At 41.4% G+C, this 144,179-nt stretch overlaps 4 protein-coding genes across 14 annotated transcripts; 1 reads left to right on the top strand and 3 right to left on the bottom strand.

Moving 5' to 3' along the window:
- Positions 1 to 41,053: 41,053 nt before the first annotated feature.
- dcdc2c (doublecortin domain containing 2C) lies at positions 41,054 to 51,616 on the bottom strand. 2 transcript variants are annotated; one of them, XR_015109833.1, is made up of 6 exons: positions 51,478 to 51,616; positions 50,344 to 50,472; positions 46,376 to 46,445; positions 43,788 to 43,833; positions 41,458 to 41,489; positions 41,054 to 41,326 (listed from the first exon to the last, which is right to left on the bottom strand). XR_015109833.1 is itself a non-coding variant. In XM_086183067.1 (5 exons), the coding sequence occupies exons 1-4, from the start codon at positions 51,568 to 51,570 to the stop codon at positions 43,817 to 43,819; spliced, it is 309 nt and encodes a 102-aa protein (XP_086039193.1). In that variant the 5' UTR covers positions 51,571 to 51,616; the 3' UTR covers positions 41,054 to 41,489; positions 43,788 to 43,816. The 2 variants fall into 2 exon arrangements, 1 of the variants encoding a protein (XP_086039193.1); XM_086183067.1 differs by having other exon boundaries at positions 41,054 to 41,489.
- A 10,500-nt stretch (positions 51,617 to 62,116) lies between these two features.
- On the bottom strand, positions 62,117 to 65,237 carry colec11 (collectin sub-family member 11). 2 transcript variants are annotated; one of them, XM_086182583.1, is made up of 7 exons: positions 65,116 to 65,237; positions 64,492 to 64,654; positions 64,286 to 64,357; positions 63,734 to 63,805; positions 63,599 to 63,652; positions 63,422 to 63,517; positions 62,117 to 62,913 (listed from the first exon to the last, which is right to left on the bottom strand). In XM_086182583.1, exons 2-7 carry the CDS (start codon positions 64,622 to 64,624, stop codon positions 62,504 to 62,506), a joined length of 837 nt encoding a protein of 278 aa, XP_086038709.1. In that variant the 5' UTR covers positions 64,625 to 64,654; positions 65,116 to 65,237; the 3' UTR covers positions 62,117 to 62,503. The 2 variants fall into 2 exon arrangements, with proteins under 2 accessions (XP_086038709.1, XP_086038710.1); XM_086182584.1 differs by having other exon boundaries at positions 62,117 to 62,895.
- Positions 65,238 to 68,269: 3,032 nt separating this feature from the next.
- On the top strand, positions 68,270 to 108,187 carry myo6b (myosin VIb). Of its 2 annotated transcripts, XM_086183700.1 has the most exons (33): positions 68,270 to 68,439; positions 72,793 to 72,939; positions 76,655 to 76,724; positions 76,824 to 76,897; positions 77,260 to 77,389; positions 77,962 to 78,067; positions 78,324 to 78,379; positions 78,481 to 78,578; positions 78,664 to 78,828; positions 79,737 to 79,817; positions 81,346 to 81,526; positions 82,142 to 82,286; positions 83,642 to 83,799; positions 84,107 to 84,198; positions 84,680 to 84,752; positions 86,929 to 87,056; positions 87,836 to 87,931; positions 89,038 to 89,208; positions 90,187 to 90,225; positions 90,440 to 90,533; positions 91,992 to 92,122; positions 92,253 to 92,330; positions 92,455 to 92,584; positions 94,425 to 94,515; positions 95,044 to 95,194; positions 96,446 to 96,654; positions 96,751 to 96,829; positions 99,769 to 99,929; positions 100,033 to 100,083; positions 102,888 to 102,991; positions 104,594 to 104,728; positions 105,556 to 105,774; positions 106,128 to 108,187. In XM_086183700.1, the coding sequence occupies exons 2-33, from the start codon at positions 72,823 to 72,825 to the stop codon at positions 106,325 to 106,327; spliced, it is 3,813 nt and encodes a 1,270-aa protein (XP_086039826.1). In that variant the 5' UTR covers positions 68,270 to 68,439; positions 72,793 to 72,822; the 3' UTR covers positions 106,328 to 108,187. The 2 variants fall into 2 exon arrangements, with proteins under 2 accessions (XP_086039826.1, XP_086039827.1); XM_086183701.1 differs by lacking the exon at positions 100,033 to 100,083.
- Positions 107,692 to 127,620, bottom strand: impg1b (interphotoreceptor matrix proteoglycan 1b). Of its 8 annotated transcripts, XM_086183704.1 has the most exons (19): positions 127,173 to 127,620; positions 123,227 to 123,442; positions 121,668 to 121,834; positions 121,314 to 121,342; positions 121,167 to 121,201; positions 121,044 to 121,090; positions 120,790 to 120,939; positions 119,177 to 119,235; positions 118,680 to 118,879; positions 118,132 to 118,560; positions 116,917 to 117,500; positions 115,779 to 115,868; positions 111,670 to 111,889; positions 110,649 to 110,859; positions 109,445 to 109,630; positions 109,166 to 109,340; positions 108,714 to 108,797; positions 108,537 to 108,555; positions 107,692 to 108,288 (listed from the first exon to the last, which is right to left on the bottom strand). In XM_086183704.1, exons 1-19 carry the CDS (start codon positions 127,237 to 127,239, stop codon positions 108,269 to 108,271), a joined length of 2,988 nt encoding a protein of 995 aa, XP_086039830.1. In that variant the 5' UTR covers positions 127,240 to 127,620; the 3' UTR covers positions 107,692 to 108,268. The 8 variants fall into 8 exon arrangements, 7 of the variants coding, with proteins under 7 accessions (XP_086039830.1, XP_086039829.1, XP_086039828.1 ...); XR_015109917.1 differs by lacking the exon at positions 109,166 to 109,340; XM_086183703.1 differs by having other exon boundaries at positions 107,692 to 108,555.
- Positions 127,621 to 144,179: the final 16,559 nt, after the last annotated feature.

Below are 144,179 nucleotides of genomic sequence, written 5' to 3'. Positions count from 1 at the left end.
AAGACAAATTTACCTACATTCTACCAGAGATTAAGAGAATTTTTAAAAAGTTAAACCAAGTCATGATTTGGATCCGCCCCAAAACTGAATGAATACCTTCCTCGACTGATGCTCTACCCGTCTTCTAAGTTTCGGTACAGTCGGTGTGAACTGGGGTGAAAACATGGTGGGGGTGATAAACGGGTCAAATCAGGCACCCCTGAGGCAGACCAGGCCGGGTTAGTCTCCCTGTATTAGGTTCTGACGGGACACTCCAACTAAGATTTGGACCCCTCAGTCATTAATGCAGCTTTGTTGGTTTATAAGGGCCTGAAGGAGAGGGTGATGCATACAAGAGAAACACGCTGATACACACACCCATCAACGTGCACTTTTTTTTCAGTAGGTAGGGACTGCGTGCCACCCCTGGCTGTCAAGCAACGTCAGTGTCTCATTAGCGCAGGTATTGCTTCTGCTGTCGTCGTCGGTAGCATCAGGAAAGGTCCAAGAGTGTGTGCGTGTCACACTGTTCTCTGGTTGGATGGACGCTGCCTGCTCTGCCTCAGATGTCTCTGTGGAGGTGAGTTTTACACAAACGCTTCGAAAAAATATATTTAATTATCAAAATTCAATTTCAATTGTTGATGCGGTGGCATCTAATGCACCTCTAAGCTGGTTTGACAACTTATTAACAATAAATAAAAGGAAGAGAGGCTCACAAAAATGCTTTATTTGAGACAAAGGCTGTTTTGGTTGTTCAAGAGGAGTGTTAGTCGCCCTAAATCAAGGAGCAGGAGCACGAGCGTGCCAACTTGACGCTACCATGCTACTATGTTGTGGTCACACCCGTTGCACGTGAGGTGTATTCATCTCATACTGCCTTCATCATGGAACGGTGGTGATAATGTCACTTTATCCTCAATGCACTTGACTTGGATGACATGTAGCATCAATAAAAAACAGTCTTTATTTGATCACAGAGGCTGTGCTCATTGTTTTTGAGCACTTTTGACTGTTGAAAAACCTCATCAGTCTAAGTGCCAAGCATGGGACTTTGCTAAATGGTCAGACTTAACCATGATGATGGTTTCTTCCTGTTTCTGGGACAAAGAGGTAAGGGTCTCCCAAAGATGTATAGTAACACCCTCCCTCTCAGTGTGAAGTGCCCTCTGGTGGTTGCGAGTGACCATTCAGGGTGACGGCAAGAGGTTAGAGGCTGGTTTTGGACTGAGTCAAACTCGGCCATATCTGAGCCCCGATAAAAAGCTTTCCGAATAAACAAACATCCTCCATGCTGTTCCATTCGATTCTCTCCCTCCCAGTTCTACTAAAATTTGATCTCCTGTCGGTTGTCGTCTGGGCTCAGTTGGGAAACTGTCAGACAGGATTAGTTTTAGAGAGCATGATTTTATATTAAACATATTGTCACATTGCTTATTGCGAATACAAAACAAGTTAGCCATCATGTCGCTCCTGCTTGTACATGCAGGCTGCTGGTAAGCACATTAACTAGCAGCTGTGTTTTCTTTTTTTGCTCGCAAACCTTGTTGCTGCCCTGTCTGCCAAAGCCCTCTGATACATGTCCAAACTCTGATGGGACTGAGACAAGAAAGGTAGACCCAATTTATTTCACTTTGTTGCCAGCCTTTCATTTTTGTGACTGGCGCCAGGGCGCTTATCAACTGCAGAACTATTAGCCGCATCAAATCAATGTGTTCATTGCTCTCTCTTGCCTCCATTGCTCTCTCCTCTCTCCTTTTTTTCTCTCTCCTCCTGTCCCTCCCTTTCTCACTCTCAGTCTCTCTCTGCCAGACAGGTCAGATATTAGAAACCTGTATTATCAGGTCTTCCCAGGATGCTGGTGGAAAAGTTGATTTGCAACGCCCGATTGAATCTACTTATCCTTCATCCCTTTCCAACCCCCACCCAGCTGCCCCAGCAGACAGGAGTCCAATGGCCTATCTACACCGAAGTGCCAAGGAATAAAAATATCTATCTACTGAAGGGGGGGGGGGGGGGGGTGTAGAGACTAGGGGAAAGAAAGAGCGGGACAGAGTGTCGGCCCACATGTCACATCTTTGGACAGCTTTTCCGGGGGGGTGGGGGGGGGGTTCAAATGTACTTGCCATCCTAGCCCCAGACCCTTTGCAAACCTTTATCTCCAAGCATTATACACCCATTTATCAGTTAGCAACAAAACATGTCACACACACATGCATACACCCCCCATCCCGAAACCCACCACACCAACCACCACACACATTCACAGGCAGCGCAAAGCAAATCTCAATTAAATGAGCCAAATAACTGAAAAGAGGTGAACAGAGCAAAGGTGACGGAGGACATTCATTAAACGAGTGTAACTTGGGCTAATTGAAGGCAGCTCGTGATAAGGGACGACACAGAAAAGAATTATTTGTCTGTTGACGGAGCTGCCTCGGCTGAGCGGCAGACAGTAGCACAAAAGAGAGCCATTACGGCTTTATCTTAGTAAATAGAGGGGGAAAGCCTTGTAGACGGAGGGATGAAGGGATGACGGAGGAATAGGGAGAGGAGAAAAGAGGGAAGGAAGTGGGTGAAGTGACTGATGAGGAGTGTGTGGAGCCGTGGCTGCTGGAGAAAATGTGGAAGAATACACGCAGTGGCAGGAGTAGGGGAATGGCGCCAGATTGCTGCCTTCATCAGGAGGCGATGGCGAAGTGCGTGCATGTGTGCGTGCGCGTGTGTGGCTCAATTTGTGAATGCAATTACGGTAGACCTCCCAAGTCTGACTACTGAATCGAATCAACACTATGGTGGCGAGTTGAGAGCCTAATTTCATTCTGTACGCCCTTCATTCAGGAGACGAATGGACAACTAGAGTAACGATCATGGCAGGTGTCCTTTCATAAGAATATGTCCCAAAAAAACTTCCTAATGAGTGCAATGATAAATAAAACACTTCAGGGAACAGGCTCTCATTGAACGGGGCAGCTGTCAGTGGAGACGCAGACATCAACGGGCCAGAGATCTGTGGTCTGGACAGGACTCACCGACGTTCCCTCATCTCAGACACAGTTGCTCCCTTTAATAAATCCTCTCTTTGACTTATCGGCATGGGTGCACCCTGCAATTAAACCTACACCCACCCCACCCCCCAAAACAAACCATTACAACTAGCACGTCTTTAGGTTTTCTGACATCCGAACCAAATCGTGTTTGACTTTTAGGCCTTGGAAACTTTTAATGGAGTTCATTCTGCAATCAACCTGGCTGGAGGAGCTGAGTGAACTCTGACTTTGCGGTATTGATCCAGCCCAGTGTGTTTACTGGCTGAGGTCACCAGAATCCCTTCTCCCAGCCTGTTACGGGGAGGGGAGGGGGTCAATAATGTCAATACAGTAAATTAGGTAATTCTGCTGTAAAACATCCCAGGATGGTCAATTTCCATTTTAGTAAACTTTATATGCGTGACACATAATTACGTCCACATGTCAACGTGTCAAGTTGTCACACACTTCCAGCCTACAGAGAGATTGGATCTGGACGAGGGTGGCTGGGTTTATATCTAAAGGGGGCGGAGGTATGAGTAAACAAATCACCTTTTGTCCGGTTCACTGATAAATCACTCCTCCACAGAAGGGACGGTGGATTAGTGAGCATTTAACCGTTTACCTCCCAGCCTCTAAATAAGCATTGTTCATTCATTTTAACTTTCAAATTTAATTTTACATTTCTTTTTCATTCATTTTCTTGCAATCAGTAAAAAAAGAAGGATCTACTCTGTAGTCATTTTCAAACATAATTCAGGGAAAAAATGGGGACTAAATAGCATATAAGAGCGTCAGTGAGAGCTGAATTTCCATAAAAATGATAACACAGAAACAGAAGTAACTTCTGCTCACATTCTTATCAAGAAGCTTGACTTGTGTGCGCGTGTGTGTAGATGAATGAAACACGGTGTAGGTTTTCTGATCTGTATTACATCTGCAACAACCTACTCTTCTACCTCTCTGAAAGACAGCCCCACTATTCAGGACAGTGAGATTAAAAAAAAAAGAGCCCCCCCCCCCCCCCCCCGAAAAAAATGTACTGCAATTTTCTGAAAGCACTACCCCATTTAGTTCTGCTCAGGGTGGACACAAAGGATAGAGCCAGTGGTGAATATTGGAGGAGCTTGTATAATCATCTGGAATGGTTGAGGTGTGTGTGTGTGTGTGGGGGGGCTGAAGCATCAAGCTCATGTAAAGTACTGCAGACAGACACACATCACACTAGGCCTATAGCGAGATGGAAGTCCTGAGAAGGGCCTATTGCTTGATGCCACAGGGGAAATAAACGGCCTAAAATAGGCACGAGGGCAGGAAATGGATTTTATTGGAGAACTAATCAAGGGGGCTGTTTTAGTAGGGCACAATTTAGATTTTGATTAGATTCCTACTGACATCGAGGTTATCAATGCGTCTCATACTGGGAGGTGTAATTTGATCTTTGATGTCCACATGGTTGTCTTGATGTATGTCCTGCTGCATGGGCAGTGACTGCTGGGCGTGTGTTAGTTACAGCACACACTGTGGGTTCATGCCAGCGTGTGCATGGGTGGGGGTGTGTGCGTTTGTATGTGTGTGCGTGTGTATGTGTGTGTGGCTTGTGTCAGTTCCAGAGCTGCAGGGGATGGTAGCTGGCTACTGTGGCATCAGTTACTGTTGGCCAGCGACTCTCTGAGCCAAAATGACTAGTTATTAGTTGGTCAATGCAAGACTAGTATCAAGAGAATATGGAGGAATATTAGGGCCAGAGATGAGGACGAAGACATTATTTTATTGTGCTAACACTAAAGCTAAAATGACAAGAAAAAGAGTTAAATAAGCTTTGCAGCTAAAAAAAAAAACAACAAAAAAAAAAGTCTGGGTGTGTTTCTGTCAGTGCCACGAGTGCTGCAGGGTGGGTAACAAAAATTAGTGTAGTCCTGTGTCATCACTTCAAGGAAAAAAAAATCTGTTGCGTGACACGAGTGTAGTGAAGTGCTGTATTTCAGGCTTTAGCTACCTTACGGTTAGGATTCGCTTAAAAATATTTTTACTCACTTTAGACACTCAAGCATGTACCTTAAGGTACATAACAACTTCATTATCAACATTTTGACTTTTTCTCAACATGCACAAAAAAACCTCAATCTTCCTCCTGTCTTTTTTTTTCCTCAAGCATAATTAGCATCAGCTTCATTTGTCAAGCATTAATATTTATTTTTCCTCAGTGACTGCTTTGAAAGAGATTCCAGGGATGAGAAGATGCATCACATTTTCCACCACAACCTACTGAACTAAATTTAACCTGAAGTCAGTCTTGTTTACACAGAACACAGAATTGGTTTCCTCTCACACAGTAAGTGAGGCAGTCGTTTGTGTTTATCCTGTGAAAATGCCTCATTTGTCCTGCAATTTTTTTTTTCAGCATTTATTTTCATGCTGCTCCCACTCCGTCATTCACGCCTCCTGAAGGGCACAGACCTGAATCTGTGTCTATCTGTATCTTTGCATTGAATTTACATATAATTTGATCGCGTTCACCACATGGCTTCACATCCATTGTGCTTTTAAAAAGAACACACAAAGGTTTAAAAGGGAGCAGTTTGGTTCAGCTCAGGGGATGATATCAGAAGTTCCTCTAGTAATGAACACACTGAAAACACTGAATCAAAAGGCTATATACATTTGACATAAGTACTGTATTTTTTTTTAAGAAAAAATACTGCACAGAGAGGGACGTATTTACCTCCATAACAACGTTGAGTGATAAATGCTCAGTGTGTTATGTTGTTTCTTCACTGGTTTTCAAGTGGAACAGCAGGATGCTTGTTTTGATAGTTATCAATAATGGATCACATTAACTGTTGCAGACTTCAACTCTGGGTTGCATGATGAATTGACTGAATACTGATTGGTTCTGATTAGCCTATTTATACACTTGTGCCATAATCAAAAAAATATATATATATATGTATGTTTATATACTTATTCTTGAGGCTTTTATTTGTGTAATTTGTCATTTTCTTGGTTTATAAAAGCTATTCTGATTGATTTATTCATTCAAAACATACAACGGAGAGCCAAGGAAAAAAAAGTGCAGTAAAAAAGGAGCAGATCACAAATACAAGCAGAGTTAGAAACCTATTATTTTCTTGTGTTGGTGAGTAAACGCAGATAAAGTTGTTGGCTGTATCAGGAGTGTTGTTCCAGGCTTCACATGGATTAACATTACAGCCAAAGACAAGCCCAGCCTGGCAGTTACCAGAACAATAATTAAAAACAGAATAAGTAATGAATTGGCAGTTAGAAAACAATGTAAATGCACATCTGCGAACAGTGTGTACTGAATTTATTTTCATTTCAGTATTGGCTTCTACCCTTCACTTGTCTGATCTGCCCATACCATCAGGTGTCATGAAATGTGGTTTTTATTGAATTCGACATCTGGTGTGCTGACTGGCAATAACTGAACCCAATTTAACATTTGGCAAGCAAACAAAATTCAGTCAAGGTTTTATCCTGAGAGGTGCACTTCCCCTGGACAGCTTTATACAAGCGCAGGGCTAAAATCTATCTGCCTATAAAAATTATACACAGAGTTAAAAACCCTGAGATAATATCGTCCTAAATTGTGTAATGAAAGACTCTGGACATTTTTTCTTTTGAAATGAATATTGCAGTTTTCTTGTAACTCTTGAAATATACTTGTAATATCCTATTATGTAGACATAAAGAATGCAGCAACATTCTAATCCCATTTAGGTTGAAGCCAACACTGAAAGGGGCCAAACTATAATCAACCCCCCATTGGGTTTGATGCCCCGTCCAAGACTTTAAAGACAGGAGTGTGTGTGACAAAAACCGTGAAGCAGGACACAAACACACATTGTCTTTATTCGAGCAGATTCTGGGGAAGGGGCAGACAGGAGCATGGCCAAAGTTCAGGCAGAGGTCTGTAATCCAGAGACATAGGGGCAGGGACACCAGGCAGACAGGAGAGGGATTGCATGGGGCCAGGAGGCAGGTAAGAAGACAGGTAGGCAGGGCAGGGCAGGGCACGCGGGATTAAGGAACGCAGGTTTCTGAAGTGCGAGAAGCCTGAGATAATTCGACGATCTGGAGGAGAACAGGGTGAAGGGCTGGGGTTTAAGAACACCCCCCGTGGGATCTGCTGCAGGTGTGCTCGTTAGGGGAATAGGAAACAGGCAGAGGAGGTACGGCTGGCTGGGAGATGTAACAGGGCCCACCCCCCTCAAGGATCGTCACCCGACAACCCAAAGCCAACTCCTATTTCTCAAACATTGGTCCCCGGGTGGGTGGTGGGAGGCTAAAGGCGGGACCCATTCTCCTCACCTCTCTGAGGTGGACTCCATCCCTGAGCTGTCTTCTGGTGAGGGGAGATTGCACAGGTCGATGGCAGGGAGTCATACCCCTGTGGCATCCTCCCGGCTGGTTGGGGTGCAGGCTGTGGAAATCCCGGATCAGACGCTGGTCCAGGATGTGCCATGCAGGCACCCGCAACCTTTCCCGTAACCCTCCCAGTCCACGAGGTACTGGAGACATTGACATCGGGACTGCAGCAGGCGACACAGCAAAGAGACCGGGCCTCCTTCGAGCATCTGGGGAGGTGGTGGTTGAGGGACGGCAAGCACCAGGGGACTCTCCACATATGGCTTAACCAGGGACATGTGGAATGTTGGGTGAGCCTTCAGGGACGGGGGCAGCTTGAGTCTCACTGCCACAGGGTCCTGTCATATCGGGAAGGGACCAATGAAGCGTGGACTCGGCTTCTTCTCGTCGCCCTTTTGGGGTACATTGTGGGTGGACAGCCATACTCGCTGTCCCACCCTGTACTTGGGGGCCTTGGAGCATCCCTGGTTGCAGACACCTTGTACCGTTTCCTCGCCAATAGGAGGGCCTGGTGGGCCCACTTTCATGCTCGTCGACATCATTTAGCAATGCCAGGGCTGAGGGACACGCTGTTTCCTTCTCCTGATCCCTGCAGAGAGGAGGCTGACCCCCCCCACCCCCAACAGCACCCTTGAAAGGGGACATGTTGGTTGCAGGACAGGTAAGTGAACTGTGCACGTATTCAGCCCATATCAGCTTCTTGGACCAAGAGTTGGGGTTGTTAGATGTGAGGATGCAGAGTGCTGCTCCAGCTCCCGGTTGACCCTCTCAGTCTGACCGTTGGCCTGAGGGTGGTACCCTGAAGTCAGGCTGGCAGAGGGTCACAGTAACCTGCAGAATTCTTTCCAGAAAAGGGCAGAGAACTGAGGCCCTCAGAGAACTGTGAAAACCATATCCACAGAGATCCCATGAAGACGTGCTCTGTGAATAGTTCCGCCATCCTTTTGGTGGAGGGAAGACTTGGAAATGGCTCGTAGTGGACCATCTTGCTGAACCTGTCCACCACCGTGAGTACCGTGGAGTGGCCATGATGTGGGGAGTCCAGTCACAAACTCAACAGAGATGTGGGACCAGGGGCGATGTGGTATAGGCAGGGGGTGGAGGAGACCGGAGGACCAGAGACTTCTCTGTATCTAAGTAGAATTTTCAGTTATTTTTACTTGGGCAGTTGTTTTTGACAACTTTTTACTTTTTCCTTGCTGCATTTTTAAAGCAGTCGCCTGTGCTTTCTTCTTACGTTATAGACATCCGCAGAGAGTCTGCATTGTTGATATCCTTACAGACTACTTACTTAGTTTTAGAGAGTTTTTGTTTATGAAGGGTAGATGACATGGAAAAGAAAAAGGAGAAAACATCCATCAAATGTGAAGAAGTCTGAAGATGACAATCGCCATTTTTGGAAGCTAAAAAGTACAGAAACGAGTTAGGAACTTTGGAGAAATTACTTCCCGTGTGTCTCGAAGGAGTGTAGCAGCATCCAAAAAGCCTTTACTTTTTTAGAGGTTAAATCACGACTTCTATTTTAAACAGTTTTTTTTTTCTTACATGATTAGTTGTACTTCTGCTTGAGCAGTTCAAGGGTTTACACATCTGCCACCTCTGCTAACGGTGGTACCTTAGCGCGTGTCAAATTTTGTGTTTGATGCTTCCGCAGCTACAAGATGGAAGCAAAAGTTCTACAACGCAACTTTAAATGAGATTACAAAAACATCAGGGAATGAATCAACGAGCTAAACGCAACGTTACAAAGGTTTTAAAGAGGGAGAAGACAGATGACATTGAGTCTTCCAAACGACAGACTGACCCAAACTGCTTTTTCATGGCTTGACAACTAATTCAGCACCTACACATTTCCATGCAACACAGAAATGTTAAAAGCATCTTGACTGCCATGTTTGCATGTGAATGGAGGCCATACAGGGAACGTCACATCACTTATCTTTTGTATAAAACTGCAGTGTTCCTCTTGTCAGCCACAAATAAGCCCGTTGTATCCTGCTGATAAAAGGCAATCAAACAAAGTATATAATTGTGAAGTCAAGCATTAATTGCCTGTATAACTATCGCCTAATGCTGAAATAATTAAGAATGTCTCTTACTGGGGACTGGCAATGCAATTATCACCTTGATGACTGTGCCATAGAAAGACTTTCAGAGGGCAGAAAACAAGGGAGTAACTAAAATGACTGGGATAATACAATTAGAATATGGCTGAGAGGGGAAGGAAACAAAGAGGAGACAGCCTCAAGGCTCTTTCCAACAGGGTTGCCATGTCTACACACTTCATTTGCATCCTCGTAATGTCGTACAATTATAAGCAATAAGCATCCAAAGACTGGGAAGAAGGATTTGAGTGTCTTTGTATAGTTATAGATCCAATATGTGCAGAAGCTGTTGCTGCAGTTCTCCCTCCTGTATTTCAACCTGCCCCCCCCCCCCCACACACACACACACACACACTCACGGTTCAAAGTTAAAGCCAATAAACATCCAGAAGGAGCAAAGTGTCAAGTAATGCTTCACTTTAGACATTTACTTAAACCTTCATCATTGTGATTTACTACATTTCGCTGACAGCCAATGTGCCCTAAGCTGTGTTTCCCACTGAGGGAGGGTGCCATTTTTATCTGCACCTATATTACAGATAGCATGTAATGTAGCATGTGATATATACAAAAGTGGACAATGTCATCATCTATAGTAAAATCAGGGAATTTTCTATTCCTCATTTTGCATTATTAAAGGTGACGATCAAATGAAACATTCAACAGATGATATGCTGCTTTAATATTCATAGAAATGAACTTTATATTAGAGAACACATTTTTATGGGAAGTAGACTGGAGGCTACTGATTAAATTTCATTGTTTGATCACTATGCAGGGACATTATGAGGTATCATAAGAGCCTCTCCTCCTTCAGCAAACATTTAGGGGTGGTCTCTCAGGCCACGCCACTTTGACACCACAAGTTTTACGATACTTGGATGTGTTTCAAAACATGTTTTTGTGATGCAGCGCCCGAGAAAAAAAAAAAAAAGGTGTGTTAAATATGTAAGTCGTAGCATGTCTGAAAAAGCCGTGATACATATTCATGTATTTACTAGCAAAGATATCACCTAGGGCGATCATGATTCTGTAAATATGAATAAATCAGATGGGTCCCTCTAGTGTTGTTCTGCTACTTTTATATGCTAGAAGTAGCTCTTGTGTTGTTGAGTTTGATTCTGTTTTTTTGTTGTGTTTACATAAGCGTATTAAAGAGTTAATTAAGTTTAAACTCAAAACAAACACCAGCTTCACTATATCCAGAGAGAGGCTTCAGATCTATCTTGGATTTGATGTAGCCAAGTTCTATGCCATTTTTCTTTCTCTCTCTCTGTGTCTGTCTCTCTCTCTCTCTCTCTCTCTCTCTCTCTCTCTCTCTCTCTCTCTCTCTCTCTCACACACACACACACACATACACACTGGTCTGAGAGATCAAGAGATGCTAGAGATGAGGATAGGGGGGTCCCTGCTGTGACTCTTAACAAGATGGCATTTTCCAAGGTCACAGAGGTTGCCAGAGTTCTTGTCTACTTTTAGGAGATGTGAAACTCTATTCAGGGTTTTCTAACAGTTATCTAATTGGATTAGGCCTCAAAGAGAGGCGCCCTTTTTTCTTTTTTTTTCTTCATCCTTGGCTTTTGTCCATTCACCACTGAGCTTAAAGGGCTCCAGACACCGAGGAGGATGGCCGATGGATTATGTGAGGTATCCTGACCAATTAAGACGAGGCCAGGTGTCGTGCTGATCGCAGGAAAATTGAGACCTCGGTCGACATGTGTCTAATTCTCCACTCGCTGCCCCACAACCACTCATTTGCAAGCCCCCCCCCACCCCCGCCCTACCTCCTCATCCCTCTTCTTTTTCTCCTAAGCGAAGGAGCTGCCTTCCCTTGACCCTTGTCTTCCACAGCGTGCTAATCAGACCCACCTGGAGTTCCCCAGAGATGTGTTAGCTGCTGGCTCAGCTAGCAACAGCTGATCCAAAGAAGGAATCTCTGGTGTAAACGCTTCAGGCTCGCTACCCAACACACGCACAACCACTGAGGAATGTCAAAGGGCAAAAATATGCTAAGGCAAGACTTTTTTATCTCTCCTTTTTTATCGCTGCGTGTGGACCGATGACGTAAGAACATCTCTGAAATGCCAGCTGAGCTAATTGAAAACAGAAACTTGTGCGAGCAGCGTGAGTTGAAGTGCAACAATGACGCGGCGGCGTCTATCGAAACACAACGATCACACTAGAGACGCAGAATCTGGCCTGGGATGTGAAGTTGTCAGATCCCATTCACAAGAAGTGGATCGTACCATGCAGCGAATAGTTGAGTCAGGTTTTTAAAACACGATCTAAATTTGCATAATTAATGTAAAAAACAATTATGGAATGAATGCACATCGAGAAATGTAAAGCAGATTGAAAGTGAAGCAACTTTCACACGCCATTGCTTCTCTCTGTGAAAAGGTGGCAGCGTTGAGTGGTGGACGAGGTTACAGGCCATCTTGTAAAAACATCCCAGTATTAAAGATTAAACAACTCAATTTATCGATATTTTTCACATGATTTTTAGATGATACTAGAATTCACGTTACTGGAATTTTGGAACCAGCCATTGAGTACTGCGTCCTCAGTTATATGGCAGGCAAACTATAACTACACAAGCCAACACCGTCCTTTTTGTACATGTTACGAGGGAAATTGGTTTAAATACGGTCGCAAATGTAAGTCTTATAAGAATTAAGGCATCATGTTCTTTTGTGGGATTGTGGTCCTCGACTCTGGATTAATCGGATTTTAGCCCACTATTTTAGTTTTATATTTTCCTCAAATAATTTACAGTGAATTTCAACAGATGTAGAGACTAAAGAATTGTTTTGCAGCCTGGGTACCAGGATGTCCTGGGGTATTAACATGCAGCAATGTGCAAATACATAAATGAATCAGATAGAATAGTGGATTTAGACGTTGATGTGCGTTGTTTTTTCTTTGAAAGAAAGATCATTTGTTTGTGTTTTGTTACTCGCGAACAAGCTCACAGTCAAACAAGTGTCATATGCAAACAGCCTCATATTCTGTAATACATGTAACACTGATTCCCTTTACGATTTATCAAAAAAGCAATAATAACAGCAGCTCTTTTTTCTCACATTATTTGGAGCATTAAATTATTCTAATATAGCTGAAGGCCAACTGAAATGGAAACATGCAGATCCAGTCCATTATGCATTGTTAAATGTTGATCTATGGTTTAATATTTGCTCCCCAACAGCAATGACAATGTGTTATTACCTTGACAGAGGGCCATAATGCTCGCTGACATGTTGGTGATTATTTAAATAAGCTGCAACAATAAATACAACTCCGCGTGAAATGCGATATGAGCCCCACAGAGAAATCATGCAAGGCAGAGAAGTAAAATATAAGTTTGGAACAGAGGTTTACTGGAGTTTTGAGAGTCAAAAATGAGCTCTAGGACATGGGATTCAATCTGGGTTTGAACAGAGTTGAGGACAAAAAAAAAAAATCGGATTACCTCAGTTGTCAACATGAAATAACCAACAGGACGTACAGAAAACCTACAGCAAATCCAGCTCTTCAAACAGCAGTCGTGTCTACGTACGTATCGGGATGTATGGATTTTGAACTGTCACACTAGAAAAAAGATGGGACGGCTAAATTCCTTCAATTTAGGCAAAAACATTTTCCGCTTGATTGAGGTGCTAATTGCCTTTTTCAGAACAAGAGTAAGTTTGCAAAATTCCGACAGACCTCTCTCCACAGTTCGCTAGTACATGACGGCTGTAGACGACCAAGGTGAACTCCTCTTCTTGTACTTGCTTTTTAACAGCTTTGCTTAATGTTGCCGGCCATTTTCTTTAGAAAATACAGGTTTATTCTCTCTTTGACAATTTGATGGAAATGTGCCTAATCCAAATCACTTGTGGTCGTCCAATCCTTTAATATGACACGTTTTTCGCATGATCTGTTTGATTTAGGCACAAAAACACAAGAGAACGTAATGATATGTGTTCAGTTTAGTTTATTCTGTTTATTTCAAAATAAAAACGATAAAAGGAAGTCAAATGAATGCACTGTATGGAATTCAAGTATTCCAACTAAATGTCATTAAACAGCAGCAACAAACAGCTTTCTCCTGCGATGCATTCACCTTCCTATCCGTCCAACCTCTGCTGCCTCCACCTTTGTATACGGAATAATCTCACTGTTTATCGAAGTCGTGTGACTTCCTATTTTTGTGTGGTAATAACTGCTACAGCCACTAGATGGCATCTGTCACTTATAAATGAATAAAGCTCATTTTCACCATTTTATTTTTACTCTATCTGCTCGTTCTTCCAGAGTCGACAGGCTGGTTAATTTCTACTATGTATTTTCTCCAAATAAGTTTCTTGTAGGCAGTTATTGAAAATACTAAATCAACATCAGATTGCTGCTTTAAGTTTCTAAAGTGTCTGGGAGCAATTGGAATCTACACAAGGGACCACACTTCAATTCAGCTAAAGATGCAAAAGTATTCCTTTGACAGAGACAATATAAGTAGCAAACATCAGCTAAAATCAACATAAAAGCTTCTTCCCAAACACCAACTGTTATGAAAGGCAGCGGATAGCGAGCATAGCGGCATCCGCAGCAATTAGAGGAGAGGGGTTAGCGAGGACTCTGCCTGTCACACACTCACACGCCCGCTCTCACACCTGTTTCTATACGCCCAACCTAAAAACCAGACACACAGAGGCTGGTAAACAGTGGCATCGTATCAGCCCAGCTACAGTCTAATGAGATTAGATGGTTCTCTAATGAGCTCTACAGTGATGAGAGTCAACTGTGAATTGAAGGTCACAAATTTCAGCACCCGAAATGTTGCCGTTGGATTTCAGGAGTCATCAAGTAATAAACACATGCCGCTGTGCCGTTTTTTTTGGCGGTTGGTTCTGTCTTAATGAGCATTTAAGAATGAGAGGACACTGAATTTCTGATTGAATTTGATATCCTTACTGTTTTTATCGATCAAATGATGCACATGTATGACAATTCAGTCTCCCGAGAGATGTTGAACGGGATCTGGAAGTTAACAATGTCATTTATCTGCAGATTCAGATCAAATCCTGAATGAAAGCATATTTTATTCATTATGGCCCTTTGAGAGAGCAGACTGAGAAGCTTTCACAGTAACTTTTTTTCTCTCTTTCTGTCACTGATCTTTACCAGATGCCCGTCGTGAGCATAACATCGGGGCAGCAAAGCAGCATTTTTTCGCTGGCACCTTGAATAAAATGCTGACGTAGAGTCATACACGTTTAGCCAGGTAACAGAAAGCAACAAGATCCATATCGGCTTTTTAAGACAACACATTAATCTACGGCATCTTTTTCTATGCCATTTCATTCAGCCAGGGGTTAAACCACATTGACCTCCCTTCAAATAAAATTAATTGTTTTTGATATTTATTTTATTTGCCACAGAGAAAATGTGCAAGGCTGGTGAAATGTTCACTCATATGTCAGCATCTTCTGTTATGGGCAAACAACTAAATGTTTGCTTTTTTTTTTTCTTTTCTTTTCTTTTTTTTTTAATTCCTCGAGGATTTCTTATTACATGTAATACCCTGTTAACCAGTGATAAAATGAATTTCATTTTAGCAATATCAGGAAGATGTAATCAACTCGCAATTTGCTTAAGTGCACAAAACTATCCTTTTTGTTAGCACTGCATATTTGCTGAAGAAATATTGCATGCCAGAGTGTATTAACAGGAGGATTCATGCATCTTCCCTTCAAACCTGCAAGATTCTTGTCACCACTATCTCCTGTAATCTGTTTAATAATGTTTATGTCTGCCCAAATTGAACATGTGGTATGGAATGACTAATGTCAGGTTCATAATTTAGTCATAGCGCTCTCTCTATAGGGTCCTTCTATGGAGGCTTGCACTGCATGAATATAGTGATCCGCCCACCCTTCACCTTTAAAAGCCCTGATGGCAAATCCCCATTCAGATCCTTTATCAAGCCTGAACCATCTTTTAGGTAAAACAGGGAAGATATGATGTGGACATTTATGTATGTGAGTCTCCACAGCGCCGGGATGATCTCACTGACCCACGTTGACGAAGGAGAAAAGAGGAAGAGAGCGCTGGAGGTGATGACTTCTCCACTCACTTAGGGAACTTTGACTTATGAGGTGCGCTGCATTTAGCCAAGCTAATGCAAGTGAGGACTGTGCCATTAACCTCAGGAAGAGAGGCAGGCCTGGGCAGTATGATGCATTCAGATTGGCAGAGGACAATATTTCACCATGACAGGCATTACCAATGAATAATTAAGTGTTTAATATAATGATCTTGGGAGGGGAGAGAGAGACAGAGAGAGAGAGAACAGAAAGAAAGAGGCAGAGACAAAGAGAGGAGAAAATGGTAATTCCACAATTCATTGCCCTTAAAACCTATCTGGCATTATTACCCAGCAGCATTGCATGGGGGGGGGGGGGGGGGGGGGCTTTTGTTGAAACAAATAGGTTTTTGATGGCTCCACAAGAGTAGTAACGGTTATTAGGTTTGAGAACTCTTTCATGATGGAAGTGGTATCCTGCAGAGCGGAGATCATGAAATTTTAAGTGGGGAATTTACAGCACGAAGACTGCGGGACAGTGAGGCCGTCTGGGCAAAGCCTGAGGACACATGTGTTTTGGTGAAGCATAATGCTGGTCTAATGTCACCGCAGATAAATAGTTAACAAGCTGGAGATAGTTGTGCTCATTGGGGCTGCAAGACTGGTTCACTAAAATATCTTCTTTTTTCTTCGTACCAGAGGAATTTCAGATCGGAGTGGAAGAATGAACTGTGTTTGGAGAGATGAAGCGACATCATGAACATCAGATCTCAGACGCACCTTCAAGAATAGTAGGTCTTTTTCACTGCAGCCGTTTCTACGGGACGCGACACGGGCAACACAGGTGTAACTGATCAAATACATTATGATAATCTGTTTAGTGAGACGGACACTCCTAATGGCTAGCATGTGCAAAACCAGGACCCCAGAAAGTTAATTAAACCTGCAATGACACGTCAAAACGGCTGCTGTGAAAAGGTTCTATTATTAGAGCCTAACCTTTGAGACTTGATAGGACTTAATAGGGGTGCCCTGATTTTACCGCTGACGACGAACCACAACTGTCCTGATAAGTCAAGACTTTGGATGCCTATCCAAGAAAGACATAATATTACTGATGTGAGCGATATCAAGATGTCCGCTCATAACAGTGTATATGTTTTTTTTATTTTTTAACACAATGCCTACATTTTTTCTTTAAATTAATATCCTGGACTTAGCGAGTTCCACATTTGTGTTTGAACAGCACCAATCACCTTCCTTTGAGGAGATACGGGCATCAAAACAAAGCTGGCGGCTCCTGAAGGGGTTAGCAGTTAGGAAGAGAACCGGAGAATGTTTCTTGTTTGGAGGAGAACCAAAGACAGGCACTGAGGTTTTTCACAGTGCAGAAAATGCGTTCTGTCTTCCTGCTCTTTGTTTCTAAGTCATTTTTGTGTATTGTATTGATGGACGGATGCATTATATGACGACATTTAAGCGTCAGATAAATCCAGATTAAAAGCCAGGAGGGACAATAAACAATAGAAGTCAGAAAAACGGTTTAAAATAAAAGCACACGGTCACAGAAATACAGTAAATAGATGAATGTAATGATGCCAATAAAACAATACTACATGTTTTAAATGGTTCAAACTAATGGACTAATTTCAGATTGTAATATTAAAGCACACCCAGTAATATGATAGTAATAAACAGTATCGGTCATGCTATTGTATTTAGGGGACTCGAGTCAACTCATTTGAGCAGAGGAACAAATGTTGAATCATCTCTTTACTCCCTGCATCACACATTACTTGCATTATACTACACCAGTATATCTTAAACAACTGAGTTCCTAGTTTTTCCTCTTACCTGTACACATACAATACTATGTGACCAAACTTCTCAATCAATATTGTCCTCTAAAAGTGTTCCAAGGACGACATTCGCACATTAGCATAATTCACAGTCCACCCACGCCCTCCAAACACCGTCTTACATGTCTCCAAATGCCCAACAAAGAGCTAATTTCACGCCTCACACCGGTGACCTTTGGCATCATATATATGTAGTGCTTGTTGCCTGTATGACAGATTCACATGCATATTCATACTTACATATGGCCCACCAGAATGAAGCCTGTCTACTCACTGCAGAACACATGAGGCAGTTCATTACTGGATGTTCCTCATTGGGTCCAGTCGAACACCGAGGATTTGACAGTGTGTGTGTGTGTGTGTGTGTGTGTGTGTGTGTGTGTGTGTGTGTGTGTGTGTGTTTGTGTGGGGGGAAGCAGTTGATGCAAGTTGGATAATTTCCATCATATGTGTGTATGGTTGGGGACATTCATGTGTGTTGTGTTGTGGGTTGCAAGTGGGATTGTGTTGAAAGTAGGGGATGTGTCTACGGTGGAAGTGAATGTGGCAGTGGGAAGTTTGTTTGTGTGTGCGTGTGTGTTTGTGGTGTGTGTAATTTGTGGGGGTGGTAGATTGCTGCATTTGTGCTTGTGAGAGTGTGTTTGTATGTGTGGTGGCACACGCTCACAGGCTTCTCTTGTTTGTGAGGTGAGAAGAGAGAAAAGTGGAGTCCCTCAGCATGCCTCCACCTCCTCTTGCTCCATCTGCCCATTTCGCTCAGTTCTCCATAAATTAAAAACGTTATACATCTGCTTTGGGGTACATTGTTAGTTGTGTGCATTCGGTGGTTCCTCTGTTTATGAAAAATTAAACACTTCTCTGCAGTAGATTATTCCCCAACTCCCGAAAGCCCCTCTGCAGCAAACATGACAGAGGCCCATGTTTCACCCCAACATCCTGAGAGGAAGACCAGGGTCTCCACCAGAGGGAGTGAGGAACACTGCAAGAAAAGTAGACAAGAAAAAAAACATCAAAGAATTAATTAACATCTGTTCATAATACTCTGTGTGTGTGTGTGTGTGTGCGTGCGTGTGTGTGTGTGTGTGTGTGTGTGTGTAAAACCTGGAAATACTATTCAACAATGTCAGAACTACATGCTTTTACAGCAGTATCAACACAAATACTACAGGAGATGAAGTTGTCTATAAGTTGCAGTTCTTTAAGCTGAATGTGGTGAAACAGCAAGCATTTTCACTTCAACTCAATAGAGAATCAATGGGGCAGCACACAAGCCAACCGCTCTTCAAACTTCCAGTATTTCACTTCAAGTAACAATTATGCAATCCCCATGTGCCTGTAAAACCCCCAAATGCACACATGTCTCCTCCCCCTAAATAGATTCACCGACTTGCCTGATAAAATGTGCTTTCCAGTAAGTCAGAGCATCTGTATGCAGGAAGATGTGTGGTGGCAGATGAATAGACATTTTATGGGACAGTGTAGATAATTGGGACAAAGGGGACCACAGGATGCCCCCTTAGAGCAGCCAGCCTTGAGTGGAATAATGAGTGTAATCAGAGGTTGTGGTCACAATGTTGCCCTATACAGAACACCTCGGCCACTGGGGAGGACCTGTGTTTGTCTTTGACATTAACATGCGGGGCTTCAGGGCAGTCATATTTGGCCACGGTTTGCTAACTGTGAGCCTTGTAGCAGAGCAGGTGTTGCAGGCCGACGAGGCCATCAATCTCTCACTGGCCTGTCTCTGTAGGATTCAGGGTTAATTATCGTCAAATAAGCCATTAAGGAGAAGGATGGAAGCACAGAGGATGAGGGGATACTAACCTTGGTGAGGGGGAGACAGCTGCGTGCTGGAGTAAGGTTATGTTGGCTTTTGTTGTTGCTAAGTTACTAATTCTAACTTGGTGCTGTTTGTAAAAGGTAAATGGACTGCATTTATACAGAGCTTTTATCCAGAATGTTTTATGCCGTTTCCTTATTCACCCATTCACTCACTGATGGTGAAGCTTGCTGTGAAAGGTGCCAACCTGTGCGCCAGTAGCAGTCTAGCTAACGGACACTTCCACATGTTCAAATAGGAGCCGGGGGATCTCAACAGTACTTGATGGCCCCTCTACCTCCTGAGCCATGCTGCCCCATTTGTAGCCTAATTCCTTTTCTGTCACGATTTGGCCATAAAGATCACGAGACAAAGCCGTTTATAATGTTTAGCACAGGCTTTCATTTAAGCATTGCTAAGTTTATGTCGAAAATAATTTCCGACAAGCTAGTTGTGATTTATTGAAGGTTGCACCATATAACAAAGACAACATCTCTTTTGATGACATTATGAATGTTTAAATGTATTACTGTCAGGCAAATTACATTTGCTCTTCAGTCTACATGGGTCAGCCTTTAAAAGGCAAACAACATACTGCAATACAGTGGTATCATCTGGCAGTTACTGTGTGTAAATACTCAATATAACTATGTATGAACTAGGTTGGAGCAGTACAAGTAGGTTTAATTGAGTGACAGATCCTCCTTTATTTATCCCTTATTTAAGTTGCAAAGGTGCTATAAGCAGCCTTCAAAAAGTCTAAAGGCTGTGTACTTACGTTGTCACAACATTTAAATCAGCAGAAAAAAACTTAAATTAATATTTTTCATTTGGTTGCACGTCAATAGCGTAGTCTACTTTTCCAGAGGTTCCCTGAGTTTCCTGAAATAAAAAAAAAACTAAATTCCATTTGGTTATGTTTGGCTAGGTCTATAAGTGCAGGTGTGTGGTGAGTTTGTAAACATGCCATGTATGCTTGAACCACCTCCAGGTACGGTTAGGGTTGCTAACCCCTTACACATCTACTCTGGAGACTTGAGCTGAAAATGATGTCCCCAATTTTAATGTTTTGACAAGAAACAACAGCACAGGACGAGGCCACAACTGAGTTCACCCCATAATGTTAGCTGGTAGCTACTATAGTTTTTAGTGGTGGACTAACATCCATTTTTACCGCTGTTTTATTAGAAATACATTTGAACGAACATAAACATTTAACATGACTTAATCTTACGGCATGGAAACTTTAAAACATCACCTCGTCTATCATGATTTCTGTTTTCTTCTTCCTCATTCATAAAAATAAGGGAAACCCATGCGCCAAGGAGCTGATTGCGCCGCGCAGCACTATGATTCATATGAAATAATTTGACCACTATACAGAGGTTATCAAGAGGGAACACATGCTCAGGTAAAAAGTAATGAGTGGAGGCATCAAAGGTGAGAGACTGTGTTAGAATTACATAGATTCATCCCTAAATAAAAAACCCTCATAAAGTGCTCCTTTTTATTGCCGTGCACCTTTACTCTTAACGGAATCCATCTCATTGTGGAATAGTTCATAATGTATAAATGGAAAATGCCATTACAATGTCTTTTCATGCTCTTAACATATTAATTGGCATTACAGTGAATGTCGGATCGTACAGTAAATTGTATCCCGGGAAGTCAGTGACACCTGCCCTATTGAAAATTTTACAGTGTGCTTATACCTTCATTTATCCACTCAATGTGCCCATGAATATTTAAGGCTGACAATTAAACCCCAGCTGACCTGCAGGATGGAACTGGACCAATAGCTGTCAAAGTGATGCTGCTTAAATGCACCCACGCAATAACACTCATCAAAAACCCCGAAAATGCCCCCACCCCACCCCCGCCACCCCCCACACTCACACATGTTCGCTAAACTACAGATAGCCATGCAAGTGTTGTCACAATGTCACAGTGACATGGCCAGAGTGTGACAGCCATATCACATACGTGTCATGTTTATGGGGGGCGTCACGGACACGGTTTGTGTTTTGTGTATGTAAATGTTTGGGCAGGGTCAAAGTTAATGCATGTCAGTATCCTGCTTCACCTTGGTTTTGCGATGCAGAGCAGTGTGTGTGTGTGGAGAGTTAAAGCAATATACCCAACAATGACATCAGGCTGCACAAATTCATGTGTTTGCTAAAACAAATGTTTTTTCGTTGTAAATTGTGTATTTGTAGCCCTTATAGGGGACAAAATTTGTTCTTTTAAACGCTTTAAATGGCTACAGAAACAACTGTGTGACAACATATTCACAAGGTTAAGTCGCATGTCACTGTTTTGTCGGCTTCTTTACCTCGCGAGGCAGTTGGTTTTTCAAGATTGCAACTCGACACCATCACAATTTTGGCAGGTTTCATTGCAGTGTTTGTGCGCGATCACTAAGAAAAAGGTCCATGTCGTCAAAATTGATGCATCTCAACAACAATAATAGTTAAAGTTATATCTTTCTGATGTCAAGCTCTCCAGCTACTTTATATTTGATGCGCTCCCACACTCGCAGCACGCGACATCCCCTGACAGTTATCCATCCACACAGCCTGAATGCAAAAACCATCACATTATGCAAGACTGATCAGGCCGATTGAAGATATTCATGCTGTCACCTTATTTTCATCTCAAATCTTGCATTTGTCCCCTGAATATGGGTTATATAGTAGTCCTGTGTTTTAATGATGTAAATAATGCAGTACTTCCACTGAAATTAAGCAGTCTTAAACAGATGTCGGCTTTCTTACTTCCCTTTCCAGAATGAACCGCCGTGTCTATAGGTCAGATTACTTTTTCATATGGTATAAAATATAAATGAAGCAAAGCTTTTTCTACCCCCCTAATCACTTTCCTATATTTTTATCACAGTGGCCGTGAGGATGGAGGGGGAATGACTTCCCATTCTAATCATATTGTCATACCCTGAGGTTAGACCTTCCATTTTGCATACCAGAAGAAAATGGCATTGAAAGAAAAGACTTGATGTAAAAAGTCTTCTATTTATTCATGCTTCAGGAGTACATGGCATCAACTGTACACCCACCAGACAAAACGGCAGGCTGTGGCTAACTATGGGAAGGCAGGTGGGATATGTTTGACTTTTAACTTTTAAAAGTGTTATGGAGAATTACGGTAAAGGTAGTCAGAACCTAGCAGACATGCAGGTTCCGTGTCGTACTTGAAACTGCCCGGTGTAATCCCTGCGCGGTCTAGTCAGCGGGCAGGTAACTGAAAATGATTATTTGGGGGAAAGGAAAGAAGTGTTTGAGGTGTACATGCCGCCTTCAAGTACTTAACAAGTAAACGCTGTAGGAAATAAATGAATTTCAACATTGCATTGATGCAATTTTGCACCTGCCACAGTATCGTAGCTCCTGTCTTAAACATATTTAAATAATTGAGTTTTGTCATCTTCTGGTTCATTCTTGCTATGTCAGGCTCAAGTCGGGCTCAGACATGAACATCTTTGTTTCTCGGACTGGGTTGGGTTCAAATATAAAGATGCAGCCAATTCTTTGGCGAACTTCAGAGGGTTGATTCATGTTGGCGTTGTTAGTCAGTATACGAGTTTAGCTTACCAGCTTTTGCACAACTCCCCTTTTATCAGCTCAAAGTTGTGCTCACAGCTGTGAATCTGTTTTTTTTGGGGGGGGGGGCATTTTTAATTTACCATCAGATTCTTGTCGTTTCATGCAACATCTGTAAATCACCTCTCCTCAAAAGTTGGAGACGAGCGAAGGCAGAGGTCAAAGAGACTGTTGCGCAAGCCTGCACGTGCATGAAAACATGTACAGTACTATCTTAAGTAGTGCCAACCTCGCCGGATCAGTAACCGATTACTGTTAGCATTAGTGCTAAGAGTTGAAAGCCACTTTGACACACAGGTTCGCCAACACGGCCGTAAAATTGACGCCACATGACGATTCACGACATTTTAGAACCACGAAGCTTTGTAAAGGAGGCTATTGATTGATGGGTTGATTGCTATTATGATTGGTTGGAAATATCTTCGGCCATCCCTTCACACTTTGTTTCACAGGATTAAAAGCACGATCTGACATTGAAATAAGAATTTTTTTTTTTTTTTTTTTTTGGACATGTATTTGTTAAGGTGGTGCACATTCGATATGTGATCTAAAAAGGTTAAAAAGGCATCTGTCATTTCACTTCAACTTTTATTCAAACCAGGTAAAACTTCCTCTAATCTGTCAACGCGACTCTTTCCAAACTTTTATGGACTGACAGCCTACCCGGACTGAACTCTATTACTTTAAAGCATCCACGATGCGGCAATTTAGTTCAAAAACATTTTCTCTAAATTGCCTCGCAGGTCGCCGTACCTATTCTTGATTCTTTTCAGGCCCAGATCCAAGTTCCCATTTATGAAAAATGTCTGGTTAGTGATATATCATTACGGCAATCTCCCCCTCACAGTTGTATCATTTATTCTCAAATGCATCTTATCTGAAGGCCTGTAGAATGCCCCAGCTAGGGCCAATATTTGCAGATACACTATTATTTTGCACAAACGGTGATCTCCACAGGCAATCTGCATCTAGCTGTGGTGTGTGTTTGCTGTGGGAATAGAAATCAGACACCTGTCTGCTGCGGTAGGGTTTTTTTTTTTTTTTTCTCTCTCTTTCTTTTTTTCTTCTTCTCTTACAACAGCTACCAAGCAGCCAGGCATATCAAATCAGTGGAGTGAAAATGTCTCCTTGTGGAGTAAGAGAAAGGTAGGTTGTAAAAGAGGAACGGTATTATGGTTTACAGGCGTAGGGGACTAATATAACACTATTTCTTGTTGCCTCCATCATCGCTGACTTCTGAGACAGTAATCATACCTTAAATGAAATTACCACGATGATGACAGCTTTTGGGATTTATCACTTCCTCAAAATACCTCTTTATTATTCTGTCAGTTTTTAAAAAGAAAAAAAAGGACGAGTACCTGCAACAAAAGAATACTGGTGGCGATCCTCATTACTTGAACGTTGTTTTCTCATTTGCCTGTTTGTGCAAAAAAAATAAAATAAATTTACTGGATAGTCGCAAGGGTACTCCACTTCTTCCGAATCGTTTATTTGTCTTCGTATTTCTCGTTTTCCCTTTTTAAAGTTTGTTCAAAGCAGCAGTGTGTCAGTGACGTTCGAGTCGGCAGAGGTTTTGGATTGGTCCCTCATCTAAATTTGTCCCTGAAGGATTGTTTCAAAATGTGTGATACTGAGTCCTGGGGGAAATAACAGCAGTTGTGAATGCCATATTGACAATGTTGTTTGCTCTGGTGTTTTCACTGTCAGATCAGGAGCTGCTGTAAAAGGGAGTGAGAAAAAAAAGGATGTCACAAGGTCATGGGCTAGAATGTCAAAACTGAAAGCATAAACCATATGGAGAGCAGCGTAAAAGTGTGGCTGCACGATAGCAATATTGTTTTAATAGCTGAAGCAACAATATCCAGGTAAAATCTTGATTTATTCTGAAGCTGTAATGTAGTATATTACATGCAGTATATAATATTCATTTTTGTCGAGTATCTTGTGCAAATTCAATCTGCTCTTCCCTCCACGACTTCATTAATCTGTGGTTCCATCCATTCCGGACTTACTTCTTGATCAGAATTCATTAACCGAACCTTTTTTTTCCAGGGAAAATTCAATCTTGCGTGAGCAGGGGTCAAGCAGGACCACACATCTGGGGTGCATTGGTGATGGGGGGGTGTTGCATGATTCTAATCATGTCGAGGAGGACAACATACACCCGTACTTGTTTAATTGGCTCATATAGCCATGTAGAGCAGGTGCTCATAACACATCTCGCATGTTTTTCCAGAAGTGCACGGCTCCTCCACCATCAGGAGCCCTAGAGAAGCAGAGGGGGCAAGTAAATAGTCTGCTCGAGATATCCTCAGAGTGATTTCACCTTTGAGGCTTTTTTCTTGGGGGGGGGGGGGGGGGGTCATTTAAAACACCCCCTCCCCCTTCTTCCTCCTCTTCTCTCCCTTCTCACTATTATACACAAAACATTAATATTCACCAGAAATTGCTAAGGAGAAGCCAGAGAGGGTTGCAATATCCAGATGGATGCCCCTTAAATCTGTCTTCAATTAGTCTCTACCAACTTACATCTTCCAGTTGAATTCTGATGAGCTGATCTGGCAATTTACTGAGCTGAGCTGGAGAGCACTCGGTCCCCCCTCTTGAGTGCAAACCTAGCCGCATTTGAGTATTGTGCAACCTTTGATCAGTTCACCCTTATTACCTATAAAAGCCAATACCATTAAATTTTGCATTTTCCACAGTACTTTTTCTTCCTTCCTCATTTATATCAAAAAATCACTTGCTCATCTTCTGACAGAAAGTAGATTATTATACCCTTTAGTTAATATATCCCACAACTCTCCAGTGCAATTATGGACCTGTGGCCTGTCCTCTGTCTTTCTAGCTAGCTACTTCCCTCTTGTGGCCACCGGGACAAACAGACTTTAGGTTCTTGGCTTTTAAAGATTGGAAACAATGTATAACACGACAAAAATCAATTCATCTTCGCTGCAGCCCTTTCCTCTCTCCCCTACCGTGTAGAAAGTAGATCACCAGGGGAGCTAAACTATGCCCATTAACATACAGAGTCTTTATATAAATCCCATTCTCTTCTCCATCCATTTCAAAAGAATAATAGCGGCAGCATAACGGTGATGGCATCGCTTGAAGCTTTGAGTGAGTCTCGGTTTGATCATTTTTATCTGATTGTGAGGTAAACAGTATCATGATGGATCAGAGCTCATTACAACAGGAAAGTGAGAGTTTAATTTCCTTTACATGTTCCGTCTTTATTAATGTCACAGGAAGCGGGTCATCAATTGCATTACAGGTCTTGGTGCTCTGGCGAGGCGTCCTGCTTTGACACAAATGAGGCCAGAGAGCCAGCTTTGAAAGGGATTACATTTGGCACAATTCTCCAACCACTTTGGCATGAACGCAACGGTATATATAAAGCACCAGGAAGTGTAAAAAATACTTGAAAACCTAGGGGGTTTCGAATAAAAACATCACGCCGTGATCTATGTTATGTCTATTTTTGAGATGTAGAAGCGGCGTCTGTCATGATGGAAACTACAGTGACCATCACACCACAACGCTTCCCGAAAAAACTTCAATAATAAACCTGTCAACACTCAAATCTGAATACCCAGGAGCCGCAACTGTCTCCTCCCCTGGTGGTATGAGTCATTATGGACACTCTCTTGAGAGACAGTATCTCATCTATCAGTTCCTCACACCGATGCAAACACACATCATCACATCATCTCCGTTTGTCCCATTATATTTTTGACACGGTCTTAAATATCTCCAAGAAGCTGTTGAGGAATATGTTTGGTTGTGTGTGAGTGTGTGTGTGTCTGTGTGTGCAGTGAGTGACTTCATTACTGGTCAATTGTATATCCCTGTCGCTAAGGCAGCCTTGTTTATTTGCCCCCCCGCCGCTGGTTAATCCTCAGTTGAGGTTTGACCTGGAGAGCTGTGTCACCCACGGCCCTCTGGGAGCTGGAGTGTTGTGGTTTGTACCAGAACAAGCAAAAAAGAGAGAGACACCAGAGACTACCATTCCCTGCACCTGATCATTACCATGTTAAATTTATATTGATCGCGCTAGCTTAAGAGCAAAATGTGAGTTACTCCCCCTGGTGCAGGATCTGTGGTTGGGCTACTGGTAATCCAGAGAAACCACAACATCCTCGACTGTATCTGGTCATAGAAAAGGTCATATATGATGCCCGAGACCTCTTGGATTTCGCATTTCAAACTTAGTCTGGGCAGCAGGTGGCTAGTTAGTTCTTCAAGACATGTTTTTTTCCTGCCCTTGCTCTCCTGGATAAAGTTGTGCATTTGTGGTGTTTCCTGCAGGCGGCTTTCATCACACACATATGCACATGTGCTTGCCCTTGACATTATCATCAGCAGATTTGTGCTCGAGGGGCCCCGAGGTAAGGTTGAAATACTGCTGAGGCTTCTGCGAAAGTGGCCTGCTTTCGAGAGAGTGTCCGAAGGCTAAATACCCAACCAGAGACAGAGAGGAAGGGAAAAAAAGCTCAGTGACTGAACCTAGCAGAGCGCCCCTCTGGGGACAGCAGTAATTAAACAGTGATTAAATTAAGGGGCAATGCGGGCAAAACGCCGGCTGATTGACACTCCGCTGGCTCCACTCTCTCTCTTCTTCCCTCTCTTTCCATCTTGCTCGCTCTCTCTGCAGCTCTGTCGTGGAGCATTGCTTTCTATTGACCTCCAATTACTCGCCCACTCGGAATTCTTCAAGGTCCAATTTTCGAAAACTATTTTCTTAACTGTGTTTAGAGCATGGATCACTGCACACTTGTTTCTGAGAAGAAGGGTGAGCTGCAGAATTGGAACACACACACACACACACACACACACACACACACACACACACACACACACACTAAAGAAACGCTTAAATGTATAGTAGTTTCCAGTAACATCAATGTTTACTTCAGATAAACTCACAATTGTGCTAGTGTTGCACCCAGAGTACTATCAGTCTTCAGTGCAGACACACTCACAATCACAAAGAGCTGCAAGTGATTTAGAAACCATAGTGGAATCTAAAGCAAGTCGATGCTTTCCCAAGCCTGCAGGGCCTTATCAAATACTTTCCTAAGGGGGGAAATATTATAAATTACCTTTGCCGATTCCTTAAACCCCAAAGCAAATAGACAGACAGAGCAGCTGAACAACAGCAATAAAACCAGCTTTAACAAAACAATCAGACAAACCGAGACACTGAAATTGCCTTCCTCTGAATCTAAAATGATCCACACGTTCCTGGTTTACCCAGCTTGCCACAGTGCCCCAGGTCTCTGAGTCCTTCTATAGATTTTTTACAAATCAGGTCTGGTGCTCATGAAAATACACACTGAGGGTCCTTAAACAATCTGTTAAGTCTTCTGATAGTGAAGAAGGTCCTCTTATGTGTGTAATGAAAATTCAAATGGCTGTATGGAGATGGATTATGGATGGACAAATAACAGGAGCCCACTTTAGTGGATGAGTTCAAGATGACAGCTATTGATTAAGTGCTCAATGAGAGCATGCCTATAAAGGCCAGCCACCGCACGGCTCATGAAAGAATCATACGGCTCATACACAAGGTGCTCTGCAAACATCCAGGCACGAGGAGTAGGCGTGAGCTCGTCATATCGCGGGCTGACTGGCTGACAACCTGCTCAGGATTCCATGATTTTCTGGGTTTAAAAGTCATTAAAAAATTATATCAAACATTTCTGACATACTTTGAAAGCCTCTATTCCTTATGTATATATGATGAAGGCAGCAGACATCAACAAGATTCATGGGCTTGTCCAGAAAGATAGAAATGATTCTTTATGCCAGAATCCATTATTCCTCATTTTTTGAACCGCCTAGTTTGACATTCCTTCACTCCTGACACTGCTATTGGAGTGAAAAGAGGAAGGATGTTCTCAAAGATAACGCAAATTTAATTTCTTTGGTGAAACAGCAGAAGTGGGAGTCTTAGCCCTCCCGAGCATAAATTGTGCAGTCGATGCGCAGTTGTCAGAGATTGTGATGTTGCCTTGCGAAGACAGCCTTAATCGCAGCGGCACTGCCAGCCTGACCCACCTCATCATCCTTGACATTTAGCGCATCGCTTTTACTCTCTCTCTCTCTCTCTCTCTCTCTCTCTCTCTCGTCCTCACAGTAAACAAATGTTTTAACCCTGATTTGTATCAGTGTAAGTAGAGGACGTGAGGGCGACACAAACTTCTGAGGTAGGGAAAAGAAACACAAGAAGAGAGACGGAGTGAAGGGAGGGGATGGAGTAAAGAAAAACAGAGGGATAGAGGAGGCCGATAGGGAGAACAATCTGGCCAGACTGCCACTTAACAGAGTAATCTCTGAGGAAAGCTGTCAGGCCTCTCTAGACGCTGTTCAAATGGAAACAAGGCAATAAAATACTTCTTAGAGCCATTATAAATATGCAGCTTCCTGCCTAACAGACACAGCTCAGACCTCATTATCCTTCGTCTGTACTAGCAGGGTTGCATGCAGGTAAAATCACTACAAAAAAACCCCCAAAACCTTAATATTTACCTCAGTGGGATCATTCTGGGTCCAGCAGGATCCCTGGCTCACTCCATCTCTCTTAAGCGTAAGCGGTGCTGGATAAAAATCTATATATTTGACTTGTAAGGTTTGGTTACATTTCCGAAAGTGCTCAAACAAAACTGTAATTGTTCGATGAGCAGTAAAGCATCTACAAGTATGCACGGATTCTTTTCTTCCATTATCAAAACATGTGTGGGTTTTTGTTTTTTTTTTAAAAAGAAAGAAAAAAAAGGTGGATCGTATGAATAAAAACAGCTAAGATGTCGGGAGATGCATCACCCAAATATTTGGAATTTGAGCTCAATGAATAGCTTTGTCAGTATTTCCCTCTTGGCATTTTCCCTCCATGAGTAAAGGCTGATAAGGCAATCATGGTACTGACATATTGTAAATATATGAATATGCTCATTTATCCTGCTCTTCAGATAAAGACATAAGGGCACATAAACGCATGAATGGACCGTGTCCCTCAGCAGCCGGGTCCCATATACCCGTCTGCCTGCCTGCCTGTCTGTTGAGGCTGACAGTACAGCGGCGTGCCCTTCATTATCACCGGGTAATGCTCATCACAACAGCCGCGGCTTTTCTCCATAAAACCCCCAAGTCTCACTCACAATGAGAAATAGGGGAGATAAGGTGCAGGGGACCATTTCTCTTGACATTCACGACGGCAAACTCATCAGTCATGCTGTCAAAGGCGCTGGTATTGGTTAGTTTGGGATTTATGAGAAATAATGATGGGTCGGAAAATAAGAGGAAGACGAAAAAAATAAAAAGAAGGCCGGGAAGGGCTTTGCTTTTTTACCTTTGGTTTGAGTGTTGTATATTGAAGCACGCTCTGCTTAAAACCCAATATCTTTTGTCAGTGACCCTTACGCCGACTTAACATTCAATCTCAGCACGTTTTGGGTGTTTGGTTGGGCCTGTTGGAGCTGACATTTCCGCCTGACGTGATAAAAGAGTGAAGAAGAACGGGAAGCATTCTTTTAGATCATATGCACGTGAGGGTCACGGCCTCCGTGATGTAATTGTCAAAAAAAAAAAAAAAAATCGACATGGGTTCGTCCTCTACTGGACCGTTTCTGAAAATGAGACAACAACAAAACAGTAATAGCATGTGTCCAACATGTACATTCTCTCCTCGAAGCAGTGACAGGCCATGACAGATGCTCCCACTGCACTTCTCTTTGTAAACATTCTAGGACACCTTATAACTTGTGTTGTGGTGTGGCCTATAAATTGAATGTACATTATTAATTCCAAAGTCATTTGAAAGTGGATATTGTTGCAATCGTATAGCACCAACCGCAAAAACTATAGATTACAGTCAGAAGGACTTTTAATGGGATCCCTATGGGACCACACTGTGGGGATGTCCTCAAGCAGCAAATTATTAGTCAGTTTCAGATTATCAACTTTATTAATTACTTTTCTTAATATATCTTATGAGAGTGCCAGGAGATATAGCCTAACTACTTAAAAAGCTGCAAATGGAATGCTCCACTTACATTTATATTACACATATTTATGAAATACAGGATTGCCGGTAGCTCACATGTAACTTTGCCAGCCGGTATTATTAAAGGTACACCTCCAAGTGCAATAGTGCTCATAACCAAAGTGTGTTGAAATTACTGGACAAGAGAATTTGGGGGCAATTTTGATTCAAGCATATGAATGAGACCTCTTGAAGCTCAAGGGTACTTGGACGTGTATGGAAATGAAGGCAGGAGATTGTAGCTGAGGGGTTGGCGGATTGACAGCGACATTAGCCCCTCAGCACCTCTGCTGTATCACAGTATAGCTCTGTAAAGAAGATGGACAGGAATAGCAAATTAAATCTTCTTAATAGTAGCGAGGGATGTACAGTCAGGTTGGTTTGAACTGCCGGACTGCACAAGTGCGAGACATGAAGGGTGGTGCTTTTTAGTGGAATCAAATGAAGTGGGTCTGAAGTGTTTTGGTTAATAGGCACACTAAAACCAACTCTCTCTCTCTCTCTCTCTCTCTCTCTCTCTCTCTCTCTCTCTCTATATATATATATATATATATATATATACATATATATATTTATATATATATGTCCCGGAAGTTGTGTCACTCTTAAAACAGCGTATCCACCGCTTTGCAAGCACAAGAGCACAAAGTTATGTCGCTACAGCGGAGCCAGCTATTTCCAGTTAGCCATGTGTTAACTTGTAAAAGGATAAATAATTTATTTGTTTTAGACTTTCAAAATGTTGTCAGACCTAATGGATCAAATTCTGTTTCCCCACCATTTTACAGACGTTTCTTTCACCGGGTTCGTCTGTGTAGAGCCAAAGAGCATCACGTGGCACGTGGGACAGAGGCCTGAAAGAAAGTTTTTTAAGTATTTTCACAGGACGCCAAACTAATTCATGTCCCTAAGTGCAAGATGAGTCATTAAACGATGTCATTAGGTTTGACGTAGAAACACTTTCTGGACATTTGACATCAATCAAGAGATAAATGTATGCAGTGACACCGGATAAAAATTGAAAAAAGGAATTTTGTATTTCACAGCAGCTTTGATTTGGAAATACTGACCAAATTCATGACATGATCAAAATGAATAGACACCAACCTGGTGACAACAGAGGGAGAAAACATTCATAGCGCTCGGAGAGATCTCAGCTCTGCTATTGTTGGTTTTCTCGCTACCTGATTTTCTTTTCCAGGTTCAGTGACACCACATTGCTTTGCCACAAAGACTAACCTTAATGTAGACAAAGCCAAGTCGGCAAATCTTTGCACAAGCAACATGGATGCATGCACACACTTTTAACAGTAGGAGGTACACTGAGGGAGCAAGGCGTTTTTCAATGCATTTAGATGAGACCTTTAACAAAGGTCCCTAATGCAGATATCAATGAAGCAGGGGACTGGGCTATCGGAGCGAAATTGGCTGACGGAGGGATGTCACCCCTGTGCATGAAAAATGATGGATCCCATTTGTAAACTTCTCCTTTATCCCTACAACCCCTCCTCTCTTCCTCGTGGACACATGCACACACACGCGTCTCCCTCTTCATCCCTCTCTCTGCTGTCGGTTATTAAGCCAGGAAGCAAACCTGTGACTTTGCCGGCAAATAGAAAGTGGTCTTGTAAAATTGGCTCTTTGCCGGCCGTTTTTTTGTGTGACTGTCAGGAAGCCCACAGAGGACAGGGAGACTTTCAGTGATGACAGAATAGATTAACATCATGGATGTTGTTTTTCATCTTCCTTTGATTTTCCGTACTATTCTCAAAGGACATCAATAAAACAATATCTTTGGGCCCACAAACAACTGGAGCTTCCCAAATATTACATTTGGTGTGTTGGATTCTTTCCACTGACTCCATGATGGGGCTTAATTTGAGAGGCAACAGCTAAATCTGACAAATGCACTGAAGATGAGTCGACTGCTGCTTTATGCTTTCTGTATTCTGAAATAAAATAGATTTAAATTTCTTTTCACTTGTTTTGAGATGAGTTCTGAATGCATCATCCTACGCAGTCAGCACAGGCCGATGCGATTTATGGAGCTTGCGAGAATCATGTTTAGCATATAAAGCGCACGAACAACACAATATGCATACTAAGCATTTTTAAGCAAACAATGATATATTGCTAATAATCCTGGAATGGATTGCTGTTTTAAAAGTGGAGTCAGAGGTGTGGAGGTTACAACAGGCAAGCAGGCATCTCTTCTATAAATGAAAACTTCCCAGCGGAATGTGATGCCAGCCTAAATGCTGACACCGTGGTTTGGGTGATGGAGTAACTTTGAGAAGGTTTGCGGTCTGCCACTGTTCAAAGCTGTGCCTCCGGGGTGAGAAGGTAAATTTGCTAAGTTAATCACATAATGAGGCCAATTAAACATGGTGGAACCCAGGTGAAATGGGAGCTGCCACGGAGCCTTCAACAAATGAGGCTCCGTGGCTCTGCTCAGTCCCTCTCTGGACACACTTTCAGCTGATATAGCCCCAATAATCCTGTGTAAGTATTCACCTCAACATTGATGCAATATGTAGTCATTAATGCAAGTGCACCAAAGTGACCTATAGATAGATAGATATGCCCTCTAGTGGCCAAAATAATTAACTCCAACAGGGAAATGTGTATAATGGTGTGTATACAGAAAAACCTGAGACTGATTTTAATCAAACTTGGTGGAGCGGTTTACTGTGGGCCAAGAGGAACATGTTACATTTTGGGTAGTTTAGACAAAGCATCGCTTGATGGTTAAAAGAAATGACACTGTATGTTTATCCGTCTCAGGTTTGGCTGAAAGCCTTGTGTGATGGATGACTGTGAAGACGGTGAGGTTTTTTTTTAATGCTGTTTCTGCGGCACAGTAGCGGATTTTATAATTTAATTTGTATTGTCGAAGTCATAGCACCACCTAGTGGTGGCAGGAGGAAAGCCTGACGTAACAAACATAATTTTGATACACATCAAAATCAAACCGTGATCTTCTCTTGAAATAGAGCAACATGCTGTAATCGACAGCTAGTGCATGTTCTCTTGCGCACCCTAGTTTTACGCTGGGTTATGCATGGTTTGCAACAAGGCTTCTAAGTCAATACGTCCCTGGCAGGTTGTGTGTTCTTACTCTTCAGTATGAAGCAGTGGATTACATTAGCGCCCCCTACCAACGGAATGTTTCAGTGCGATCCATGCTGACAACTTAAGATAGCAGTCAGGGGGTTTGGTTCCTACGGGCCGCAAATGTAAGTATGGGTGGTGAAAAGCTGCTTGATCGAAGGAGCCTGTGGGTGGTTCTCTCAAGAAGGACAGGCTCAGGCTTTGCCTTGATGGAGGGATGCCACCATGATCATTCATCATTCATTATGTCTTGTAAAATTGCAAAAATGCCGAACACACTTCCAAGAAGACATTAAACAGATAATCAGTTAGATTATCGCATTTGAGAGATGAAAAAGCATATTTTTGCTTGATAAATGACTTGAGGCCCCCAATGACATACTCATATTCAAATTACATTGAATGAGCTGTCAGGTTGTGTGGTGGAGCAGTACCCAAACACAGACGGGAAGCAGGCAGGGCTTGACGGAACTCCTATTTATTAAATCAAAAAAAAAAAAAAAAAAAGGAAACCGGCTTTACTGACAAACCCAATCAATAAAAGTTACTGGTGGAGAATTGCAGGCTTTTCATAACTCTGCCTTGGTGTGACCTTCTACAGAGTCGTCGCTTGAGAGCTGGGATTCAGAGTTGTTGGGGTCACATGCCAGTATCCATGTGGGTCATTCTAGCCAGGTGGGATGAAGAGTGAATGGGTGCAGAGTTTCAAAGGGAGGGTGGTCAGGACCGTGCTGTAGGTAGGGGACAGGTAATGACGAAGGCCACCTCCTCTGTTCAGGGATGGCTGCTTCAGTTCGACTCAGATGACTTCTTTTCCTCCTCTTTCAAACCATCTGCGCTCTCTGGCCAAGATGTGAACCTGGCTGTCCTCGTAGGAATGTCACTTCTCCTTTAGGTGTCCAGCAGAGTCTTGAACTGAGGTGCTGGCTCTCCTGTGCTGTGCCATCTCTACTGTATGTATAGATCAATGCGATCCTGGCTGCACTGGACTGCGTACACCACATCACTTGTCTTGTGTCTGGGTGTTTGGTCCTTCGAGTGGACGAGTATCTGCCTTAGAGGGTAACTTGCTTTGAAGTGAACTGGGATGTGAGATTTGTTGAAGATCCTCCTGAGTTTCTCTGACTCTTCTGCCTGATGAGGAATGACAGCGTTCATTTTTGTCTCTTCCCCTTGGTGTGCCCTGGATCTCTCGACAAAGCCCCAGTTGGGGTAGCCGCAGGTTTCGAGGGCTTCCCTGATGTGCTCCTGTTCTTCTCCTTCCTCTCTGTCGGTGTGGGTATGTTCTCAGCCCAGCGTTTTCGGGTTCTGATAACACCCAGCTTGTGCTCCAAGGAGCGGCGAGAGTCAAATAGCAAATATTAATCAGTGTGCGTGGGTTTTTTCTGTACACTTCAATGAATCAATAACCTTGATAGGAGACAAAAAGGCTGGATAACAAAACAGACAGGCTGACGTGGAACTGGAAGACTCTCAGTATCTGTATCTCTCAAGTGCTGCGTCAGAGTCAACTGGACTGTTTCAGTCTCCTGGAATCTGGAACAATACAACCTGTTTCATTCAGAATGTCATTAAATTTCATCAAATATTTGCTACCGTTGCCAATTTTCATCACAAACAAGCACAGGACAGGGACTTGTTGGACAATTTAAATGGCTCACAGCTGCAATTAGACATCCCGTGCTTCTTTCATACCTGTAACCAGTGGCGCAGCAGGCCTGAGGTCAGAGATTGAAGAGGATTAGAACTGAACAAGATGAGTGGCAGCAGAAGTATATTCATGTGCCGTCACCGGCACATTGCAGTGCTAAAAGCTGGAATAAAAAAAAAACCCCTGGAGTGTCATCCAAACCATTTCTTGTTCACACAGTTCACGGTGAAGGGTTTGAGCTCCCTCGCTTTGTGTTACCTGACAGCTGAAGCTCATGGGTGTGTGTACATTAAATTAGCATGCACATCAGAACTAGCCAAGGATAGAATACATTCCCGGAGCCCCCCGTAGGGCTACTGTAAATGAAAAGCAGTGTCAGTGTCGCAGACAAAACACAAAGCAATAAGGAACTACAGTGATTTAAAACACTATGCACACTAATGAAAGGATATTTCATCAATATCAAGGGTTTATAAAAAGGCCCGCCTGAAATCCACTAATCAGGATGTAGAGGATTTGAAGAGAGTAAGACGGACAATGGAAATTAAGGCAGACACATTTTTACCAGATCCTGTGGTGACGACTTGTTAATAAAATGCGTAGCAACTAAAGCATGGCTATGATTTTAACTTAATCCGTCATTATCCCGCCTTTGAAGTGACCTCGCTGTGCATGTTCAGACTGTGACCTAGGAGCACACTCCCAGCTTCTTCATTAGCCGCTATGAAATGGAGCCACAGCACACTTTGATGTCCTGTCCTGTCCATGCACACACCAAAACACACACACACACACACACACACACACACACACACACACACACACACACACACACACACACACACACACACACACACACAGAGATATTCTTATTAGTGACTACACTGAGCCATTGAAAACATGGTTTTTAATCAATTATGGCACTCACCTTTGGGGCAGCGCATTCATTACATATGATAGGAACAGCTAAGGGACAATATTGGAATTGCGTGCTGAGATTGAAATGAAAGAAATTGTATGGTTAGAGGGTAGACAACGACTGCAATTTCGCACAGCTGAACATTCCTGACTGAATTTACAATGTGCATACAAGAGAGTTCCATGTGATTTCACTGGTTTAAGGCTTATGTATGTCTACTGAGTGATTTATCATCCCTAGATCACTGTATAGAAACCAAGCACGGTTCTCCTAAAAAGGTCCGCACATCCTAAAGGTAAAAGATAGCTGTTATAAAAGGTTTCTCATGGCTATGAAATCACATGGATCAATCGAAAAAGGCACAGTTTGCTGTCCGAACAAACAACAACACTGTCCGTGCAAAACGGTTCCAATCAGAGGCGGTTGACACATGCATACAGCAAAACTAGGCTTTGCTTGAAAAAATAAAAAAATCAGGATGGAAATAAAACATGAGTTAAACAGAAAGTTTCGGACTGCAACGTGCAGATGTGGCGTTCATACAAAGCCTGTTAGCAAGCGTATATGTAAGAAACTAAACATCAATCAATAGAGCAGCAGAGGTAATTTACTGCATCAAGGGGAACAGTTGAGGAATTTGATACACTGCGTCGAAATCATGTGGGACAAACAATGTTTTCTACTTGGCTTCACTATATTCAACATAGCAAGGTGGGTTGTCTCAGGTAAAAAAAAAAAAAAGGAGTCAGAATCGAGAAAAATTAACAGAAAAGCAGCATACGATGTGAAAGCTTAAATCCGGGTTTAATCCCAGTTTAGTAAAGGAAATCAAGACTTTATATCCTTCGAGTAAGCAGTGTAGAGATCAAACATACATCACTTAAATGTATTCCAACAAAATACAGGGCTTCTTTTTCAAAAATCAACACGAAGTGTGAGTTGGGCGAAGTATGATGTTTCCTGGCATCGAAGTGCAGTGACTGGCGACTCACATGCAGATTCTGGGGGTTTGAGAAATGACAGGGCTGTGTCATTTGATTAGTATTTTTCCAAATGTTTGTATTTATTGCCACAAAGAAAAAGATGGGGGTAAATCTTATTATAATTTATTTCTTCTACTCAAGTGTCAAACTGAATCCTGTCTATGCACTGAAGAAATCCTGTCATCTGTGTGAGAGGAGTTGCTGATTTGAACCTCTAATATGTTAATATCCAGAAGGTGTGACAAATCTAATCTTGATTCGAAACTGAATACGAAAAAAAATGCCCTCCTTTTTACTGGTTACGGTGCCAATTCCTCCATCACTCTTTATTAGTACTTAAAATATCTCAAATGAGATCCACAATGTAGCATACATGTATATGTTGAGGTTTCCTTCAACCTGTAATCCTTAAGGAGCAAGCCATCTGTGTGTTTGGCACACAGGCTGCTGGAGACTTAAAAAAAAAAAAGGTGTGAGTACCCATGTGGTTATAACTGCACAACACACATGTTTGCTGCACCTTGTTGAAGTCTACTTCTTTCCCCAGGCAACAGCCCGTCAGGCCAGACAAGCAGGCCGGGTGTTAAAGTGCGAGCCGGGTACACAGAGTAACAACAGGGCCATCTGCCCTGGGAATGCACACATCCATCTTACTAAGGACAGCAAGTCTGGGAATAGATAAAGGAAAACACAAGGGGTGGTGTGGGGGGGGGGGGGGTGAGAGAGTGCTGCACAGGAGTAAATGACTGACGACAAGGTGAAGTAGAGAGAGGTTGGTTGAACCAGCCACAGTTAGTAAAGCTTAAACAGGGAGGGTGAATAAAAAGGCTGCTTTTTTCCCTCCTCTCTCGCTGTGCTGCGACACGCGAGAAAGCGTACACGTCTGCCGGGGGGGGACACACACACACGGATAAAGAATATGAAATAAAATGGAGAAAAGTCCTGATTGCCTTGATCTTGAGAAAACAGGTTGATTTAAGCTGTTGTTGTATCAAGTTTCATCTACTTTCAAATTCTAAGGCAATCGAGACACAAACTGTATAAAATAATAATAATAATAAGCAGTTGTTTTTTTCAGCGTTTATCTACCGGTGGCTTCGAGCTGTCTACAAGAACAACAGGATTTAAAGTTTGATCCAGATCATTTTTTCAAAAGTGAATAAATCCTTGTTGTAATTGTCTTCCCGTCAAATGTCATCAAAATTCTTTCCTCAAGACACACGCCGTTGATCCCGTGACCTCTACCCTGCGTATCTTTTGTTTCTGTGTGAGTGTTATTGTCCTTTTATTTTACGAGGTACAGTGTGACATCAGGAAGGTCACCTGAGAGGACATTAAGTCACAGTTCCCGTTCAGCCTTATTTCATAACCATTTATCCTGGACTCCAAACTCAGCAGTCAGCAGTCTGAGTTCAGTGATATCATCTAGCATTTGCTTTTATTTTTAGACCATTTCCTCATCACTGTATAATCAGTGTATATGGTCCCACTGATACAACGCTCCCTCTCTGTGTCTGACTCCATATTCGCTTATCACACTGAGAGCTTTTAGCTGTGCTTCCAGCCATTAGCCTCAGACCGTGGGTAGCTACCAGGCTGGAACAGACAGAGAGAGAGAGAGAGACAGAGAGAGAGACAGAGAGAGAGAGAGAGACAGAGAGAGAGAGACAGAGACACAGAGAGAGAGTGGCCTGGTGTCTTTGGATGATGTCGGTGGTGAAAAGGTCTTCTTTTTTTTATAACACCAGTCCATCCTGCTGACAGGCCAAGCGCAGCTCTCAGGGCACTCCGAGGAGCCTCTCTACAAAATAACCTCTGGCGAATTTTAATCTCACTTTTTCAAAATGTAAATGTTCTCAAATACTTTTGTCCTGGTCAGCTAACGATTGCTATCAAACTTCCATTACAGCTTTACTGTGTGCCCCTGAGCAAGGCACTTAGAGTCACAGCTCAAAAAAAAAAAGTTTTTTTATACAGATAATATTTGCCAAATCGGTTATAAAACATCAGATATTAGCAAATAATTCCAATGTTATATATCTAAAATGATCCCTGATGAGATGAATTAATCTGTTATCACAAGACCACAAGCTTGTAATGTCAAGATAAATAACGTAAAAGTAAACGCAGCTCCTCGTAGCTTCAGTACTCCAACTTAATTGGAGTTTGTGTGCTACAAAGTGCGATCGCCGCAAATGACCCAATGGTAGAGAGCTGGATTTGTGCGTCATTTCTCAACTTTAAAACAAACGCATTTAAGCTTCTCGCCTCCGTTTGGGAGCAGAAAAGCTGATTCAACGTCACACAGAGAACAATTGTTCACCTGCTTACTGAAGCGTTGGAGATGGTCAGAGTGCCCGCCATGTGAGACGACTGGCGTGTTATTGACAGATGGCTGGGCTCCTACCTTCCAAAGGGGGAGGGAGGAGGGGGCCTAAACCAAACAACGACTGGATACACCGAGGTGATCCTCACATCAGTAGCAATCAATTATTCACATATTTGTGCTGGCTTGAGAAAAAGCAGCTCGGCGGTATTTCATAAGCGCCAGACCCACATGCATATTGTACGAGGAGAATGGAAGGAGGCCATCTATTAGCCTGCGTTTGATCCCATAGTTGTGATGAACTAACTTTTCGCACTGTCACAGCATGACGGAGATGTTACAGTAAGTGGGTCAATGATTCTTATTCTCTGCATTCCAGCCGTTAGCTTTTATGGAAGAATATATCATGTGTGCCAGTTCTATATTTGAAGTTACATGCAGAGAGGCCTGTTTTATTCATGTTTGAATTTCTTTTGACACAAAACTGAGGTCCAACTTTTCAGCATATTAAGTACTCTTGAACTGAATACATTACTTGAGTGTGTGAGTGTGTGTGTGTGTGTGTGTACCTCCGATAATATACTGTAATTATACAAGGAGCAGTTTCTAGAGGCTTGAAGAAGATCTAGTTTATTATTCCTTTCAGCCTCTCTGGACTTTTTCCTAGAAGTGCGTCTTAGGAAATATAAAATGAAGCACTAACACTACGTTTAATGTGAGGTGATTTAGTTTGCCTTGCTATTACATCTTTCTCTCTCTCTTTCTCAGTCTCTCTCTCTCTCGCCCTCTCCCTCAGCAGCTCTATGCCTCACCTTATGCAGAAATATTAAAGCCGTGCCCTGAGGTCAATGGCAAAAGCCCTCACTCTTCCCATTACAGTGCCCTTGTGTTCTTGATAGCCACCACTACGAGAGGGAGTGATTCATTTTTTTTCTCTGATCCACTCCAATATCATTAAGTTATTAGTTGATTTCAGTGGATTTAATCAACATAGTAATTCCTCTCCATGGGAAGATAAGTCTCTCTCAAGAGCAGTTATGCAGTCCACTATGCTCGCTGATTAGACACAAGACCCCCCCCCCCCAAAAAAAAAATAATTCATCAGGAAAACTGCAAAAAATAATTTATCAAAAGTGCTTCACACAAAACCTACTCAGGACCTTTTGCTTCTTAATAATTAAAGTCCGCAATTAGGCATCTTACCATGCGCTCAGTGTGAGGCACCCATGTAATATTCATAACCATACATAATTATGCAATATATTCACTGAAATAAGAGGCCATATATCCACGGTGGGGCTGTCAAGAGGCAAGACATTTTTATTTGGTTTATAACAATGTTTCATCTTATACATGAGCAGCTGGCTCCGGGAGACAGAAGAGAACGAGGACGTCTGGCCCTTAGCAGTGTGACACTGTTCTTCTCCGGCTCTTAAACAAGAAAAAAAAAAAGAAACAGAAAAGAAAAACAGGGGGAAAGAGAGGATAAGCAATGAGTGGTGATGCTCTCACTCTGAGAACAGCTAATAACAAAGTCTGTTTGTTGGACAACAAAGGCATACCTTATTGGGATCGCCCTCTGACCACATTCAATCTGACGCAGAAAAAAAAAGAAAAGGCATTAAATTAATATAGAGTTGAGATGGGGTTCTCTCTTGGGATGAATTGGATGATAAATTATACATAATGTACATACTGGCATGGTAAAGAACTATAGAAAAAAAAGAAGTCCCAAAAGCCCTTGATGGTGCCTGAAGCAAAAATAAGCAGCAGCAGTGGTCTGCAGTGGACACACTGTGGACAAGGTTGTCTTTCATCTTGAGACGTAGTTCAAAGCTACAGGCTACACGCAGAACAAACTGGCAATCAAAGCTGCCGTGTAACCGGGCAGTGAGGCACTTCAGAGCCTGTCGCTCTCCAGCGCAACGAATATCACACGCCGGCGCCTTGCTCACATGACAATGGCTGATTTTTCAGCACGCACACACACACACACACACACACACACACACACACACACACACACACACACACACACACACACACACACACACACACACAGAGTCTTTGAAACTTATTATTGCACACCATGTAAATATGAAATAAAGAGACTTATTGCTATTGGGAGCAGCTGTATTCTTGAAGGCCTTTCATGACATGTACATGATGAATGAAAAGAAAATGTCTACATTTTCATCCAACTTTACTGCAGTTGACAAAGATTTTCATTCTTCTTCAGTGAAACCGTCCCTGAGGATTACTCTTTGTCAGAATAAAAAAAAAAGGCTGACTGAATGAGGAGGGGGGAGAAATATGTATTCCCTATGTATGATGTACTGTAGTGGACTAACATCCATAGAATATGTGATTGTCATAAATATCAGGAAGAGCCGTGTAGTGAGATTTCAAAAGGCACTTAAAATCCACACCAGCCATTTGGTATGCTCTCAAGTGATCGTGTTGTGTTCTATGCAAAGCTCCAATGAATAGGATTTCAGATTGCAGTTTAGATTAATGAGACATTTAAAGCAATAGTGCAACAGATTTTCCACCATCTTCTGGTAACGGCAACTGTACATACAGTACGTGCTTCGCCGACCGTAGTTACTGTAAAACGGTGGGTGAATAGTTTTGAGCATCACGCAATCCCTGAGCAAAGTTAACAGAACTTAATCCATTTGGTCTGATTAAATGTCTAAAAGAGCTCCTTGAGTAAGTTAAATCCACACTAAAGTTAGCAGAGCGGCTACCTGGAAGTAGCCGCTCAGGTATAGACAACTCAAGTGACTATAAAAATGTGGATTAATAATTTGGAGCGTCACACAACCCCTGCAGAAGGACTGGTTACGCCATGAGAATTTGACCCATTTGGTCTGATAACTTTTGGAAAGACTAGCGGACCTGCACAAATAAATTTTTGTCATTCAAGTTAGCAGAATGCTAACTGGAATTAGTTGCCTCCATCGGACAATTGTGCCTGTAAAATAGTGGTTAAATAGTTTAGAGCGTAACATAAAATCTGCAAAAAGACTAGTTTTACCATCAGAATTTGAGACATTTGATAAAATTTGGAAATCCAATCGATTAAGTTATTCATCCACATTCAAGTTAGCCGGGGGCTAACTGGAAGTAGCCTGCTCTACCACGCCTGCTCCAAAGTCAATGTGGCGGCTGTATGGTCGATAAATAGTTCTGAACGTCACATAAACCTGCAAAATGACTCATTCACAATCGGAATCTGATCCATTTGTTCTGATATTTGGGAAGTCTAGCGCTGCTTAATTCAATTATTTAGCTACTTTTTAGATAGCAAAGGGCTAACTGGAAGTAGCTACGCAGCTATAGAAATGACATGTGAGGTCAGAATTTTGTTTTTCCCACTTGAAAATTTCAACTCTGACCCGTTCAAACCCAGATATCACAATTCAAAATGGGTGCTTCAGACATCAGGCACGTACACTCGATGAAAATGTACGGTTTTTAGCAGTTTAATGACTTCACTGTGTTGCATTTCATCTCTGTCTCTGTCTTGCACCCAGAATTGATGTAAACGCATGTTGCTACCACTTTTCTATGCACAGAATACGATTAACTGCTATTTTGAACAACATCGAAAAATGAGTATTTTTTAAAAACTTTTCCCCACTTCTATGCTTCAATTCAGCGGTGACATCACTTGTGAAGTGAAGACCTTCGAGGTCATCGAAAAGCTGGCTATGTCACCAGTGTATGCTCAGACATAGTGCGTGCTCAGTATGCGTCCTCCTGCAATGCTGTACCTACAAAAACCGTGATAATGTTAAGAGCATGTATGAATAAGTATACAAGGCTTGAATGCAAGGTACGTTATTTTTATGAACCACTTTACCGTAAATATCTGTTAAGCGCATACCTTTGGAATGTTGATCAAAGCCAGGAATGTTAATGTTTCACTTTTTCTGGAACAAAAAAAGGAAAAGGGAGACAAAAAAGAAAATAATTTCAACATTCAAATCAAACCATCATCTCAAGGACCTCCTAAATAACAATAAACAAAAAGAGAATGTGGTTTATTCCCCGTCATATGCTTCACTACAAAACAATGACCTTTTCAAATATGACACAGTTTTACTGTCAGTATAATACAGATGTGATTAACATAAATAAGAGTTAAAGTCAAATAGGCGTAAAGGTCATCACTCAGGACTAGTCTTGGGGTCTGCGGGGTGATTTACAACAACTTAATTTGACTGTATGGAGTAATTTATCTGTGACAGAGCGAGCCATGCCACTCTCTCAGCATGTGGTGCACACATACAGGCGACAATACTCCATGACTGCACACACCTCATATCTACCCAATCAGTCAAGATGCTTTACAACTTCTGTCAGTGATCCTAACAGTTCTCATAAATTACAAGGCCATTGTACATGGTGCCAATAACTTTTGAAGGAGAATCTCAGCCAAACTGAACCTGGGAGTGTCTCTTGCTTTTATACATGTAAAGATGGAATAGTCCTGATAATGTATATGACGGAGGCAGGGTGAGTGCTTTGATGGCAGTGCCCCCCCCCATATTCTGCTGAAAAATTCCTTTTCAGGATAAAAACTGGCCCAGATATTGACATTTCAATGCAGGGCAGGTGGCAGACAGGTTTGACTTTGTTACAGATCTTTTTTCCCTCTCACATCCCACTTGTCTTCACTACAACTCCAAGTCTCCAGTTACATTTTTTTGCATTCCTGTCATCTGTAGCTGCAGCAACGAGGGAAATATGATGCATAAATGAAGCGCAAAACACTGACAACAATGCGATAAGGACAGGAAAATGAATATGTGTGCGGAATCTGCTAACGCTAATGTGCTGTGATTTATTTGAAATGCCCCCCACCCCGCAGAACCGAATGATATTCCACAGGGAAAATGTAACCTGTAGCGGAGTGCGCAAGTGTATCTGGACCTCAATCATCTCTCATCAATCGGACAATTGTTGAAAGAGAATACATACATGTCATGTACACGTTATGAGAAACAACAGTGATGTACTGTAGCTCCATGTGCATGTATGAGTATTTGTGTGCTATAAAGATAGCACAGATGGCACTTAAGTGAGCTAGGGAGCCTGCTGTTAGTGCAGGATGCAGTCGTTATCCTGGTGTCACACTGACATGGCAACCCTCAGATTGAAGGGCAGACCCTGATAACCACCTGCAGGGATTTGCATTTCGTTCCATTTAGTCACCTTTAGAATTTTCACAAGGGACAGGATGCTGGGCCTGAGTAGCAGAGCCTACAGTATGTTTTGTTGCAATTAGAATAAAATTGCTTGGATCGGTTGAAAGGCACACCCCCCCTCCCACACACACACACACACACACACAGGAGGAAGTCTGCATTGTTTCTTCTTTTTTTTTTCCTTTAACACTGGGCTTTTTTCTTTTCTTTTTATGTCCCATAATCAAATGTGCTTAGCTGTAACTTTCTAATTTTTCAGAGTTTCTTTTTTTTATTTAGATCAATCGAGTAAATGTCACAAGATGCAATCTACCACGAACAAAGTCGTATGGAAAAAAATGATTTTTCATGGTACTGTACCATATAGAGTAGCACAGAATGAGTCCTAAAACCCAGACATAATTTAGCGTGGTTGAATATTCAGTTCTCTTGTCTACAAGTCAATGAGTTTGGTTCTTTTTTTAATGGAGTTTTGGTTCATAAATAAATAAAATCTGTAAATAAAGTTTGCAATTAGCACAAGCTTAATAAGTATGACACTAAATAGCAAGCTTGTGAATTGCTTAAGCTTTAATGTGCCTTCAAAACAGCTGTTGCTAACAGCTAGCTAAACGTCATCATGCTGACGGTGAGAAGAGGAAATGCGAGGCTGAACTGTGGCGACGATGACGGCTGTGCATTTGTGGTTTATTTGGTTTATAGCCTAATGTTGGTTTTTTACGGATGCATTTCCGCTTCAAACAAAAAAAGAGAAAAATCATAAAAGTGATGTTGATTTGCAAAGACGATCTTGCTGAACAAAGGCTTTTTTTCTCCAGTAATCCAAAGTCCAATTGGCTTTTCCTCAAGGGAACCCACGGGCGACGCCAACTTCCCACTGAATCCCATCTATTCATCTCATTCTGTCTGTGTGGTTCCACATAATAAAATACACGGGAAATATAAAGAGCTGTAAATAATCCCATGGCACACCTTGATGTGCAGGTGCCTTTAATACCAGAATAAGTCATCTGAGATTGAGGAGGTAAAAAAAAACCCATTCAACCAGATGGTCTCCATAAAGCACCTGGTAAAGCTCTGCCAGATGTTGAAAGGTGGTTGCGGATCTAGTGACATGCAATGTGAGGGGGTGAAACAGGTAATGCAGAGTGTATTAGTGGCCTCTTTATGGGTGCAATAGATGCTACGGAGGGGAACGTCAGTGGGGGGGGGTGGTGGGGGGACCTGTGAGCTACAACCAGGCTTTATGCTTTGATGATCCTACCCTTGAAAAAGCGGGAGATCCGTGACGGTACGCTGCAGAGCCTAGACGACACCTCCCTCTCTTTAGCCTCCTGGAAAACATAAATCAGTTTCTCATATCATCATCCAGTCATATTCAATGCATATGCAGCTCTAATCAGTAAATCTGTCAGCTTTCTCCTCTTTTAGTGATATATCAGACTCGTAACACTCTCCCACATATGCAGTAAATCTCTGACAAAGCCTATGTTTCTTAAAATTCAAAGACAGGGCCCCCGCGCGGATCCGAGAACTTCACTCGAAAACAGAGCGTTGTATTGCAGGAGAGTGTCTGTACTAAAAGCTTCAGTGCATTCCAAAGTGTCATCTCTCTTCTTGCCACAAAAAAAAACAGCGGCCTAGACAGGAAGCCGGAATAAATTTCCCTAGTTCATTGTCCCCGCTGAGGACTAGCAGAACATCTCAGTCTGATTAATGGCGGTACACTGTCTAATGAACAGTAATTGAATGGTATAATGCAGTAGGTCCTTAAAAGCCCTGAGGAGTCGTCTTCTCCTGTCTACTTCTCTGGAAAAGCAAGACAGTGACATTGTCTAGAGTTGATTATAGTTGACCTTGCATGGGGGAGAATAAGGCCTCTTAAACGGCTAACATAAGCTACGGGGAATAGCAGCGGGGAAAATGACTCAAAGACACATGCAACAGACTGGCATTGGAAAAAAGAAAGGAATGGATCAATGCATCGGTCAATAACCATTCGATTTTTTATCACAAAATTCTCAGGAAAAGGAAGACGATTGATCAAAGCTCCCTAGTCGCATTGGCATTTCTAACAATATTAATTAAGAAAAAATGCTTAGCTGACTGCTTGATAAATCAGCCAATATTGTTAAATCAAAACAAATGATAGTTGTAAACACAATAACACCCTGGCGAGTGTAAATCTTCTGCGCGCATTTCCTCAAAGTATATGACATCTACAACACACACACACGCACACACACACACACGCACACACACACACACACACACACACACTCACACACTTTCCAGAAATCGATGATCTTTTTAACAGAACGCGCTCTAAAAAGGAAAACCCAACCTTCAGAAAGTCCAACAAAAGTCAGTCAAAGTGATTATAAGAAAGGCTTTGATAAATGTGCATCAGGCTCTGATGCTTTCACTCCCAGCGGACACTTGGCAGAGCTGCTGAATGGTGTTATTCTTTATTTGGCCTGGACCACACAGGTCAATATCTCACACACACACACACACGCACGCACACACACACACACACACACACACACACACACAGTAAATATATTTAAATTCAATGCAATAAATCACTGAAAAGCTTTGGCTTGAAAATGTAATCATGTAATTGAATTTGATCATCAATATCTACATACATGCATGTATACGGTACACAGGGTAGACTGAAATTCACAAGCACACAGAGCAGCAGCAGCAGAGTGGGAGGAAATCTGTTTGAACTCGGGTCAAAGTATGAGTCATCGCAGTGCAGTTATCCCTCATTATTATTCACAGCGCTCTAAATGATGAGGTTGGCGACAACGAGACAGCGACAGTCTGTTTGGCCTCTGAGGGGAAAGAAGAAGAAGAAGGGGAAGGAGAAGAAGAAGAGTGTGAATGAATAATAGTTAGATTTGGAGCAAGTTTCACCTTCAGTAGTGTTATTTCTGCTATGACAAAGACTTGAATGATTGCACCGTGGTCTGTGCCAAGGCTCTTATTAATATAAAGGGCATTTCTAAGGATGTTCAACTTTATGACATCTGCAATAACAGTTTTTTGCTCCGATGTCATTTACATTCATACAAATCGGACAGTTTTAATGAGGGAGCTCAAAGTGACAATAAAGAAAAGATATTAATGGGATTACAAGTTAAATCTCATTGTCACTCTTAAATCAAACTGTGAGGGACAGTAATGTCTCGGGCCACAAATTGATCAAATTTTTGGGAATAAATCGGATGCTGTGGTCACTGATAAATCCAGACATGGGAACTCATCAAAACAGTTCCATGTCATGGACACTAAATTCATCAGATTCTGGAACCCAGTTACATTTAATGACTGATTAGTAAAGTTGAGCATACAAGTTATACCTCAGGGCTTACAATGAATCAAAGAATTGGAAAAAAATTGGACACAATTCAATCAAAATGGTTAAAAAAGTTATATCTTGTGGCTGCAAATTGAACAAAGTATCAGGGATTCGTGATCCTATTCGCGCATTTTCAGTATTGGCAGATGTTGATAACTTTTTTAATACATCTGTATCGAACCATCCAATATCGATTTGTCATTCAAGGACATTTTCACACCTATAGTTGGTTTGCTCGGGTCCAAACCAGTTGATGAGCAGGTGGACTGGTGCATCTCCCTCTTGGATCGGCGTGTTTTCAAATGGACAAATCTCAAGCTCAACTAAACTTAACAAAAGCAACGTGAGAGCCATCGCCCGAAACCTCGTGGATTTTGCGACAGGGCAGAAGAGACTACATGCTTTCTTCAGAGATATTTTATGTTATTAATAAAGAAGCAGCAGCTCCTGGACACTCCTCAGTTCATGTTGTACAGTTAAAAGCCGGTGCAATCAACTCGTTTAGGCAGCAGATTATGGTAGTAATGAAACCGTGGTAACAACTTGTGTCATGTGGCCACTCCGGGCCTCCGTAGTGATTCCCAGTTATATCTTGCATCTAAGCTGTGAAGGGGATTGTGGTTTTAAACTGAACAGCTTGCTACAAACAAACGGGACCATCTCCACAGATGCAAGTCTTCATTTGCTGAAGATCAAAACAAGACGATTATTGCAAAATGTAGCTGAGTCTGTTGGGGATTTTTTTTTTTTTTTCCATTATCTAATGATCATTACTCACAATCCATAGCGAATCTGAGTCAGCAACATCCATGTAGGACTAAAAGCAATAAGTAATGAATTAAGCTATTGATGAGGTCTTTAACCAGGGTCATAACTGGCCCCAGAAGTCAATAATTATCCTGAAGAATATCTTTATTACAAAAGTGCATACGGCAGCAAAAAAATCATCACCACACACCAAAACATTCCCCGATGGTGTAATTGCCACTGCTTGAAATTATAGTTTTCATTAAAACGAAATGTTCAAGGTTATTGATTGCTTAAATAAGACTCAATATCTTCTCATTTCAAAGCCAAATGAAATTGCTTGGAATAGTAATATGACCCGACTGTTGTGTGCATTCATCACAGTTACATTGCTTCATATCACCGTCCCTCGAGGATTATTAGAGCAAAAAATAAGTGTATTTAAATGACTGTAATTTCGAGGAACCACAGATCCGTGCAAAAACATCTGTACATATATAAAATATAGACACACACGCGCACACACACACATATAGCCACTTCATCATTGTGGGCCTGCAAAATAACCAAAGTAAAAAGGACAGACTTCACATAACGTGATGGCCTGGCCCTAATCACACACACACACACACACACACACACACACACACACACACACACACACACACACACGTATGTATTCTTTTAAGCAGGATGCTGTGTTCTCTCAGGACAAACATATTGGGAGCATCTGTTGCTACAGCTAAAGCTTTGTTTACTCATACAACATGAAGCGTGCCTGGGGCTCAGGTGTCTTGGATTCTCTGGATTCTGGTACCTTTTACTGACTCTCCTTCCTCAGAAAAAAATAAAAATAAAGGCTTCAAAATACAATCCACAGAGAGCCATAGGCAGCTACACGCACACGCACACACACACGCACACACACAAGGAAAACAGCTCAAACTTTCTTTCAATTACAGAAAGAACGATGAACATAATTGCTGGTTGGACCAAATTTGACGTGACCTAATCAAAAGAAAAGTCAGAAAAAATGGACGGAATAATATAGTTAAAAAAAAAAAAAAAAACTAACGTGAAATAATGTGCTTGAAATGTATAATAAGTGCACTTACATCCTTTTTGAGTTCCGCAGAGAGAGACCTGTGTAGACACGATCCGCTTGAATCATGAGGAGAGGCTTTGCAGGGACTCGTGGAACAATTCCTGTCATCACACTCCTCGTCAACTATCTTGGCTTCAATCTGCAGAGGTGGAAAAATAAGATACCCCCTATCTTACACTGTGCTGTACTGCTGTATTGATTTTGTTATAGTATATATGTATTTACTGTATAACTTGTGCGGAGTGTCCAAAAGCTCTATTCGGAGAGGGAAATAAAATCATGCCTCACTTGAAATGTACTGTCTTTTGAGTTTGGAGGTGAAAAACAGACAAAGAAGAAATCGCATCTGAATCATTTGAATCTTTTGGTTTGTTTGTAGCAGGATTATTCAAAAACTGAGGTGCATTTCCACCAGTTAGCAGAGCAGGGTGGGTGAAGGGAGACCAGATGATATTATGTGGGTAAACTAATCATAGCGCCACCTGCTGGCAACAGAAAATTATGTATATTCAATTTTATGTTGACACTTTGATGAACCCCTACAAAGTGAGTCAACCATATCCATCTCAGATTTGGTCAGAAACAACTTAAAGACTTGGCGACGGGTTACTGTGGGGACTGAGTTTTCCTTAGACAGTGTTACAGTGGCACGGCGGCTAATGTTGACATCGACAATGAAACCTCTCTCACTCTACACGGTTAGCTCTTCTCCAAACTTCGCCATGAGTCTCCTGCCTAATGAAGTATACAAGCTTGATTTAAGTCTAATTGTAGTGCCGTCTAGTGGTTACGGGAAGTAAGTCTGACGTAACAAACATCAAAAGTCACCCGATGTGCAGCAACGTGTGTTCTCTTGCATCACCTCGTGGAGATATGCTGTAAAGGCTCAGTGAGCCCTTCAAACTGCTCCTTCTTCTTGCTCGACATAAAGGGGAGTGTGCAGCTTTGTCTCGTAAGAGCTGCTGTAAGCTTCTTTGTGAGTGTGTTCTCTAGTTGTTCATGCATTTGAATTATGAGAACTGATGTCCGCTTTGCTACAGTGCTGCTGATGATGGTGTTTTTCCAGCCGAATCAATTCTTACTTTCTCTCTGATAACCAGGCTAAAGATCTCTTCAGGGTTCGCTGTGTGGTTGCTCTTTTTACCTGATCAATCGGCAGGTCCACTTTCAACTGGCAGTCTTCCTGCACTTCCGCTGCTCCTTCCATCTCACTTCTTTTGTTTTGTGCATTGAACATGCTGCCCTCTGAGAAAAGTGATTAATCACAATTACCTCATCTGTTGGCAGTCACCGCCTCATTCTTCTGCATACTCTCTCTCTCTCTCTCCCTCCCTCTCCATCCCTCACTGCCCTCCTGTCCCCTTGCTTTCCCTTTCCTGTTCAACTTCACCAGAGATCAATGATCCTGTCAAGCCATTTATTTATTTAGAGTGGTCCCGCAGACAAAAGGGCTACAGAAAACCACAGCTGCCCTGACACAAATATGGCCAGCCAGCGTGAACTTTCAGACCAGGGTTAGTTCTTGACAGTGATGGTTGTTTCTTCATGCAAACAGGGAATAGCTTATAAAGCAACATCACACTGTTTTCTCCCTTGTAAACAAACTTGTTGGTTTTGTGTGTGTGTGTGTGTGTGTGTGTGTGTGTGTGTGTGTGTGTGTGCGCGTGTGCGCGTGTGTGTGTGTGTGGTGCTGCTGCTGGATCTGATATAGATGGATCCGGATGTGAATAATGAAACACTCTGTTAAACTTGAATCTGCTTCAACAGTACATTCATTCACCTCAAGCATGGCAGATTAATCAGTGATTAGACAAAAGGACAATGTATAGAAAATACATTAACATAGGTTTATAATTACACTGCGATAGAAGATAGACTTTACTACATTTTGCTGTCTTGTATCATATAATTGACTCTTTTTTTAAGCCACGTCAGTTAGGAGAAAGAAAATAATTAGGAAAATCCAGTGCCAAAAGCTGTGATAAAAGCTTTTTTCTGTATAATGGCTCAAAGAGGTAATTAAAGGTCCTATTAAAGGAAAAATACGTTTTGATCATTTTAATTCTGTGTGCCCATGTTAATTGTTCATTCAGGTCTTGATATATTTTAAATATTTATCCCTTCTCTTCCTGTAAAAAACAGTTAAACTGTCTAACTGGACCTGGAATGTGGGATGAGTCATTAAAGTGCTTTTCTCTGATTTTGATGCCCCTCTTCCATCCGTCATGTGATGCACCGAGGCACCAAAATACTTTTCCCACAAACTTCAGGTTGTAAAACTGCAGAAAACAATAATAGAATTGCGTTACACACAAGACGTGCAAAGTTAACCTGTTTCACTATCCCAACTGGATCCATTTGGTCTGATAACGTTTACGAAATCACAGAATGCTCACAATTAATTCGTTTATCTTCATTTGTCAGCAGAGAGCTAACCAGACGTAGCCAGCCTCCAGTGAACATGCACCCATGCAGCGCACGTTCAAAACACATAAACAGCTAAAAGTGCCAATCGGTGCCTGTGAGACGTTCCGTGCTAGCGTCACCATGTCACCGAAAATAAGCACACAAACACATGAGCATCATGCTAGCTGCCTCAGGGGTCTTCAAAGTGAGACTTCAACGCCATTTTGGGGAAAGGAAACTGCACCTTTAATTGAAGTGCGAACATGAGCATCACCTTTAGTCCGACAAGAAGAAGAAAACCATTTAGGGGCTTTCAGCTGTGTTGTCTGGATGTCTGTTAAAAACAGTCAGACAGTTATGTCACCTATATCTCTATGTGAACAAATAATGCACTATTCTTGTGCGCAGATGGTAAAACAAACACCCAACAACTGAATAACTAAACAGACCAAACACGTTGCAGTCAATTACTGATATACGGAGTCGAAACGGCGAATGTTCAAACCCATCAATACATTTTGTCATTTTTATGATCTTGTGTCTGTGTTCTTTGTGATTAATAACTTATTACCATTTTGATCCGCGCATCAGAAGAAAATTAGAGCATTTTGTTTTCCCTACACATAATTAACAAGGCTTTCTGGATAAATATTCAACAAAATGGCCTGATTGAATTCATCTATGATTTAAGCCCTCTTGACAGTGTTTGAAGTCTTTTTTTTTCTCTGTTTAATATTCAGAGAAAAGACTCGTGTTTCCTACAAACAGCGGGAAGTCGTATTCTGTTGGACTTTAAAGAACTGGTTAAAGAACTAAAAGAAAGGTTCCCCAAGCTGATGTTCAAAACACGCATTATTACAACGCTTTCTTTTTTTTTTTACATGCGCAACCTCATGCACAAGAACATGCACGCATGTATATTTGTCTTCAACAGGTTGCATCCCATCAGTGGAGTAAGAAGGGGAGGCAAGAAGAGACTTATTTCTGCAGAATTGCTCTACATACCCCCTGTTAAGAGGAGGGCTGGGTCTCTGGACACCTGTCTCTGTTGTTTGCTTCTCTCTGGCTTGACTGTGTGTTTCTTCATCTGGCCTCTGGCTGTGTGCTCAAGGTTTTCTGTAAATCCGGTGTGAGGAAACTTCACGGAGAGACAAAAGAGAAGAGAAAAAAAAAAACAAGGGGTATAGATTAAGGTGTGTATTTCCTTCCATTTCCCTGTGATTCATCATTTGTTATGGTTTTGTTCACAAGAAAAAAAAAAGGAGGGAAACAACAGCAACAAAAAAAAGACAAAATGCGACAGGGCAAAACTTGTTCTGCTGCTCTTTTCTTACATTTTCCAATGACCTCAATTTTTCATGAGCTGATATGCTTTGTAGCTCCCCCGTGGCTCCTACTGTATTGAATTCATCTGGTTCCAATACATCCCGTGCACAACCTATCAATCACTAGGGAGCGTGGCAAACTAATCATTTATTGATGAAATGGGGCAGTCATGAATTTCTAACTGCATTTGTCTTATTTATCAAGCCAGATCAAACAATGAAAATCCAAACAAGCTTTAAGGGAAAGGGAGGGAGTCGGAGGGAATAAGTTATTCTTCAGGAGTAGACAGCGGAAGGTTATTGATGGAAAGAGCTGGAAGAGAAAAAAAGAGGTTTGGGACTTAGTTGCAAGGTGGGAGAGTGAAAGAGTGAGAGAAAGAGAGCGAGAGAGAGAGCAGTGGGTAGAGTTGCGAGTGATGTTCAGACAGCAGGGTACACATCTGAATTAATGCTTCCGTGAAAGGCAATTTTCTCCTCACAGGCTCCTCATCCCCTCTGTAGGTAGAAAGGTGAGCTACATCTCCCTTACAGAGAATGAGAGACAGACGTAGAAAGTGGGAGAGAGCAGACTTAATGTTTCTTTTCAGCTACAGCGCTCTTTACTGCAGCTCTGCCTGGCTGGATCCCTGGGCTGGCTCGGGGGATAGTGTAGTGATCGTAAGCTTCCACCAGAATACACTTCTGGCAATGGTGTTTGCAAGCTCACTAACATGGAGTCTTGGGGAATAACAGCATTGTTTCTTCTACTTGTTTGCTTTCTCCAATGCAGAGCTGTTGGTATTCTTTTGAATTCAAACAGCCCGTTGGTGGGCCGAGGGAGGGGAAAAAAACAACATCAACAACAACAAAAGAGTGAAAGTTTGCCTGGTGTAGTTGACGATGAGGAGTTGAAACAGAGTTCAGATTCTAGCGCGCCAATGTCCACGACTTAGACGAGATCAAAGACAAACGAGCGGTGGCACTGTCACAGCGGTACGCGGTTAATTCAATTTCACAACTTCAGTTCATCTGTGAAACAACTTGAACTAAAGTTCAAAATATAAAAACATGTGGGCAATCAAAAAAAAGAGGAAAAAAATGCTCGCTTTTTTTTTCGTGTTTACAGCCCGATGCTGATATGTAAATAGATCTTATTTAAATCAACAAACTTGAATCAGGACAGTGTCACTCGGGGAGATTGGTGAGGAGGGCGTAGAGCGAGGAAGAGAGGTGCTGAAGAGCCAGGAGAGTATAGTACATGTAGCAGCCAACTGGAAACACGGCAGTGGAAAAGCTGAGGTCATCTCAACTCGCGCTGTGCATTACATATCTACAGTACAATGTCTTTTGGGAGCAGAAAAGTATGTGTGTGTGTGTGTGTGTGTGTGTGTGTGTGTGTGTGTGTGTGTGTGTGTGTCAGGAGGCCCCAGAGATAGAAGCAAGAGAGCCAAAGAGTGCCAAAGAGTGCTAGAGTCAGTGTGGAGGAGCTCGGAGGGACCTGGTAGCAAGTAATCTGTGGCCTCTCATGTGGCAGAGAACAGGAGTCAACAAGAGGGCACTGTGATATGATAGCCAGGGGAAAACAGGGGTCCCAAACCCAATTGGACCCTGCAGCCATACAGGCTGTAGTGTTGGTGGGAGCCGCTCCCTGGCCAGGTCCTCAGTAGCTGCAGACACGCTGGCAGCAGTTCAGAGGGAGAGAGTTTTCCACGTGGTAATGCCACTTCCCCCAGATGAGATCATCCAGGAGTAGAAGAACCACGAGCAGCAGTGAACATCTACAGCAGGTTTGCTCAGCTTTTCTAGCCTGCTGATACTTCTTGTACATGAGAAGCTACTGACCTGCCCCTGAGCGGTGCTTTGCATGATGCACGCCACTATGATTACCCTGCCAAGGAGGTAACGATCTAATATTTGTCTGTCATCAGGATTATACAAAAACTACCAGGGCCACCAAAGCAGGTGAAGGGCGGGGCAGATTAGTCATGGCGCCACCAGGGGGCATCAGGAAACAACCAAAACAGAGCTGGGCGATGTCTGATAGCATTTCTGTTAAGCCATTGAACAGGAAACAGCTGTAAGTGGATCCCGCCTGAGTCCCGACAGGTTATAGGAAGTAAGCCCGACCTATCATCATTTGATTTAAATGATTAACAGCCATTTGTGTTCTCTAGTGCCACCTAGTGAAAGCAGGAAGTAATAATTGGACGACAGCGCCCACAGTAGTCCGCTCCAAATATGAAGCCAGTTGCATCGTTAAAATCAAGGTGACCAATCCTGATTTGTTTTCACCTTAGTCTGCCAGTGTTCCAGACAGAGCTTTTCTTCTTTACAGCAACCCTCAGAACTCCATTCCTCTAATATATTTGTGTAAAAGTTGGAGTGTGACAAGTCACTTCTGCAGGCAAATGATTTTGAATTCTACCATCCCGGTTGGCAAAATACACAGATTTGACAAACATTATTGAACTGGCAAGTAACTGTTTCTCAATTCTAGTAACACTGACCATCACTTCATCTGATCAGAGGAACAAATATTGACAGCAACAGATCATAATCGTGTCAGATTTTCTCACTTAACCTTAATCCCATGAATTTAGAGGCCAAAATGAAACAGGTTTGTCTGCTCACTGCAAACAGGTGTCAGGCAAAGACTGAGAGAAGAAAGTCAAACACACGTCTTCCACTGATGCGTGTCAATATCAGCCATTTCCAGGTAAATCAAAAACTTTCGCTACTTGAATGAATTGTTTTGATTCATCCGCTTCAGTTTTTGGATTAAAAATCAAATTTGAAAAGGTGCATCACAATATGTCAAAGAGTGCTGCACCTGAGTATCAGATACTTATTCAATCAGCACTGTGTTTTCTTCTGCTGCTATGAAAACCATAAGTAGAGGATATGGTTTTCGCCCCATCACATCTGCGCGCCTAACTCTTCATATATGCTTACTTCAAATGGGAATATGTTTTAATCTTACACAAAGTTGTCAGTTTAGACTCCAGTGAATGCTCCATAGCAGATGTCAGATGCAGCGGTGCAGAAAGTATGCGCCGCCAGTGCAGACAGGACAGACACACTTCCCACACAGCTAGGTTGTAAGAGCAAGGTTACATTTTACGCAGCCTCAGTGTGCATGTTTTAAAAGATCTTTTTCTTTTTACAGCCATTTTCGACCAGACCGCTGTTGTTTTGTGAGGTCAAACTGAAAATTAATGACGGACATGACCCTATAAATGTATGTGTAATCAGTAAGCCAAACAGCTGATGGATCAAGACGGTGTGGGCAATTTTTTTTGGAGCATGGGTCTTTCCTCCTTTAGAAAGGTTCTTATATTAACTGGTCAAATCATGTTTACAAATTCATGAGGGGATCAGAATTCGAGGTGAGGGGAGTAAAATGTGGCACCAGCATATGTGGTGAATAACTAACACTACAGCTGGTGGATGCAAAACACAGCTATAACACTGTCTCTGTCTCCACCTATTGGTCATTTTTATAATAGCATCCATGTTGATCCTAATTGTCATCCCTTAAAGGATTGAACCTCCATTATTCAAAGTTTAATCAGTGTGTGAGTGTGTGTGTGTGTGTGTGTGTGTGGGTGGTAGTGTGGTGGGGGGCTCAATCTATCCACACTTGAAGAAACCAAGTCACAGCATTTAAACAGATTCTGATAAATATTTATCTTATTTCTGAATATAATGGTAGTCAATCACAGATACAGCAAGAAGCATTTTTCTCCATCTGGAAAAAAAATTGACATCTGCCACAGTGTTGTCATCCTTCATGGTTAGAAAAATCAGATGCCAGATGCATTTCTCATATGGCCCCCCCCCCCCCCCACCACCATCTCATGCACCACCTCAACCTGCTGAGTGGGCAATCTCGACTGTGTGATTTGGTGTTCATCGCAGGCCCACAGCAATGCAATCCTCATATGGATTCAAAGCATTTCACCGTCTACTTCATCACAATTGTTCTGGTTTGAATAAGAGATTATTTTGTTGTTGTTTTTTTCAGTCTGTGAAGCCCCCCCCCCCCCCACCACCACCACCACCACCACCACCACCCTCCCTCGTGACATTGGTGCATATGATCTGTGCATGAGGCTCACTGCACTTGATCAAGTGGGCCAACCTGTCTCTGTGGGGATTACCCATCAAAATGGAAAGCAACAGTAACTCAATGCCTCCTGCAGACAGTGATTGATGATAGTGCTGTTTCAAAACGAACCCACGCCCTCCTTACGCACAACATGTTTCACATGTGGGAAATGATAATTGAAATGCTCTGTGCTCAAAGTCTCAATAGTGAAACAACCGTAATGTTGCTGCAGCAAACTGATGAGAATCTGGGGAGGAAAATTAGTCATTTTACATGTCACAACATGGTAAGACTGCAAAACTGCATCTGATTTGAAAGCGATGATACTCACAGCAGCTTGAGGATGTCTCGTCCCTCTGATAGCAGGCAGGATGTCTTGGCTGTGGGAGGGGGCAAAAAAAGCAAAACTTCTCTCTCTTTTGCACATCAGTAGAAGAGTTCCATGATTATTTCACAAATGTGTGGAGAGAAACTTTACCTTTCTGTGTTGTTTTTCCTAATTAAATCCCTGCTCGGGACACAGTGGTGGTAGGGAAGAGCTTTAAATTTTTCTGCACCAACTGCAACATAGTACTGGTTGTTCTCCAGCTCAGTGGAACCGCGTACAGAACGTCCATCTAAGGTATAAAGCCTCGGGACACAAATTTGAGTAATTTGAGGCAGATTCAACAACGTTAAAAGGATCAGAGTGTTTTGGAAAGGAAAATCTGTCACATCATTGAACACATTGATATCGTATCACATCAGTACTGTCCCAGTCGCCGATTACTTGAAAAAATTTTTTGCATCATTTTGTTGAAGCTTTAACCAACAAACCTCTAGAGTAAGGTTCCATTCTCGAAACAAGATGAAACAAATGCAACTGGTTTAAAATTCAAGCATTTAACAGCAGCTTGATACAACTCTTTGCTTTCACAACAAATAAAAAATATCAGAAAAACAACAAAAAAACCTATATCCTTTGCAGTTACAGTCTACCTTAATAATACAAGTAAAACTACAGCAATATCTTCACTTCGCCCTCGCTGTGCACCACGTGACTAATTTAAACCCATGGTATGAGGGGGTCACAACGTCTTGATGTTGTATAGTACCTGTACACAGCACCGGTACGAAGATGTACTTTCTCCGTCACCATGGCTAACACGTTCTCCCAGCTTCGGAGAGTATACTTTGGTATCCGTATTCGAGCTGGAGGAACCAGAACTTCTCCATTGGTAAAGACCCTGAGCAACACAACACAGGATATATATATATATATATATATATATATATATATATATATATATATATATATATATATATATATATATAGTTTTGAAATGGTTTCACAGCATAACAGAGAACATCTGCTGTCAGTACTCACTTAATTGTGCAAGACTCATCTATAGTTTTCCTCCAGCGAGCAGAAACTACTAACCTGCTGTGAACCACAGGAGGAATCTGAAATGTTCAAATATGTGTCAGGATATTGAAATGGAACAGCAGTAAATAAAAACATGACCTGAGGTGGAGTTCAAACAGAGGACGCATGATATTGGATTTTTGTTTTTGCAAATATCCAATAAATATCAGTAGTTTCTGTATAAAAACAAGCTCATGATTAGACTTTCAATTCATTATTAGAAATAAGTGATAATTGTGATATTAACACTTTGTGCACGCTGAAAAAGACAGGAAAAATATCTGAATGTGAAACATTCACATTTTTCTTCATTTTGAAATGCTGATAATTATATTTGTGTTTCCTCGTTGCTGAGAAGAACCTTGCAACGAGGGGGATTTCTGTCGTCTCACAGAGAGGAGAAGTTGACTCGAAAGATGCAGGTTACATTTAAATTAAATCAATGTTAGCACAGGAAGTGATCTCACCAGTTCTATTCTCCTGTTCTGTGGTCTTTTTGTTGTTATCTCACCATAGCTGGAAGACAATCATTTCATGTAAAACAACTCAAATAAGCTTCGGGGCTCAGCCTGCATGTGTAAATACAGAAATGTGCCAATTAAGCGCAACGAGATAAAAACTAACGCAATTCAATGACATTCTTTTATTACATGTGTTTGTTGATTTCTTTCTCTGAAATCTGTAATTAGTGGTACTGTTCTATCTAAAGAGTTGATCATCTACAAATTTCATGGTCATACCCATCCCCCCCCCCCCCCCCCTCCAAACCACACACACAAACACACTTGAGGTACCTACTCCAGCTTTTTGAACTGTTCATTTCCAGCCGCAACATACACGCTCCCATGTGTCAACTCGTCCAAGTGCAGAACTCTGTGGCCCTGCCTGGGAGTGTACAACCTCCTCACGGCACCAAACGGAGCTTCTATCCCCCTGGGCAGGGAGGCCAAAAAACTGTCAACGTCTGACATCTGCCGCAGGTTCACAACTACTTTTCTTCCAGGGGAAAAAGCGTCCCCGTTCCTGTAAACAATTACAGTTTTTGTCGGAGGCAGGTGACCCCTTCCTGTCATCCCTGGCTTTTAAAACTAACAGTAAAAAAAAAAAAAAAAGAAGAAGAAAACTCTCGCAATAATAATGTCAAATGTAAAAGAGTGTCGAGCAGGTGTGTTGAGTCTCTGGAGACGTAACTGGAGAAAGCATCTGATATGGAAACCTTTCCTTCCACATGAGAGGAGTAGTATCAAGACACCCATCCTCCGCCTGCTCTATTGTTTGCTACCTTCTTCTTCTTCTTGTTGCACTTTGCAATTTTTGTGCTAAAATCCTAAATATATTTCCAAGTCAAGGCCAAATGTAACAGATATGAATCCGTGGTAGCAACAACAAAAAAAAGTCATTTGACAGTCATCTCAACATGTTTTATTCTGATAATACGCTTCATGTCTAAACAGATTCCTTTCGTTGTGTGGGATTAACAATCCGGGATTAGCCCGATAACCCTGATAAGATACTTTATTTGTATTGTCTAGATGCTTGATTCCTCTCATTAAAAAACAAAACAAGTGCAGGTTACAGGACATGATTGCACACAGCCTGCAAACAGCTTGAAACTGACAGAAATGCTGTGATTTGCGGGTCAAAAATAGATAAAATTGTGTTTTCATGCTGTTTGATTAATATATAAAATACATTTTGTTCCCATTCCCTCTTTTCTGTGCACCCTGTCATCACCCTGCAGCCCAGCCCACATGAACTAAACGTCACCCCGTTCTTTGTGCCTGTTGAATGGTAGTCCAGTCACAATTTATCTGGGTTGTGCCACTTATGAAATTTGCATCACCTCTTTTTGATTCTGTTCCTTTTTGGGACTCTGCCTCATTTTGATTACATTTGTGTGAATCGGAAGGTAAAAGGCACATGAAAAAAGATCAAAAACCAGATGCTGTATGAAGCTTTCTGGAAAATAATCTCACTTCTGCAGCCGGCGCTTCACCAAAGATTGTCCATTGTTACAAAGAGCTACGTATATTGTTTACTACAAAAAACAACAAGAGATTGCGCCGACAGTGCCATCTAATTGTCTTATGTCAGACAACGCTTAGTCAATTAAATGCATAATTCAACTTGGCATTAATTATTCATGTGTTAAGGGACTGGAGCTGCGCTTTATTATGAAGACTGGATCATGCATATTCAAATTCTCTCTCTTTAGATGGGTCAAATCAACCTAAAAAAACACACAAAAAACAATAGATTATAAACTAATTTATATTAAGGCAAAGAGGAAAATACCTCACTGACATAAAGTGTGTTATGTCCTGGATTAATGGAAGAGTGAATCATCTAATAACACAAGAAGAAGATGTGTGTTATGATGCAATAAAAAAAATTTGGTTCAAGTTATATCTCTAGAAAATTACAGTAATCAGTTAAGGGGCAGGAAATAATTGGTAGACACCTTATTTTTTAATTTTTTCAGTGGATGTTTATTGTACAGCAACCACCACATGAGCTTCTTTTATGACTATAGAATGCTTATTGCTCTCTATTTCTCTGATTAAAAGCACCCAAGTGGAACACATTGTTATTTATTTTCATATATACAATCTACAGCCCTCTATATATGTCCTGTTTATTTATGGCACTTGTAATTTTGGTGGAATACAGAAGTGGATGGTCTCAAGAAATACACAAAACATTGCCTGACTTGAAAATGCAAAAGTTTGTGATAGAGTGTACCTAGAATAAGTAGCAAAAAAGATTTAAAAAAAAAAATGCTTCGTGAGAAAATAAATATTTTACAAGATTTCAAGGGAAAAGTAGGTAGAAAATGTACCGCCTTTTTTCACAACTTGCTTGTCGTTTTGTCGTCTTATTTACAGAGAAAAGATAGAACAAACATAGGGAAAAGTACATCATCCACTCTTTCAGGAGTCTCTAAAACTTAGACACTGTCCTTGTCAAATTCACAAACAAAATACATGGTTGGGTGGCACGCTACATCAGTCCACTCCCCGGACGCCACCATCTCAGCGCAGTCCTCATCATCGTACGCATTGTTGGGTTCTCCTTTTCTCCATTTGCTGAAAGTGGTCATCGGAGAACGATCCACGTACGTGAAAACACCCTCAAGATCCAGGTCGTGAATGCCGATGTAGACTCTGCTTAGGCCGGCATCGGTAATGTACCCTGCGATGGCCGCGTTCGCGCCCTCATCCTTGGGCATGGCCAAGTGCCCTCCCCTCGTCTGACAGTAGATCTCAGCGTCAGAGTAGCGTTTCTCCTCCTTCACCAACAGATAGATCTTACTGTCTGTCTCTTTTATGCCAGCGACAGCTGCAGGGGAGGTCAGTGCTGAAAAATGAGGACTTGTATTTCTATAAATTTCACATTGACATGCCCAGCATTTGCAGTTCTTTGAGGTTAAACAAATGAAGCAAAAGCATTGAAAGTTTTAACGCTCAAAATTAAAGCTATAGTGCAGAGTATTTGTCTCCATCTACTGGCAATGAAGGTTAGAACAAATAACTGTTAACATGTTGAAGTCACAACTCACAATGTAGCCAACTAGTTGATGCTATTGCGGCCGTAAAAAAACATCGAGTACATGTTTAAAGTATTCCACAACCCCTGTGGAGTCCTTTGGTATGATAACGTTTGAAAAAAAAAAAAATCTCAAAGAGCCAGCAGAAAAAGTTTATTCATAAAGATTCAAGATAGCCAAGTGCTAACAGATAGCTAATCAGAAGTAGTCCGTGTACATGCATGCACAGATGTTTTATATGGAAAATAAGATGCACTAGAGCTTTAACATTAATTTGAGCAACTATTTGTTTGATTGACAGAACGCTAATAATCATACCATTTTTAATGAACTTCAGTTCGGAGGACAGCTGAGCCACAAGATTGTCCATCTCTCCAATCAGTTTTCTCATTGGTGCACATTCACATGGAACACCTGAGAGGAAAATAGCACGTGTCTCAATCGAGTGTCTAATGTCTGAGCAGCCGTCTGGCAAAAATAAAGAACAATGTTCACCTGGTTCTCCATCTGGGCCTCTTGGACCTGGATCACCCATGTCTCCCTTTACACCTGAGACAGAAACTATTTTAAAAATACATACTATGTATTCATGGATATGAAAAAAGTAGTATTTGGGTATTTTATTCTGACCTTTCATCCCACTAGGGCCCACTTTTCCATAACGTCCCATAAGACCTTTCTGTCCTTTAATCCCAGGTTGACCTAAGAAGTGAGAGGAAGTATTAGACTGAGATTAGATTAAGCATCTCTCACACTAAGAAAAAAAAAAAATTAAACATTGTGCTGCTTAAAAATTAAAAACAGCTGCACCTGAAGTTCTCCAACTCAATGTTACTACATTCAAATGAAAATGATAAGTGTGTATAATCTCATCTAGCGTTTTAGAAGCTTCTGAACCCCCCCCCCCCACACACACACACACACACACACACACTTCTCATTAAGGTCTTCAGTAAACACTTAGCCACAGCTGTAGATTCTGAAGCTCATTTCTCATCCGAGCTCTCACGCAAAATGTAAACACTCAGCCGGCATCTGGATAGCTTGTTAGTGATGTAACAGCACATTATCAGCCAAAGCAATGTGATCTTTACCCCACTTCTTTTTGTTTAGCAGTGGTGAGAACATGAGTGGAAGAAAAAAAAAAGAACCTAACGAGTATGGTCTCTAAAAAAACCCTACCTATTTCTCCTGAAGGACCAACTCTTCCTGGTCTCCCCGGTGCTCCTTTTTGTCCTTTTTCTCCTGGTTCTCCTTTTCGTAAACAGGGGGGAAAAAAAGTCTGAAAATATTAGGATCTTTTTTTTGGTAATTTTTTTGTTCAGCTTTGTATAAAGCGTTCAAAAAACAAAACAAAACAAAAACAAAAACTACTAGAATCGGCTCACCTTTGAGTCCTGGAACAAGAATCTGAACGGTGCAGGGCTCGTCTGACAAGTGCTGCCCATACGACGTCTGGAGCGTTAGTAAACTCAGCACATACATGAGAATAAATGGCAGAATGTGCTTCTCTCCTTCCATCCTTCTACATTGACTTTTTGATAGATTATACTGGGCGTAGAGGAGAGATTAAGAGCAAATCATTGAAAATTACACACAAAATAACAGCTTCAACTATGGATGTTTCTCAGAATCCCCTGTATTTTCCAGTGGAAGTGGGATGACTATTAATTTCAGAGGTAAAACAGTACTGGTTTGACTTAATCTGGTAAATCTATCACGCTTTTCGTTCCCTTTTATGGGGTGGCGACTGAATTCTTCGGAGAACGCGTCCTACTGCAACACTTTCAAGCAGCATTTCATTCCCATTCATTTCATTGCAAAATCTTAAGTGCAAATCTTTAACGTAAGAAATTTGAAAAAGACATTAGTTGTCATGGATTAACCTTGTTTTTTTCTTTTTAATATAAGAAAACAACATTGACGCTCTCACAAACGAATTTTCTCTCAAATGCATCTCTATTCTACGAATCCCTTTGACAGAATTATACGTGAAGTTCTAGTTGGCTCACCTGTGGAGGACAAGAAGCAGAAACTACTGCCAGGACAAGAAGCAGAAACTACTGCCAGGACAAGAAGCAGAAACTACTGCCAGCTTGCAAAGGCGTGAAGAGCTTTGAGCTACTGGTGGTCCTACAGAAGCATTTCATGTTCCTCCGCAGGCACCACAGAATGTGAGTGATAGGACATTCATAAACACAGATAACGTCCAAAGCTGCTGAGGCCCCGCAGATAATTGGCTGGGAAAGGCGCTGAGTGATTGACAGCGCAGGGGCCCGATAGATACACTGACTGAACCCGGCGCAGAAAAGTGAATTAATCTACAAAGCCTGGTGGAAATGAAAAAATAAAACATTCAAAGAGTTATTCACATCTACGTATGGTAGAAATTTACTATTGGGATTGAGTCTTCCATATAGATTAAGTTTTATTATTTCATCCGTGCCGTAATTTTTTGTATACATTTGTGTTAAAACAAATACCCAATGAAAGCAGTAATCTTGATGTTTAACATGAAATAAAAACAAATCTTCTCATGATTCTCAAAAAGGGGTGTTTTTGTGAGATTTTTCTGAGATTAATGATACAATAGACGCGAATATATACAGAAATGTACAAGTGTTTATTTCACATGGCTCAACAGGGAAACATGCCAGAATCTCGCCCTCTCATTCCTTTACCCAAAAAAACCCAAAACAAACATTTCTGAGGGTGTGCGTATTAAAAGATAATGCCTAGTACCTAAAAATAAACAAGTATGCGTTTGGTTTTCAAGTGAAGAGAGGCGACTGGTGCTCTATCACAATCTTTGATCCTGTGAGTGACGACCACTGATCTCTCTGACTATGATGTTCTAAATGTCAATCCCAGCGAAATATTTCAGGTTTGAGATTAATTCTCTCAGTTGTCTGCCGTCATCGTTTCCCCGGTGGTTCAGAGTGATGATCAAACCTCCACTTTATCTTTTCCTTGCTATTTACTCTTCTTTAAGAGATTTAATTGGCTTTGGGATTTGATTTTTCCTCATGGACACCTTAAGAGTGGACATAAAACAGTCTGAAATTTGAGCCTGTATTCTTAATACTGGCCAGCAGGGGGAGGCTTCACTCGTAGCAACAGGAAGTGTGATTGTGTAGAGTGCTACAAGGATGATGTATTTTTGTGGGCCAACCAAGAAGTTAGCATTAGCATGGCTCCCCTTGACTAAAAGCTGATGGTATTTTCCTATAATGCTGGAAATAAACTTTGTTACAAATAAATTAATGACATTTTTATTTCAAGTTTTGTTCAGTAGGACAATCTCTGTTATGAGTATCTAAGCGTAAATGCAATTGTTAAGAGTCCAAAGCTAAAGCTATATAACGGGCAAACTACACTGCGGGCTCGTGCATTAAACAACTGACTTCACTCTCCTTCGGTGATGGTGTTTGCAGGCTAATTTAGCCATTTGTTAGCAAGATACATAAATGCTTAAATTCATAAGTGCAGTATGTGCAATGACATGTTTTATTTCATTACATATACACATTATATCATACACTAAAGCTAACCACTGGCCTTATTTTAGTTATTTACGTAAAAACCTGACCAAAAATCCCAATGGCTTTCAGTTTTAGGACTCATTCCCAGCCATGCCTGTCCTATATTCATGATCTTAATCCTGAGTTTCAAGTCCAAACAGTATGGTGTTAATTTTTTAAATCATTAACCTGTTTAGAGTAATAAAAACAAGGCAGGCAATAGGATGTGGCGACATTATGACAAAAAAAAAAAAATTACCACCAGGGTGGCCTTACTGTTTCACCAGCTGCAAAAAGAAATAAAAAGAAGAGGGAAAAAAAACAGCATGGCGACAGGAAAAGTGCTGAACTCAAGGCTTCAAAAGTAACATCATGATTGCTACGTCCATTTTATTTTTAAACAGTCTGTGCTCCTTTCAGGCACGCAGATGTGCTTCCGCCATAGTTGGCCAGCTGATGGAGCTGTTGTCCACGCATGCAGAGTAGCTAAATTCAGATTGGACAACTGGAATGTCAGTCAGGGTAGTATTAATTTCCACAGCATGATTATTAAAACCAAAAACATACATATCACAACATATATAATATGTAATAAGTGTTACAGTGATTTTACAGATGAATGAGCAAGTGAATACAATTTATAGAATAAATTATTAACAGGTATTAATACAACATTTGTATGACCTGTTGAATTCAAAAATATAAAAATTCAATAACAGACATTTGCATTTGGCATCTATTACTTTAAGTTTCATACAACAACTGACTTGGACTTTAAACTTGTGAATAAAACAACAACAAAAAAAGAGTCAATTCAGTGTTTACATGCTGTCATCTAGCGTTCGTAACCAGATATGGTCTGATAGAGGCAGATCACATCTCCTAATTAGATTTACAAACCCAGAGGCAGCTTTCAATGGTGGATTGGGTGTCACCTTCAAAAAAAACACCCCCAAAAGTTTTAGATTACCAGTCTCTGAAATATTCATGACTCAAGGCCACATTTTCTGTCTTTTCATCGCAGCCATTTTCGATGTATCCTGAATTTTAGGATTATCAATACAGCACAGACAAGGGGGAGATACAGATGCTAGTACAGATATTTGACACAATCATATAGTTTATGACTTCTTTTTTTTAAATTCACAAACCAGCTGAAAAGTTTTATACAGTACATTGTTCACGTTTTATCACCATGATTTCTTTTGTATCATCAGTTGCCTTTTTCTTCAAACTGTAATTAAATGTTACAGAGTAATGTATTCTGTTTTTATACAATAGCTGTGAGAAAATAATGTCAGATTTGGAAATATGGTTGGTATAGTTGATTTTCTTAGATTAGTTGTCAAAGATATGTTTCTTTGAACATTCACATCTCTATAAGCATTCTTAACGACATCTGCACTACAAAAAACATCCAAAACAAAATAACCCTTATCCATAAAGCCTAAAAAAAAAACTAATACTTCATAAAAACACTGTGATTGAGAACAAATACGGTTTACATGCAGTTCGTTTTCAGTTGAACTGTTCTTGTTCCTAACAACAACAAGAAGAACAAAAAACTACCTGATGTTACGAGCGGCACCTCAACGCACCTTCAGCGCAGTTTTACAGTCAGTGACGTCACACATGTTCACCGTAGCGCGAGCTCAGTCTGTCATCCACACAGCCGTTAATTCGGTCCCGGAGCGCGAGCAGAGACTCCGAGGAAAAACCTCACTTCGCCACCCCGAATGAGGAACCTTAAACTCATGAAAAAACCGTCACCGTCGAGCTGAGCGTGAACTTCCAACCATTTGAAGGAGACAAGTCGTAAGTGTCCTACGCTTTTGTCTCAACTTTGGCAAGAAAGAGCTCAGTATCGTTAGAATATACCGGGGTGTTGGGAGTGCTACATCTGCTAACTAATTGCATGTAATTAAACGCATCTTACGCTTGTTTGTTTTAAGTCCCCCCAACCCTTCCTGTGGGTTTGTTATTAGTAGCTAAAGCTTTATACTTAGCCTGTATGGTGGTTTTGAACACCAGTTTTAGTACCTCTTCAGTCGTTTTTGGGCCAGATGACAGCATTACTGGGTCCCATTAGCCATTTCGTATTATAGCAGCCCCTGTTTGAGTGCTTCTGGGATTTATGCCTCCCTCTTTTCATTCAACTACCCCATGATGCCTATTTTTTTACCATCTCTGATTGATGTCTACATGCTGTCACACCAGACTAACATGTCATTTGATTTATTTTGACCTTTTTGTCACTGAAATCTCAACCTGCTTGTCCATTCCTCTTCGCTCTGTTGGCCTGATGCATTTTTCCATGTGCCTTCTGGTTAGAGCAACAGGAAACAAGAGGCAGGAAACAAGAGGGGGTGTTCGCGAGTCCTGCTCTCTAACCCACTGTCCATACATATGTGTCCCCCCTTACCTCTCTACTGTTTCACAGGACATCCCACAGATTTGCATTGCATCAAATAATCTGACTTTTATGTTAGGCTTCTCTTGAAGTGTCTCACCTCTCTTTCTGGATTAGGGTCAAATACTAAGAGGATTTAAGGCTACAGAATCAAAGTTACTGACGGACCGGTCCCTGAATGTTTTGGTTGTTGTGCGCAGCTAGTGAGTGTGTGGGGTCTTTTTCTGTGAGATGTGACTCTCAGACTGAACCCCACCTCTCCATGGTTTGCTCTGAAAGTAGCCCGTGAAGTTCCTGGCCTGGTGAGCAGAGCTACTGTACATGTTATGAATGGTCATGTATTTGAGTTTTGTGTTTTTCAGCATGTTAGCATAGACAGCATACTCTTGAGGAAAGTAGTATTTATCTGTACTGCATGTGGTGTATCTCCTTCCTAGCAAGTCGTGTGTAGACATAAGAGGATTTGGTTGGGCGAAGCAAGGAACTGTGGGAAAACATGTGAGCCTTGTAATCGAGACAGCAACCTTGATGGCATTGTTGGTGGTTGGAGAATTAATCTCATCTTCTCTCCTTCGGGTACATTCTACTCCAGATTTTTACAGTTGTTAGAGTAGAATATCACATTGTTTACATTATCAACGAGATTGTTTGAATGTTTGGTAATGAAATGATGCGCAGCATAAATGCTTTACTCGAAGAAAGTGACCTTTACCCTCCTTTCAGTGTGAAATAAGTTCATTGACAACTTTCGGAGAACAGCCCTGCTAGAATGGATGTGGGTGGTGGTATGATAATAGTCAGCAGTGGCAGTTCTGGGTTGGAGCCTGCATTTGCATATTTGCACTGCACACTTGTTTCCCTCTGTTCACCAAGGGTGGGAGTAGTGGAGTAAGCTTTCAGTGAGGCTGAAAAATATAAATTGAAAAAATATAATATTCCAATATGGTTGAGTACATCATCCAAATCTCAGGAAGTGAAATATTTTCTGAAGGCAAGATGTGAGTCCAAGCACTGAATTTTAAATTAAATTTTGTGTTGTCAGAGATATTTCATCCTGCAAATTGGACTTTATAGACTTCAGAAAATATCTTTGTTTGATACATGTCAAATTTGAAAAATGATAAGCTAATGATTCCTTCTTATATCGTGAATCACACAGCGCTTACAGTATCAATCAAAACAATTGCAATTTCCCATTTTTTTTCAGTATCATTCAAGTGGAGTTGGGATCACTATCTCTAAAAGGAATAGTGGCTTTGATAGTGGGTTTGTTCTTTTATGTGTGAAATCACCCACTTGTTGCAAAAACCTCCACTGTGATTTAGTATATCTGAAGGACAGGCAAAATGGAGATGAATAATTGAGGTTTCCATCATTACATTCCTTATGCGTTATCCAACATAATGCTGAGTCGGCGATGTCCCTGCTGAACTTTGCATCCTTGCCGAAGTCAGCACTTTCCAACACCTCTCCTCTCTGACATTTAACCTCAATCCCTCAAGTTAATTGGATACACAGACATAACGTGAGAACTTTTGCTTTGAGCAATGATGTGGTTGTAGGATTAACGGTCCAGTGCTGCTAATGACATTGACGGAAGGTTTTCACAATGACGCTGCTTTGAGACTTCAACAACAACAAGATTCTGGCTCCAATTATTCAAGGAATTCTGCTTATCCAGGGCCACCAGCAGAATCCCTGAAAAAATGTATATACAGCGTGATGTTTGGAGCTAAGCGGCAAAAACAAATGTTTATAGATAACCAGGCCGCTATACTTTGCTTTGATGAAACAAAGTAGTTTTTTGTTCTTCAGCTGTGTATTTACTGTAAGATTTTGTATGCCAGCACTCAACTTTAGGCTTCAGCAAATCTACATATTAGGCATCAAAAAGTGTCAATGAGACCATAAGCCATTCACTTTCTCAGCAGAGAGCGATGGGACTGCTGTTTGTGGAGCGTTTTGGAATCAGACGGATGTTGAAGTAAAGGAAACTTTATGGTAGTGATGCAGGCTGGTGAAAACCAATCAGAATTTAGAAGTACCCTCATAGAACACAGCTTGGAAAGCCTCTTTCATCTATGGCGCATCCAAATCTGCTCCCTCTATAAATGTACGGTCACAGTCAGGGAAAATATTAGCTTACTTCCAGAACTTTGCATATTGAGTCGGTCGCCATTTCCATAGTGATATGAATTTGATGTTTTAGATACAGTTGCAAAGTCAAATCCTCGCACCACTTCATTTATCATTATTCATTTTAAAACTAAACCACGTCATCTGTAATATTTTTCTTTTCCTCATTTCATATATTATGGGATAGTGAAATTTGTTAGCTGCTTTTTTTTGTTTTTTTTTGGTGGGTGTATTTAGTCAGACACAGTTTTGTTCTACTTGCAGTGACAGTGCCACACACTTTTCCCATTAGGCTACATGACTGTGTTTGAGATTCTGGAATGAATTAGTCATGCTGCTCCCTTTAGTGGCCACAGACCTATAAAAAAAATTTTTTTACAGCAGCAGGCGGTGGTTTGCTCAACATCAGAGTCTGCAGAAGTTGAACGGTTTCAGATGATCGGAGAGTCAGTCAATGCCTTTTTTGTGTGCACTCAGAATAGAGCATGCTGTCATGTTAATGTGTTTTTTGGGGGTTGAAGAGAACTCCTGTGGTGATATTTTACAGGATTCACCAGAAAAACTGAATTATTATACAATCGATTTGTTGCGCTGCTTTAGTTGCAGTGTTTTTTTTTTTTTAGCTTGGACTATGGTTTCAAACTGGCCTGAGGTGCTCCTATCCTGTTTGTTTGGCTGGACAGTTTCTGACAGGTCAATTGGGCCAGTCTTGTTGTCTCACGGGATTACACAAATCTCTCAGGAGATGAATTCAGTCATGCTCCAGGGCAAAAACCTCTCCAAAAAAGGATCAGTTGGAAGAGCAGGTAGATGAATAGCAAACAAGACAGCAGCATTGGGCCATGTAACCCACAGGCACCATGCTAACACCAGCGGTATTTTTACAAATCCTAAGAAATTCATCACTCAGAGTCTTTGTTGCAAAATTGCCCTCAACACACATTTTTCATTCACTATACTCAAGCACAAGTCAAAATCCCTTCTCTTTCACTGACATTCACAAAGAACAATTTGATACACTTTGGCCCTGGTCAGTTTTAGAGGCATGGATGGAGTTTACCACTGCTGAGGAAAATTTGAATTTCTCCTTATCATCGCGGCAAGCCAAAGAAATCTTGACTCAATGATCACAACGAATGTGGAAGTGCAACTGGTGATTTTTGTAACCAAGCAACAGTCAGCTAAACAGACAAGAGAAGTGTTCTAAAAATTTGGTTGTGGGCACCGCACTGATGCATCTTGTGTTGATCACATTTGCATGCATTTTTTTTGTGAATGTCTTTTTGTTGTAGGGCTAAAGGCAGAGGTGGTCATTTCACTATGCAAATATGGTTCAGGGGGTGGCTGCCAGAAGGACACTGAACATGAAAAAGTATCCACACTGAAGTTTTGTGTTTTCTCTCTTTATATCAGTAGTGCTGAAATAAACATTAATGCAGCTGTGAAGGAAAAGAGAAATAATCATTCACATTGCCCTAAAAAGGGTTTGGGAGCAGGCAATGAAAACTATTTCAAAGCAGATTGTGTGAGCATTGAAATTAAGTAAAAATAAAAAAAAACCTCTGTCCCCAACTTTGTGTATGTGCTTTACCTGACCCTCTCTATCGGTCCCCGTCAATCAGGTGAGAGGCTGTGCTGACTGGAAGTGAGCCATGGAGGATGGGAAGCCAGTATGGGCCCCCCACCCCACAGACGGGTTCCAGCTGGGCATAATCGTTGACATAGGAGCCGACACGCTCACCATAGAGCCACTGAGCCAGAAGGGCAAGGTGGGTCATCGCGCACAAGCATACACACACACACACACACACACACACACACACACACACACACACTGAATTTCTATTCACATTCAAAGTGAGTTCAACTAGGAAATTGAGTGATGGGATGTTTTCTTTTTACAAATTGATTGGAGGGCTGCACTCAATGAGTGGGTCATATAAACTCCTTGTATTTTGCCTCTCTATCCCAGGAGGGTGTTCACCTCATACTCAAGCACTTACATTCACAAATCTGTGCATTTCATGTGGAATTGCAATGCAATTTTTCTGATATATATATATATATATATATATATATATATATGTTAATTTGTCACTGTTTAAACTGCAATTTAAGAGGTGTCAACACAACAATATGCAAGATATGAGAAACATGAGAGACCGCATGTACGGAGGCATGAATAAATAAAAGGGGAGGTAGCAGGTGCTCTGATAGAGTTGCCTAGAGGGAGAGCTGCTTATTAGGAGATAGAGGCCACCTGTTCCACCTGAGTTGCTGCTTGTTCCCAGCAAGAATACCACTGATGTTTTCAAGGAACATGCTGCAGTTGCTTTTCTTCTTTTCTCTTAGTTTGGGTTCATACAGCTACTGTGAGACTGTCACAGCAGGTTTAGAGTTTAGGGAATGGTACAGGTTCATCCTTTATCAAAGTAAAAATAGTGAGCAGGCATGTGCAATGCTAGAGCCGTGTTAGCAACGCAGTGGACAGGGATGCAGCCATTATTACTATCATTAGTTCCAGCTGGCAAGTGAAAATAGCCACTGCATTTCCGTCTATTATTTACCAATAATTACTTTTATCTGGTAATATATCACACTTGAAACTTTACAAGTATTCATTGAAAGTTTCTTGACAAGTCATTTTGTCTTCTAATTTTGCATAATTTGCCACCAGTGGTTCATAAATGATTTTATCCTCTTGTGTATTTTCATTTTTTTTGACAGGCTATATGCATTTGGCAAATAAAAACAAAACAAAAAGTGGTTTAAAATGTTTTCAGAGATGTGTGTCACTGCTGATAGATTATGTTTAATTATATGTTTATGGACAATGTTTGTTATTTTTAGAATGAGATCCTGTATGAGTATTGACCAAAGATTCTCGCTGTGAAATATTCCTTTCAAAAATGCTCACAAGACTTCGAACTTTCATTGTTGTCTTACATGTCTTGTCGAGATGAAACAATGTAGATTTAAAATAATTTGTTCAATTTTAACTTAGTATCTCCAATTATGCCACGCCAACCACACACACACACACACCTGAAACAAATTGTCAAAATAGATGGTTTATCCATATGTTATATAATATCTATCTGCTCTGTAGTGCAGGCTGTTTTAATTATCAGTCATAAGTAGTGTATCAGTAACTTTTCATAAGAGGAAGTATTACACTTTATTGCAGTTGTTTCATGTGACCTGGACTGTTTTTCCTAAACCCTCTGTCACCCAGATCTATTTCCATAAGAGACATCAGCATGCATCTGCAAGCCTCCTCTCTCATACACACACACACACACACACACACCATTTTTCTCAAAGTTTCATTTTTGGATGAACTTTGTTTGTGTTTGTAGTATGTTACATGTAAATAAAAACTTTGAAATCACATCTAAAAAAATTTTTTTTTGGTGATTATCATTTAGTGTGAAGTTTAACATTAGTTCAGGTGTGTAACTCATGGTGGTCAACACATCTGCTCCATTAAAGGCATCATCTTAGTGCTTGAATTTCTTATTTGGCCTCTCAGTCTTTGGTCTCAACTTCTACCTTTTACAGGACTTTTGTTGCTAACACAGGTGTTTGATGTTTATGCTAACTGAGTGCCAACATAATGTGCAGTTCAATGCCCAGCTAGCTCAACCTGTTGCTGCCAAGAGCTTGCAGCTTGCAGCATTAGCTGCTTAACGCAAGCTGCAAAAGCTTTCAGCAATCACACTGCATTTTCTGGAGTATTTCATATTTTATTATCTTTCTTAAAACCATATGATCAATTCTCTGTTGGAAAACCAGTGTGAAGATCTCATTGATAAGGGCCAAGAGGCTGGTGCAAGACTGTTTAAAATCAAAGGGAAAATCCCACCATGACCACAAGTTAATTCAGTCACACAAACAGAGCATCAGACAATCATCTTGTGGTGTTGACTCTCCTGATGAGGGAAAGCAACCTCCTTATGTAACCTCTTTGCCAGGCTGAGAGGGAGACCATCACAGGTGCAGCCAATAGCTCCTGATGAGCCAGGAGGAGGGAAACCTGCCACCTGGACTTTACAGCGTCTCTGTCCCTAATGTTGCTTAAATAGGTCTTTAAATATGCCACTGTTGTCAGAAATCCTTGTGTTTTCATGGCAATACATTCATACTTGTTTTTTTTAAAATAAATGTTGCTTTGTGTGTATGACATTCGTATTGTTCTGATACTGGTGATACTGGTCTTATTTCAAGCCAACACCAGTTACAGACCCCTTGAATCAAAGTGTCAATGAAGACATGCAGTTTCAGTATTTTACTGCACTGTCAAATTACAAAACACAATTTTTAGACTTGTGCTTCACTAAATGGCCCAGAAATGACTGGAAATAAATGCTTTAATGAGTACCACACTCAGCTGGAGCCAGATTGAATGAGTTGAATTAGATGTCACTTGGAACGGCTGTGAAGTTTGAAAGTTCATCAGTTTATTACTTTTTGCACAGGCTAAAGTCCATCTCATTCATCCAAGGAATGAAAGGCCCATTGAGTGTCCCTTTTTATTGCAGTGTTGAGCTCATTAGTGCCTCTGCTCGGCACACAACCCTCATCCTGGCTGCCTCTTCTTTGTCAATTTTATTGGTTAGACATTTTTCACATGGTTGTTATTGTGGACGGTTTGAGCCAAGTCGCTGTAGCCAGCACACAAAGCAGATTCTGTTTATGCTTACTGCCTGTTTGTGATAATAATCCATGCATCATAGCATAGAGTGGGTCACAGACTTTCTGCTCACACACAAACTACACACACTGGTGTAGTGTATGTTCAGTTGGTGTGTGTAATGAACAGGAACAGAAGCAAGATTGTGTAATAACACTTGGTCTTCTTGTCTTGTTGATATGGGCTACATTTGTAAATTCCCCCGTCTTAATTGCTGCAGTTGGAGTTTAGCTATTTTTAATAATTCAGTGACTTGATTGGTTCCCACAAGACCAGCACAGAGTACCATCATCATCTCTCGTCTACCACACAGACACACAGACACACACGCACGCACGCACGCACACATGCTTGCTCACTCGGTCAGGTGTTCAGATCCTGTTGCTCTCCCAACAAATTATTCATTATACTGCCATGTCTCCCCTTGTTTCTCTCACAGCTGACTTGTTGCATTGAGTTTATTTCCATTAACTCAGACTCTAAACAATAGAGGGAGAATATCAGTCACTAATTTAGCCTGGGAACATGTGCCGCCAAACATCATTACTGTGATCTTTAAGCGTGATTAATGATTCACGATTATGCATGCTTCCTTAGCTTTTTAACATATTTTTGTTTTTTACGATGCTGATTAACATTTGTTGTTGTCATAAGCTTTTTCAAGAGCAAGAAGTAAGCTGTGAATTGTTTTCTTGATAAAGTTGACACTGACAGAGAGGCTGCTGCTTATAGTTTGTTTCTCTCTCCATCCTAAAAGTGACGCCATGTAAATGAAACGATTTATGTTACAGACCTTCCTTGCTCCGATGAGCCAAGTCTTCCCTGCAGAGGATGATGTCAACAAACATGTCGATGACAACTGTATGTCAACACTCACTTTTTTTGTTTTGAAAATGTTATCATTTGCACCTGAGTTTTTTGTCACAGAATTAATTTCCCTCCCTTTTTTCCTCTTTTCAGGTACGCTTATGTACTTGAACGAAGCAACTCTTCTCAACAATGTCAGAGTGCGGTACAATAAAGACCACATCTATGTATGTTTTTCTACTTTAACACCAGTAGAACAAGTACTCCTGGGATAGCTTAGCTGTTGCTAATCATTCGCATCATAAGCCAAGTACATGATGCAGAATAGAAGACAGAAGGATAGAGGATCCCTAACCTTACTCCCCTGAGGAAAAGTGCCAGGTGGTAGAGAGGGAAGTGCTACAAAAAGGTCACTGAGTCAGCTCCTCACTTAGGATATGCAGGCCAGATGGTAGATGGGGAAAGAACGGCAGGGAAACAAGTAGAGATGTGTGTCACCAGCCTTCAACAGGCTTTGTTAAACTCTTTTGTGTCGTTATTTAATAATTTACCCATGTTCTCTTTGATCTTACTTGTGCATCTTTCACAGACTTATGTGGCCAATATATTGATAGCTGTGAATCCTTACTATGATATTCCCAAACTCTACGGCCCTGACGCTATCAAGTCCTACCAGGGGAAGTCACTTGGTACTCTGCCACCTCATGTCTATGCTATCGGTGAGCGCACACCTTACAGCCAGTGGAAACTTGTGCAATTAAATGATAAAGCAAGAGCTAACAAATCTTTTATAACCGATACAGTTACTTTCTAAAAATATTTCTTATCTTGATACATACACATAATAATAGACCAGAAATAATTAATTTGGGCTTTACGTTGTGGTTTATACTTACAAATCAATTCTAATCTAAGAAAATATTGAATGAAAACTTTTAATAGGCCTGGGATACAGTATTTCTCCAGTTTTAATTTCACCCAAAATATACGTCTTCAAGAAAACCTCAGTGAGAAGAGATGATTATTTCATTATTTTTCCACATTCTATTTTCCCAAAAATGCTCATATTGACCAAACTTTGTTAGTGTGATTTTTGTCTCATTCAGCAGCCAGTTATTACAGAATCACTTTCTTTGCAATGCAACATACAAGCAAGCATCTCAACAGCTTAATGAACTGCAAAGTTCAGTAACAATCTGACTAAAAACTGACTTCTTTTTCCTGTTCATGTGGTCATCGGTCTTACACCGTCACATTAGCGAATTATTTATGTCTTTTCTTGTTGTTTTAGCTGACAAAGCCTACAGAGACATGAAGGTTCTAAAAATGAGTCAGTCCATCATAGTCTCTGGAGAATCTGGTGCTGGAAAAACTGAAAACACCAAATTTGTCCTCAGGTAAACAACTAAATGGTTTACTCGGCATCTCATATCTCTCCATCACCTTCACCCTCTGTAGTATGTGTATACATGTTCACTAAATTTGTGTTGTAAAGTTCCCCTCTCTGTTTCTCAATGAGATATTTAACGCTTGCTTACATTATTCATCTTTGAGCTATGTTGAATGGGTCTCATTGTGTGTGTGTGTTTTTATTTTTCTGATCTGGTACAGTATGTGTGTATTCACTATTGTTTCTGCATCTCCATCCTGTAGATATCTGACCACAACTTATGGAAGTGGTCAAGATATTGATGAGAGAATTGTTGAAGGTAGTGACTTAACAAACTGGAGAGACATCAATGCTGTATTTACCGTTGGGGAAGCAGCGTTATCCTGATTTTTATTTTTTTTTTCCAATTTTTTATTACAGCTAATCCTCTCTTGGAGGCATTCGGAAATGCTAAGACAGTCCGGAATAATAACAGTAGTCGCTTTGGGAAGTTTGTGGAAATCCACTTCAATGAGAAGGTAATAGATCATTCACCAGCAATGCTCTGGGTCAGTCTACATTTTTCTGTGCGTTAACAATGGATTTCCTCTCTTGTGTTCCCAGAATGCAGTTGTAGGTGGATTCGTCTCCCACTACTTGCTGGAGAAGTCAAGAATTTGCATGCAAAGTAATGATGAGAGGAACTACCACATTTTCTACAGGCTGTGTGCAGGGGCATCCGAGGACATCAAGAAGAAACTGCACCTGGACTCTCCAGACAGTTTTAGGGTCAGTGCACCTGGGGTCTGCAGTGTCTGTACTTTAACTCACATTTGATACACAGCATCACCCACATTAAGCTAAGTATTTCATTTTGATGGTGCCATATTTAATACATAAAAACAAAAACTTTTGATCAGATGTTGCTCTTTATCATTGGCTCTGACTTTGTTTCTTAGTTCTTTAGTCTACACATGGGTTGGCGGTTCTGCAGAGGCACAGTAGGGCATATTTTTTGTTGAATCTTGAGTAAAGCCCTCCAAGTGAAATACTCCCCACCGCACACAAATAAAATATCTCTTTGGATATTTCTTTTTTGAATGCAATCAACTCAAGCTGCTCACCCCAGTCGCTCTACAAAACAGCAACAAAAAAACAATTGGCTCAAGTTTAACCTTTAGATCTTTGAGTTATTAAATCAGGTCCCTTCAGTGACATTCACATAAACTGAGGTAATTACCTCATGTGATTCATCTCCAGTCAGCTGTAAAGTCATTTTGAAAGACAACAGAGTGAATCTTTCAGATGAAGAAAATCAATACATGTCCCATAGGTTTCCCACCAGGGGTCAGATGCATTTTGTTTTTGGATTTAAATCATGGCAATGCATGGGGGCCCGGTGGTGCAGTGGTGAGCACCGTTGCCAAGCTACAAGAAGGCTCTTGGTTTGATGGTTTACATGTTCTCCCTATGCCTGTGTGCTCCAGTTTCCTCCAGCAGACCAAAAACATGCAAGTTAGGTTTATTTGAGACTCTAAATTGTGAGTGTGAATGGTCATCTGTCTTTATATGTTAGCCCTGTGATGAACCCCCCACCCACCTACGTCTTTACTGTACCAATCAGCTAAAGTCCTGTGACACTGTACAGGACACCTGGTAAAGAAAAGATTTCTTAAGCTGATTTTTCTTTGTTGCAGTACCTGAATCGAGGTTGCACCAGATACTTTGCCAGTAAAGATTCCGACAAACAAATCATGCAGAACCGCAAGAGTCCTGAGGTAATGTCGAATTCAGTAATATTGAATTCAAGTCCTAATATATTGTTTATATGCTTTGGATAAGTCTGTATTTGACATCAAGAAAACAAAAGCATGCAAAGAAAAGCAAAGGAAAATGTTGCAAAGGTGAAAATCCACAGTATGTACGGTACAGTAGAAACTGGTCTATGCTGAAATGTAACCCCAATAAATTTGTTCATTTCCATGTTCTTGATGAATTATGTAAAACATAAAAAAGACCAGTGTCTTGTTAAGTTGGGCTGCAAAGCCCACAGGAGATGTGTAATTAATATCACGAAACAATTAGAAGAGTAAGTGTGACATGTTGCTCTCTCTGGGACTAATTAGAGATGTTCATTGCACTGCTTGTTTTCCAAGATAGAATAATATAATGTTCCAGAAAAGTATGGTGACATTGTGGTAAACAAAGGAGCTTTCAATATACCATTATGGACGAACTTTAAATGTGTTTCTTTTACCCTCATATATCAGCGGCAGTGTAATGAATGAAAGCTATTGTAGCTCAAAGTTGGTATGAAATTAGCTGTGCTTTCATTGGAATCATTGTCACCACACCAGGCCAACTTTTTATTGCTCCACAAAGGAAACATGTAATCTTTCCCAGTGCAGATTTTTTTTCCCTTGCTTTACTTTTCTTTAAATTAATTTTCAGAACATGAAAGGGTGTTTATGTAGCATGCCATTTAAGCTGCATGGTTCAAAGTTCATCATGTGTCATGATTACTGTATGTTGCTAATTCAGTCATTGTACATCTGTCTCTCCAACCACATGTCTCTAGGACAATAAGGTGATGTTTCTTCTCTTAGGGCTTTGTGCTTCCTGCCCTTTTCTCCGGCAGTTTTCTAACACTGAGACTCTCAAGTTTGCTGTCGTTGATAGTCTAAACAGGAAATAAGAGTGCATGCTTTCTTTTTCTCCGCATGTGTCCTCCAGGTTTGAGTGGGATTTGTGCTTGGTGGTGCTTAATTTAGAACAATACAAAGGAAGTTTGTTTATTCAGCTTTTTCAGTCGTACAATTCAGGGCTGCACAATTATTGTGCTGTGTGTTTTTCCATCAATCACAAATGATATTTATTTTGTAAAGATAAACCTTTTGCCTTAAAATAACTTTGTCCCCTGAATATGACTGTATTCTCTGTTACATTTTAACCAGGAGATAAACTGAAGTCTTAATTGTACAGCCCTTGTTCATTTTCACTGTTTGAGTGACATTTCACACTGCATGCCTGCTCTCTGTTTTCAGTATTCATGAATTCTTGAGAAACATGACAAATATTAGAAGTAAAGACTTATTTAACACATCATTGTAAGATATGTGTGTATTTAATATGCAAAGCCCACATTAAACAGTTGTGTTGTTTAATTGGGGCTGTTGCGTTCAATTTAGAATTGGATTCATTCTGTATTCGGAAAAAAATTCAAATACCTCTCAAATGTAGAATTTGTTTAAGTGTAAATTGCTATACTGTACACTGCGTGTTTCTCATTCTCGTGGGTTTTTGCAGCATGTAAAGATCGGTGCACTGAAGGACCCTCTGCTTGATGATCAGGCAGACTTTAACAGGATGTGTGTGGCCATGAAGAAGATTGGTCTGGATGACACTGAGAAGCTGGACCTGTTCAGGGTGGTTGCTGGAGTTCTGCACCTTGGCAATATAGACTTTGAAGAAACAGGAAGCACCTCAGGTTGGACACATGCTGTAACTAATCTGTACATGTTTATTAGAGATTTCTGGTACTTGTTACATTTGTAAATTTATGTCACATATATTGCACATTTCTCCCTGTATTCTGTGGTTGTTTTGTAGCTTTTGTCCTCTCAGCCACAGTGGTTATTACCCCCAATATGTTCAGTTTTTTTCTGCATTTCTGCTCCAAGAAAATGGATAACATTTTTATGAATTTAATTTGCAATCCAAATTCACTTATAAGTCACTGAACCTAAGTACCAGCTTTGTTGATATTACTTTTTTACTACCAGTAGAGCTCACCCTTTATTCTTACTATTGTTCTGAAGTTGGATATAGCGACAAACTCAATTAGTGAATAGATTCACTAATCTAAGACTGACTGCGTGACTTATCTCTCCTTAAGTCATATGGATCTTACTGACCAGGAGTCACTGTACTTGACTAGTCTGAGCATTTTGATTTCATTGAGAGATTATAAAATGTGATTGTAGTGCTTTCCCTCTAAACCTGCAGACAAGACTTTACAAAGTTGATCCAAAAGTTTTTTTCTACATTTTACTGACCCACAGATATGAAGGATCATTCAGGCTTACCTGTCTGTCTGTTTCAGGTGGCTGTGTTCTAAAGAATCAATCCGGACAAACTCTGGAGTACTGTGCTGATCTGCTGGGTCTGGACCAGGATGATTTAAGAGTCAGCCTCACAACGAGGGTCATGCTGACTACAGCAGGGGGCGCCAAAGGAACAGTTATAAAGTAAGAACCAAAAAACACCCTGCTTTAAAAAAATAAAATCATTGACTCTTTCCATCTTCATTTCATACTTTGAGTGTTTGTTCATGTTATATCTCAAAATGATTAATTATCCATTCCAGCAGTTGTTGCTGCAACACACTAACATGAATTTGTTGGGCAACAAGCTTTAATGAATCGAGTTCTTTTTTGATCATTGTAAGAAGAGATTGTATAATCGGTCCTTTCAGTTAAAGCGACAATCTGCTCGGAGTGTCTTAAACATTATTGCAAACGTAGTACAGATGTAGCTCATGAAACCAAATGTCAGGAGACTGTGGAGCTATTTTGCTGAGGCAAAATGTTCTTTGACATAATTGAGAGAGGTTATTTATTGCAGGTTAAAAAAAAAAACATTCAGAGGAGAATACTTCCAGTCTAGAACTGGCGCCGCTCTTGAACACTTTGGTGGTGGTGCAGTGTTTGAGTGACGGGACCAGGTTTGGTAGATTAATATTTCAAGAGGGCCAGATGCTGGCCTGGCTTGGAAGTGTTTTCTCCACATAAATAATGCAGCTTGTATCTGAGGAGGCAGGCGAGCATAGCTTCTACACAGTAAAGGCCCAGGGTCGGGGGAGCAGGTGGAGCAAAGGGGCTTGGCTTTGTCATTAAACCCCAGACAGTTCCACTCTACCTTTGGGACTTTGAGGGCAGCCGAATGTGATGGTATCACTATCAACGATGACTGAGTCTCTATCTGGTGTGTGTGTGGGTGAAACATTGCCATGAATAAAAATGCTTGTCAGGTAGATGAAATATAAATATTGAATGTGTCTTTAAGACTTACACCATCCAACTCATCGCCTCATGAAATGGAGAAAGTGTAGCTCTCTCTTTACTCGGATTCAGTAATGATGGTGGACTGGAATGAATGAGTGAGCGAGATTTTGGTGAGGACTTGGCAGCTGGAATATCAAATGAAAAAAGAGGATTAAGATGTATAATAGCCAAAGACAGACCTTTTAATTTTAAAAGCCTCTTCTTCCCAGGTGTGTTTGAAATTAGATAGCTGAGTTGAACTCTGGACCTCTGTGGACCTGCTCTTTGTCCTTACAGTCAACCCCTCTAAATAATGGAAAAAAAGGTGTTTGAATGCCATTAGAGAGTCAAGTTCAAGGTTCATTATTTATTTTTCTATACTTTATCTTTGGCTAAGGCTTGATAATTATAACAATCAGAAGAGGAATGGTGTTATTCAACCCAAGTCAATCTTTTGCTGCCCCTAGAAAATTAGGGCGAAAAAGAATTTTAAAAAAGAGGTTCAATAGATGTCCCAGTTCAAGGCTGTCCCACTTTATGTGCCCCCCCCTTCCCCCCAGGGTGCCTCTAAAGGTGGAACAAGCTAACAATGCCCGTGATGCCCTCGCCAAGGCAGTGTATAGCCGCCTCTTCGATCATGTGGTCAAAAGAGTGAACCAGTGTTTCCCCTTCAAGTCCTCGTCCAACTTTATCGGGGTGCTGGACATCGCTGGATTTGGTAATAAAATGTGTTTAAAATTAAAAGATAATCAATGTGTATATGTAATCTAGGGTTCATGTAACTGTAACACAAACTACAAACTTTCTGCAGCTTTTTATCTGTTGATTTAGAATTCCCTCGCATAACCCAATAAGGAGATGCAAATATGTGCAGCATGTTTCTCCATATGAGTAATGTAATACATAAACGCACACAGAAAAAGCGCTTGCTTGCTTACTAATTCCCTGCATAATTAATATAGGCTTTCAAAAATTAATTTTGAAAATTAATTAATAAATTGTGTGATTTTCTTTTCCTTTCTCAGAGTATTTTGAACATAACAGCTTTGAACAGTTCTGTATCAATTACTGCAACGAGAAACTGCAGCAATTCTTCAACGAGCGAATTCTGAAAGAGGTGGGTGAACAGTGTGTAGATTAATGTGATTTAGTGTGATACTTTTCTTTATCCTGGGAAACCTGCCACGTCATGCCACTCACAAGCCAACTTACTGACTCTTTAATTAGACAGGAGGAAGTGGCTGGCACACTAAGCTTCTCTGCCTTTCTCTCTCTAGCTGTTTTTTTTTTTCCCACTAACATTTCTCTCCTTCACTCTTTCATTTGAATGGTAATTTCTCAGGGGACATGATGAGGCTTGTTTCTCTCCTGTGATCTCTTAACGTTGTTCTCATCCAAGGTCTCCAATTAAAGTGGCACACTTGTGTTTTAAGCTTCTTTTTCATTATCTGAAGCTCGTGATGTCAATTTGTTTGTTTTTTTAAGATGGGATCAATTCTAAAGTCCGCCTGAAAATGTGTTATTTTTTTTACATAGTTTTCATTTTATATCAGATATTTACCAGTACTAGTTTTTGACATTTATCCATGTCCTTGCAGGAGCAAGAGCTTTATCAAAAGGAGGGACTGGGAGTGAATGAAGTGCATTACGTTGACAATCAGGACTGTATAGGTGAGTTCCTGTTCATCACTCTGTCCACCCTCACGCTCTCTGGCCTTCATTAATCAAACGCATGTAGAGACTGGCACAGATGCGAGTGTTGCAATTATCACACGACAGGACTCAGGTGGGATTTGTGAAACACCGATCGTATTTCAACGGTCACAACATATTAGCAACCTGCTGTTCATAAATGCAGCGGCTGGAAACATTTGTCATTTAAACTTCTTGCCTCAATATATTGATGGGTACATGGGTACATGGTTTACATGGGTAAGCATAATCCAGCCAAGGAGAGGGACTTCTCTACCTTGAGACTGAAAACTTCATGTCACCACATCAACTGAACTAACTACCTTTGTGAAATAAAAGGAAGTCAGAACATGCAGTTTCAATTGAAATAACTGCTGTGTTGTTAACAGAGTAACCATCATCAATCTAATGGCAGTGGATGTTTTAATATTTCCCTTATTGATGACTTATCATTGATAGATGATGAGTAGATAGTTGTATGCATCAGTAAGTGGTAGAGGAGACAGAGAGGCACCATACTGCACATCCACTGTTCATAACAAGTGTGCACAACCCCACGAGCACGTCACAGACTTTTCTCTAGCATGTACAGTGGAGCTCCACCAGACCACGTCTCTCCTTCAGCAACCTTACACAGCGCTCCACTGTCTCCCATAATCTTATCAGCACACTGATGAACCTGTGCTCTGGCTCTGTTGCATTCATCATTCAATATATTACATGAATGTAAAGCAGTGTAGTTCCTTAGCAAGGAGATGACTTCACCTTCCTGTAACTGTTGCCCTGCAATCAACACAAGTTAAATTTATATTTATCATCTATTTTTAAATGAAGGGATATTTAGCTCCGTGTTCTCAGATGTGCGTCACAATGGTTCCATAACGATCCTCCGCCTATGCCAGGTCTACTCTGCTGCACTGCCAGGTTAAGCTGAGTTGAAAACGTGCACGCAATCTCAGCCCTGACATGAGATTTGATTGTAGCCTCCGCTCGCGTCCAGATTGATAAATGCTGAGAATAATCGTACTCCCATTTCCTGTGGTACATTGGACCATTAAATGAGGGCCTCTGTGTGCAGGTAAGTTTACTGTTCATCTACATAGTGTGTGGTCCTCTGCCTCCAATAGAAAAATCAAGAGTCAGGGAGGGACACCATTAAGATGAGGTGTTACTTGTGCATTCTTGTGCTGCAAAACGCAAGATGGCTTGACAGAGATGCTGCTGTCTGGAGAGCCCACACGCCGCAAATGTAGTCAGGATGGTTCAAATGTAACATCAGCTCACCCACATGGCATTAATTTGGGCCTTTCCTCATGCTCAGGGCCAGTCATCATGGCACTGACTATACACCTGTCAACAGGACAAAAATACAGACTTCTCATTATCCAAGAAGCTGGAGTATCCATGTGTCTGAAGGGGTGCAGGCATAATGAGTATTTGTGGGTTTCCAGACCTCTTTTGTGCTACAAGAAGCTGCAGAAATGATATTGGCCTATTTTTGTTGTGTCCGTTGTCAAATGAATCCTCGAATTAATGGGATGAAGTAGTCAGTGTATCAAGGTGAAGCAGTTTGATTTGTATTTCAAAGGCTGTGATTATTCAGGTGCGGGGTTAACTGACAGCCGTGAATAACATTTATGACTTGCAAATGACCGTTTTGGCTGGCCATTAATTCACTCATCAATCTTCACTATTTATGCACAGGTGTTTGTTCATGCAATATTTTTTTTCTCAGGTCCTTGGCTATTAGATTATATTCCAGACACAAAATGCCATATGAATAATTCAGATATAAGGCTAGATGAGCATCCTGATGAACATGCTTTGTGCTTTGAATATTCACATCCACAAAGAGTGGAAATTTCAGATGACGATTATTTTCAGGAAATGTTATTCTCAGAATGTTAAGTGATTTTGGAACCTCTGTATTATATTTGCCACTGGGATTCACACCTTATCCTTCCTGAATACTAGATAGGGATTTCTATCTTCAGTTAATATTCCTAGAAAGAGAAAATGATTGGAAATATTGCCAGCTGGGGTGCAAAGAAGACATTTAGGCATTATACAATATCCAATTAGGAAAACTTGTGTTGAACATTGAAGAGCAGGACTTAGATGGATTTATTCTTGCTGATACACATATAATTTCCAGACCTTGTTGAAGCAAAGCTGGTGGGTGTCCTGGATATCTTGGATGAAGAGAACCGTCTTCCTCAGCCCAGTGACCAACACTTCACACTGGCTGTCCACAGCAAGCATAAAGAGCACTTCAGGTTGACGGTATGACCCCTAAGCTTCTCTCTCTCTCTCTCTGTCTCTCTCTCTCTCTCTCTTGTCCCTCTCCCTCTCGTCCCTCTCCCTCTCGTCTCGTAATCTGCCATTATTCTCTCTCTTTGTGTATTTTGTTCTTTTGTGGGAGCAGTGAGATGCAACAGCACGTTGGTTTTGTCATTGTAATGATTTTTACGTTGTCTGTTTGGAGCAGCAGTTTTGTGAATGACGCACAGTCACTGTTCCGCCCTCTGTTTCTGCCTTTGTTGCTCAGACATCTCTCTGCAAGCATGAAATCCTTTTAGAATTGTAGTCTTGACACCAATTCAAGTTTAAGATTAGAGGTGACTGAGATTTATCACTCAGCAAGGACTGTTCTATACATGTACCCATGCAAAAGACATTCATCTCATAGTACTTAAAAATACTGTGATCTTTCTTCTCAACATTTTCAAAATTTGAGTGTAATTCATAATGGTGCTGTAATTGTTAAAATGCTGAGTGCTACATTATGTATGATGATGTTTTTATAATGGCATTTAGGGGCTGTTTTTGTAGCTTTATGAAAGTAAACACATAGAATAACTATAAAATATCATTTGTGTGAAAATGTGCTTATAATAATGTATTCCATTTTGTATCGCCTTCTTCCTCGACAATTCATTGATCCGACTATTCAAACTAAACCATTCCCTCTTCATTAGTGGTGCACATACTGTAAACATGATCCTTCTGTAGAGCTAGATAAAAACACACTAACAATAAATATGATATTCTCTCCCTCTCAGGTTCCCAGGAAGTCCAAGCTGACCATTCATAGGAATCTCAGGGATGATGAAGGATTTATCATCAGGCACTTTGCTGGAGCAGTCTGCTATGAAACAGTAATTCATTTCAGAGCTCAAACACAAACAGCTTTCACCAGGTTTCAACATTATGGACAGATGGCTAATGGACACAAAAGGTTCCGTGCAGGTGACCCCTGGGATCACTATTGCAAGCAACACTCTGGTTCTACAGCTATTCTTCAGGAAACCCATTGTACTCGATCAAGATGAGTTTACTAAGAAGCATAAAAGATGGATTATGAATGAAATAGTAAAAAAACAAAAAACAAAACCCGAAGAGTAAATGAAACTGTAATGTAAAATACTGCAATGTGTGCTACCAGTTTTCTAAAACAACCCAGGTATCTGACTCATTTTTCACAAGAAACAATTCCTTTGGCAAATACCACATCACTATCCACTAGGAAAGGCAGACCCTATTTACAGTTTATTACCTGATACGCCCACAGCGCGACAAATTTGTCAAATAAATGATGAAGCAACATAGCATACTACTTATTTCTTTTATACAACAAAATCATGTTTTACTCCTGTTCCCCCTCCTTAGACTTGAATTTCAGCCTTGATAAACCTACCTCCCTGAGAAGTTTAAGGGACTTGGTGTTCTATCAATGATTTACTGTCTATATATATATATATATATATATATCTGTCTATATTATATAAATAAATTATGATATTATATTATTATATAATATTAAATTATATAGCCCTGCAGTATGAGGAGAATTCACAGTGGAAACAGCAGCAATTAAACCTGACTCAAAACTGAAAATCAAGAGCCTGTAAAAGTTCAATGTCAGCCATCAGTGATAATGGGGTGTCAGATCTGGGGGTTGGATCTTAATTTTCCAAGGCCTTTTCTTTAGCGGTTGTGTCCTGAAAACACATTTGTTACTCTGGTACACATGTCAACAACAATAAAAGCACTAACTCTATAAAAGATTGTCTAATGAGAGACATTTTGACAGCACCAGGAGCTGTTGGGATTAAGGTTTCTTTATTTTCTGTCAAAATTTTGCACATTTTAAAAAAATCTACTCGTACATATATGCCTTCTATTTGTGTGTGTGTGTGTGTGTGTGTGTGTGTGTGTGTGTGTGTGTGCGTGCGTGCGTGTGTGTGTGTGTGTGTTTGTACAGACTCGGTTTGTGGAGAAGAATAATGATGCCCTCCACATGTCCTTGGAGAGCTTAGTGTGTGAATCGAAAGACAACTTTGTTCGAGAGCTGTTTGAGAACTCCAATACCACCAAGGACTCCAAACACAAGGCGGGCAAACTCAGCTTCATCAGTGTGGGCAACAAATTTAAGGTCAGTGGAATTGTTGGAGTTTTAATTGTCACATTAAGTCCCAGAGTGTTATAACCAGTAAAATAAAGCCTGATCATGTTTATTATGTAATAGCTTTTAATTTTCAATCTTTCACACTCAGGAGTCCATTAAAACCATGAAGAAGACATGAGGATTATAATGAGCTTAATTATATTTTTCCATTTTTGAAGGAATTTTTGCTCAACAGGATTAAGAGACCAACCGTATGTCATTCCAAATTAAAGATGAACAAAAATAAATGAAAATCAAATGATGATGAAAAATGTTTACTTTGAAATCTTCAGCTTTTTTATAAAAGGAGTGCAGGTTCCATGAAGTTGCTCCTTCATCTTTTTGTACATTCTTTGTTGACTTTTCAAACTATAATCTCTGATAACTTTTCTCTTTACACTTCTCCCCTACCTCTATTTATTCAGTATACCTCTCCCAGTCTCCCACCTCTTCCCTTCGAGAAAACCTTTGTTGGTAGATAAAGCTGGATGAAGCCAGCTTGAGTTGTAATAGAAAGGAGATGAGAAAACTGAGGTGAGGTAAAAATAAATAAATAAAGCAAGGAAAGGTGGAATGAGATGACTAATGTGAACCGCGGCACTGTTACTGCTTAGATTTGACACAAGGGGAAATTACCCTGCTCTTGTTTCCATCGGGTAAAAACTGTACATTACACCAACTTTTTCAGACTTGAGATGTCTTCATCCAGAACAGTTTGTGTGCTTTCATCACTAATGCAGTAGACATGGACTTACTCACAAAAATCGTGTGTTTGGTCAGTGTTCCAATATCCAGATGTGTTTGAAATGGAGAGGAAAGGTAGGACTCAAGTGTGTTCCTTATCTCACCCAATGACAATGATGTATGGCAGCTCATGTAGAACAGCTGCAGTGGTTTACTGCATTTTAAACTATTGAAACATTACACTTTCATTTAACAGGTTCTTTTATCTGCTTGCTCACACAGACCCAGCTGAACCTGCTGCTGGAGAAGCTTCGCAGCACTGTGAGTAACATTTACATCTCAGTTACATTGAAATTTTTTTTTTTTTGCTTTCCTGCTTGGAATCACAAGAATGCAAATCACCCTTCATGAAACACAGTGTTTACTAGAATGTAAAATATATTAGAGCACCACACTTATAGGCTATACATGTTGTTATTGACAGGATAGATACAGGCTTAAAACAACTGCATGATTAACATTTGTGTGTTTGCAGGGTTCAAGTTTCATCCGCTGTGTCAAACCTAACCTGAAAATGGTCAGCCACCAGTTTGAGGGTGCTCTGATCCTCTCACAGCTGCAGTGCTCAGGTAAGATAATAAACTATGTCCAATGTGGAGAAATCTAAAGAAAATTATATTTTTTTCTACTCTGTCGGATGTATGATGGATAATGTATTATTCCTTCTAAAATTAGGAACATACAGTCTGCGATGAGGAGACTGAAGTGGCATCAGTCTAATCCAAATATATTTTAAATCCAGCTTGTCATGCTCATAATATATGCAAGACTGAGAAAAAAAAATCTCTTCAGTGTGTCCATGTTTGGCAAATAGTAGATTAAGCGCGCAATACAAAATAGCCTCCATCTCATTTTAAATCATTTTAATTTCCTTGCTACTGCACTTTATATACCTATTTGTTTCACGTTGCATTAAATCGATATAAAAGCATGCCAAATTATTTATTTCAAAGTGGATACATAGTGTTATTTGGCCCATACATTACTGTTGTCATAAACAGCCTTTGGGGTGATCCAAATCAAAGCATTTTCTGTCTGTGCTTTGCCCCTCTCCTCTAGTGTGTAACATCTCTCAGTCGCACACCAGACAATGAGAAGATTCTTGTCAGGGACTAAAAGGAATAGTGCATACTGTAGTTATTATCAATTCCATCCATCCATTTTCTTCAGCATATCCTGGTAAGGGTTGCAGGGAGGCTGGAGGCTATCCCAGCGGCTTTTGGGCGTGAGGTGGGGTTCACCCTGGACTCGTTGCCAGTCCATTGCAGGGCCAATATATATAGACAGACAACCATTCACACTCACAGTCATACCTACGGTCAATTTAGAGTATCAATCAGCCTCGTCCACTCTTGATGTCTTTGGATGGTGGGAGGAAGCTGGAGTACCTGGAGAGAACCCACACAGGGCACATGTATGGTAAATTTAGAGCAGGGGTGGGCAACCATGTACCATGGAGGGCCGTGTGTATGCAGGTTTTCCTTCCAACCCAACACTTTAACAGGTGATTCCACTGATTAACACACCTTCAGCCACAGAGGAGTGTTAATCAGTGGAATCACCTGTTAAAGTGTTTGGTTGGAAGGAAAACCTGCATACACACGGCCCTCCATGGCACATGGTCGCCCACCCCTGCTTTAGAGTATCAATAAGCCTAGTCCCCTCTTGACATCTTTGGACTGTGGGAAGAAGCCGGAGTACCAGGAGAGAACCCACGCAGGGCACATGTATGGTAAATTTAGAGTGTCAATCAGCCTCGTCCTCTCTTGATGTCTTTGGACTGTGGGAAGAAGCCAGAGTACCAGAGAGAGCCCACGCAGGCACAGGGAGAACATGCAGACTCCACACAGAAAGATCCTGTGCCCGAGCCGGGGCTTGAACACAGAACCTTCTTGCTGTGAGGCCACAGTTCTAACCACTACATTAACATGCCGCCCTATCAATTGCATATTAATTCATAATTGTTCAGTTTAAATATTTTAGTATATTTCCCAGACTATCATCATTTGTCTCTCTGTTGGTATCAGGAATGGTGTCAGTGTTGGACCTGATGCAGGGAGGGTTCCCCTCCAGGGCTCCCTTCCATGAGCTCTACAACATGTATAAGCAGTATATGCCTGATAAGCTCACACGTCTGAATCCACGACTCTTCTGCAAGGTGGGATTTAATAAATTGGCAGGATGTCCTCTGCTCTCCCTCATTGTAGTAATGACAAGTACATGGTTGGGTTTTAGTGCGTACACAATATTTCCATCTCATGTAATATGAATTTTTTTTTCTCCTGCAGGCTTTATTCAAAGCTCTGGGACTGAATGACCATGACTTTAAATTTGGATTGACCAAAGTGTTCTTTCGCCCCGGAAAGGTACAGATTTATCAACAGAAATAGCAACAGCTCTAGAACACCGATCATGTCCTAAACTATGAGGGTTAAGGGCTTAATGAGCTTCATTGTTGATCGTGTGTTGTTGTCCCTGTGTATACTTCAGTTTGCTGAGTTTGACCAGATCATGAAGTCGGACCCAGACCACCTTGCAGAACTGCTAAAGAAGGTCAACAAGTGGCTGCTGTGCAGCCGCTGGAAGAAGGTCCAGTGGTGTAGCCTGTCGGTTATCAAACGTAGGTTGATAACTTCAAATGTGTTGCAGCCTCAAACATACCAGCACAAGGACCAACAATGTTTAGCAATCACACGCTTTAGCTTTGCTTGATTGTGGGCATTATTTTCCAGCATTGCTGCACTTTAGTTTGTTTTATATAAAGTTAACTATTTCATATTCCATTGCTTTTGATGAAAAAAAGGATAAAAGAAAACAAGTTCAAGATAACTGATAATAAATAATGATCCTCTTATTGGAAGTATACCCTCACACAGGCTTTCATTTAATCATCCCATCATCAGGATTGTAATGTTGATTTTAGTTTCCTTAACTAATGCATCATTCAGTTGTTCATTTTGAAGATTGCTGTTTAAGTGCACAGGTTTATGCTGAGAGGTCGTTGTGATATTTTGTCCAATATCGTTTATCTTTATCTCTTCAACAGTACAAAAAAATAACAGCCTCCAAAATGGCCATTACTATAAAATACATCCACATCTCGCCACAACACATTTAAAGAACATTGTAATGATCATGAATGGAGGATTTATTATCATGCAGCATTTTGCTTCCTGGGTTATGTCTGTGTCAGATATTGACCATAAAGTCATGCTTAAAGCTTTATTGCTTCAACAGACTTTAGTTTTTGAATTTTACAGAATAATGATGTTTTTCAACCACATACCACCAACTATTTCCCAGTATATCTACCATCTGTGTATATGAGACAAAAAACTCCAAACGAGTTGAAAAATTAATAATTGAATAGAGGCTAGTATAACATTTTTTATTCAGCATTTCACTGGAAAGCTTGCTTTGTCACCCCCCCACCAGTTCATCACACAGCTCTTATAACTTTACTAAATCATATTTCCCTTTTTTTCCCTTTCATTCTGAATATTGAAAGCAACCTCCAGCAATATGAAATAGTACTCTAAAAGCAATTCCTTGAACCATTACACCATCTGCCAAGTTGTCGATTCCCACCATTTAACAAAGTGCAGTCTGGCCTCTGCTTATTTGTGTAAAAGCATCAAATGAAATTATATTGCAGTTATGGCAGGAAACTATTTGCTTGACCATGCAGGTCTTGCCCAGGAGTCCAGAGGAAATTTATGTCCTTGCTCCTGGTTTTCTTTTCCTCAATACTTCACCTTTTCATTTCAGTTTCTGTGTGTGTGTGTGTGTGTGTGTGTGTGTGTGTGTGTGTGTGTGTGTGTGTGTGTGTGTGTGTGTGTGTGTGTGTGTGTGTGTGTGTGTGTGTGTGTGTGTGTGTGTGTGTGTGTGTGTGTTCATCTCACATGTTCGGCATGTGAGAGTGTGCAAATGCTGCATCCCAGATTCATGGTGCAGTATCTCCAGTGTGCACATGTACAAAATGTCACTGGTGTACTAGAAACAACCCTGGCCTCTGTCAGAAATTTAAGGCTACAAATTCCAATGGAGAAACTTTCACACTAAGTAAGAATATCTGAAATAAAAACAAATGAAATCATATTGGTCAAGAAAACTGCATTGCTTTCATTCTATTCCATTAACTAGCACACAATTTGCAATAATAAAAATACTAGTAACAGTAGAAGTTTGAACTTGAAAGTGGGAAAGTGAGAAGGTGAAGGCAAGTATAATCCAAAGAGAAACAAAAGTAAAAGTTAAATAAATAGGCAGAGAGGAATGTGTCCTGTTTTCTATTCCATTCCATTCAATAGAGGTGTGTAACTTTGGCCTTGGAGGACGTTTGTGGTTTCTCAGTGTCCTTCTGCTTTCAAACAAAGACATTCTGCACCCGTGTGTCCTCAGTGGATGAGAGTGTTACAGTTTTAATCTTATCTGAATTTGTTTTTCTCACATTTGAACAGTTAGGAACAAGATGAATTACAGAGCATTGGCCTGCATCAAGATTCAGAAGACTGTCCGCATGTGGTTGTGTAAGAGGAAACATAAGCCACGGTGAGTCTCTCTCTCTGGTTCTTGGGAGTAACCCACACATGCGCACTTGGTGGGTTGATGACTTGCCCAAATTATGCATTCAACAGTATTGTAGTAGAAGAAATGATATCTTCTCTGCTGTCTTCTCTGCTGCTATGGAAAATGCTGTGTCCTGTATTGGGCTAAATTTTGAAAAATGGATGGTAATAGACATCCAGATGATGGGTTTTCTGATCACTTATAGAATATAGTTTTTTTTGGGAGGGCCAATGTGGTGTCTGTTTGAATGTATGTCAAAATGTTGTGCCAGCATGAACACATTTTGCACAACATGAAGAGTTATTCCTAGATTTTAGGGTAAAAACAAAAGAATGAATTAAAGGTTTTCTTTGAAAGCATTCTAGCAAATACCTTAGTTGTTTGCTCATGCAGTTGTCAGTTTAATGTGAAATAATTTCAGTTTCTGATCCTTTTTAATTAGTTTGTAATTTATTTTTCTTTTGATGAGTACCAACTGTGTTCTAAACTTTTCCCTTGCTGTTCTCCTAGCATCGATGGTATGGTGAAGGTGAAAAACCTGAAGAAACACATGGAACGATTCACCGAGGTGGTGAGCGGGCTGAAGGAGGGTAAACAGGAGATGGCGAAACAGGTCCAGGAGCTGGCAGCTTCCATAGACTCTCTGCTGGCCAAGATAAAGGTGAGTCAGTGGTATGTTTATGTCCACCGCTTGCCCAGCAGCCAAGGATTATTTTCCAATCTCTGTGATTGACCTTTTAAAAGTGACCGCAAAGCTGCTTATGTCAACAGTCTTCAAATGCTTTAGCATGATTCAGGCTCGGCATTGAGGTACGCATGAATCATTTTGCGGTTCTTTTTTACCTGTTTGTCCAGGGGATTATGAAGAATCCCGCACATATCCTTCTTAAAGCATGAGTGCTGGAGCTCAGATTTTTCCCCACATTCGCACTTGAAACACACCAGTCTTCTGCTGTTGCACCCCATGCCCTTTGCTAAGTGTGCTTTGCCCTTTTCTCATCTTTTGTCTAAGAATCAATATTTTCAATCACCCCAGGATAAAAGGGCGAGGTGAAGAATCATTTCTATCTCCCATAATTTAATTAGGGTGGCTGCTTAGCTAAATTAGCAGACTATGTTAGTGAAATCCCAGCTCACCCTGTGCACCTTCTCAATGGATCCTGTAGACACAACAAATCTAAACAGAAATATTCTGAATGAGGAGTTCTACAGCAAATGTTACAGCACTCAACAGGTATGATTTGCGTGCTTGTGGTTGCTGGAGGAATCCTGATTGACAGTGCACCAGTGATTCCTGACCCTTTCTCTTCTCCTCTTCCCCAATCAGCCCCTCATCATCCCCTGTTTCTCTCTTAGCCCATTAGTAGCTCGACGTCGACACTCATGGTGTTCTGAGTGCTTAGAAATTGCTCCTGGCGTGGTGTCTCTGAGTGAATAATTCATGAGATGCCAATGCCTGTCATTCAGGCCTCTGTACATTTGAGACCAGACCTTGTGTCTTCTTCCCTCCCCGTGTCGCCGTTAGAGACTCACTCAAATGAATCTTCACAATATGGTGACCTGTTTTCCCCCCTGCTGATTGTCTGACAAGTTTAGTGGGGAATTTAACATTGTGGTGTGCAAGTGACAGGCACAGTGTCTTCTTTGTTGCCACACAGGAAGATTAAGTGCTCTTGGCATCACATTCCAATAATTTCTCCTTCCCTGATTAAAAGATGCTGTAGGACAAACTTTTATTGAATCAGGATAGCTCATCAGCACTGTGCAGTAATCATGTTCAAAGCAATATTTGGTTTTGAATTTCACTTTGGTTTGAGGCCGAGAAATGATTGAACAGTCAGCTAAAGAAACAGAAAGTAGGTGTTCATTTTGTGACCATGACCATAACTTCTCATGCATCTCTTGACCTCAGGGCTCCATGATGACCTGGAAGGAGATTGACACCGAGAACCAGGTGTTGGTGAAACGCTCGGAGCAGCTGCTGTCCTCCATGCAAAAGAAGAAGCAGGAGGAGGAGGAGACCGAGAGGCTGAAACGTATCGAGGAGGAGATGGAGAAGGAAAGAAAGCGGAGGGAGAAGGAAGAGCAACGACGCAAACAAGAGGAAGAGGATAGAAGACTGTAAGTGAGAGGAAAGATGAATTTACTATTTAATTTTTTTGAATATGTTGTCTGAAAGTGTTTTTACAAATTCCCCCCTCTCCCCACACACATTAGGAAAACAGAGATGGAACTGAAGAGGAAGCAGGAAGAGGAGGATAGAAAAAAGAGAGAGGAAGAAGAGAAGGTTATACAGGTTCGGGCAACCCTCAAATGTGGTATTTTATGCCTTTTCAACAGCGACAGCTGCAGCCAAAGGCATTATGTCTTTGGTTGTTTGTCTTTCCGTCGATCATCTCAGGAACGCTGTGAGGGAATTTCTTCAAATGTGGCATAAACATCCATTAAGATTGAGGAATGAACTGATTAGACTGATGGTTCAAAAGGTCAGAGGTCTACTTCACTGTGCTCCAACATTTTTCTGGCTGTTATAGGTGGAAGCAATCATTCCATTTCTTTTCTGTACTGTTTTAGTAACCTGCTGAAAGGTTTTGATGCTCAGGGCAGAAATATATAACTGAGGAAAATCATAACAAACCTCCATGTAGTAATTATTCAAACATCACATTGTTGGTTTTCAGGCTTTAAATTCTTTATGATAAGATTTTGTTTATTTCCACATGCCCCTGTTTATGAACTTGTGGCCCAATGTATTCCATTCTGCTCCAATGAAGCCACTAGCAGTGACTCTCCTGTAAAGACCAAAACAAGCCCAAATTCTAATCACATTCAGGCAAGATGTTTTCCCAGACTTAATCCTAATCCTAGACTGAATAGGACATTCGGGGGATCGGTTTCTATAAAGCTCTTTGGAAAATTAAAACTTGAATATTTCTTTTCCACCCTCATTTCCAGGTTAGACATTAAAGAAACTTAAGTCTTCTGCCTTCATGCACCAGAGCAGGAAGCTAAACACACTTACAAGTTACGTGAAGTTGTGAAACAACGCTGTAAATCTGATTTAATGATAACGAATCAGAAAAAAATGTGTTTCGCTATAAATGGGCATTAGTTACTAATAAAGCCACTCTTCAAATAGTTCCTCTTGACGGCACCCTCGGCCTGTTCTCTCCACTGATTGAAACATTTATTTGATCAAAGCTCTAACAACCAGGTCATGACATTGGTACGATTCCTTTGGGGGCGGGGGGGGGGCTGTCCACGGTGTCTTGATTGATGATTCTACTACCTTCTTCCTCACTAAACTACTTTGTCCCTTTGTGTGTTCTCCTTTGTTTCATTATCGTGCCTCTTACTCTCATCTGCAATTTGTTACAATCATCCATCTCTGTCTGTTCCTTTCACTCACATTTTATTACTGTTTCATTGTTCTCTTTCCTTCATTTCTGTCTGCTGACATTACAGTATTACCATATATTGTTTCCTCTTCCGTTTTTGTCCCCTTTCTCCCCTCCTTTGCTTCACTCAAACTGTTAATCCATAATTTTTTCATCCCAACCATCCCTTCGTCCATCTGTCTATACATTCACTATTCACGCTCGCCATCACATTTTCTATACATCCATGCGTCCTTTGTCTTCACCCAAGGCCATTTGGATATTTGCATAGTCTTTTTTTTTCTTCTTTTCCACCCATGAGACAGTTGACACCAAGCTGTCATCAACCACATGTCTCGACAAAATCTTTGCAAAGTTTATGTGTCCCCAGCAGCACCAGTTAACTTTACAAAGGTGTGTGTGTGTGTGTGTTCCCTGCTATTTTCTGCTGTGTCAAAGGTCAGTCCAGTATGATGCATTGCTCTCTTCTGTCTTTTATTAATCTTTGTATCATGCTGTCTTAAACTTATTTATAGTGAACTACCCTACTTCCACCCCTCACTATTGTTTAAAGGGGAACAACACTCAAACTCCAGGAATGTTTTCTGACTAGTGAACTTCTAATGAGTTGTTCAGTGTTAACGTTTTCTTATTTTCAGGTTCTAGTAGAGAATTAGTTGAAGAGCTGATGGTCTTACTGTTCCAATATGAATGGGATTTAACTTGTTTTAAAAGGTTGTGAGGGAAAGTACCAAAGAGAGTTTTTTGGTTTAAGGTAAAATCCTTGAATGAATATAGAATCACTCTCCTGTGCATAATAAAAGGCTTTTGTGGGTCCATAAAACCTGCCTTGTATTCAGTGACTGTTGAGCAGCTCACCACTCAGATTGTGACTTTGGGCTCTCGTGCTTCACTCCAATTTTGTATCAGAGCTGCAGATTTGAACAGCCTACGCTATGAATAATATATACAGAAAAAATATATGTGTCTTGGACTTAATCACGCTGCACAGTGTCTGTTGCCCCACAGCAAGAGCATCCCTGTCTGTGTGGAGTGCGCATGTTCTCCCTTCTGTCTGTGTGGGTTTCTTCCAGGTGCTCCGGTTTCCCCCACTAGTGAGGGCATTTATTTTAGGTTAATTACTCCCATTGGTGCTCCTGACCAAGGCACGGGTAGAAGAAGCGAAAGCTGATCCCCAAGCACTGCACCAGAGAGGAAAAAGTGTTAAATGCAGAGGGCAAATTTTGTTGTATCTATTTTATCAATATTCAACAACAGACAAGACTTCATTATCAGTGGCTTTGTATTTGGAGATTTCTACTACTAATATATTCCTTGTACTGCCCTGATCCAATCGGAACGATTGGGGCTCTCAGTTCAAATCAAGAAGGAAATTAACCCGTCTTTCACCAAAAGGAGTATAAACTGACAAACATGGCACAGAATCTCCGATCTAGTAAATAAAAAATTTGGACATGTTTTTTGCCAAAAAGTGGCATGAGAAATCAAAATAATAAAGTTCATTTTTTACCAGTATCTGTTCCTACTCTTATTCATATCAATGGATGGACAAAATATTAGACACACCTGTTGTTAAAACTCAGTGTAGTTCAACAGCACCACAAACTACAACTTTCAAAATGATCCTAAGAGTGGATCAATTCTTCCTTCAAACAGATTTGATAAAAATTGCTCATCATGTCTCTGATGAAGGGGGAATCCGTTGTTGACCTTTTGTATTATACTCAACAGGAAATCTGTTAGTGCAGTTAATGTTTTGTTGTAAAGTTACAAGAGTGTAAATGTTAGTGTGTGTGTGTGTGTGTGTGTGTGTGTGTGTGTGTGTGTGTGTGTACAGGCAGAGTTGGAAATCCAGCTGGCTCTGGAGCGTGAGCAGCAGGTCCAGCGGGCTGCTATACTGGAACAGGAAAGGAGAGACCGGGAGTTGGCCATGAGAATTGCTCAGAGCGAAGCTGAGCTGATCACTGAAGATGCTCAGATGGATCCAAGCCTCCGCAGGTATCATCCTCTTTAACACAACACGCACGCTGGACGGATTGTGAACCTGTCAAACCAGATGCATGTGTAACTGCTGTTCTCTTGTCACTGTGTTCTCTCCCAGTGATGACTTTTTTACAGATCTTCCTATTTCTTCAACCTCTGCCAAAGCCATGTAAGACATTGGTACAACTTTCAATAACCACCTGTGCCCTAGAATAACTAACACAAACAATAACACATCCCCTTGCTGCCTGTCCTAACCTCTCACAGTCCCAAATCCTCCCAAAGATGACACCAGTAATGCAAAGCCATAACATCCTTTGATTTACCAAAATCTCCAATCGCATATTTGACGTAGTTTTGCCATTCAGAGGGTAATTATATGTGATCGTGGGAACAGCAAATCACAAATGAGAGATGAATCAAGTATCTGATCTTTCTCTAATTTTAATTGGTGGTGGATCAGACTGCAGTGATGAAATCATGTCCGTATGCTTTGTCTCATGAATTGAATTCTAGGTCATCGTGTCCTCTGGATAGTTTAGAGGAACTTCATTATAAGCATTATAAAACTCAAGTCACTTATTTTCAATCTCAGCAGTGATAAATGTCTTAGCCAACATTTTTTTCCATAACAACAGTTCACAGTATTCACTTCATCTGCATAACATTTGTCACCAAATGCAGAATGAAAACATGGGTAGAAACACAGTGGTGTTGAGTGTGTAAGTAGACGATTTTTGATTTTGTGTGTGTGTGTTTGTGTGTGTGTACAGGTAAAATGGAGAGCCATGTTAAAAACATGATTTTTTTTAGTTGGTTTCCCAAAAGTTTCCCTCCTACTATGTTGCTGTCATTGACATGAGTTGTTAGCTTGAATTACTGCATATTTAAAAGACGTGTGTCATTTAGACTGTAGTATTATTATCAGTTGTATTAAATTGTATTTAATTTGCCTTTTGGGGAACTCAATGCCACCATAAAAGCCATAATAAAACATAAAATGGACAGGGTTGTATGATTGCACACCAGTTTTGAGTTAAATTCAGTAAAGTTGGAATAAAATGTAATCAAAGTGAAGGGGCCTATGGGTTTTAAGAGTAGTTTGTATGTTTAAATAGACCATTATGTGAATTGTTGGAGCAGTACAGGAAAAGACAGAGTGTGCAAAGGCTGACGTGGTCCCAGTAGTCCTGCTGATGAATGTGAGTCTGAAGGAGGCCTGTGATATAGGCAGGAGGAAGATTATGAAGGGCTTTGAATGTTAATATGATTTTAAAGTTAATCCACTGTTGCTCAGACATTAGTGTATCTTAGTTACCTATCTCATACTCCTGAACCGTAATCTTAATTTGAACTGTCGCAGTGTCTGTGTGTATGTGTGTGTGCGTGTGCACGTGTGTGTGGCTGCATATTCACAGCCTCAATTTGTGTTTAAAACCAGGAGATGTCGTCCTAAAGCCTTTACTGACCTTATCTGCAGGTCTGTTGAGCACAGAATTTCATCCAAAAGCTCGTAATTATCTGTGGCATCTAGGAGCCACGTTGCAGGTATCTTCTACCTGAGTCAGCTGGTGTGTAAGCAGCTCCAACAGCACTGGTGCGTTGCATGTGCACACACCAGAGCTTCAGCACGTGAAAGCACAAATGCAGTAGATGTTCGAACACTGGCTGGCATTGCTGGGGTTGTCGTATAGTGAAGGACAAGAGCTCAGCCTCCCTCTACCTCCTTCCCTCTCTCATCATCGCTTCACTTCACTCACACGTGTCACTGGTACATGACTCAGCCAGAGTGACGCCGATCACGAATCAGCTTCGTCTCTCCAGCCAGTATTAATTATAAATGGTAATAATAATCCTGATAATGATTTGTGGATCAGCAAATCTTAACGCTTAGACATTAGCAGCGACGCAGACTGTAAATATAGGAGTTAAATCCTTGGCATTATAGAATTAACAGCCTCCACTCTGCAGGGGAGCTGATGCTGCTGCTATGAGTTCAGGCCTGCAGCAGCACTCTGATGAAAATTAGCTGTAAATCCGTGTCATCAGATTGATTCCTACACTAAAGCAGTGCACAAATACAACGAAGTCTGGAAGTAAAACCCATAGTAGAATAAAATGCCAGCAGCTGTAATTTGGCATTTGGCAAGTTGTAAACAATAGTTACAACAATAGGCTGCAAGCATACGGACCAACTGCTCTTTAGCTCCCCTGCTGACTGGCCTCTAATGTGATTTTAATCAGCTGAGACAATGAGGAGGGAGTTGAAAAAGAAAGGCTCACTAGCAGCAGCCTACCAGTGCTTTTCCCTATTTTATGTTGTATCGATGACCTTAATCAAATTTTAAATTATCAGGTAAACATGAAAAATTACTCCCTTTGAGCAAAGAAGCTCATATTTCAAGCTGCAATGAGCACTCACTATTTTCCAATCTGCCTTCTTTTAGCCAGTTTTATATTATTTTTCTATTTATTTCAATTCTTTACCTTTATCTGTTTTTATTATACCAGGAAAAGGCCTTTAGATGTGGTCTATTTCCTTTGTATGTTTGGATTTTTGCATTTTGATTCCATCATTAAGCAATTTTGTATGTCAGCAGACTAGATCCTGTAATTCTGGTTTTACTGCAAAGAAAAAGTTGGTTCTATTGATTTAAAGCAGGTTTTGTCTGAGATTGAAATTAGGTTTGCTCCTCTTCGCTCCATAAACCATTAGAACAAGGATAATTATATGTCAGGGGTTGCTTTACTGCCAGTTGTTGGCTGTATAAATCCTGGATTTTGTTTTCAACTGATGCTCTTAGAGAATTTATTTGGTGCTTTTTTTCTGCTTCAGTGCTAAATTAAAACAAATAGCAAACCTCAAACCACTAGCATTTTTCCTCCCACCTTTGCCACGCATTTATCCATCTCACCTTCCCGCTCTTGTCATCTCCCCCTCACACACCCACCGTCATCTGTTCTTTGCCATAGGGGTCCTCAGGTGCAGGCAACCAAAGCTGCCGCCGGTGTGAAAAAGTATGACCTCAGCAAGTGGAAGTATGCTGAGCTGCGAGATGTCATCAACACTTCCTGTGGTGAGAAAACCTCACATTTTCAGCGCGTTACTGTCTTAAACAATTCAACACACTCACACAGGAGCAAGTGTGTTTGTGTGGACTGAGTGTAGTTGAGCTCCCAGTAGCATGCGTGCCCTCCCACATGAAACCATTCACAAGTAGCTCATGTTTGGGCATTTTCGTATCCTACGATAAGAGTGCATATGCATGTTTTTGATGTGCATTCGGTAAACCCTTTTCTCTTTGTAATTTTTGGAGTGGCTGTTAAAAAGCTGAGACTGCAGCTGTACAGAGATTGGACACAAGATGTCTTGCCTGAAAAATCAAAAGAGCGATCTGAGGACGTTCCCGCAGCTGCTGCAGCTCATCAGCATGCGTTTTAGTGGTGCAGAGAGAGGAAATTATGGCCATTATGGAAGATGGCAGACTTCTGTCCTTCCTAGTCGTTCCTAGCCAACCCCTCGTCAGCCAGGATGAAAAGCAGATGCCTTTTTTCTGGTTCGCTTGCTGATGTCTTCCTAACTGCCACTGTATACAGTACTCTAATCAGTGTGAGGGACTCTGATGTCCCCTGTGTGTGATTCCAAGGACATCCGGCTAATTTGTGGAACCCACTGGATGTTGTACTGCTGGGGGTGATACCACAGATCTGTGTTTGAACTCCAACTGATTGTAGTCCCGTGTTCTTTTTCACAACTCCTCATTATATTACGCTGTCTTTCCAGCTTCAACGCAAGATTTGTTGTCCAATTAAACTGCCTTTTCTTCCCTAAATGTTGTGGAGCTTTTATGCCGTCACCAGGGTTGTACAGTACCTGGGATTGTTCCTGCATTCTTTATACGTTGAACATGAATTATACACGAATGAGTATTCCATCCATCCATCCATCAATTTTCTTCCGCTTATCCTGTTAAGGGTGGTGGTGGGGGGGGGGGGGGGGGGGGGGCTGGAGCCTATCCCAGCGGCTTTCGGGCGAGAGGCGGCGTTCACCCTGGACAGGTCGCCAATCCATTGCAGGGCCAACACATAGAGACAGACAGCCATTCGCACTCACAGTCACACCTACGGTCAATTTAGAGCATCAATCAGCCTCGTCCCCTCTTGATGTCTTTGGACTGTGGGAGGAAGCTGGAGTACCAGAGAGAACCCACGCAGGAACAGGGAGAACATGGAGACTCCACACAGAAAGATGCCGTGCTCTAGCCGGGGCTCAAACCCAGAACCTTCTTGCTGTGAGGCGACAGTGCTGACCACTGCACCACCGTGCCGTGAATGAGTATTATAAACACAAAATGTTCTTCAAGTTTTCAAAACTATTTTCACAGAAAACAATATTTACTCCCAATAGATAAAAAGATACCATGAAATACAAATCAGAGTAAATAGAAGAATCAGCTTTTTCCCCCTAAAATATCGCATCATGCATGTAACCCATCAACCTCAAGTCATTTTTCAGAACACAGTATCTGGTTTGCCTCAATAGTTTATGACTCCATATCGTTCAATCAGAACTTTAATGATTAAATGTTAGTCAAATATTTGTTAGGAGGATAAAACAGATGAGAAGTATTTTGTCACTCTTGTGATGTCATCAGAATAATGTCATGTTGTGTGGACAGACATTGAGCTGCTGGCGGCCTGCAGAGAGGAGTTCCACCGTCGTCTGAAGGTCTATCACGCATGGAAGTCCAAGAACAAGAAGCGCAACGATGACGGCAGTGATCAGAGAGCTCCCAAATCTGTCACCGACTATGGTAAGCTGAGTCGTCTCCATCCCCCTGTTGCTCTTGAACCCTTCACCTGTGGATATGACGTCAGTTCTGCACCGTGCCTTGCTTTCATCAGCGGGGATTCATGACCTGCACCCAAATAACCTGCCTGTGCTTCGCATGATTCAATCAACCACCAACGCTACACGGCCTGAAAGCGCTGCTGCCGACTGAGTCTGTCAAAAATATTTATTTCTAATTAGCGGCTAACTGCCAGCCACGCTTTGTCAGGTTCACTGGCTGCTAGTATGACAGCCTGCTGCTTTGCTTGTTTCATTCACAACTCAACCAAGCATGCTTGTACTACAAACACACAAACCTTATTTAGATGCTTTCCCCTCATTTCCCTTTGTTTTCATCTTCCAAAAGCAAATATTAAGTTTGATGGGGAACAGGAACATTAGATTCACTGTTGCTTCTACCTTGACTAAATTTAGTCGCTTCTCTCTTTTGATATGATAGCTCCTGAAAGCCGTACTGGCTGTGCTTTGTTTGCCTCATATTTGGATCCTTGTTCTTGGCTGCTGCTGATGCAGCTGGGGTCTTATCAAGGCCACTTCACAAGAGCATAAAAGCTGCTTTACCTGGCTTTCATATATGATATTTGCTTGGGCATTTCCTGGGTCCTTTTTGATCTTCTATATTTTGAAAGCTTCATATTTTGTTTTCCGGCTCTTTGCCAAGGTTCCATTTTCAGACTCAGTGACAGACCCTTTATTGTGACTATCCCTCCAGTAATACTACTCAGGAGATGATCATCAGTCTACACTTTTCATATTTTATAACCACTAAAGCTCTAAGTCTCACTGAAGCCGAACAGAACCCGGCGCCTCCGATGACAGCCCAGCATCAGGAAGTGGCCATGAACCGCCAGCAACGCTATTTTCGCATCCCTTTCATCCGGCCGGCTGACCAGTACAAGGACCCCCAGAATAAGAAAAAGGGCTGGTGGTACGCTCACTTCGACGGGCCTTGGATTGCCAGGCAGATGGAGCTCCACCCGGACAAACGGCCCATTGTGTTGGTGGCAGGTGAGTGGATGGGCGTCTTTCATGTCCAGTACTGTAACCTTGCACTCCGATGAACTTTTTATTTTCCTTTTCGGAATCAACTGAGCAATTAATTATGCATTTGTGAGCAGAATTTTTTTTTGTTGAGTCCTTACATTTGAGCTGAAGTGGTTGTTTACCTTCATTCGGCCTGTTGTATGGGTGTTATCTGTGTATGTCTACAAACTTGGAGTCTAATTTCTAGAATGAACATTACGCCCAAAAACTTATGAAGACTCAAGAGTCATTTCTTCTTCTTCGTTATTCGTTCTTTGTATTCTCTGAGCCCAGGTGTGATCGAATGTACATCGTCTGTTCTCCCTTCCACCCCTCAGGGAAAGACGACATGGAGATGTGTGAGCTGAGTCTGGAGGAGACCGGTTTGACCAGGAAGAGGGGAGCTGAGATCCTGCCCAGGCAGTTTGAGGAAATCTGGGAACGCTGCGATGGAATTCAGTACCTAAAGAGAGCCATTGAGAACAAACAGGCCCGCCCCACCTATGCCACCGCCATGCTTCAGAGTCTTCTCAAGTGAACCACAGCGTCTCCGTTGGGCCCTGAAAAATGACACTCCTAACATAAACATGCACGTTCAAGGGGGTGAGGTGAATCTGTGGGATGGAACAAACTAGCTACAGAAAGCGATGCCCTGGAGACGCTCACTGTGTTTCCTCCCCAGTTTCCTTTTTTGCTGTGTGACACGTCACCAATGTCGACTTAGATTTATAGACTCTCGATTTATTGGCGTTCACCCCCTTTCTTCAATTTGCGCTTTAATGGAAAATCCCACCCCAAGGCCTTAAATTGCAATATGTCTGCACTCCACCCGAGAAGTCTTAATTGGTGTGTAGCCTTTTTTTTTAGCTATTAACCTGAAACCTTAATGTGTGGAAATAGGGACAATATTTAATTTGATTTTAGAGAAAATGTGTAGAGGCGCTTTTAATGGTGTGTGAGAGTCCGTCTCAAGTCATGTTTTATGTATGGGCTCGTAGTTATTAAGGATCCAATTACTGTTCTACATCTATACCAGATTAAAATCTAGGAAGAACATGAGAAAGTTTTCTTCCGCCTTGGAGTTTTTAGCGCTTATATCATGGATAGAAACTCGTGCATAAGGAGTCGGAGCATTTTATAGTAAGTAGAAATCTATTAGTTTGATGAAACGCAGCAACAATCGGACGAGGCCACACGTCTGTAGAAGCTGCGTGTGGTCATAGAATGTATTTTGGCTCCTGGATGCACTTTTCAACAAGTATGTAGCTTTTAGAGATCACTCCTTGCAGCTTATACGTGATACTTTTTTTAAAGGTTTGTTTGATATGCAAGAATATATAGAAGTTAGTTTTCATGTTTGCAGTTCCGTGGGCTGGGGTTTGTTTTACAGACAGTAATGTACGATGTGTGCTCTTGTCTTGTTACGCTGGCTGCTTGTTTCAATCCTCATGTCCCGCTTATTGTTGAGACTCATTATTCCCTTGCATTTGTTGCCTCTTCCATGCTTCACACTGGAAACCTGTCGAAAATTAAACATCGGCTCTCAAATATCCTTCAGTGATGGTTTGTCTGTAGTATACGTGCTAATTGACAAGTGTGAACAAGCCGATTCACCAACCCAGTAACACAGCGGTGAGCAGTCGGTCCTCTAAGCGGACCTGACATATAGCACCTAACAGGATTAGTGTGTAGATTGATTAAACAACAAATGCTAATGTACTGATGATGTCATCACGGACCTGAGGCCTATTAAGTGATCAACAGCATTAAACCAGATTTAAAGGTGCGCCGCAAACCTTAATCTCCACATACTGACAAGAGTTTAGCTATTACGCCGATGACATCACCACTATAAATATTTTCAGCCATAAATGAAGACATCCAAATGCTTTTATTGCAAAAAACCTTTTTATTGTGTAAAAAAAAAAAGTCCATATCTAAGGACAAATGATTAGCAAGTAAGTTGTCTCGAAGAGGACAAACCGATGGAAATATTCCTAGAAACAAGATGTCGTGACCGAGGTCAACAGCTTATACATTCATTCACTTTTTGGGACACACACAGTGATTAAGAATAGCATAAAAACAGTCAAACAGAACATACTGTACAGTCTAAGCCCAAGATACCACCATGTGTATCAGTTTGTACATAATAAATACCTCATTGTGAGGAAAGAACAACCTTTGCCAAGGGTATACAGGAAATGTTCCTACTGTTCAATATATATATAAAATAAATATGAACTTCCACTTAAATCCACCACACGTTTTTAATATCCACGGTCGTCTCTCTAAGACTTTCACCGCTAGGAACAACTCATCTCAATCACTTATTAACTGCTCTACTGTTATCAGACCCCCCCCCTCCCCTCCTCGGTGTTAAACACTTGTGTTGCTCGCTCCTCAGACGTGTCATCAGAGAACCGTCACTTCAAAACAATCGCTGTCTGATGTCCTTAAAAGACAACATGTTCTGTATTCATTTGGCGGTCGCCATGTCTGGATGAGACGAGAAGAGGAAGAGTGAGAAATAGTACCTCACGAACGACACTACGTATCCCGGCGGGTACATGTACAAGCAGAGAGGATCAATCACTTATTCATTTCCAAAGCACTTCATGCATTAATGTCTGTATGGAGACATCATTCCAAGGTTAGAATCTTCTCTCCGTCATTCGTTTGTAATGTCAAAGCAATGATTCTGTTAAAGACCAAAATCAATCACAGATGCATGCGCAGATGTTTACCTTTACACGCGTCGTAGAGCTGGAAAAACATTTGGTGGTTGAATATTAACACTTACTTAACAGGTATTGTGCTGCAAGTTAAACATATCGCCACATCACCCTGTATAACCTCACACTTCCCTGCTAACCTCTCCTTGGATTTATTGGTGTTTGTGTTCTGAAATCAAGGTTCCTCACCTCATTGTGTGGTATGCAGTGATGGAAGTCCACCATTTCTGAGACTAGCTTTTCAGATCTTGTGGTGTAGAGTTGTCTGGGGATCTATGGAAGGACACGAGGGGGGGAAAAAAATAAAGAAATAAGTTATATAAAAATAAAACCCTGACAGTGTTCACGCATCGTGCATCATGACTGTGGGATAGAAGCAGAGGCGCTGAAGGAGATGCAAGGTGAATAAAAGCAAACAAGAGGCTGCAGAAACGAGATGAACGAAGAGACTTCAACTTTTATCTGCAGCTAAAACAAAGCATGAAAAGGTTTGGATTGTGTAGATTTGACTTTCACCACCAGGAGAGAGAGAGAGAGAGTGTGTGTGTGTGTGTGTGTGTGTGTTAGAGCAGATTAGTCAGCTGCAGGTTCCAGGTTAGTGGTTTAGTCATTTGTGCCACACAGGCGGCAGCTCTGTGTACCTCAATACTCAGATGTATGTTTTCAACTGAGGCGTAACGTTCTTGCTCGGACTGAGACGAGGCCGAGCTCGAAGGACACGGCAACGTGGACACTTGAGTTAAGACACCGTCATCGTTCTCAAATACAGGGTTCTCCCTCAAAGTGTTCTCAAAGGCATAAGGAGCGAGACTGTGCCTACAATATGATAAGAGATCAAGGGCGATGGACGGGAAGGACACAGAAACTACATCACGGTGAATACAAGGGTCAGAAACCACAGGGGAGGGAATCCTACTTACACCAAAGTCACTGCCGTTTTCGCCTTGAGACATTTCTTGTTTATGAATATCAAAACGCCGATTACAGCGCAAACGAGGCAGAGGCTCCCCAGCAGGCAGGTGATAATTAGAGAGGGGTCTAACGGCATCGACACCAGCTCGTTGCAGCGTTCTCCGTGGTAGTGCCAGTATTTACCTACGGGGCATCTGAAACACACCGGGAGGAAAACAGAGCTTATAGAGAAGCACACAAATATACGAGCCACAGCAGTTTCCCAGTACACCCACAGTACTTTACTGTATGTATCAAGTATATTAATAACAACTCACTAGTAGCATACCTGACATGTACTGTGTCAGTACTTCTTGGTACCAACTTAACCCAGTTTAAGTCTAATACTTTGAATTATTTTTGAGGTACAAAATAAGTCAACGAGTATTATTTTGTACTGCAAATATTCTGTGAACTACAATAATCAAATATTTTCTGTAGTAATCTTTAATATCCTTGAATTGTTTTGCTAGTTTTATACTCCACAGTACTTATTCCAAAAGTAAAACTTTCAGTACAAGGCCTTTGGTAGATTTTATCCTTGTATCGTCAAGTATTTTTCCAGCACAAGACGAAAAGGGGTAGAAATATACCTTTGAATTTTCTAGTATAACCCAAGAAGACAGTTCAAATATTCTTAATGTCAATAATAGTACATCAATGCAAAATCTTACTTTTATTACTAACAACGAAATACTTCGATCACTCTAGAAGAAACTTTTTTCATTAATGAATAAATTGCAGTGTGAAAATAGATTTTAAAAAATCATTTTGAACAAATAGCCCTTGATGTTAATATAAATCAAGTTTTTTTTAGTTCTTATGGATTGCAGGTGCTGATTGTGTCCCTCGCCCAGTAGGCTGCAGATATTTGGAGGAGACTAATAAAATATACCAAAGGATTTGACTCGAACAGAGAGAATGAGAACAAACTGTAGTTGATGTTTTTTTTCTCTCACGTCTCCGGTGTCCTTGAATGCACCCCTAAGAGGTTTTTCACTTCCTGCGTACGCTCACGATTGTGTTGCAGCACAATCAAATAACTTTTAAAAACTGCGGTAGATTGGACGCTACAATACTGAAATAGGGATTAAAAAAAAATCATTTTTAAAATGTAAAATGGAACTTTTGAAGAAGTCAAGGTCGTGTTGTCTTTTGTTATCTCCTGTGTACCTGCAGGTGGCCCCGTGTCCCGGTATGATTTCACACAGGCCTCCATTCAGACAGTAGTCCGGCTGTAAAGAGCAGGTGCTCTGACACGGCAGACCGTCCTCGGTGCTGTAACCCGGGTCACACAAACACTCCGCCTCGTTGGTCCAACTGTTTACAACACAGCGGGAGAACTCGTTGCAGGCCAGGAACTTACAGGGGTCCGCTTGGTCAGCTGCAACCGACAAGAGACAAAGAGACGTGGTGTCACATTCAAATGAGTCCACCTGTCAACTGTCAGCATGCTCGATGGAGACGTGAGAAGACATTTTGATTGATGAGGGGGACTTTTAAGTACGGCACGCGTAATGAGATCAAATAAAAACCGGCGGCAAGCCAATGAGATGCATCCTGTTTACAGAAGACGGCGGAGCGAGGATGCCGACTGTGGAAAGGGACACTGCAGGAACACTCCCTGCTTCTTGTCAGCATCTTCTTCTAATTTTGCAGTTGTTTCACTCACAAAGTAGAAAATGTATTTTTTTTGCTGAAACCTCTCGAGGTTCTCTGTCATCATCGCTGACAGGAAAAGCACTCAGAAGATGCTGCTGATCAATATTTCTGTCACAGACGTTTATAGGGACGAACTCGTGTGTGGGTGTGTGTGTGTGTGATGAAAAATGAATGCAATATTAAAAATTCAAACTCCATTTTACTTTTTCTTTTAGCGCTATAACTTTATATCATTCAAACAGAACAGATTGTCTCGAAAAAATAGAAATCACTAAAACTGCTTACGGTACGGAATTCAAGATTTTCTACTTTATTATACTTCAAAAACGATCTACAAAGGACTTCAAGTGGCATTGGCAAGATTTTAACGTCCAATTGATGTCACCGCAATGATTTTTTTGGCATTTAATGAAAATTAAATGGATTGCATTTAATAGATGTTCGAGTTTTCTTGAAGAAGTGTGCAAATAAATGAACGGCATCAGAAATCTGAAGCCGATTTTAAAAAACAAAAAAAGTGCAGGCATCTCACCCGGTTCTATTTCTAAAGAGCGACTGTCGATCTCGATGTCCAGCCGTTTCGATGCAGCGTTACAGAAGTCTTCCAGCACACAGTGAACGGCCTCCGTCACGTTATACGGGACCGGCTTGTCTAGTTTCATCTTGCTGTTTACTACAACGCTGCCATTCCTGAAGTTGAGGATTTCCAGCTGTTTGAATCCAGTCAGATTAGACTGCAGGTAGGGAAGAAGCTGCAGGGGAGAGAGGGGGGGCGCGTCAGTCCGTTTGTTGAATCAAATCCTTCAAATTTTGGACTCATTTTTTTCAGTTAAGCGTTCAGTACAGGAAGAAAGGTTGAAAAAGCAGAGAAAGAGATTATTCGACTATGAATGATTTTGATCTTAGAGGCTACAAAGGCTTGTTTCTCAGAGGATGAACTTGAATTTTTAACGAATAAACCAGCATCAGATTCAGATTTGTGTCGTCCTCTGAAGAAACCCAGAGTAGCAGAATCTCCACTTCATCTTGTGTTTACTTCCGCAGTGACAGAACCGAGGTTGACGTCTTATTTTGAATTATTCAGGTCACTTTTTTTCCCTCTTTTTTTTTTTTTTAAACAGTCTGATCGCTATGAATAGCCCATCATTAAATTTTGATGTGAGCGTGAAATGCTGCCGTGATTACACTGCGCTGTAATTAGATCCAAACCAAATTTAGCTTTATAAGCATTAGAGCGCATAACGTGGCGATTCTAGTCACGGAGGAGTGAGAGGACACATGATGAAAAGATCAGGCGCTTAAAAAAAAAAAAGACTTGCACGACAACAGAATGATATGCAGAGGATTTTGTCTAAAAGGCCTAAACAGCTGAGACTCAAGTGCAACAACAAACAGCTGTGCTGGGGAGAGATGGGATTTAGCCATGCAACAGATTTAAAAATCATTCCATGCAATTTTCCACATTGTTGCATTTTTTTTTTTATCTATAAATCCCCGCAGACTTGCAGCCGAGTTAAAGCAATCTCCTATTTGATGACTCGAGCTTTTTTTTGGGGGGGGGGGGGGGCAAGTCAAGCAGCTCGGGTAATGGACCTGCATCGTTGTCCATCGATCTGAATTGCTCCACTTCCAGCCACTTGACGTTGGTTCACTACAGACGAAGCCAACATTAAACCAGCACAGTGTGAGAGGCAGAGATTACGATGCTTTAGCTGGCCTGGCTGTGGAGCGGGAGATAAGAGGCCTTAAGGAGCTCTGCTCTGATCGGGTTACTTCACTTATCACTGGCATACAGTTTACTGAGGCTAGCTCCCTGTAGCTAATAGTCTCTGGGAGAAGAAGAGAGTCCAACATCTCAAACACAAGCCATGCAGTGCAGCAAGACTTGTCCAAGTGGCACTCCCGGATTAGATCATCTCGATAGCCTCTAAGGTGGACGTGACATCACAACAGACCTCGACACGGCGAGGAAAACGGCCTCTAAACATCCATGATACCATCAATCACACGAGAGGTTACACATGTATCTACTGGTTCTTGTTTAGGAAAAAACACAGTGAAACATCCCTCCTCTGATGTCAGAAAATAAAATATCACCAGGAATATTAATGCCGCCGTGCTTCATGATTTATCGTCATTCCAAAAACAAAAACAACAAAAAAAAAAAACCTCCATGTCCAATCTTATTGGTTGCTTCACAAACCAGTAGGTACAGGAGTAATAGAGGTAAACAGGGGGGCGGTACTGGAGCGCGCTACTGCAGGCCGATGCTTCATGTGTACACACGCATGCATGTGCAGTGTCACAAATGTATCCAGCAACATTCGGATCGTTTAAATGGGCTACTTGGTCATTTCTAAACCGTTTTGGACATTCTGGGATTCCCTTTTCATGAATAGAGCCCATTTAAAGGAAAATAAGTGGACTATTCCTAATGGGTTATTGACCATAGACAGTAAATACTTACCAGCTCAAACATCTGACCACAATAGTTTTGCCGGGAAGCTATAAATCAATTAATGAGGAGGAAAACTGCAGAAACCACAGTTTGGGCAACCATTAAAGTTTGGAGATGGAGTGTTATTTTAGTTTTGCATGTATCTTAAATTTGTATCCTATGATCCAGGGATTATTTGTGTGTTTTTCTCTCTCTCTAAAAAAAAAAAAAGTCAACAAAACCTACGACTCGACACACAGAGAAAATGACCTATTTATTCTTCCTCCTGCCTCACATTCCATCTGCTCTTTGCCTTCTGATTTCTTGCCATGCACCTAAAAGGTTGAGGCCTTTACGTAACTCTGAGTGCAGGGCACCTGTGAGCCAAGCCTAAAAATACAAGCCCTCCGCCAACCCCGGGGTAAGCCTTGGAACTAAACATCTACGTCAAGCCATGCTTCTGCGTCTGATGAACGCTATCAGGTGCTTGCTTTACAGACGCTTGCCTGCAGCTGAGACACTTTTAAAACTCAATCTGAGAAAAAAACCAAAAAAAAGCTTCCCCTTGGAGAAAAAGTTCAGAGTTTTTTGTTTTTTTTTTAAAAACATGCAAATGCTTTGACAATCTTTCATCTATTTTATTGCATCGACTCCTCAAAACACAGAAGTACAGTTCACTCTACGGGACCACGGCGGTCCATACAAACAGGACTGATGTTGCGCTAAGCTGATTGGAACCATTAATAGCACAATGTGTGTGGCGCAGGAACCAAGCGGAATTACTTTAAAGCTTCTTAGCACGAGTCACAAACCTCTGCTTCCACAATGACTCAGGCAGACCCAGGTCTCATGATTCAGACTAGTTAGCACTCTACCTCCGACTAAACCTCGCCAGTAGAACCACCCAAACTGCACGAAGATGGCCAAACAACCCTCTGACTAAGAGTTCTATCATGCTATTCTGCTGCAGAACCGTTCACTATTCCGGCAATCATTCGATCGATCGATAAATCCTTTATATTTAAGGCCTCCAACACACTGTGTGATATCAACATGTACAAAAAAAAATAATAATACGGAAGATTATGAGGGAAGATTTTTTTGTTGCACACTGAGATTAAAATCAACAAGTAAAAAATGTAAAGGTTAAAAAAAAGTGTTGGTGAACACATCACCGCATACAATTGAGGAATTGGTGAGATTGTTATTTTTACTGCATGAAAAGGTGTGAGGTGAAAAGGTGAGCGCGGGAAAAAAAAGTAGAACAACTTTGCAACGGAAATTGCGTTCGCTCATCTCGACATTTTGATTTTACCCTCGACATGTAAGACAAAAAAAGCTTCCTCCTTTCATTTTTTTTTTCTTCGTGCCCTAAGAAACTTGAAATTAGTGTACATAGAAATATAAATACTATACATTCTCATGGAGTGAAATTACAATTTTCTGATACAAGCAGCTGCGCGGTATGTTGCACCTGAGGTTTGTGTCAAAGTACAAAGAAAATTACAACACATGTTTTGCATGTGACGTTGTTCCTTGGAGGAATAGTTCACCGTTTTGGGGGGAAAATACGCTTTGTCACCTTTGGAATGCTTGGAAGGAGAAAAAAGTCCATCGACTAGAAAATTCAAAGTTGTGACATTTTAGTTTCCTCTGTTTTACCAAATGGTAAAATCACATCAGGTGAGTTTCAGAGACTTATTTGTATCGTCCTCATCGAATGAACATTCCCCCCCCCCAAAATGTTTTACTATTCCTTTGACCGTTTTTGTTGTTGTTGTTTTTTTGCACGTTAGCTCTTAAAACAGAAGCCAACTTTTTGATTTTATCTCAAAATTTCAGAAAAAAAACCCAAACATCCGTGGACACAAATTTTTACATCCTGCTGAATTTTTTTTTCCCGTGAGAAAATCACATTGAAGACAATTAAGGCCAGAAACACTCAAAACTAGCTGGTAAGAACGAAGTCTCACACAAAAACACAAACGATGAGCAGCTGCGACAGGAAGTGTGTGGAGGAAACAAAGCAGACGACAGGAACGGAAGGTTTTAGAAATGTTAGGTGCTTTCAGTTTGTTAGATCCGTTTCAGAAAAGTTAGGAAAGAAATAGAAAAAAAGGTCATGCTCTCTCTGAGGCATCAGACATGAAGTTCCAATATGGAAAAAAAAAAAAAAAGAAAAAGAAAAAGAAAAAGAGAGATACCGGTATGGAGGCTAAAGTTGTCTGTCTCTTAGGCCCAGATTTACTGGAGGCTCCAGGATTTGGCGAGTTTCTGGACCCAGAATGCTGTGTCTAAGTGAAAAATAATCATTTGACTTCATTCTGTTTATACTGCCCTGGAAATTAAAGCATTTACTTACTTCACTGCATGAATATGGTCTTCGTTGTAAACTGCATGATATTTTTTATAAAAATAAATAAATAAATAAAGCGTATTAGGAGCAAATAGGAAATGAATTTTCTAATATTTTTCGGAGAAGAATAGCAGCAGTGAGGATAAGGCTTGCTGCAAAGTGCATCCTCACTTGTGCAGGACGACAAAATCCGGATTAAGCACCAACTGGGGGCTCCTCTCAAATATGTAAGGGAACACGACAACTTTTCGTAAAATCCTCCCTAAAATTGGACAGGATGGATATGCTTCTTTCCACTGTACATGCATTAGGGAGCCACCACGTAGAGCTGTACACCAGCTGAGCATAAAGAATGCAGGTGGATGGGAAGTGTTAGCTTACTTCACTCAAAAGTAATCCAATAGATGAAGTTCAAGATATCAGTTTGCCAGTGAGATATCGTCCTCTCTTACAAAGTCAGCCATGATCAGGAGTTGCAGTTGCTCTTCTTGTTGTCAACAAATGTTTTTTTTGGGAGGTTTTTTTTGCAATCAAGTCACTCCGCCTCAGAAAAGTAGTTCTGGCTAAGAGTCAGAGTGGAAAATGACAGTGTCTGTTATTTTCAAGTACTGTTCTATAATGTTGTGCTCATCCACAGTGCTTTTAATGAAGGCAAAGAACATTTGAGAAGATTGTATCTGATGACTTTTGAAGCATGCTAACGCTTCCCACCCGCGACCACTCATTGCGCTAAGCTAACTAGCGCTCAGCATGTCTCTGTGGGTCCAACCTCCCTAATGCATTCACAGAGGAGAGAAGGGTATCCGTCTTCTTGTCTGGTTCTGGGGACGATGACAAATGAGTGTATTTTCCCAAAACATTGGCTCCTTCAAAATTAAGTTCAATACTGCATATCATACATACGTGTCTCTAAGGAGTTACATGAGAATATATGAGAATAAAGAATGCACAAGCATGATATCCAGCACAAAAGCTTGTGTACCTACCAGCTCCAGAAAGGTATTCTCCAGGGATTTATACTCTGGAGAGCTCTTGTTGAACAGGTCATCAGAAAACATCATGTTAGTGACCCTCAAGCTAAAGAACACCACTAACTCCTTGCTCCTGTCCACTGCTGCCATCACAGGAGTGCTGGCTTGTCTCATAGCCGGTGCAGCCGTAGACTCGTACGGCCGCTCATCCGACTCTGATGGGAATCCGCTCCCGCTGTCTTCTCCCAGAGGCTCAGTCACCTTCGCCTCTGTGTCATTCCGACTCGGTCCTACATCTTCCTGAACGTCCTCAGGAGGATGGCTGACCAGGGTTACCCCACTATGACCTCCACTAGACTCATCAGGGGTTTGTCCGCTCTCCACTGGGGACGGTAAAGTCTCTTGGTTTGACACGGGTTCGATGCCTTGAACCGCGTCCTCGTGAGATGATAGTGTGGGGACCGGGACAACTGCTTCTGTGACATCACGGTCAGAAGACTCCGGCAGGGTAACCACCTCAACAGGAGCGTCGGTGATCACTGTTTCAGGTTCTGGAGTTGGTGAGGGATGCCCAACCGCCATGTCAGCTGGTCCAGAGTCTTGCAGAAGGAAAGTATAACCAAGAGTTAAGTCATTAGATCTCACTGCTCCGATTTTTGGAGCTTTTAGATAATAGATTTGATTTACAGTTTTAAAAATCGTACTAACAAAAAAGACAGTTTCAAAATAAAAAAAAGAAGAAGCTTGAAATGGTCCCTCTTCATAATGTCCTACAGATTGCATCACATGTCTATGGTATTAACATAAATGAAAACTACTTAGAACACCCAATCATTTTATACCCACTTCTCCATTTCTGACACGTTTGCTATATTTGGAAGCGATATTGGATTTCAAATACAAATTTGAGGACAGTTTGTCTGCCCAGCAGGAGTTCGTAATGACCGACCACCAGCAGGCCCAAGTGTGTTAATGGATGTTTTAGCACCAGCGGGGAACAACTCACCCAGCAAGTCTGACGCACTGCCATGCATCTGCCGTCCTATAACAGCTGGCTGGTTTTACTCAAGATAAAGTCACTTTTCACACTTGAAATATTGACAATCACAACGATTCTCTCTGATCAAAACTCAGAAAGTTGGCGGTTTAAGTTTGAATTCGTAAGCGTCTGCACTTGGGTTTGAGGTTTGTTTTGTCATTCTGCTTGAATGAACCCTGAGAAACACTCACCGTCCGTCACCTGCTCCTCAACGTCAGCCTCACCTCCACCGTCCAATTCGGTCGGAGGCTCCTCCTCCACCTCCAGCTCTGCGATGGTTTCCAAGATTGTTTCTGAGGATATAACATCAGCGAACTCTCCCGCAGCGTCATCTGCAGACTTGCCCTCCTCCTCCTCCTCCTCCTCAACTGCTGATGCTATCAGTGGAATCTCGTCATTCGTGGCAGCAGGACCAGACTCTGGCTGGATGTTTGGGATGAAAGGCACAAAGGTGTGTGTTTGTGGTTTGACTGTAGAACCTTCCACAGAGTTTTCTATCGCTGCCACTGTGGGGTAGAAGCTCAGGGTGCTGTCCTCCCACATGGCCTTGGTGGCGTCTTCAGATAGGACGCCATCAACAGGATTTATGCCGAGCTCCGCCACTGAATAAACTGTTGTCACTGGAAAGAAAGTCATAAAAATGAGATAAGATATTTATTCAGCGCCAGTTTTTTTGTATGTGTGTGTGTGTGTGTGTGTATGTGCGCGTGTGTAATGTGAAGCTAATGTGAAGCCTCACCAGCCTCAAAGTTGAGCGTCTGTATGTCCAAAGGGAGAGACGGTTCCTGTTCTAAGGCTTTAACGATGATTTGCTTCAGTTTAGGTGCATTTACATCCTCATTCGTCTCTGCCTCCGGCTCAACAACTCCCCCAGGTTCATCACTGAGCTCCGTTTCTCCGTTAAACACCACAGCGTAACGCATAGACACATCCTGCGATCTGATGAACACAAGAACAAAAAAACACACACACAAGTGATGGGTGTCGGCTCACATTTCAGAGCCATATCCCATTTTTGGAGGGTATTATAGTTTCTCTTTGGGATTTGATAATAAAGACAACTGTAAAAAAAAAAAAAAAAGTTGGTTTAGAATACAAATGTAAGACATTTGTTTTGTCTTACATTATCTTTTGCGAACACACACCCGCACACACACACAAAAAGAAAAATCAATCATTACAAGGCAAAAATAACGAGGTCAACTCCTCAATAAGCCCCGCCCCCCGTCAACTCACCGGAATCCCAGAACACGAATTTCTTTGAATCCTGGAACTTTTTCAAACACTTTAAGCATCTACGAAAGAGAAGCAAGAGGAAGAAAATCAGATATTCAAAAAAAATAATAAAATAATCTGACAGAAGAATGTTTTTTTTAATCAGTAAGCTATTATACAGAGTTGTCCATTGACCATCTGTATAACCTGGTTTGGTGTTTTTAAAGTTTTTAGAAATGCCAAGCTGACAGAACCACTTCAAGTCCTTTCGAATCATCTACCAATGGCATCGCCTCCAAGCTTGTGACAAGGCTGCTTAGCTCATTTGAAGAAGTTATTTGACTCGTCAGTAAATACAACTTGAAGCTTTGCTGCATCTTTCATTGTGTTATTTTCTTCATACAACAAAAAGGGCACGCATGACCTGAATTTGGCCGTCGGAGTCGTAGCTGTGTTTGTCCACCTGTTTGTTAGGGTTATGCGTCAATTATGAGGTCGAATGTCATCGAACTTGGTGGAAGGATGCAGGGTGGGTGAAGGGGGAACCCGTTAAATGTTTGGGTAAATTAATCGTAGCGCCACCTGGTGGCAACAGGAAACAATGCGCTCTCACTGACGGGTCCATCATATCCGACTCAAATGAGGTGAGAAACACCTTTAAGAGTTTTGTGATTGTGTTGCCGTGAGTGGGTTTTCTTGTTGAATGAGTTTACCGCCGTGATATAAAATGAGTTCAAGTTTAATTTTGTGTTAATATTTTATAGTTAAGGGGAATGAAAAGTAGACTTTGAATATCAGTGCCTCCATTTGATTGACAAAAAGAGCCAGCTGGCTTCTTCTCAGGATAAAAATCAACTGGCGACTGCAGAACAGTGACATGGAGGAATAAAGATCGCAGCACAACATTAACCGACTGCGTCTGACATTTAAAGCTACATTTGAAGCAGTTCAGTGTGCTACAACTGACATACTAATGAGACATCTAACTTGAAAACAGCACTTAACCCCGGCGGAGGGGAAAGCTCTCAGAAGGAATTGTTGTCTTGCCTGAAAGAGCAGTGACAGTGCTGCTGTATGTCAAAAGCTGCCTGATATTAATTATCATTTTAAACAGTCATTTGATCGCATGAACCGTCGGCGCTCTCATTTTATACGAACAAAAATCTTCTGTCGTCCCTTAAAGAAGAGGACACGATGTACGTTTTGTATCCGGCAGCTGAAAACGGTTCGGCACGCTGCTCAAACTTCTTGTTGAGGACATTGATTTTTAGTTAAAAACAGGGTGAAGGCTTCACTGTTGATCAGCTGACCCTGATTCAGCCAACATTCAGCTCTTTCCATTCAAACTGCAGACTGATGGACCGGATGGACAGAAGCTGCTGTAAGCGTGTCACTCAATGCCTTCTTAGTCAGAGATAATCTAAATGATTAGATCTCTCTATTCCAGGCTCACGGTCATTTACAAGTCTTATCAAAAGTCCTTTGGGTGCAACCTTAAAGCTGTTAAATCAATCAGGGTAAGTGACAGTATGAGGAACTGGCAGAAGTCACTTTGAGAGAGTGAAGATTATAGGTGGATGCAGGGGAGCAGCAGAGTTTTGTCAGTAAAGTCGTGCAAAACAGCTTCCTCTCACCCTATTCGTGATCTCTCTGGTGATGTCATTGTACTCCGGAGCCTCGGGGTGACGGAGCAGCTCACTGTACACGGGGTCTACGATGGTGACGCTGAACTCAACAATATACTCCTCATAGTTCTCTTTTATCATGTTGGGATCTTCTTTTATCTGGCAAAGAGGAACAGCAACAAAACAAAATAAAATATAGCAGAGATGAAAAAAAAAGAGAGAGAGATTCAGTCTGAAAAATGAGATTGTAGTGGATAACTTACTGGTTCAGCGTCTGTTGGAAGTAGAATGAGCGGAGGAGTCCAGGTACCTGAGACAACAACAGAAGTTAATGTAGGGTACTCTGAAAATCAGGTTATGTAGTTGTGCTCCTGTCTACAACTCACATTCTCTTCCAGGCATCGGCGTGACAGTTAGAATCCTGTGAATAACAATAATAATGATAATAATAATAATGTTGATGATATTTTATGAACATACAGAGCTCAGTTTTTGCAAACACAGAGGAAACTATGCAAGAAGTTTGCACGTACCCCTCAAGTTCTGACTGCTCGGCGATTCTCTGAAAGCCAAAAAACAATTATTCCAGATTTGTGTTCAAAAAAATTACATTCATCACATGGCCATGTCGGAATCTAGTCACTTAAGAGATGAAAAAATGTAATAAATTGTGATTTCACCATGACTTGTTAAGTAAGTGAGATCACGAGAGAACTGACACAAAAGTTAAGAAATGAGCGCACATGGAACCTGTATGAGGTTCTGCCTGAAGCCACAAAAGGCTTCTACAAGTAAGGTAAGTAAGGGATTTTGCATTTCTTTTGTAGTCGTAGTTTTTTTGTTGTTGTTTTCATTTGGTAAGAACACTGCGTTGGTGCAGGACTCACCCTGGCCACCATGTCCAGGTGCTCCTGAGAGCTGCTAAAGTTCAGGGCCAGGTCGTCCATGCAGAGGTTCTCGTGCTGGCAGGTGTAGACCCAGTCTCGGTACTCCTCCGAGTTGGGGACCCTGTCCAGGAAGATTCGAAACGCCTCCCAGATTGCCTCCTGACAAACTGAAGAGAGAGAGAGAGAGAGAAAAACAATCATTCATCTTAGCCGATACCTTTTGTTTCTCAAACGTTCTAAGAAGAAAAATCCAGCTCACATGCAAATAAGAAGGAATGCAAATATGTTTGGAGAACACAAAAGCTTTCTTTATTGGCAACAAGGACAGGCAGCACTTCAAATGGGAGTTACAGCATGAAGAAATCAAATAAGTGAGGTTATTGGTATTGATCTTTGCATCTCTGCATGTGGGTGGTTTACTGTGATTCAGAGGGTTTTTTTGGTAAAATTATTCTATTATTCCCTGCAGGCAATGATTTTAGTGCCACTTAAACAGTTTGCAATGCCTCCCAAATGTGTTAAATCACAAAATCTATTTAATGTGATAAAATAAGAGCGGGGGGAAGAAAAAATAGTAATGTGCATTCCAATGAATATCAACTTGGATTTTTTTGAAATGTTGCATCTGCGTGACTTTTTTTTTGGTGAAGAATCAAACCGAACGATGACATCCTGAAGCTTCAGCAGGAGTTAGCTCGTGGTGAACAACCTCCACATCGTCCCAACACCTTGAGGCCACAGGGATTTTTTTTTTCCTGTTCTTTGACAAACTCAACTCTGGAGCAATGCCATTACCTCCAGTACACCGACTTAATCTGCTTCGTTCGAAAAAAAAATCACACAGCAGCTGCGGCACCACGCTTTTTTTTTTTTTATTCTATACGCAGGAGGTACACCCCCACATGAAAAGTCATGTCATGGTTGCGTGTATCTCTGTGAGTAAGTAACAATTATTTATCTGTGTTTGAAGGTTCAGTGAGGTTTGGATGATAGAAAACCTTTAAAGCACACGATTTTATCCAGTTCATCCAAAACAGATGCACATACGGCATCATCAGGTACACGGCTCACTGGCGTGGATGCACCAGCATGTTGGTGCCCATTTTAGGCCTTAAATGTCTTCCCATTTGTGCCTGGTGAGAATGAACAGACTCGACACGGCTGAAACTGCATTCTCCCTGTTGCAGGAACACAAATTATGATTTTCCAACTCATTCATATCACAATCATGTGAAAAGATTCTTCTCAAAGAGGGCCGGATTATGTTTGTATGCAGGGAAAGGACACATCTGTTCTATGGTTGAATTTCTCTGCATGAGGCGATAGCCCACCTGTCAAAATACAAAGTTTTTCAGGAGCATTAATGAACGTAGAACACAAAGCAGGTCCAGCTGCCTTTGCACCGAGGTTGCATGATCAATGATGACTGATAATCCTCAGACGTAGGTAGCAGCGTTTTATAATACTCTAAAACTATCATCCTTTTCACGAAAAAAACATGCAAAATGTGTCAAAATCGGAATCTGACCGCAATTTCATTTACAGTTTACCTCATTTACCTCGGAGCTTGTAGTAGGCCCGATGGCTGCCGATGACGGCTTTCATTGTCTCTTGGGGACAGACTTTGACCCCCGTGGTGAGGATGGTTGACCTTTTTATCCGACGTCCATCCTGATCAGGTCTGTAACTGGTGGTGTGTCTGATTGGTCTAGAAGATTCCAGAAAATGTCGATACTTCGCATCCCTGAGTCCAGAGAAACCGTGGTCATGAAGGTCTGCAAGAGCAGTCAGTGACGTTGAGAGAGGAAAGAAATGTGTTAATGCAGCTCGTGATTGAGGTCTTTGGTGATAACTGTCATAATTATGTCCTATAAATATTTTCATATCATTTCGGGGCATTTTAAGCCTTTGCTTGACAGTCAAAGTTGAGAGTGCATGTTTCAGCTAACGGTCCGGCCAGAATGGTCTCATGTCAGGGGAAGATACGTACTCATACGTTCTGTGGTGATATTTTAATCAAGAATATTACAGAATTTTTCAATTATTGAGGCTGCAGATGATTAAATCTTTGTTCGTCAAACACTCAGCATCCCTAAAACCTCTGCAGAATCTTGCCGTTTAAAACATGTCGGCTTCTTAGACATTTAACCTGAGGGGAACGATAGAAACGGAAAAAGATCCTTTAAAATGTCCTTTGAATTTCAGATTAAAAGGAGAAAAAAAAACAGCTGAGTCACCTAAAGAGCAAATAAAACTGATGGAGTGACAAATAAAACCATTTGCAGCAATTAAATGCACACTTATGTGACACGCAATTAAACCGTTTTCTCTGAGTGTTGATCGTTTTGCTCTCGGGTCAGTGTTGTATTTGCACACTCATTCGGTTTGATTCAGCAGGAAAAAACAAAAAAGGTAAGAAACAGTGACGCTCAGCTCTCATCTCTGATCCGGTTATCTCCTTCCATCTAGTCAATTAGCTCAGTCGATTCCTCTCCACGCACCCTTGTTGGCAAATGGCGCTCAAGTCGCCTTATTAAAGCTGCTTCAGGCTTCCTGCTTTTTTACATGCCATCATGCAACGCCCGCCTGCCCCCCCCCGATTTAATAACTTCTGACATAGTTGCTGACGCTCTTTTGCATCCCTTTGCTGCTCCCTCTGCCTTTGGCTTTCCATGAACACTCACAGAAGGTCAAGGGAGGTCCCCCAGATCAGAGCCGCAGCACCAGGTTGAACTTATCGCAACGCAATTAAAATGTGGGTTGGGTTTTTTTTGTAGTGATGAAAGTGGTGCTGACTGAAGTTATCTCAATTCTCCAGCCCTCTGATCTGTTTATTTATAGCACTTTGACTTTGGGATTCTATCTAACCGAAACATCTCTTTCATGTGCAGTTACTTACTCGAGCGGCACGTTCACTCTGGCGTAAAAAAAAACATGTCTGGAGCTCCAGAGGTGCTGGTTTGTAACTTGGAAGCCTTCATTTGAAATGCAGGGAAAAGTGGCCCAGATGCATAGCCAGAGTTCAAGATGAAGGCTTCTCTCAAGAGAATGTTGTCGACATGCCGGGAGGTGAGTTGACCTCCTCAGCTGCAGCACTGATCTGCGAGGAGTGGCTGAGGTTGCATCCAGGTGTGAATGTGCAGCAATGAAAAATGTGGCGTTAAAAAAAGAAGGAAAAAAAAAGCTATCAGCGAACCTGCGCCGCAGCTTTGACTGATTAGATTAAAATTCCCACCACAAAAAGATAAACAGCACAAAAAAAAAAAAAACTCCCACCACAAAAAGATAAACAAAACAAACAAACAAACAAAAACCTGTCACACCATAGAAACAAAGCTATTTTTCAAAGAAAGGCATTCATTGTGATGCCAGGTGGCAAACCTTCTTAAGACATAATCCGAGCTTTATTTGCCCCCAAAACACAGACTGGAGGTCATCAGACCCGAATAACAAAAACCTGCCTTCTCTGGATTAAAGAATAAAATACTGGTTACAGTCCAGCATGCAAGGTTTACACTTGAAGCTGTAGCTGGTAGAGATGCTGCGTTTTTGTGCAAATAAATAAATCAAGAAAGTTACTTTGATACTTGATCTTCCAACAGAATTGTTTATCGATTTAGTGGAGAAAACGAAACCCCAGCAGAGACCATATGGAACCGTACGTGTGTTAACTTTGTATTTTTCGTGGGAGGACACAATATATGGTGAACACCTATGGGAGCTTTTACGACATCATGAGCTGACTGAACGCAATAAATTGGATTGGCACCAAATATCAGAGAAATAAACTGCTGTCATGATGTTGGAGTACTTGACTTAATAGTTACTTAAATATTAATGTCCTCTAAAAATGTCGATATCTGACAAATTATCCTCTCGTTTAACACGTTTAATAAATCAATTCTCCATGACTGCGTTCTCATTTTTTGCCTGTAATAACTGCATATCTTTGGCAAATCCCATTTGGTCCGTTAGGTTGTGTTTATTTTTAATCCGCTCATGTATTTATTCAGTTATAAATGGCTTGGAGATGTGGTGAGGATCTCATGTGCTTGTCCTTGTTGATGCTGGTGTTAAAATTTGAATTGGCAATATTACTATAATTACTCATACTTTTACATATTCTTTGTTTTGCATGTTTGCCATCCTCCATGTTTTATGAGGGCACTAAAGCGGTCTGTCCCTCTATTACATTTGAAACTAAGAACCTGACGTTCGAGCCCTAACGAACTGAGTGGCTGCATCATTACGGCTCTCCCCTCAGATGTTGTTTTGTCATGTTGCTGGATAGGCCGGTAGCTCTGGATGTTCCAAACAATCTACCTTTGTAAAGCTCCTGATGTTATGTTGAAACTGACAAACAGCCCGTGGCGTTGCTGCGTGGGTGTCAGGGATATTGTAACTACCTCTGTTATGGTGACAAATGTGTTGAGTTGACTACTTGCACGTAGAACCCGAGCCAGAAAACAAACCCACAACACAAGAATTCATTCATGGGGTTTTTTCTTGACATGAATAGCGCAGCGAGAGAAGGGAAAAAAAAAAAACTGTTAATCACTTTCTTTGCCTCAAATCCAAATTTGGCACAAAACCAACAACAGGGAAATAGTGTGGGGGTATATTATCCCCTGTTTTGTGACCATCAGGCAAACGCATCTAAATTCCAAATATTTTACTAGCTCTGAATGTGACCTGAAATTTAGCCAAATCATGTGATCCTTTTTTTCCCCTCCTTTCTCCCTGCCACCTAGATAACATCTGAACGGGGTTTTGGGAATCGGTAAGCTTGAATCCTGACAGGCACATGCACAGACACGAGGAGGGCCTGAGCAGAAGGAAGGAGTGTTAGAACGGGCTTTAATGCCCAGCGCAGCCGAAAAAAGGCTTCAGAGCAGAATTACAAGCCAGAAAAGATTAGCGTCCTGCGACACTGGGAACAGAATGGCTTTTGTTTCCTTCAGCATAATGAGCTCAACCAGGCACATCACAGCGAGCAAGGCAACCAGTGCCGACACAAATCTTATCGCACTGTGCTATCCATCTTTGGAATTATGCTGGCTCTATTCTTCCCCTGCTCGCATTATTTTATTATTATTTTTATTATTATTATTCATTCAAAGTGAAGATCCATGACCTTGGTGCTTCTTCCTATTTTCGAAAGATGACAAACATTATTAGGCTGTGTTTTAGGTCGTTGCAGTTAGGCACCTTTTACATGTGCTGCCATGCAGAAGCACAAGTTTACATCGTGATCGGTGGAAAGAGCTTCCCTCAGGTCATCAAATTTCTCATCGTGTAAATTGCAAGGAAGTTTGGAATTTTTTTTTTCTTTAAATGGCTGAAATGACAGGTTTTCCCCCCCGAAACAAGCGCAAAACATTGTTAGAGCTCCAACTATTTGGTGCAGTTGGAACTTTGTTCAGAAAGAGTTGCACAATATTTAAAACATAATTCTAACTCCACTCTAATCCTAAATTCTACGACTGTTTTCCCAGACTCTCTTACCTTTGATTTGACTTGCTTGGAGGGTAAACAGACACAAAGTGATGAATAGTCCTGATCTCAAAAGCATGATGGGCTAATATAAGTGATTCTCAAGCCCTAAGTTTTCATTTGTAAATATAAAATGTTGCAAGCAACTTTTTTTTTTTTTTAAAAAAAGGAATAAATAAATAATCCAGGATCTCTTTATCTGGAGTCCATGGGCAAACTGTGCAAAAGTATCCTCCTCATCAGTGCTGACGAGGTCTCGGGCTTGGTTAGCACCTCTCCTATCTGCTCCAGCGCAGTTCTTCAGCAGCAGTTAGCTCCTGGATCCCTGCAGACGGCCGAGGTGCCTGCATGGATGGATGAGCAAAAGGAGCGAGGGAGGGAGGAGAGGTAGAGGAAGGAGTGGTGGGGGGTGTGGGATAGAATGGATGGAATCTTGGCTCAGGAGTTTTCTTCTGTGCTGTCAGAGTGGCAACAGTGAAGAGGTTAAAAAAGCAGGTTCTGTTTTGAGTCTAATCTCTTTACCTTCTTCTTGCTGCTTGTAATCCCCTCTGAGGCCACGTGGCCGACCGGCCTCATCCTGTTAGCCACCTTCTGGACCCTCGTCTGTCAGCTGAGCAAACTTGGGGATCTGCCAACCAGCTTGGGCCAGAGGATTTCTCCCCCTTTGTCCCCCAACTGCACCCCCCAACAAAGTCCATCACTGACACCCAGCCTCTTAGTGCGTCTGCCCCCGGAATGTCACCGTCTGACTATCTGACTGGTCCTCAGCTTTCACGGGTGCCCACAGTAAATCCTCGCTTCTCGCTCACTCCAGCAAATATCTCTTACATCCAGCTACCAGTCAAATAATGAGCTTTTTTTCTTACACAACCGGAGTGCAGCCTTTATGGCCTTGTGTGAGTCATTTTCTCTCAGTTGGATGTTGTGGAAGAAAACTGATTGAGGCACTGTGAGCTGGAGGGGAGATGAAGCAATGTTCCTGCCGTTGATTTTCCTCTCGTCTCATCAAAACCGTCGTTATATATTTTGTCACTGCGAGAGGAAAAGTAGCCGAGGTGATGCTCCTCATCTGCATGCTCTCTGGTTTTGGTTGACGTGGAAGATTGTGGCCTCTCCTGTTGTGGTATCAGGGTGGGAGGGCTCCATCTTGTAATTCTCCACCCCTCATCTTTTTTTCCCGTGGAGAGGATTAGCCGCTCTTGTTTGCTCTTAACAATTTACTGCTGTAAATAAGCTTCTTCAACAGCGACGTAATCCGAGCAGGCAGTTTTCTGACACAGTAATCTGAATTTTGAACTAAGGAGTGTTTATTAACTGTAACATGTGCTTTGGAGCATTTACAAGCTGTTGTGTGTGTCGACAAGGATATCTTGAATGATAATACTGTTGCTGGAAGTACTGTGGGTACAGCCTGCAGAGAGGAATGTGGTGGGGAAATTATTAAGATGGACACAGTGTTTGTCCCAAGGGGCTCCAAGTTCTGGTGAGATGAGAAACAACACTCAAACTGTTGTTGCGTCTGAGCAATTTTTTAATCTTGCAAGAGGGAAATTTGTTCAACACACAATGAGCATCGGCTGAAGAAGAATCCACAGAGTCACTTGAGCTTTTATTCGTTCTTTGTTGCCCCTGCAGATTTACATCCACCTACACTTAAGATTCCCGTTTGAGGTTATATGAACATGTAAATCTGCGGTCATATGCAAGAAGATGAAGTTGGAGTCTGTTCAGCTTGCAGCAAGTGTGTGAAAATTCTTAGCGATAAACAGGACGTCTGACACAAGACGTTTTCCAGACAAACAGCCGTCTCAAACTTTAAAGACCAGACTTAAAATTGCGACCACAAAGTTCAAACATACAAACACACAACAACAGACATCAATTAAAGTTCAAACATAAAACACAATGTGATGTGAAAATTTTCCATTAAATTTTCTTTCTTTTTGATCAATTATTACTGTCATGTCCATGCATGTAGTGGTGGTTTTTGTTTGCCTTCTGTCTATGTTGTCTTATGGCCTCCTGTTTTATTTTACTCTCCTCTCGTATCTGGTATCTTCCCTTCCCTGCCCTGATTATGTCCACCTGTTTCCCATCGCCTTCTGTGTGTATCTTGTCTGCGTTTCCCTTTGTCTTGCGCTAGCTCGTCTTGTCCTTTTGTCCGACCGTACCACGCCATTGATCCGTGCCACGTTACATTTGTATTTCGTCCATGCTTCGTCTGCGTTTGTATTCCTTTTATACTTTGTCTAGCCAGGTTTAGTTCAGTGATTTGGAGTTTTGTAGTTCAGCCTTTTTCCTCTCTGTGAGTGACTTTTATTTGTACTTTGTTAATAAACTGTCAGTATTGCTCCTTGCCCCGGAGTTCTTCTAGCGTTTGGGTTGTTGCCCTTGCTCAAGTGGTGACAGCATCTACTGGAGGACATCAGATGAGTTACTCTGTAAGAACACAGTTTTCAACACATCCTCCTAAACAGAGTGGAAATTAAGCTGATGTTTTTTTTGAGGGAGAGACCTCTGATGGCTACAGCAAGAGCATCAAGATGGGAGTACAAAAGGAAAGTATTTACACAACTGTACTTAGAATCAGTATCAGAGTCCATGTCATAAGGAGGTGTACCGCAACATAGTTTTGGAAACACTGGAGACGACAAATCGTGTTATCAGAGCCTAAACACAAGGAATAAAACAACAGCCACAAAGAGCTAATACCACAAGACAACTAACCCTCGCGGATGCTAATGGGATCGAGAACTTTTTCCAATTGGAGAAGAAACCACGCACAAAGTCAAAATGAGCGAACACACCAGAATTTTCAGCCCATTCACAGCTGAGGGCCTCCAGAGCAGAGATGGACCATCAGGGGCCGTGTTGTTGGGAATGAATGTCCAGCATGTGTCCCCAAACAAAGAGCAAACCCCTCCTCTCTCAGCTAACAACACATTCAAAGCCATTCTATTTTGCCAAGATGCGAGAAGTTGCAGCTAATTGATCTGCAAGGCCCTTTAAACCCCCCACAGTATGGTTAATTAATCTCTGCTGGTTGTAATACAAATAGTTGATCCACTCTGTATTCTTCTGGGATTCTATGACTGTCCCTACCCAGGGGATGAAATGAGTAAATGCTGCAGCAACCTAGCTTTAAACTCATCAGGAACCCCACGTGGCATACCAATTGCATCTAAAATTCTTTTGTCAGAATTACCAAGTGGCGCTCTTTTGGTGTGGGAAGGAGAGGATGCAAAGGAAGAAGTACGATGTCCCACAGACTGCGCACCTCCTTCAGCAGTCAGGAGGATGTCGATTTCCTGAACCACCATAGCTATAACACATATCCCGGTCCGATTAGCCGGCAAAGATGTTTGAGTTTTATCACAGTCAATACAGGTCAGGGTAAGGAGCTATACCAGCATCAAAAGCAGCACGTTTCCAACATCTGTCGTAAGAGCCAGCTTCCACAATGTCTAAACCCACCTGTGAAGACTGAGGGTTATTTGGAGATTTTGAAGGATACAGAGTATGCATTTTAGGACATGGAACAGAAGTGTTTCCTACGAAAACATTGCCATACATGCGATGGAAAGAAGTGAACGTAGCATTAGGAGCTATTGTCACAGAGGCAGGCACTACTCTTAGGGGTATGAAAACCTTTGCAGACAGTAATGGGCATTTACTGAACGGTGTGCTGTTGTACCGCCAACTTTTCTGTTTAGGTGCCTGTAATCCATCTGTCCTACAAGTGCCATTATCTGGGAAAGACACAACGGAGAGTTTTTCTTTGTAACCCTGGCACACTAGACTGGAGGAAGACGTCGCTCTTACAGTGTAGTTCACTCACTGGAACTACGAGTAATCTTGTAAGCAAGAAGGGGACCAGGAAGTATTGAAAAAAGTCAAACATGCCATGCATGTCTCGGGTTAATAGTTGATGTAACCTGAGGTCATTATGATCAATACAGCACCACCATATCAGAGGCATCAGAATAACAGTCATGAAGACGGATACACATAACAACTTCTGCCACCAACTTCTGCCACGGCAGTCTTCTGTGTCATCGCTCCTCCATTGTTCTGTACAAGTCAGTATGTGTTGTGGGTGTAAGATTGAAACTTGGCAATTAAAAATCTTCTTGCGTCTGTGCTCAGAGTTCTCAATTCTAGATAATCTTCCTTCCCTTGTAGAGAAGAGTTATGTGGTGTGTATTTCGGAACGCATCCAGTGTGTGCGCAGTGTATTCACCGGTGCAAGCACAGACCGGCGCTTGGCTCACACTCACGTCTATTGCTGATTCAGCGCAGCCTCGCAATGTGTGTGCAGCGAGTTAGGTCTCCTCCCTTTGGGGCAGCAGGGCTGAAGTCATTTATGGGTTCAAGAATCAGCTTGCGGTGGCTGGCGTGAATCCATGTCACTCTTTCGGCCACCTACACTGCCGTGTGGGTCATTAGAACCTGATTGGGGCCCTGCCACTTTTGTTGTTTCCAGTGTTTTCTCCTGATCCTTCACCATGACCCAGTCACCAGGTTTAATGTCGTGGAGAGGTGTGCGTCAGCAGGATGTGGTTGGACAGCTTTCACCTGAGCAGAAACTTGAGAGTATGAGATAACTCTTTACAGTATTGGATCATTTGGTCTTCACACAGTGAAGAGGTAGAGGTTTAGGTGGAGGGTCAGACCCCAGAGCTGGGGGTCTACTGAACAAAATCTCAAATGGACTCAAGTTGTGTTGTCCACGTTTACGCATGCGCTTATGTCAACACGATTGATAACGCTTTTGTCCACGTGAGTCCAGTTTGCTCACAGAATTTTGCTAGTTTATTTTTGAGAGTGCCATTTTCTCTTTCCACAGCTCCTCCACTGGCTGGATGATACGCACAGTGAGTCTGATACCTAGAGAGGGGGACAGTTCAGTCAGTGCGTTATTGACAAAATGTGAACCATTGCCAGATCCAATTCGTTCAGGAATTCCCCATCTGGGAATAATTTCTGACAACAGTGGTAAAGCTTCTGTTGAACTTGATTCACGTTTAGCAGGCAAAACCTCAACCCATTTAGACCCCATGTGCACCATTACCAGGAAATACCGGTTTCCCTCAGCCGGACTAAGGTCGATGAAGTCCATTTGCAAGTCCTGGAACGGTCTGTCAGCCTGTGGATGTGCGGCATTTTGCTGTTTAAGAATGCGACCTGGGTTGGGAGTAGCACAGATCAAACATGACTGGCAATAATTTGCAGCATAATGTGAAACCTTTAGTGAACTATTTTGCAGGAATTAGAAATAAAAGGATGTGGGTCCATTGGTGCCACCTCCTTTAAATTCCTGGCCCACTTTAATTTTAAAAAGGATAATTCCAGCGTTATTAAACCACTGCCCTATTTCCTTCTACAAAACAACTGAATTGGTCCAATATTGATCAAGAACACTACACAGGAAAGAATCCTAAAGATTGCTGGGATCTATTAAAAGTGCTTGTTATGTTGTTGTATGTGAAGTGGCGGGTCACTGTGGAGAGATATTCATGTGCACATTTTCTTCCAAGTTCTTTCCAATGGCTCACTGAGTGTGTTAGCAATCATTCTAAAGCTGAAAATTGCGCATTTAAAGTGGTTAGAAAATGTTTGCAGTTTTACACTTAATAATTATTTGATATGAAGGGTAAACGCATCACGCTTTGTCATCTTGAATTGTTTAAAATGACGTGTTTTATTTTCATGCATTTTCTGAGTTTTGCCCTTTCTGCAGTCTGACTGGTTGAGTTCACTGTGGTGGAAAAAATATTAAGATGGACACAATGTTTGTCCCAAGGGGCTCCAAGTTCTGGTGAGATGAGAAACAACACTCAAACAAAACTGTTGTTGAGTCTGAGCAATTCTTTATTCTTGCAAGAGGGAAATTTGTTCAAAACACAACGAGCATCGGCTGAAGAAGAATCCACCGAGTACAGAGTCACTTGAGCTTTTATTCGTTCTTTGTTGCCCCTGCAGATGAACGCCCACCTACCCTTAAGATTTCCTTGTAAGGTTATATGAACATGTAAATCTGCGGTCATAGACAGTTGTTTGACTCTTGTCAGCTTACACACCTGCTCAGTGTGAAACTTGAGAATAACAGGAAACCAGCCTATCCCTTCAAAACAGAGAAAAGGAAGTTTTCCCCCACGTACGACCGTCTCAAAACTTAAATGTCTCGACCACAAAGTTCAAACATAGTGCACGCATACAGTAGAAACAGAGTTCAATTCAAGTTCAAATAAAGCACAATGTGATATTAAACTTTTCCATTACGCTCAGTCACATGACAGTTGAAACAGAAAGTATTTTTGCACAGTAAACTGACAGCCACATCCATCTCTATCATGCCGTTTCTCTTGTTAAGAGCGATCCAACCAGCACACTTGGAACCCTCATGTTACACATCATTGTGTGTTCTTTCAGGACCCAACTGGGAAGGACCTTAAAACTGAACTACTGAAGTCTCAAGTGATAGCTGAGAGAAGGGAACAAATAAAACTCAAAATAGGCCCTAAAAACCTGCAGCCCAACACACACAAAGGTCAGCCTGACCACCGAACCGGGGAGTGGAGGGAAACAAGCATCAGCACTTTGTGAAGAGGGTGCACAATGTCAGGGAAGTTCATGCAGAACTGCCTCTAAGACACTGTGACGCTCTTTCTGACTCTAGAGACAAGACAATGAGTCAGCAAAGAGAACTGGAACCCAGGGGCTTATATAGCCTTCCCTCCCACACCTGGACCTGATCTGGGGAATCAGACAACGGCCTCTCATCAAGAGAAATCCCCCACAGATTGTAATCAGTCACAAAGAGTTACACATGCGTCTCACATACTGATCAGCAACTTCGTCGCTAGACTAGACGAGACTTTTTAGAAAAAAAAAATCCCAATAAGACCCATATACAGATGCTAAGCCTCTCCATAGTGAGCTGAAGAATCTGGTAGAGGTTTTATCTGAGGACAAGGTATTCATCTTTCTTTTTGTTCTGTTTTATAACAAAAGCCTCTTGTCCTGTCTGAGGTCACTTCCACCCCAGCAGTTCGCCGTTTGTGTTGTACAGAAAAGTTGCAACAAATTTGCATTTTTAATTCAGTCCGGTTTTGCTTTCACACTGTCACTTTGTTAAGAGTGCCAAAAATTGTAAACAAACGTGGCACAGTCAGAATACAGAGTCCTCCTGACCTCCTAAAGGTCACGTCTTCGATGAGTGGGAGGGCTGTTTTTTTTTTTTTTTCCTTTTCACAAGGTTTCTTGACCTCCTCTCCCCTCCAGCGCTATTCAGAGAGTTGTGTGTCAGTATGAATGCGACTAATATGTGCACTGAGTCTGGCGTTCGTGTCTGAATGACTGCTGCAGACGTGGTAAAACAAGCTAACATTTCTAGAGTCTTTTTTTTTTTTTTTGCTGTAGAAAGATTATAGATGAAAGTTTGATGCATCATTGAATGAGATAATGTCACATTCAGGGGACTGATAAATTGGACTGTCTTTACTGCAGCCATTATATGAGAAGCACTCATCCAAACGACTTCAATCTCTGCACTGCCCACTAGGACATTCATCCAGTTTGAAGCAATTGGATGAACAACTGAAAAGTAATGTGAATAAAATGCACACGCATGCGTACACGGATCCCTTTTATCCGAGATAATCCAAATGAAGTTACGGAGAGCAAGTTGTACGCTGCTTGAGAGCTACATAGCTCATGTTATTTTGCATGTTTGCAAAGGCGTGTAATTTCCCTCTTATTCTCCTTCCTGCAGCCTTTTTTGAGTCCTGTGTACTTATTTTTTGCAAACACAGTTATGCAGCTTATACACACTGAAATCAGTAGTACATGTTTGCGTTTCCCATTTTGTCACCACCGAAAATGTCTGTTGGTTGTAAAGGTATGAAATCCAAGAAATTTGAGAGGAATGCTGAATTCTACACATAAGAATAGCCCGGACTATTCCAGAAACAGGTCCAGTATGTGACCCTCATCCCCCAGGATTAGGGTCAGAGTCATAGATCAGTTCCAGGTCACACTTAAGTCAAAGATTTTGGATTCAAGGGGGAAGGGGATTAGGAATACATTTGACATTCAGCCTTAAACTCCTATCTGAATGATTGAGGGACTAAAATAAACTGAACTTAATACAACAGGAAGAATAATTTCTGCACACGTCCAATCTCATCAGGTCCATAATGCATTTTATATTTATTGTAGAAAGCCACTTTAATATTTATCCTAGGAATAAACAAATTGGTGTCAGGCTCAACTAGGATTTGATTCAGACAAGCTTGACCTTCCTCTCACTGGCTGATGACTTGAATCATTGTCCAATTAGAGAGGTCGGCTTAAATTATGCAACTGTGGGGAAAGTAGTATTTGCCAGCTGTCAGAAGGGGTTATTTCATTAGGGAAATAGCAAGGGTGTCTCTCACTGGAAAAGTTTGGCACCATAATATACATCCCTGCTGTTGCATCATCATCTGTCTCTGTAGCTGCATGTCATGTGACGCAAAGACAAGAAGAGGTAACTGTACATTAGCATACAAATTTCAGCTGATTTGCAAAGATCACTTGCTGATTATGAAGAGATCTGAGTTTTAATCATGACGTGATTACCATAACTGACTTCACACTGCATAAATAACACATTGAAACTTTCAAAAGCTTTCTGCAAGACTCTGTGCCATCTCCACGTATTTCCTGCAGCGTGGTCTCGGCTTTTTAACCTTCCTCGGAGAGCTGAGGAAGACGAGCGCCTCAGGGCTAACGGTCTAATATTAGAGTCAAGTTTGTCGTAATGCTCCTCTTTAGGAAAATCCACTCTGGGCTGATTAGGGGTGTGATCCACTCTACTTGACCTGCAGCGGTGAAAGTGCCATTGCCAATGTGGAGTCTAGGTGCCAACATCAACTCCGTGACCTGGTAGTGGAGTTCATGCGTTAGGATTTTCTTATTCCTCCAGCATCTGTAAAGTGCAATCACCATCAGATTCACAATAATGAATTTATGAAACCTTTTGAACCTGTTAACATTAAATTAAAGATGTGAACTGCTGAGTTGATGCAGGGTAGGTGCTGCGGCTAGTCGAATGTGTGCTTTAAAAGGGTTATCGGAGGGTTAATTTAATATCATGTGATAGCTTTCAGCTCTGTAGGAAAGCTTCCACTTGCCTGATCTCCTCTGGGAAGGCCAAGGTCAAGCAAAGCAAGTGGATTGTAAGGATTCAGTACCTCGCTTAAGGACACTTTACAAGGGCAGCTCTGGTGTGTATGCTCAGGGCTGTAGATACCAGTAAAGACTCTCAGGTCATGTATTTTTAAGAGGAATTCAGAGGGTTTGCAGTTCCAGTGCTGTTTAATGCACAGACGTGTCGACTATTTGGCCGACTCCAATATGTTTAGATTCTATGTACTTAAAGGCGACCTATTATGCTAATTTCCAGCTTTTTATTCTAGGACTCGACTAAAGTAGCTTTGCATGATTCATAGTTTTGAAAAAAATATATCCTTATTTATCTTATGCAAGCCCTTTAAGCACCCCCTCAGTTCGTCTGTCTGAAACAAACAGTTTTAGCTCCTCTCCCCTGAAGGCCTCCCCTCCTAAAAGCCAATTTTCTTTTGATTGGCCGTCTGGAAGCCTGCAAAGTGGATAGCATCACTCCACAGCAGATTCTAATCTTTGAGAGAGACTAGAAATACCACAAGTATGCCTACGTGATACGCCTCTGTCACAATGACCTTGACCTTTCACCACTAAAATCTTAACAGTTGCAGTGGACTTTTTTTGGTTTGCACCAAATTTGAGGTGTTCCCTCAATGCATTGCCTGAGATGTAATGAGAATGGGAAGGACAAAAAAAAAAAAAAAACCTGAAAACATAGCGCCTGTGGTCTATCACCAACAGGGGAGCATAAAAACATCTATAGACATCTGTGATGAGCTCGGCTTGTTGCAAAAGTACAATAAAACTCACTTTTTAGAGCAGGATGAAGCCTGAACTTTTTATTCTTGGACCTGCAGAAATATAAAAGACCCTAGTGGGTCTTCTATGAATTTCAGTACTGATATTAGTGCCTTGACGGCACATTACTTGGGTACTTTTGGACCTATGTCGGATAACAAAATGAAGAAAACCTCCCAAATGAAAAGCTTCAAGCAGGAAGTGACTTAGTATTGCAAACTTCATACCCTGCTAAGACTGTCAAGTCAGTCATAGTTGTACTTTTTAGTTATCAAGTAGGAAAGTTAATTGGCCATTCATAATATTGTGCACCCGAGTGTCCCAGTTAGCCACAAGGCCAACAGAGGGCGGCGTGTTAATCAATCCTGGCAGGAGGCAAAAATCAAAGCGTTTGAAGTCAGTGAGGAGGAAAAGTATGTTCAAGCTCTGCACATACACAAATAGCTCATTCAGAAATAAACCTCTTATTTCCCAAGCTGCCACCCCCCCCCCCCCCAACCCTTCAAAACTCATGACCCACACTCTGAAGAGGCGCATCGCTCAGGAAAAAGTGTAATCAGTTACTAAATGGATGAATTTTGTGAAATGAAATTAGAAATTTACGTGCTGGAGAAACTCTTGATGAAGTTGTCAAGAACTGACAGCGATCCATTTCAGTATTTTCTTTTCATGAAACTAGAAGTAGATCGGTGGTTGGATTAATTGTGTCCTGCAGTCTGGTTATATATCCAGACAATATGGGTGCTTTAGTTAAGTGATTGTGCCATTTATTTTTCCTGGCGTGCAGTGGTGTGCTATCCACCAAATGTGGTCAAAGAGGAGACAGCTGGGAACAGGCTGCAAGATGGAGATGCTAAACACAGTATATCATCAACAGTGGTTGAGAGTAACTCAGTATTTTTACTCACGTATTCTACTTCAGTACAACGTTGAGGTATCTATTCTTCATCCATCCCTCCAGCTCCCTACATTCATCTGAATCCATCCTTTTAATTGAAGGAGAAGATTTTTGTACTGAGAAACATGGAGAAAAAAATATAAGATGATGAACATTTACATTTGAGTACTGGCAACTTCAACTGGTACGCGTATAACTTTAAACATCGGGTAAAATGTGTATGTACTTTTACTTGGCATGCTTAAGAAAATGACTCCTATATTTTTACCCAAGTGGAATTTTGAACAGACAATTACACTTCTACTGGAGTACTATTTCATCTAAGTATTTCTACTGGAGTACTATTTCATCTAGGTATTTCTACTGTTACTCAAACAAACTAGGTACATTTTGAAGTGTGATCCTGGTTTTCAACATGTATCGCTAAGTATGAGTTTAGGAAGTCCAACCCTTAAGGGAATCAAAATCAAATATTTCAAATTTCAAATGGAGCTTTTAGTTGCAAAAAAAAAAAAAAAAAATTGTCAATGGCTGAAGGGGTAAGGTTACACTTTACCGTACATGAGCTTAAAAAAAATCCCATCTAACTCTCATTAACATGAGACATGTATGGAAGTACTGTAGGACAATTAGCCAACCTTACTTTGACTGTGGGAAAACAACAGGGAATAGCAAACCTCGAGCATGTCGAGACAGTTCGATGACAGCTCACATGATTTTGCAGAAGGACAAATCATATTGGGAGACGTGTCAACTCCGCACGGATACAACATGAAACACTGATTAAATATTGAAGAAAGCTGCCATTCTAAAAAGGCAATGATGGCATCAATTAATGCATCGGGGAACTCTCTCCTTGAGCAACAATGATTGAGTCATCGATGTATTATACATGTGATGAGATCGGAAAATAAATGTCCTGAAGAGGATGCGATGGGAGCTTAAATGCGCTCTGTGAGGAATAAAATCAGGAGTTCTCTGCACATGACAGGTGGAAGTCCAGAGATTAATCGCTTCACGTCTTTGTTCTCAGAGAGAGTTGCCAGTCTAGATGCCCAGGAGGGTTTTCTCCAGCTGTCCAAGCTGAAGAGCAGTTAAAAGGCTGGCGTCCTGTGCTGGTAGACAGAAGATGGAACCGTGACCCCTGGGATACAGTGAAATGAAGCCTGTTTATCATGTTCCCCGTGGGCGGGCTTCATTTTATGTAGTAGAGAAGGGAGTAAAGCTGTGGGAAACGACGGTGATGGAGGGCAGGTGGTAGAAATGCATGAGGAGGCAGATGATGAGAAGAAATTGAAGGAGAATGGGGAGTGGAATAGAGAACGAGGAGGAAAAGTGCGATGATGGAAGGGAAAGCAGACGTGACGGGAGGAGGAGGTGGAGATGGAGAAATAGAAAGATGAACCTGGAGAGACAGACAGCGGAACAAAGAGAGGCAGAGAAAGAGCACAGGCCATCAGGGATACATAGAAACAGAAAATCCTCTGCAGAATATAAACCTGCCATCAGGCTCATATCGAGCAGCACCGTATATGACAAGCATGGCACGTTTACAAAAGCATGAAAGTCTTGATATTTCACTGAAAAGAGCCATACGCCCTCACCATAAATGCCACCATCATAATCTGTGCTCTTGTTTGTGCCTGCATTTGCTCATTTGTCTGCATTTTTATGTTTACATTGAAAACTGGCTCAGATATTTGAAATCAGGTGGCTTTAAGAGTAGAGAGAGCTCTTGCTGTGCCTGAAGATGAGGAGACAAGCTTTCTTGCTGCATCTTAATTCAGATTGGTGAAATGACAGGGATGGTTTTCCTTATCATGGAGGCTTTCATAGATGAAAACACTCTCCAGCTATATCATTATTACACACAAATACACTTTGCAATGAGAGCAAAGCTTTTACATTTTTTTGCTGGATGTTGTGTGTCCTTGTTGAAGGATAGCTCAGGGTTTTGTTTTGTTTTTCTTGATTTCCGACGCAAAATAATCAATGGGGTTTGAATCCTGACGTCAATACAAGCAGAGACGTGGTGATTCAGTGGTTTTGAGTTCTCATCACTCGTACACTTGTGCAGACCCGCAGCTACGAGAACAATCTCACTCTTTAAAACACAGGCATTCTTATGTGGGTGTTGGATCATAGCACCCACAACAACACCACCTGTTACCTTAGCTCTCTCCGTCTGTTGCCCCCCCCCCCCCCCCCCCCCATTGACATCAGCTAAATATTCATCCATGGTTTTGGACATGAATTATTTGAAGGAGCAGGATTGTTACAGCAGGATTTGTCTCCTGTGTTGAGTGGATCAGTATTTTTTTCAATTTTGGGGAGAGCAATAAGTGACTTTTTAGAGGTCGCCCAAGTTTTGTTCTTGGTATAGGAGGTAAGCATATATTTTCAACCAAAATGTCATTGTACTTGTTCAACAAGTTCTAAATAATGTTTTAAGAATGTCGTGCGCCCCCCCCCCCCCCCCCGTGATGTCATAACACCCTGTTTTAAACACCGTAAAGTGTTACTAAGGACATGTTAACTTTGACTGTTCCATTATTTTTTGCAGTTTTCATCTGAGCTGAGAGGTTTGGTACCACAACAGCACTGTAGTAAGTGACACTTGCGTGAAGCAATGTCCTGAATCTAATCTATCTATCCAAGCATATCAGAGGTAAAAATCCATATTTTTCATGGATAATTGCCCAATAACTTCACATTACAGGCACTTTGTGGTTGGTCATTGTGATTCAATTCAAATCATTTTGCTCTGTATTATTTAGTTTTAATTTGAGCCAAACACGTAATCCTCAAACTGAGCTCCCTTTAAATCTTTAGAACAATTAAACACCTGGCAGTAATGAGGTCTGGACACTGAACATTCCATCAGGTGTTATGAGGGGTGTGCCAAATTCCTTTTTTTAAACTGTTACATAATAATATGGCCTCCACTACCTTTTAGAACTCTTTTCATTGGCCTGTATGTTTACGTTCTTTAACAATTATGAATCAATTACATACTTTTCAGTAGGAGCGATGCATGAGGGAGGTTGTTCGGTCTGATTCCAGTGAGGTCAGCGCAACCTTCAACTCCAACAAACACCTCTCCAGCAGGCGAACTGGCAAAAATTGGGTTAAGCTGTGGGATGTCTTCACACTGATCAGGGGAGTGTCTGCAAGTTAAGGTGGTTGTGAGTCGGAGACATACAAAATGAGAGGAAGCTGACCCGAGCGCACAGCTGAAGATGGAAGGACGGATGCTAAACCTGCCCGCATTTTATCCCCTCCCTCCACAGACATTGCTTTCTTCCTGCCATTATAGAAATAGTGGCAGTTGAGGTTTTAAAGCTGTGTGTGTGTGTGTGTGTGTGTGTGTATGTGTGTGTGTGTGTGTGTGTGTGTGTGTGTGTGTGTGTGTGGGGTGAAGGGATAGTTCAGACACACTCACTCTCGTTTGAACTCCAGATTCAATGGTGCTTTGAATCTATAAAGCTGAGGCTGTCTCTGTGCTTTTGCTGCATCATCTTCTGCAATAGGTGCAGTATTTTCCACCTGAACTCACACTGGCAGATACGCTTCATTTCAAGTTATTCTGTTTTTACTGCGGAGCTGGAGGTCATCCGTTAAATTTATTTGATATCAAAATATAGTGCATCTGTAGCCGATGTGTAAATTATATGGTTTATATTTCACTCAAAATCTGTCTTTTATTTCTTTTCATGTTTTACTGTTAATTTTCATAAGAAACGTTCATTTGTTATTTTTAGGGAGCTTTTATTTTGTTAAATCAATATTTTTCGTTGCGTGACCCTTGACACTGCCATGATGTCACTTCCTGCTGTTTCGCGGTATTTTCCTCACTTGGCTTTTGGCCTTGGAGAGGAGAGGTAAGAGCGCTCTTGTGTTGTGATAAAGTGTTGTAAAATGTGGGACAAAAAACCTTAAGTTCAACTGTAAAATGTACCATATATGGGTCACACATGTTAAGTGTTATTAGTGTACCGCTCGTTTGAGTGTGTATGTTCGTCTTTTTATCGTGTATTGCACCGTTTGCCGAGAAAAATCGCTATTTTAAGCTAGGTTAACAGAGTAACGTGGCCGTTTCTAATGCAGGTTGTCGTTATTTTTCTGTCTTTTAAAGGTGTGCATTGTGGAAACTGGTCGTAAGAATGTGCTATACTGAATTTGTGTGTTTTTGCACAGGTATGTGAGCTCCCTTTGTTATTTTGTTCATTTAATTAAATGTAAGAAAAGAAAAAAAAACTGCTGCCAACGGAAGTAAAAAAAATGTTTCTGTGACTTAACTGTGAAACGAAATATTTTCTTTTATAAATGTAATTTTATTTTGTTGATTTAGTTAATGTGAAAGTAATATTGAGAAGAAGAATTGACGTGGTAAAATGCTAAGACCTCACTTGGCTTTTGGCCTTGGAGAGGAGAGGTGTGCATTGTGGAAACTGGTCGTAAGAATGTGCTATACTGAATTTGTGTGTTTTTGCACAGAGAAATAAATCCGTCCAGCAGCAGACCTGCAATTGTCCACGCCTCGTTCCTCACACAAAGACACAACGCAGAGTTAAAGAGTAGCAGACAGAGTCCAGTGGAGACCGGTTACACATCTTCAAATTAAATATTTCCTCAACAAGTATGAAGTTATTTCATTACATTATTATAGTATTTAAGATTGTATTTCAGTGTAATACTCATGACTGTGGTTGTGCTTTTGAAATCGATTCAATGTTTTATTTCACACGAAACACTGGCGCTGATTTGTATTTCTGAATATTAATCATAACCATGGATGATGAAGCATCGGTGCCAAAAGAAAAAGTTAACAGACGAACAGGTCGTGTTTGGAAAGGATGAAAAATGTTCTGCATAAACATGCAAAAACAGCTATGCTCAGCAGCAAAAGTTCCAAAAATATTTGTGATATATCTTCAGAACCACGTACAGAAAGAAACGAGTAGGACAGCCTAAATGCACCATCACAAATATTTGTCAAAACTTGCTATTTTTAGCATCTGGGTTGCTAAAAGCTACAGCTAACTCAGAGGTTGTTGTTTTGGGTGTGACATAACGAGTTGCCTACTTCATCTTAACTTCAGTCAGCCTTTACTGACACCATAAAGACTGCTGGCGGGAGTAAGAACAGCACATACAGGCAATAAAAATAAATTGTTGAAATAGGAAAAATTAATTCTTCTCCAGCTTTATTCACAATAATTTAATACAATAGAATATATAAAACACACTGCTACCACAAAACACAATCAACTCATAAGCAGAAGTTTTATTGTTCCAGTCTTTATTCGAACAACAGGAGATGTAGCCCAGCCCAGCACACAGAACAGGGGATTTTTTCCTGGAGCCCATCTTCTAATGTCTGGAGGTCCATGTTGGTCAGGGATGTCGGTGGAGATGCCATCAGGAGCTTCTTAGCAGGCTGTCCTCATGTCCTCCTGAATCCAGCCTGGGCCTGAGTGGAGAAGTTCTTCCCGGTGTCCTTTCACCACTCAGCCTCAGGGTCATAATCTGCGTCCTCCTTGGCAGTGGCAGCGAGGGTGTAAATTCGGCGCTGTAAACCTGTAGCCAGCTGCTCCACATCATAAGGAACACCAGATACTAGGAAGACCTTGACCTCCTGGTCCTCTGCGTCCACGGCAGTAATTCTTACTCTCTTAGTGCCGTCCTTGTCCACCTTCATCTGGGGCCAAAGGGTGGTGTTCAGCAGCACCCGCAGGCTGCCGTTGGCCCTGATCACCAGACGGGACTGTTTTGTTCCACCTGTCCCCACCAGGTCATTTAGCCTCAGGGACCCTGGGCCTTTGTCCACCCATGACTGACCTGACTTATCGAAGACAAACAGTTTGCACTGCATCTGCAAAATGTTGTCTTCTAATTCCTCTCCAGTTTGAATATCAACCTCTTCTAGAGTGCAGGACTTCTGGGCCGTTGACTCCATGAATGCTGCTGCAGACTCCAGCAGAGAGGTTGTGGAAGCAGGGGCAGCTGGAACCTCTGTCTCAGCTTCACTGGAGGACTTGCAGTCTGTGAGACTCTGCCAGCCCCCAGATTTCGCCCAACCATCTGAGCTGTTTGTTGTCAGCTGGTTGTGTGCAGAGAGGTACTCCATGAAATAGTTTGTGCTCTCTGGAGGC

Source organism: Aulostomus chinensis, chromosome 17, assembly GCF_037954235.1.
Source record: "Aulostomus chinensis isolate RoL2024-O1b breed Wild chromosome 17, RoL_Achi_v1.0, whole genome shotgun sequence".
Classification (NCBI taxonomy): Eukaryota; Metazoa; Chordata; class Actinopteri; order Syngnathiformes; family Aulostomidae; genus Aulostomus; species Aulostomus chinensis.
Note: the sequence above shows the minus strand (reverse complement) of the source record. Positions and strands in the feature narration are given on the sequence as shown.

What these genes read in the sequence shown, in the direction of transcription:
- myo6b (XM_086183700.1), top strand. Translation starts at nt 72,823, where the DNA reads ATGGAGGATGGGAAGCCAGTATGGGCCCCCCACCCCACAGACGGGTTC. An exon ending in AAGAGGAAACATAAGCCACG is followed by an intron (nt 94,516 to 95,043) that starts GTGAGTCTCTCT and finishes CTGTTCTCCTAG; the next exon opens with CATCGATGGTATGGTGAAGG. An exon ending in GCCCATTGTGTTGGTGGCAG is followed by an intron (nt 105,775 to 106,127) that starts GTGAGTGGATGG and finishes TCCACCCCTCAG; the next exon opens with GGAAAGACGACATGGAGATG.
- colec11 (XM_086182583.1), bottom strand. Translation starts at nt 64,624, where the DNA reads ATGGAAGGAGAGAAGCACATTCTGCCATTTATTCTCATGTATGTGCTG. An exon ending in GGGCCCTAGTGGGATGAAAG is followed by an intron (nt 63,653 to 63,733) that starts GTCAGAATAAAA and finishes TTTCTGTCTCAG; the next exon opens with GTGTAAAGGGAGACATGGGT. An exon ending in AGGCCCAGATGGAGAACCAG is followed by an intron (nt 63,518 to 63,598) that starts GTGAACATTGTT and finishes TTTTCCTCTCAG; the next exon opens with GTGTTCCATGTGAATGTGCA.
- impg1b (XM_086183702.1), bottom strand. Translation starts at nt 127,239, where the DNA reads ATGCTTTTGAGATCAGGACTATTCATCACTTTGTGTCTGTTTACCCTC. An exon ending in GAGCAGTCAGAACTTGAGGG is followed by an intron (nt 121,202 to 121,313) that starts GTACGTGCAAAC and finishes TGTTATTCACAG; the next exon opens with GATTCTAACTGTCACGCCGA. An exon ending in GGACACGGGGCCACCTGCAG is followed by an intron (nt 109,631 to 110,648) that starts GTACACAGGAGA and finishes GGTGTGTTTCAG; the next exon opens with ATGCCCCGTAGGTAAATACT.
- dcdc2c (XM_086183067.1), bottom strand. Translation starts at nt 51,570, where the DNA reads ATGTTCAATGCACAAAACAAAAGAAGTGAGATGGAAGGAGCAGCGGAA. An exon ending in TGGACCTGCCGATTGATCAG is followed by an intron (nt 50,473 to 51,477) that starts GTAAAAAGAGCA and finishes CCACCTCTGCAG; the next exon opens with ATTGAAGCCAAGATAGTTGA. An exon ending in CTGCGGAACTCAAAAAGGAT is followed by an intron (nt 46,446 to 50,343) that starts GTAAGTGCACTT and finishes TATGTTTTCCAG; the next exon opens with GAGGCTAAAGAGAGGGAGGT.